The 144,179-nt window shown below is 39.8% G+C and overlaps 1 protein-coding gene across 1 annotated transcript; it reads right to left on the reverse strand.

The window, feature by feature from the left end:
- Positions 1-4,242: 4,242 nt before the first annotated feature.
- On the reverse strand, positions 4,243-108,266 carry LOC126234902 (transcription factor Maf-like). The gene is made up of 6 exons (XM_049943645.1): positions 108,237-108,266; positions 89,735-89,809; positions 57,682-57,719; positions 48,636-48,774; positions 43,742-44,193; positions 4,243-4,596 (listed from the first exon to the last, which is right to left on the reverse strand). Exons 2-6 carry the CDS (start codon positions 89,790-89,792, stop codon positions 4,438-4,440), a joined length of 846 nt encoding a protein of 281 aa, XP_049799602.1. The 5' UTR covers positions 89,793-89,809; positions 108,237-108,266; the 3' UTR covers positions 4,243-4,437.
- Positions 108,267-144,179: the final 35,913 nt, after the last annotated feature.

Here is a 144,179-nt window from a genome sequence, read left to right on the forward strand (position 1 = left end):
GGTCACTTACCTAATAGCATCAAAAGTCTGACAGATAGCCATATAGCATTTAAAAGGAAATTAAAAGAATTTCTTAATGGCAACACCTTCTACTCATTAGATGAATTTTTGGGTATAGTAAGTGGGTAATTTCACAACCCCCCTCCGCCAACAACAAAAAAATCAAATAAATTTGAGTGTCATGTAATATTTTGTCTAATGTAATATCTTAATATCTTGTATAGACACCTTTTGTTTACCCAGACACATTCCACATGATTACGAAGTGTCATATTCATGATCTACGGAACAAGTACTAATCTATTCTAATCTAAACATTAATTTAGTTAAGCCTGTTGTAATACAGCGCAGCAAGCGGAAGATAAATGGCATTTAAATCATTGATCAAACTTTTTTGATGGTGTATCACGTTGAATAGTACATTTAAATAAAAGTACAAATACTATTATTAACCAAATTCGTACATATACATAATAAAACCAACATAATTATAGTCTCACAATGGTGTTACGTCACTGAGGTTGGTAGAAGTCAGGAACAGACCATAATCAATTCTTAGCGTTACCAATGGGACGTCCTTATAACTATCAGTGCTTGGGGTCCATTGGCTAACTTGTTGTATTCTTACTATAGCTAGTAATATAATAATTTATGTAGGTTACCAATTAGTAATTAGATCGGTACATACGCAGCCCGAGATGCCGCCAGACAGTGTTGGCTCCTTAGCATACATGTGTGACAAACATTGGTCTACCACAATGGTTCCCAATCTTTCTGAGATCATTAACCCATGAACGAAATCAGATATCAGCTAATAGTCTCCTCCCCTCCCCCCTCCCTACAACCAACTAAACATTAAAAAGGAAAACAAACATCTTTCTCTTTTTGTAGTGCTTATAAGTAATATTTAAAAAACAAATAAATCTCAAGGTTTTTTTAAGTTTTGTTTTTACTAAGTCAACAAATAATAAGTTAATGGGGAGATCAATTCTACTTAACTCTATTTGGTTTGGTGTCAGAAAATGCACAATCTAAGTTATGTTGCAAATTCATTTGGTTCCTCGTTTTTGTTACCATTGCTACCATAGTTGAAAGTCTTTCTCCAAATCTATAAGTTGAGAAGAAGGTAATCGCTGTTCTTAAGAGACCTGTCAATTGCGGCAAATACTAATCAAACCTCATATGTCTTGAAAATGAAAGTTTACAATCAGTTTGTAATACCAGTTTACACTTACGAGACTGAGACGTGAACTTTTTAACGCTCTAGCGTTAAAAGGTTTTGCTTTTCACATTTAACCAAATATAACATTGATGATGATAATTTATGGCAATGTTTGCCGACAAGATAAAGAATGTAACCTTTAACACTAGATTGCGTACTCACGGCAGTTCTCCTTGGCCGGTTTTTGGTACGACTTGAAAAGAGAGAAAAAGTAATGAATGATCGCCGATGCGTCGGTTCTCGATTGTGTTCAGGAGACGTACAGATTGATTGCGCGAAAATAGTTTCTCAAATGACCTCTTAACCCGGATTGCTTTCACGCAATCAGACTCTTCAATGAAATTACCTAAGGGACCTATTTGAATAATAAAAACAATTGGAAATGAATGCAAAACAGTGAAAATTTGTAAAAAAAGTTGTCAGATCGGAAATTGAACACATTAATGGTCTCCCAAATACAATCGAGGCACCGCGATAAAGAGCGAACCTGTAACAAAGTTCATTTAAACATAAACATTATTTGTGGTTAATTTAAAGAAAAGAATAAGCATAGATTTTCTGTACAATGAAGCATCAATATATTCTCAAAGAACAAAGGCGTTAAACTATAAACATTAACAAATTTACAATGAATACAAAACTTATATTTTTATGTTTTTCTCATACATGGAGCAGTCCAACAATCGCTGCTTTTGTATGTGTGATATTTTGTAAAAATTAAATGTCCTGGCGTGCGCGTAAGTACTTTTTATCGTCACAAGGTTTACAAAAGCGTTTTTTTTGGTGATAACGTGGTTTTTCACACTAAATGAAATATAACTTGTAGCGGTGCTACACAACACGTCTTAACAAGTCGGCGACCAAAACATCAAAGGTAATGAAGTACATGTTAACATATCAGCGACCAGAAGTACAACTAACTATAAAGACTCTAGAATTTTCCTAACAAATGATAAATTGTTCTTTCTTCTGTTTCGCAGCTTCTTGCTATCAAGCGCTGCGGCAATGGTTTTAAATATCTGTGCCCAGCGAGTCATAGTGTTTAAAAGTACCTTTTAAACGCTGGCCGCGCGTCTTGGTATAGGCGCACGTTATAAACAGATTTCGTTTCTTTACTCTCGCGTTGTCATGCTTAGTATCATTACAAACTACAGCTCGATGGCTGTCCTTTCCTCATATGCAAAATGTCTGAAATCCAATAATAACACAACGCCAAGAACTTTCAACTGAGAGGGAGAGGTCCCCAGCAGTGCGATCGATTTTTTGAAACTGTCTATACGGTGATGTAGATTAGATCCCAGATTCATCCTGGTGGGTCTTTGTTTTTGAGTAATTGACGAAAACTGTTCGGAATTTTGTGCGTTAAACAATTTACATAGTATAGTCTGGTTGTGTCGTGTAATGGATAGGATAACAGGTTCACATGCAAAAGGTTGTGGGTACGAATCTTATCATGTGCAGTAAGTTATTTTTTGTAATCTTTACCGAAATGACTTTGATCATCATTTCTACTCAGTTAATTGATTTAAATACAATTTTTATTGCTGTTCCTTTGTCGCATCATTTTAATCACCGTATGAACTTTTACATTTCTTTCATTTTTCTTTCTATCATTCTTTTCCCAAACCTAATTTTTATGAATATGAATTTAATGATATTTATCTATTATAATATTCAGTCTTCTGAAAATTCCCATTTATCGGTTATAAAAAAGAGACGAAATAATCTATATTTGTGCAATGGTGTAAAAAATGTATTTTTGTTACTAGATGTGGAAATTTCTTTTGCACAGTAATCGTAATAGAAACATTTAAAGTCTAACCTAAGTATCTATTGCAGTATGAAAAAATAATAGAGATAAAAATTTAAATGGAAGACAAGTTTATAAGCAGAACTAAATTCAACGAAAATGAGAAACAGGTATTGTGAACGCAATAATGTGGACGAAAAAGCAAGATGTTAAAACAAACGAAATTAAATCGAAATTAATACACAAAATTAATTAATTTTCATGTTGCATTTTCCTTTATGTAACTAAAGGCAAACCTATTTTCCAAGTGAAAGTATACATTTTTGCGGCTAATTGACACTTGCTAACGGCAAATGAAGATGACAATATATCATAATCGTATTATTTTTTCTTTAAAAAATCAAATGCTGAAGTAGTGTCGCAATTAACTCATTACATTCTTTCTTCAGCATGTATTATTCCAGCAAGAAGTGGGAAGATTTGTAAAGTAGCATGCTATTAAGCATGACTGAATGGTATAAGAACGTTACCTGCGAAAGATGAAGAGTCATGATTGATTCATATTCCTCCATTAGCTTTTATTTAGTTAGGAATGTTCTTCGTAAAATTTGTCATTATGTATTTCTTTCAGTCTCGGTCATTAGCAAAATCTCAGAAAGTATTTCGTTGATTACACACTATAAATCAAACATAGTGAAATAGCTTGGATACGTAACACCACAAGAAACGATTCAATCTCAACTATGTGATGCGTATTACATCTCTTCAGTGCTGCTTGACGAGTGAATCCGCACCATATCCCTGTTACATTCCACTCGTACCACCCAACTGCACAATGCTCTTTGTTATAATTACGATTCATAGTATCCTGAATAATAGTCAACTGAAACCTATAATTATTAGTGGTATTTCTGCTCTGTAATATAGATACCGGAGCAAACATGTTCTACATTGTACTATGTAAATTTGGCTCTGACATGCTGAAATTAACATATTTCCTGTTCATTAAAGCCCAGACGAATTACAAACGGAAATATAAATTTATTTTTGGAAATATCGTTAAAGTTCTCAAGAAACCAAAAGTAAGAATAATAAACATGTAAAACTGTTTTAGTTCAATGGAAAATTAAAAAAAAGAAACAAGGTGAAAATCAGTAACGAAAAATATGAGCATAAAAGGAAATCATTTAAATGATTTATTCAGAGACAAGTGATATATACAGAAGGAGGAATAATCCATTGTACTGTATAGATTTTCAGCGATGAGGCAATACTGTACTGCAACGCTTAAGCTACAGTTATAATTATGTTATAGAGACTACCACTGTTCATCACAGCAGTTTCGGAAACCATTTTATCAGTATTTAGAATTAGCAATTGCCATTGTGTCACTTGCAGTTGAGATCCGTTGTTGTCTTTGTTCGTATAACAAACGGGCGAACAAGGGATGAAGTTCTCAGCTACGCTAGGAGGAACTTCCTCCAGGCAACGCAGGCAGCGACGGCAGCCCCTGGAAGAGGTTGGGAGCGCCCTGGAAGAGGTTGGGCGCCCCCTGGAACAGGCTAGCGCCGGCCTGCATCATGGACACCAGATCCGACACGGACGGCATCGGCATGCGCATCAACTGCAACACAACAGCCTACGATTAATACCAGAGAAATCACAACAGCTATAGCAACAGCACGTAAGTCTTAACGAAGAGAAATCTCCAGCCGTATAAGTCACTTCTCGCCTACACCAAAGGAGTGTTACAGCACCATTACTGTCCACAATGACCCGAGAGTAAGCAGCACCCTTAATTTAAGAGGGAAAAAAGAGAGAAACTTCTAGGAGAAAAATGCATGTCAAATTAATTATAAATGAAAACCACAAAATTGTGTATATTATATAGTATTAACTTACGTTACAGTGCAATCATCAGACTTTAACTGATTATTGTAGTAAGCGTTGATTCAGTATCCCCGAACAACATTGCAAAATATGTTACTCATCGAAAATGAGGTACAACCATGAGTAAAAGTCATTTTTTTTACGATGATCGTCAGCTGAAGTCTGATGATGGCCTTGTAAGCTGAAAGTCGATTATCAAATTAAGTTCATGCCAAAACTGTACTTTTTATTTGTAATTATGAAGTTTTCCCACCAAGAACTGAAGGAAGAATTTGTTAATGTGTTTGTCGCATTGCCTATTTACAAAAACTCTTTTCAATATGGTTAATTTTGTATGCTGTAATGCAGAGAAATTGCACCCTTCTATTAACTGTATTCACTGATATCTATGTAAACTTCACTTCATGAACGCTATTGGTATCAAACTGTCAGTATTTTCATATTCTCCAATCATCCAGGTCATTGGATATACATCGCTTCTTCAAACTTTTGATAACAGAATCTGTAATACTGTCAACTATGAAGAGAGAATCCACTGACACATTAAGCTGACTGGTGGCTTTTTAACCTTGACACTTGGAATAGGTGTGTGTTATTCTTCTAAATGTCAATAAGAATAGTACTTTCGGAGACAGTCTTTATAAATGGGCGTTTCGTCAGCGTCGTCGAGCTGGTGTAGAGGACGAGTATGCTGTTGCCGCATTTGGATTACGTGCCTCTGGAAGGTGAAGAATTTTTCTGTAAAATCCGCCAGTGTTTCTGCTACTGAAGTTCTTCATCGGATAGAAGCCTATTCATCTGGCAGCTGCAGCAGCTGGTGCTCACACGGTATTCTGTCGTATAATTATTTATTCGAGTCAGAAGCAAATACAACAAATAGTAATTAGCATTAAAAATAAAAACAAAAGAGAGAGAAAATTGTTAAGCTACACTACCGTTGCCCAAAATCTTCCTCAACATCAAATGCGCTCAGAGTCACGAGCAAATGTTTTCTGTGCAAGATGCACTGCTTAGCTGACAGACCAGTAGGTGTCCAATGGTGCCTTCTTCTCCGCAGTCACACTTGGTGATATCCACAGGGAAGTGCCATTTCTAGAGATTACTCCTGGGTCTTCGAACTCCAGATCGAAGATGGCTGAGCGCCCTCCACACGATCCAATTCTGTTTTCTGTTAAGGTGGAAGGGTTCCCAAAGAGGTGGGTCAGGTAGAGCTATTCTTAAGTCGAGAGATCCACAGTTGTTTCCTTCCTGCAGCAGCTGTTGCCTGCCACACTGAAGTGCTCTTGATGAAACTTCTTTTTTACCTCATCCTCGGAGCTGCTGGAGTGTGTCCATGTAATGGATGGGTTTCCTGGTAAGCCTGGTGTGTTCTCTCTGTACTGGTAGCAACTTCAAGACGATTATCTGATGCCGCTATGCCTGTGACCTGGTATAGTTTCTTACCACTGGCGTAGGGTTTAAACATCCTGTAACAAGCTTTCAATGAGTGCCATTTTGTGAGCAGGCAATTTTCTATAAAACTAGGCACGCACGATCTGCAGCACTGTGGCATGCTCCTAATGCCGTCGTTCTCAGAGTCTGTGGTCGAGAGCCCCATTTATTACATGTGATATTGCGGAGGATCTTATTTCTGGCTTCCACTTTCATTCTCATATACTCTAAGTGCTGCTTGTACGTCGGAGTAAGATCCAGAGTGACTCTCAGCTAATTTTGATGGGCCTTATTTACTAATTGTATCCCTTGCCATGTGATGTTAAGTTTTCGACTTGTCGGATTGAGCTTACGATGAAAAGCACATAGTTGCATATCAGCTGGCTTTGAGCGAAGTTGATTTTTAGATTAATTGACACTCAACTCTCACTGTGTCTGACAAGTGGATTTAGACGTGTCCAAAAGATTACCTTTGACTCGCTAATACGAGATCATCGGCATAAAGGAAACTGCTTGTGTTCGCCGGAAGTGGTTGATCATTGGTTGTTGTTGTTGTTGAAGTCTTCAGTCCTGAGACTGGTTTCATGCAGCTCTCCATGCTACTCTATCCTGTGCAAGCTTCTTCATCTCCCAGTACCTACTGCAACCGACATCGCTCTGAATCTGCTTAGTGTATTCATCTCTTGATCTCCCTCTACGATTTTCACCCTCCACGCTGCCCTCCAACGCTAAAATGATGATCCCTTGATGCCTCAGAACATATCCTAAGGGGACTGATGACCATAGCTGTTAAGTCTCATAGTGCTCAGAGCCATTTGAACATATCCTACCAACCGATCCCTTCTTCTAGTCAAGTTGTGCCACAAACTCCTCTTCTCCCCAATTCTATTCAACACCTCCTCATTAGTTATGTAATCTACCCATATAATAGATGTTGAATTACAATGATGAAAGAACACTTCATTACTGTAAGCCATTTCTGTGGCATCTCTATCGACTACGCCAAAACTGGAAGTCCACATAGTTTTGTAGCCAACTTTGAGAACGTCTGGTGAAACAATAATCTTTTGTTATTTCGTAGATTATCTGCGGCAGTGCATGGTGACTGACAGTGTCAGAAGCAGCCGTCAGGTCGATAAAAGCTACTCCTGTAATTTTGCGGGTATCAAAACCATTCTCAATGAATTGCATGAGATTGAGGACCTGAGATGTGCAGCTTTTTTCCCTGTTCTGATACCTGCTTGCCCTTGAATTATAACTGGTTCTATGACATGAAAGAAACGATTCAGCAACATTCGCTCAAAACTTTTGAACAGATGGCACAACAAGGATACTGGCCTCAACCTTTCTGACCTCAACCTCAGCTGACAATTTTCCAGGTTTTAAGATAGATATTACACGAGATTTTCTTCAAGTTTTCCAGAATCCATTCTCTCGCTTGATCGCCGTATTGTTTCATCTGCTCCATCTTGACGTCATCTGTCATTGCTGCTTTGCCGACCTTACAACTGTTGATGGCTGCATTTAGTTCTTCCATGAGAAAAGGCTGTATGTAAAAGTTCACTAGGCTCCAGTTCCTCTCTCCGTAGAGTTTTGTAATATGAATTTCGTATAGGATTGTCCTGTTTACCATTATTTGCAAGCTGTCAGTCAATCTGGTTAACTATTACATTTGCATGTTTCTTGTAGGTGTTGGGTCGCAGCTCAGACGCTATAGAAGCCTCCAGGCTTTGTGACTACCTTTGCTCAATATATCTCCATCAATTTATACCAGACATGTTCCTTGTTTTTTAATATCGTTGTCAACAGATCTTCTCCGGCGTGCAAGGTCTCTTCAGTACAAAGATGATTATCGAGGAGACCAAGATAGTTTCCCAAACGCTCCTCTGCTTCTGAGGTCAGACCCTTTATGTATTGTTGTCTGAAACCTCGTGGGACTGAGATATAGGAGCAATGCTTCACAACGTTTACGAAGTCATCATACGTTTCCGGAACTGGATTTACACTAAGAGTGCTCTCGTCCGCAACAGAGCAGAACTTCTCCCAGCCGACTTTCTTGAAATTGTATCTTCTTCGAAAAGGAACTGTGTGAGGTCGGATTGTAGAGTATATATGGCATATAAAAGGACGGTGTTACGTGCGGGGCTTTGCGTGTCCCACTTATTTATTTGATAACGGAGATATTTGTTTGCTCGCGAAGATGAGATTTGGATTAGAACCACGACTCAATCTTACACTGTTGAAAGATGCTGGAAGTTGGGTATTATGTACTAGGCAGAGGGCATATGAAAGTTTTCTACTTTTGTCGGTATTAGAATAGTCACATAATATTTTGGCTATCAAAGTCGCCAGCCACAAACTTGGTATGTTGATGCCAGAAGTTGCTAGGTTCCACAAATCTAAATTCAGTGGCGGAGGCCCATAAAGAGATGTTGCGTAATAATTACTCAGCTGTAGTGTAGGAATTTCATTGTCGACCTTCAGTGATATTCCAGTGAAAGAATCTCAATGTGAGGCTTGACAAAGATTGCACTACAATATTGTCGGTGAGGATGTTCAGTCACTAGGCCCATCCCTTTGATTTTGGGGCGGTGAAAGATGAAGTCACTATGGGTTTCTCGAATTCATATTAAATCACAAGTTTGCTCATGCTACACCTTAGTAATTATTGTTCATTTGGTGTAATATATTCAATATTTAATGAGGTGCTAGTCAGGTTTGGCTCCCAAGAGCGAGGTTTTTTATTAATCATACTGAAGACTCAATTGCTTCTGGAGTACTGATCTTCGGTACAGTACCTGAATATCTAAACCAGGGATACCACGTGCAAGAAACAGCTTCTATAGTAGGTTCAGGGTATTTGTAATTTCCATAGCCTTTAACTACATTCTGTGTCTTAAGTCACCTTAGTTCCTTTGTAACTTGTACAAGATATTTTCCACCTTCTGAATTGGCCAACTTTCCTTGAGGAAATGACAGTTTGAATCTTCATCTCCAATAACATTCAACGACGTACATTACATTCGTCCACAACATACATTTTCACAGTCTCTTTATTGAATGTACTCTTTGTACAATGAGTTACTGCAAACACAACTCATGACCCGTCCATACAGATTTGCTTCCGCCAGTTCCTCGCCTCGTACCTTAAACTGCCAGGAAGTTTCATTTCAGTGCACCCTCCGTCGCAAAGTGAAAAACTCATTCTGTAAAAACAGTAGGATCGAAATTTGCATCATAACTGCACTGAATTCCAAAGTCTGTAGATGATTTTCTTGCGACGGTACCACTCATCGGTGAAAATTAAAATTTACGTTCGGTTAAAATGTTTGCCTGTCCTGTCGTGTGGAATAACGAAACAGTGAGCACGGTAAACAGCCAACACCGATTTGTCACCAGTCAAAGACGGTTACTTTGTCATCTCATGTACACTGCTTGATTTTTTAACTAATATTGTCGCTCCATTTAGAACTAACAAGCAAACGCTACAGTCAAAGTGTCTACTATGTGAGATCCAGTAGGATTGTACAAATAAGACGCTCCCTAATTTTTTGTGACCAAATTTTGGGGAAAACATGAAGCTAGCTTTCGGGCCGCTACTGAATAATTATAAATGCGCCCCCCCCCCCCCCCCCCCCCCCCCGTCTCCAGATATCGACGGAAGCTCCTTGAGTCTGTTCGTAGATGATGCTGTTTCATATAAAAACCAGCTTAGCGCAAGCTACTTCGCTCGCGTAGACTTTAAGGTCTGCACACATTCTTTTATTAGATTTTTTACGCTATTCAGAAACTGCAACGTCTTTTAAACTTTTCACGCTAACTATGACCGCAGAAACATTGTCTTTTCTCACTATACTTCTGACAAAAAAGCGCTTCTGGCAGTTGGAATTCTTTGTTAAATCTGTCTTTTCGGTTCTTTTGGTGATATTTCCATAAAAACTTTCATCCCTTAGCATATATTTTTTTAGAAGACAAGTACCAGTTTTTCTAGATTTTGCTTTAAATGTGTTTAAAAATATCGAAACATTTTAATAAAAATTTTCATTCCATATTTCACCCCCTTAGGGTTCAATTTTCAAAAAACACTGAACATATACTTCCTTTTATTTCCAACCGAGAATCCAGATTTGAATTTTCAGAGCTTTAGTGTCAAAAATACTTCCGTAATTAAATGTTTCCATAAAAATTTTCATCCCCTATTCCAGTCCCTTAGGGTCTGAATTCCCAAAAACACTGAAACATCTATTTTTTTACTTCTAACTGAAAAGTCAAATGCCAATTTTGATAGATGCAGGTTTAAAATTGCTGTAGTCGTACTTTAATAGTATTTACTTACAAAATAAACTTTCACGTACTATTCCACCCTTTAGAAGTCGAATTTCCAAATTTACTAAACCATGCTTTTTTCTCTTTTTCTGGACGAGAAACTAATACCAAGTTTCATAGTTCTAGCTTGACAACTGCCTTAATAGCAACATATTTTGAACAAACCTTTCATTCGCTACTTCACTCCCCTTAGGTACGAAATTTCGAAGACTTCCTTAGTATACGATACTTTCAATATAAGGTGACACCCTTCCCAGATACCAAGTTTCTATCATTAACAGTTTGAGCTCGGCGGTGATGAGTCAGTGAATCAGTCAGGCCCTATTTCACCCCCTTAGGGGTTGAATTTCCAAAACACTAAAACACGTGTTTTTTTTTATTTCCAACCGAGAATCAAAATTCACATTTTAGTAGATTTAGCTTTAAAAATGCTTTCATTATGAAATATTTCCATAAAACGTTTCATCCCGGTTTCACCCCCTTAGGGATTGAATTTCCAAAAATACTGAATCACGTATTATTTTTATGAAGTACCGGGGCACCTGTTGAGGATTTGCGCTTGTCGTAGAGTTTGGCAGGGGGCCCTCAACACATTTTCACTCGTCGCCGCAGATTCAGCGCAAAGTCCCGATGCAGCTGACAGCACTAGTCCCTTCCCTTTCCATTCCTTTCTCCGCTCCCTAACTTCAATTTATATATAACGTGTTATTTAATTAGTAGCCGAGAAGTCAAATAACAAATTTCATAGACGTAGCTCTAAAAAAGCTATAGGAGTTCCTTAATAACAGTTTATTTAAAAAAGTCTTTTACCCACCATTGCAGCTCATGGGGGTTAAATTTTCAAAAACGCCGAAACAAGTATTTCTTTATTTCTGACCGAGAAATCAGATGCTAGTTTTCGTGGTTCTAGCTCCAAAATTGCCTTAATAGCGACATATCTTCAAAAAACCCTTTATCTCCTATCGTACCATCTTAGGGATGGGATATCGGAAAACTCTTCTTAAACGACGTTTTCACTATAAGATCAACACCCTTTGTAAATTTCAAGTTCCTATCCTTAGTGGTTAGGGTGGGTTAAGATGATTGAATGAGTGAGTGAGTCAGGACATTGCATTTTGTACGTATATAGAAATGTCACAGCATTAGATAATTGTAAAGAAGCACTGGGACAGCAGCTGAGGATTGGTGGTTGGTGTAGAGTTTAGCAATTGACCCTCAAAATAAGCAGATGTAGTGTATTGCGCATAAATGCACGGTAAGACAAGATATTTTATGATTACAGGGTTGCCAAACAATCACTGCAAGCAGTGACTTGCATTGAATATCTGAAAATATGTGTAAGGAGAGATTTTGAGTGTAACGACCACATGAAAAGAATCGTGGAAAAGGAAGATGTCGGACAGATTAATTTTAAGACTCGACTGAGGGTGTACGCCACCCACGAAGCGTATAGCTTACAAAACTCTCTCCCGTCCTATCCTTATCATTCGTCGGTCTGGGACGCTGACCAGATAGGACTGATGGAGGAAACACAGAAGGTCTAAACGAGATCAGTGCGTTTCGTTTCAGGTTCGTTTGCGCGAAAGCGTCACGAAGATGCTCAACCAACACCAGTAGCAGACGTCAGAAGAGAGACGTTGTGCAACACGCTGCGGTTTACATTTAAAATTCCAAGAAGGTTCAACCAATATACACTGAGATGACAAATGGCACTGAATAACGATATGCAGTTATACAGACAGCGGTATAACGCGTTCACTAGGTGTAAAAGAGTAGTGGGTTTGCAGAGCTGTCATTTTTAATCAGGTGATTCACGTGATAAGCTTCCCGACGTGATTATATCCGCACGACGGGAAGTAACAGACTTTGAACGCGGCATGCTAGACGCACGGGACATCTCAATTCGGAAATCATTAGGGAATTCAGTACTCGGAGATCCATAGTTTCAAGAGTGTGCCGAGAATACCACATTTCAGGCATTACCTCCCACCACGGACAACGCAGTGGCCGACGGCCTTCACTTAACGACCGACAGCAGCGGCGTTTGTGCAGAGTTCTCAGTGTTAACAGGCAAACAACACTGCGTGAGGTAACCGCAGAAATCAATGTGGAACGTAAGACGAACGTATCTGTTAGGAAAATGCGGCGAAATATGTCGTTAATGGGCTGTGGCAGCTGGAGACCGGTGCGAGTGCCTTTGCTAACAGCATTATATCACCTTTAGCGCCTCTATGATGCTCTTGACCACATCATTTGGAACATAGACGACTGGAAAACCGTGGCCTGGTCAGATAAGTCCCGTTTTCGGTTGGTAAAAGTTGATGGTAGGATTCGAGTACGACTCAGAGCCCCTCCCTCCCCTCTCCACCCAAAGCCCATGACCTAGGGTATCAACACGGCACTGTAAAAGTTGGTGGTGGCTCAATAATTGTGTGGGCTGTGTTTACATGGGATGAACTTGGTCCTCTGTTCCAATAGAACCGATCATTGACTGTAAATGGTTATGTTCGGCTATTTTGAAACAACATGCAGCCATTCATGGACTTCTTGTTCGCGAACAACAATGTAATTTTTACGGATGACAGTGCGCCATATCACCGGGTCACAGTGTTCGCGATTGGATTGGAGAACATTCTGGACTATTCAAGAGACTGATTTGGCCACCCAGATTGCCCGGCATAAATCCCATCGAACATTATCGAGAGGTTAGTTCCTACAAAAACTCCTGCACCGGCAACACTATCGAAAGTACGGACAGATACAGAGGCAGCATGGCTCAATATTTCTGCAGGGGATTTCCAACGTCTTATTGAGTCAATGCCACGTCGAGTTGTTGCATTACGCTGGGCAAAAGTAGGCTTATCGGCAATCGTTCTTCACGCACAGTGTCCGGAACTTGAAAAAGAAAAGGAGAAAGTGACAGTGGTACACAAAGTACCTTCGCTACACATGACACGGTAGTTTGCGGAGTATAGTTTTGTTTTTCCGAAATTTGAGTCCAGTTTCAAATCGTAAGCAATAAAACACAACATTCTGTCAAAATTATGTAACAGATACAATGCTTCTATCTCATTCTACTGTATTGACACATGAGTTTGAAGCGCTTTGATAGATGCTTATATTTGAGACGGATGGCGCACAACAAACAATTAGTAATATACCAGAATGAAATTTTCACTCTGCAGCGGAGTGTGCGCTGATATGAAACTTCCTGGCGGATTAAAGCTGCGTGCCGGACCGAGACTCGAACTCGGGACCTACTATAGTAATATAATCTAGAAGTCCATCAGCCTTCTATTCGAAATACACGTTCACTCAAAGTATCATCAAGAAACTGGAATTTCTTAATTAATGCAGCACTATAGATCATCTGCAAATCGTCAGCAAAAAGTCGTCGCTAACAGATGATATGAAACAAGGCAGTCTTTCGATATACTACGTTAATATACTGTAGAATACTACGTTAGTATGCTGTAGAAATTACATATATATATATATATATATATATATATATATATATATATATATATGTGTGTGTGTGTGTGTGTGTGTGTGTGAGTGTGTGTGTGTGTGTGTGTGTGTGTGTGTGTTAAAATCAGTCCTACTATTTCCATTTGTCTTAACCAAGAAGTCAGCGAAAAAGACTCCTAATCGACATTATTCTCACCAGCATCAAAGGAAATTTTCAGATCCCCAAACTGGGATAAAGAAGGCGAACGTGTTAATGTGACACACTTGCACTACTGTTCTCTTGGTAACGATACTGTACTTTTTGTATGTACAATGTGGTCACAATTATACTTGCGATAGCTGTGAGGGCCTCCATGAAAAACGAGTGACTCTAGGACAATGAAATTTCTTGGAAACATTTACAAGACATACGGAAGCGAAATAACGAATAAACCGTTGAAAGAAAGGCATTTTAATTTCCAGATGAGTACGTAAAATTTGTTAACTGCGTACCATGTTTGAGTTCGAGGCTACAAACTTTGCTCAATGTAAAGACCATCTGCATTCACAACAGCCTGGAAGTTTGTACGAATACCATTTCACAACAGTTTGCAGCACTTTTCCAACGGTGTATCATGGAATTTTCAGCTGTATTGATGCAGCTCGTGCAGTGCATGAAGATCGCACATTGCGTCCAGCATTCCCAGTCATGGCAACAGTAACTTCTTCAACAATTTGTGGCGCAATTATCCGCCGTCCTCTCCTAGGAGCAATTCCAAAATCACCAACTTATTCAAACTTTGGAATCGTGTTCTTCAACCTCAGTGCGAAAAGAAGATGTCTCTGTATTCCTCTGAGCATTCCAGACACACTGGTTGCTAATGTGTACATTTACGTTTAGAGTCTATTAGCTGTAACAGAAATCTTTTTCCTCAATAGAAAGCTTACGTACACATCTGTGAATGTTCATTTTCATCATGCACAAGTGCTGCCACCTGTTGAGCATCACTGTGAAAATAGCAACAAATGAACGTAGCAGTGAGCAGCAACTTGTGACCATCAGAATTCACGGAAGTTGTTGGTTAGTTATATTCCAATGTATAATTGAATATCATTTTTTACGTGGTAATTATTGAATTATGAATGTATTTATTACAACAATGAATCATTTTAGTCCATAAAAGAAGCCATGTGTACAAAGCGTATATTGGAAACGGGTACATATATTTGTACAAATCTTGCATCTAAATTCATTAAAAGATCAGCTAAGGGCATTAGATAATAAAGAAAAATTTTCCTTTCTCCAGAAAAAAAAATCAGATCTGAAAGGGTTTATGCGTCGATATTCGCTAAGAGCAGCAGCACCGCTGCTGTTGTTTTGATAAAACAGCTTTACGAGTAAATCCCTGCTCATCTTGTCCACACCAATGTTGACTGCAAATGTAACTCAAACTGATGTTTGTGTTTCAACACTTTTACGTCGCCGTACCAGTTCCGGCACCTAACGGTGAGTAACGACGCTAACAACAGTAACAACGCAAAGCCTGCAGCGCACAGTCTGAACATTCCGTCTACACTGGCTCAAATAGCGAAAGTTTAATTAAAACCACTCTGTGGTTCAAATATGCTTTAAAAACTGACCTAAAGACGTAATGATGGAAGTATGTTAGGAATAATGGAAGTATGATGACTTTTTATTGTTATTATTATTTAGTGCACCTGAATACGACGAGCGGCAAAAGGAACGAATAGGACGGTGAAAGGAACTTGGAGAGCTTTCCTTAAACCAAACTGTGTTTCTAAAAAGAAAATTTTATAACCAGTGGGTATTACGAGTTTTGATTAATGGGGAGTGAGACAAAGGTGTTTATTCAAAACCTTTGAGTTGCTCGCCCATCAATGGATAGATGCATGTTGGGATTTACTAGTAGGGAAGAGAAGACGGGCAAGTGAAATAGGCAACGGAATGGTGTAGAAGATTTAGCAATGATGTAACGAAAATACGGATGATGAACGATCCAATGAACTTCTCTGATGGAATCGAAGAGATAAGAAAACATCCAGGCAACGCCCTAATGTAAGATGGGTAGATGACATTTGGAAACGTACGGGACAACATACAGACCTACGCTGGATACCTTAATGCACTGAAAAGTCTAGAAGGGGCTTTTATCCGAAAGTGGGTATCGAGTGGATGCCTCTGATGATTGTTATCAAGAGTGGTTCAAAAAATGGCTCTCAGCACTATGGGACTTAACATCTATGGTCATCGGTCCCCTAGAACGTAGAACTACATAAACCTAACTAACCTAAGGACAGAACACAACACCCAGTCATCACGAGGCAGAGAAAATCCCTGACCCCGCCGGGAATCGAACCCGGGAACCCGGGCGCGGGAAGCGAGAGCGCTACCGCACGACCACGAGCTGCGGACTTCAAGAGTGGTAATAATATATCAGTAGCACAGTTTACAGGTAAGACAACTGAATAAATAGCTAATATGTGAGATTCAGTTCAGTTATTTCTACGATCCGGCACTATTTTCGATGCTCAGGATAGAGACTGTAGCTGTTGTTAATAACGGTGATGCAGACCAATTATTGGATATTAATAGTAATTTCTACAAGCACTCTATGAACTCCAGCCACTTTCTTCAAGTAATGCCAGATATAGTACGTCATGATAAGAAAAATAATGAGTGGTAGTCTTGGATATTGCACTGCCTGACAAAAAAGTCAAGCGACAAGACGGAGACAGTAAAACAAAATGAAACTTCATAGGTTGAGAGGCTATGTGACGTTATTCCAATGATAACAAAATCGAGAGAAATTTAAAAAGTACGTGGTGGTATAGGCCCATTTATCAGTATGACTTTGCACTCTGTACGACCTGAATACATGCACATATTCGGTTCGGTCGGAAATGGTGCCTAAAGCCGCTGTATCGGTGATATTGGGATCTTGTTGGCCACATCATACAGTCCTCTCATAGGGACACGTGCCATGTAGGGCGAGCATTGTCCTGTTGAAAATGGCACCACGGTACTGTTGCATTACATATAACACTTCAGGTCTCAGGACAGGGACGTACAGTTGTGCCGTCAGAATTACCTTAATTACTGCCATCCACGGCCTGAAGTCATACCCGATGGCTCCCCATACCATGACACTAGGAGCAACGCGGTCTGTGTCTCCCCAAAACACTGGAGGAATGGGACCCATCACCGGGTCGTGCCGTGCTCGCCGACAATGGTCATGGCGGTAGTGCAGAACCAAACCGTGGTTCATCGTTGAACACAATGCAAGGACATTCATCGCCAGTCCATGCTCCCTGGTCATGAGCTCCACTCCAAATGGAGCCGTTTGCATTGTGGTATTACAGGCAGCCTATCCACGAGACGGTAATTCCCTAGTCCGGCTGCTGATTGTCTCCTATCAGTGGCTCGGAGTGACACAGAAAGTCTCAGGGAGGCCGTCACGTGTTCTCGGATGGTAGGCGCAGATGTGAAGGGGTCACAATGTGCTTACTGGACAACAAGCGACCCTTCCTTTCGTTGGGCCGGCCGGAGTGGCCGAGCGGTCCTAGGCGCTACAGTCTGGAACCGTGCGACCGCTACAGTCGCATGTTCGAAACCTGCCTCGGGCATCGATGTGTGTGATGTCCTTAGGTTAGTTAGGTTTAAGTAGTTCTAAGTTCTAGGGGACTGATGACCTCAGAAGTTAAGTCCCATATTGCTCAGAGCCAGTTGAACCATTTGAACCTTACGTTGGTCAGACATAGTCGACCGGAACCTTGATGAAAAGTATGCTTGCCCTCACGTTCCCATGCAGTCCACCTTTGGGCCTATGTCACATGCGAATGCCCCACACGTCTGAATATTGGACGATTTGACTATCCAGCCAAATGGAGGCACACAATGAGGCCGCTTTTACTGTCAGGTGCTGATAACGCTGTCTCATACAAATACGCTACATCTCTGTGTCCTTCACAATAATCACTCAACATGTGACATTGTTCACAACTCTTATATACCCCAAACCAGGCCTGGTACCAAAACTAAACATCAGCAACACCAGTGCACTCTGGTGTCGGTTCTACCTGTTACGGAACTGCAACTCTGATTATTTACATACCTTCTGATGGTGTGTGCGTGCTCGAAGTTACACTGACATCCAGCAATACCTTATCAGTGCTTAAAGTTTTTTGTCAGTCAGTGTGTTATTAAATGTCAGATGTGCATCCTCACAAATGTTCTCTACTTAGTAATTCCTCATACCGCCAAAAGCTGAAGATGGGGGCCAAGTTCCCGACGCAGTGTTAGTGCAATGTTCACGCTACCTTCATCGTAAGTTGTGAGAGTGGTTATTTAATCCATAGTCCATATATCATAGCCTAGAGGAGCATATTTACAAAATACTCGATAAAACTTATTTCTATTGCTGTAATCTTAGTGATATACTTTTTCATTACAGTATATTAGCATAATTAGCGGGTGTTCTGTGTAAAGAGAGAAACTGTATCTTTCTCTCTCTGTTTGTGTGGTTTCCTTATGAAAAGTAACGAAAGCTATTAAATGATAAAAGAAAATTACGTTTACCAGCTCATTTCCAAGAAAAGAAAAGGTCCTTAGATATGGAGTCTCTCTAGCAGTGATAGTGGTCCAGGGTACTTACAAAATTTCTAATTTTAGCGTTGTATAACGGTGAAAGATAATTAGAAGATTTCTTTCTGGCGTATTTTAGCTGCATTTATGAGTATGCGCCACTCGGCAGGTGAACATTTAGCGGATAATACTCGCTCTGTCTTGAATGTGGCAGCAAGGAGGGTAAGAGTAAATATAGCACTGCTTACTTATCAAAATTAAAGTATCTGTAGGTAAATCTGAGTATACACCGCTGCATTACATAACATACTTTTTTAGGAATGATTTCATCACCAATTTTTTTAAAGCTATGCAGTTTGTTTCATTTTGCTAGAATTGCACCTTTCCAAATCAACAAAGCAAAATTTAAGAGCGTCAGACGAAATCGAGCAACACAGTTTCTAATTAGTTGTTAATTGCAGTATGCATAAGTTGAAACAGGGAAGTCCTCATTACTAAATTAAGGAAGTGAAACATAAAAGCAATTTTTTAAGTTTATATGTATAACGTAAGTTTTTAGTAAAGTTCAAGCATACCTAAGAACAAAAGAGGGAGATATTAACTGAGAATGGAATGATACGTTGTTGTAAGCAATTCCCCACGACATTCAATCTGTACATTGAGCGAACTGTAAATGAAAGTAAGAAGAAACTTGAAAAAAAATGAAATAATCTTCTGGCAGAGACAGCAAAGCACCTGGAAGATCAGTTGAAGGAATTGAACAATGGCTTAAAAGAAGGTTATAGGATCAACGTTAACAAGAGTGTAATAAAAAGACTGGAAAGGAAGGGATTAAATCAAGCGGAACTAATGGGGATTAGAGAGCTAGACGTCGAAAGTAGTAGATTAGTTTTGATAGAGAGGCAGAAAAATATCCAATGATGACAGAATATAAAATATAGACTGGTAATACGAAGAAAAATGTTTTTGAAAAAGAGGAATATGTTAACCCCTATGAACCATGGACCATGCCGTTGGTGGGGAGGCTTGCGTGCCTCAAAGATACAGATAGCCGTACCGTAGGTGCAACCACAACGGAGGGGTATCTGTTGAGAGGCCAGACAAACGTGTGGTTCCTGAAGAGGGGCAGCAGGTTTTCAAGTAGTTGCAGGGGCAACAGTCTGAATGATTGACTGATCTGGCCCTGTAACACTAACCAAAATGGCCTTGCTGTTCTGGTACTGCGAACGGCTGAAAGAAAGGGGAAACTACAGCCATAAGTTTTCCCGAGGGCATGCAGCTTTACTGTATGACTAAATGATGATGGCGTCCTCTTGGGTAAAATATTCCGGAGGTAAAATAGTCCCCCATTCGGACCTCCGGGCGGGGACTACTCAAGAGGACATCGTTATCAGGAAAAAGAAAACTGGCGTTCTACGGATCGGAGCATGGAATGTCAGATCCCTTAATCGGGCAGGTAGGTTAGAAAATTTAAAAAGGGAAATGGATAGGTTAAAGCTAGATATAGTGGGAATTAGTGAAGTTCGATGGCAGGAGGAACACGACTTTTGGTCAGGTGAATACAGGGTTATAAATACAAAATCAAATAGGGGTCATGCAGGAGTAAGTTTAATAATGAATAAAAAAATAGGAGTGCGGGTAAGCTACTACAAACAGTTTAGTGAACGCATTGCTGTGGCCAAGATAGACACGAAGCCCACGCCTACTACAGTAGTACAAGTTTATATGCCAACTAGCTCTGCACATGATGATGAAATTGATGAAATGTATGATGAGATAAAAGAAATTATTCAGGTAGTGAAGGGAGATGAAAATTTAATAGTCATGGGTGACTGGAATTCGACAGTAGGAAAAGGAAGAGAAGGAAGCGTAGTAGGTGAATATGGATTGGGGCTAGGAAATGAAAGAGGAAGCCGCCTGGTAGAATTTTGCGCAGAGCATAACTTAATCATAGATAACACTTGGTTCTTGAGTCCTGAAAGAAGGTTGTATACATGTAAGAACCTTAGAGATACTAAAAGGTTTCAGATAGATTGTATAATGGTAAGACAGAGATTTAGGAACCAGATTTTAAATTGTAAGACATTTCCAGGGGCAGATGTGGACTCTGACCACAATCTATTGGTTATGACCTGTAGATTAAAACTGAAGAAACTGCAAAAAGGTGGGAATTTAAGGAGATGTGACCTGGATAAACTGAAAGAACCAGAGGTTGTACAGAGTTTCAGGGAGAGCATAAGGGAACAATTGACAGCAATGGGGGAAAGAAATACAGTAGAAGAAGAATGGGTAGCTTTGAGGGATGAAGTAGTGAAGGCAGCAGAGGATCAAGTAGGTAAAAAGACGAGGGCTGGTAGAAATCCTTGGGTAACAGAAGAAATATTGAATTTAATTGATGAAAAGAGAAAATATAAAAATGCAGTAAATGAAGCAGGCAAAAAGGAATACAAACGTCTCAAAAATGATATCGACAGGAAGTGCAAAATGGCTAAGCAGGGATGGCTAGAGGACAAATGTAAGGATGTAGAAGCTTATCTCACTAGGGGTAAGATAGATACTGCCTACAGGAAAATTAAAGAGACCTTTGGAGATAAGAGACCCACTTGTATGAACATCAAGAGCTCAGATGGAAACCCAGTTCTAAGCAAAGAAGGGAAAGCCGAAAGGTGGAAGGAGTATATAGAGGGTCTATACAAGGGCGATGTACTTGAGGACAATATTATGGAAATGGAAGAGGATGTAGATGAAGATGAAATGGGAGATACGATACTGCGTGAAGGGTTTGACAGAGCGCTGAAAGACCTGATTCGAAACAAGGCTCCCGGAGTAGACAACATTCCATTGGAACTACTGACGGCCTTGGGAGAGCCAGTCCTGACGAAACTCTACCATCTGGTGAGCAAGATGTATGAGACAGGCGAAATACCCTCAGACTTCAAGAAGTACATAATAATTCCAATCCCAAAGAAAGCAGGTGTTGACAGTTGTGAGAATTACCGAACTATCAGTTTAATAAGTCACAGCTGCAAAATACTAACGCGAATTCTTTACAGACGAATGGAAAAACTGGTAGAAGCTGACCTCGGGGAAGATCAGTTTGGATTCCGTAGAAATGTTGGAACACGTGAGGCAATACTGACCCTACGACTTATCTCAGAAGAAAGATTAAGAAAAGGCAAACCTACGTTTTTAGAATTTGTACACTTAGAGAAAGCTTTTGACAATGTTAACTGTAATACTCTCTTTCAAATTCTAAAGGTGGCAGGGGTAACATACAGGGAGCGAAAGGCTATTTACAATTTGTACAGAAAGCAGATGGCAGTTATAGGAGTCGAGGGACATGGAAGGGAAGCAATGGTTGGGAAGGGAGTGTGACAGGGCTGTAGTCTCTCCCCGTTGCTATTCAGTCTGTATATTGAACAAGCAGTAAAGGAAATGAGAGAAAAGTTTGGATTAAGTATTAAAATCCATGGAGAAGAAATAAAAACTTTGAGGTTCGCCGATGACATTGTAATTCTGTCAGAGACAGCAAAGGACTTGGAAGAGCAGTTGAACGGAATTCACAGTGTCTTGAAAGGAGTGTATAAGATGAACATCAACAAAAGCAAAACAAGAATAATGGAATGTAGTCGAATTAAGTCGGGTGATGCTGCGGGAATTAGATTAGGAAATGAGACACTTAAAGTAGTAAAGGAGTTTTGCTATTTGGGGAGCAAAATAACTGATGATGGTCGAAGTAGAGAGGATATAAAATGTGAACTGGCAATAGCAAGGAAAGCGTTTCTGAATAAGAGAAATTTGTTAACATCCAGTATTGATTTATGTGTCAGGAAGTCGATTCTGAAAGTATTTGTATGGAGTGTAGCCATGTATGGAAGTGAAACATGGACGGTAAATAGTTTGGACAAGAAGAGAATAGAAGCTTTCGAAATGTGGTGCTACAGAAGAATGCTGAAGATTAGATGGGTAGATCACATAACTAATGAGGAAGTATTGAATAGGATTGGGGAGAAGAGAAGTTTGTGGCACAACTTGACTAGAAGAAGGGATTGGTTGGTAGAACATGTTCTGAGGCATCAAGGGATCACAAATTTAGTACTGGAGGGCAGCGTGGAGGGTAAAAATCGTAGAGGGAGACCAAGAGATGAATACACTAAGCAGATTCAGAAGGATGTAGTCTGCAGTAGGTACTGGGAGATGAAGAGGGTTGCACAGGATAGAGTAGCATGGAGAGCTGCATCAAACCAGTCTCAGGACTGAAGACCACAACAACAACAACAACAACAACAACATGTTAACATCTGACACCCACTACCTGATAATAACAGTGAAGCGCTCAGAGGAGTTTGTCGGATGTCAATGTAACTTAGAACACGTTAACACCATCGGCCACTATGTAAGTGATTATAAGTGCAGTTCTCTGTGACAAGCACACCAGCCACCAGAGTGCATTAGTGTTGTGGGTACTTAGAGTTATTATCAGGCCTGTTAAGAAATACAGGGGTTGACAAAAAATATAGAAACACGGCGAGATATGCATGCTTGATCTTGAATGTAGACGCTAACCAAGCCTGCAGATTGTGCCGGTGTATTTGACAACGAACAGCGCCTGTGCCGTGTCCTCAATACGTTCCAAGTGTCAATCGTGGCCAGAATAGTGTTCTGTGTGGTTGTGAGTTCATTATGTAGGGGCTATGTGAATCCGAACTTGGGCAACGTGGTATCGCATGGTGCGTGATTCCGCAACTGAGAGCGCCAATGCGATTGGTGTTTCTAGAAGCACCTATACCGCATACAGGGAACGCGGAAAAACGTGATCATGTTTGTCACAACACAGACGAAAATGTTTGTTGAGTGATCGTGGCAGACGATCACTGAAAAGGACAACAGCTGCAAAAGTCATTGCAGAACTGAATGTCGCACTCACAATCCCAGTCAGCACCAAAATAACACGAAGGGAGACCCATAAGCAGGGAATTACAGGACGAGCTGGAATTCTAATCAAGAATTTTGAGCAGGTGCATCTCGCAGTACAATGTTTGTTCCCTAACGAAGATACTGCGTTCCAGGCATATAGGAAAAACGCCCTTGTTTTAAAGACGCCATCTCAGTCGCGTATCATTCCCGTAACACTCTCTCCCATATTTCGCGATAATACAAAATGAGCTGCCCTTCTCTGAACTTTTTCAATGTCTTCGAGCAGTCCTATCTGGTAGGGATCCAATTCTTCGCGTTTCCCACATTGTCTATTTGATTGTTCCACTATAAGTTGACCGTGATTGTAACACCTATATATTTAGTTTAACTCACAGTCTTTAGATATCTGTCCTCTATCCCGTAAGCGTAATTTCACGGTTTCTTTTTTAGCACTAATACTGATATTGAGTTTTATACTTTCAAGTTTTTTTTGCAAATTTGACTAGATATTGTAGCCACTGCAGTACCATCACATACCTTGTCAACCCTTGAAATTTCGGTTGTTTTCCTGCTCCCCTTCTATGTGCATCACTTATTTTATTAGCAGTGTACGTTAAATGTTAGGACGCCTTTTCTAGTATATTTATTTGGAGTGTAGTCTTATGTGCAAGACATACATAAAACATAAATATGAGTAGATCCATTAGCTGACGAAGAGATACTGTATCAAACTGGAGAAAAAAGAGCTCTATGGCACAACTTCACTAAAAGAACTGACAGGCTGATAGTAGAGAGGGAGACCAAGATTTGAAGACATTTTCAAGATTCAGATCGATGAAGAATATAGCTACCAGCTATGTAGAAAAAAAGTCGTATTCTAGATAGACTAGCGAGGACAAATGGCCACACCAGTCTTTTGAGTGATGACTACTAGAACAACATCAGTTCTATGTTACGTCCTAAAGCAGTTTCTTTCTGAATATGTATTACATCTAACCAGAGTTGATTGCTCTGATTCCACGCTAGCGGCACATATGTGACATGACAAAGGAAGTAAGGCATAGAAACATCAAACCACTAATAGTGCGTTTAGAAACAGGTAAAATATGTGATAAATACTGAAATTACTTCCTCTTAATAAAACATAACAGTACTTTGTAAGTAGGCTGTTTATGTTTTCTTATTGGCAACGTTACGTAGCACTCTGTATGAAAATCACTGGCTGTGCTGTGTGCAGTCTGTGGCTAGTTTGCATTGTTGTCTGCCATTGTAGTGTTGGTGGTGGTGGTGGTGGTTAGTGTTTAACGTCCCGTCGACAATGAGGTCATTAGAGACGGAGCGCAAGCTCGGGTTAGGGAAGGATTGGGAAGGAAATCGGCCGTGCCCTTTCAAAGGAACCATCCCGGCATTTGCCTGAAACGATTTAGGGAAATCACGGAAAACCTAAATCAGGATGGCTGGAGACGGGATTGAACCGTCATCCTCCCGAATGCGAGTCCAGTGAGCTAACCACTGCGCCACCTCGCTGTTTGTGTTAATTGTTCTGTGCTGCTGCATTGCCTCGTCCCTTAGTTTAGCATCTGAGCTCAGTAGATTTAAGTTAGCTTAAGAGGGGGTAGACTATATAAGAGAATGAGTTGCGATGAATTGGAAGAAATGCATTGAGAAGTCATACGAAAAAAAGTACAGAAAGCAGGCATACATAGGACTTTTTGGAAATAATGAAGAACGACGGGAGATCTCCGAGAAGTAAATAAAGTTTTGTTTGCAAAATACTGCAGTAAAAGAAACCCTGTCCTTTCCTTGTGTTATACCACTATGTGTTTGTGTTCCCTTGTGTATTTGTGTTTTTCCTGTCTTTATGTGTTTAGCTGAAGTTGTTATGTTGTAGAATTTTTCTAATACTATGTTTTTACTTTGTAAAGTTGTTTAAACATTATTTTTTCTGTTTTGTTTTAATTCTCATGTGTGAAGTTGATGTTTCGAAAGTTATTCTGATCTGTTATGTATTTACTTATGTCAAAATTCCTGTAACACTGATGTATATGTTTATTTCTATTGTTTTGTAAAGCCTGTATTACTGCAAATGTTATCTGTATTATTATGTTTTAATGATGTATTTTGTACCTTTGTTATTGTAATCTTATATTATAAAATTGTAATTGACACCAGTTCATCAAATTAAGTAACTTGTAAGTTACATTTCACTGCACATGTTTCTGTTGGTCATAGTATATGGACAATATGTGAGAAGTAGGGACTGATAGTGTTTGCACGTGTGTTAACAATTCAGCAAGGGACTGGATAACAGCATTGCTGGTTCTAAGGACATTTCAAAAAAAAAATTGTGAGTGCTCAAGTGGTGGTTCATGGACTTGCTATATTGTCCACAAGACTCTTCTATGGTGATTGTGCACCTGCACAGTCGCAACGGATGGCTGCTAGCCATCTCTACAAGGACTACATTGCGTCTACACATTTGATGACTCACCAATACCATTATTTCTACAAGGACTGCTGTGGGTCTGCACCTCTGGTGGCCCACCAATACCGTAATCTCTACCAGGACTACAGAGGGTCTACTCTGAGATGACCTACCTACCAATATTCTTCAAAACTTCGACTGACTCTGCTGTGGGTTTGCTCTGTTGTGGCCCATTACCTGTATGCATGTTAAGAGTCAGCACTGTCTTTCCGTTGGAAGGACAACACTACTTCTTCAAGACTGCATGGAAATCCACTACTTCCGTGTGCATTTTCTTTTACTGCTCAGACTTTGAGAAAAACACTGCAATTTTACTGTGATGAATGATCAGGACTGTCTTTATAGACTGTGAGAAAATTTTAGTTTGTGACCAACATTGTATCAATAAGTGTGTGCATTTGATTTCTTTGTTATTGTAATTATGAAAAATTTTTATCTAATCATTATTGGCCACTGCCCAAAACAATTTGTAAAATTTTTTGTGGGGAGCATGGGATCTATGTAAGTAGGCTGTTTATGTTTTCTTAATGGCAACACTATGTAGCGCTCTGTATGAAAATCACTGGCTGTGCTGTGTGCAGTCTGTGGCTAGTTTGCATTGTTGTCTGCCATTGTAGTGTTGGGCAGCTGGATATGAACAGCGCGTAGCGTTGTGCAGTTGGAGGTGAGCTGCCAGCAGTGGTGGATGTGGGGAGAGAAATGGCGGAGTTTTGAAATTTGTAAGACTGGATGTCATGAACTGCTATGTATATTATGAGTTTTCAACACTATTAAGGTAAATACATTGTTTGTTCTCTATTAAAATCTTTCATTTGCTAACTATGCCTATCAGTAGTTAGTGCCTTCCGTAGTTTGAATCTTTGATTTAGCTGGCAGTAGTGGCACTCGCTGTATTGCAGTAGTTCGAGTAACGAAGATTTTTGTGAGGTAAGTGATTTGTGAAAGGTATAGGTTAATGTTAGTCAGGGCCATTCTTTTGTAGGGATTTTTGAAAGTCAGATTGCGTTGTGCTAAAAATATTGTGTGTCAGTATATGCACAGTCAAGTATAATTGTTGAAAGGGGACGTTTCATGTGGCGACCCTGCCAGGATACCTCACTGCAATCTTCTGATTTTTTCTTGTAGTTTGTGTAATTAGTGTAGCTTTTGTTTATTGCTAGCGCGTAATTATAGAGAGAATTTCCTTTGTAGTTGTAGTTTTTCGCCGGCCGAAGTGGCCGTGCGGTTAAAGGCGCTGCAGACTGGAACCGCAAGACCGCTACGGTCGCAGGTTCGAATCCTGCCTCGGGCATGGATGTTTGTGATGTCCTTAGGTTAGTTAGGTTTAACTAGTTCTAAGTTCTAGGGGACTAATGACCTCAGCAGTTGAGTCCCATAGTGCTCAGAGCCATTTGAACCATTTTGTAGTTTTTCATTGTCGTACACAGTTGTGGCATGCATGTAGATTTGCACCAAATATTTCGCAGCTGCACTTGCAATTTACTAGATATTATTTTCAATGCTATGTTAATGTGTTTTGTTATTTTGCTCTTCAAATTGTGCTTTTCTGTGTTGTCGTGTGAAATATTGTGACAATAATGGCGTGTGAAAAACGTAATACTAGGCTTCAAAGTAAACTGAGAAATGACAGTGAAGACGAAAGCAGTGTGTTAGCGCCGCAGAGTAATGAATTAACTAATGTTCAAAGTAGTAATTTGGAAATTGTGCATAGGGAAATGGAGCGGGCTGCAAATAATGGTGCAGGCAGTGAAACAATTAGTGAACAGGGAAGCATTATCGATCGATCGGTCGGCAACAGCTCGCCTCAGGAATCCGAAATGACAGAACACAATATTGCAAATACTGTAGACTCAGGTTTTGGGTCCTCACCGTTTTCTGAAATGAGACAAGACACATTTTCTGCTTGTCAAAACGTGAATGTTGCCGGTGAAAATGCACTGCCAAAAAGCATAGAGAAACACATTCCTTTGTAGAAAGTATCGCAAATACGACACCCTCATTACTTGGAAAGATAGTTACATCTGCACACCTGATTATGACAAGCGTCTTTCTACGAGAGTTGAGAGAATTTCTACTAACTTATGAAATGTCACATGACTATTAAATGATATTTTTATGTTCCGATTAAGATAGTTGCTTATTTCATTTGATATCTGGTTTCCAGCTGTTGCAGCATTGGTTTTATAAAATAAAATTAAAAGAATTTGCTAATGTGAACACTTTCTGTCAATAGATCTATTAAATAATAAGTTGATGATCCATGTTCTTCGAAAAAGGAGCATTTGGAAAGGAAAGAACAATAAGAAGGGATTAATAACAGTTACTGCATAAATAATTTTCTTTTCAACTACTTGGTAATTTTTTTGGTAGAATAACTTTTTGTGGTGCACCACTTTAATGACATAGATATTAAGATGTGAATAGACAGTTCCCTTATCTGCATTTTTGTCTTTAGTGTACTTTTTTCTGCTTGAACTTTGTCATGTTTAGGTATAAGTTATTGCATTTGCTGCTGCTTGCTTTGCCAATTTCCATTTTTTTGTCATTGCTGTTTGTGTTAATTGTTCTGTGCTGCTGCATTGCCTCATCCCTTAGTTTAGCATCTGAGCTCAGTAGATTTAAGTTAGCTTAAGAGGGGGTAGACTATATAAGAGAATGAGTTGCGATGAATTGGAAGAAATGCATTGAGAAGTCATACGAAAAAAGTACAGAAAGCAGGCATACATAGGACTTTTTGGAAATAATGAAGAGCGACGGGAGATCTCCGAGAAGTAAATAAAGTTTTGTTTGCAAAATACTGCAGTAAAAGAAACCCTGTCCTTTCCTTGTGTTATACCACTATGTGTTTGTGTTCCCTTGTGTATTTGTGTTTTTCCTGTCTTTATGTGTTTAGCTGATGTTGTTATGTTGTAGAATTTTTCTAATACTATGTTTTTACTTTGTAAAGTTGTTTAAACATTATTTTTTCTGTTTTGTTTTAATGCTCATGTGTGAAGTTGATGTTTCGAAAGTTATTCTGATCTGTTATGTATTTACTTATGTCAAAATTCCTGTAACACTGATGTATATGTTTATTTCTATTGTTTTGTAAAGCCTGTATTACAGCAAATGTTATCTGTATTATTATGTTTTAATGATGTATTTTGTACCTTTGTTATTGTAATCTTATATTATAAAATTGTAATTGACACCAGTTCATCAAATTAAGTAACTTGTAAGTTACATTTCACTGCACATGTTTCTGTTGGTCATAGTATATGGACAATATGTGAGAAGTAGGGACTGATAGTGTTTGCACGTGTGTTAACAATTCAGCAAGGGACTGGATAACAGCATTGCTGGTTCTAAGGACATTTCAAAAAAAATTTTGTGAGTGCTCAAGTGGTGGTTCATGGACTTGCTATATTGTCCACAAGACTCTTCTATGGTGATTGTGCACCTGCACAGTCGCAACGGATGGCTGCTAGCCATCTCTACAAGGACTACATTGCGTCTACACATTTGATGACTCACCAATACCATTATTTCTACAAGGACTGCTGTGGGTCTGCACCTCTGGTGGCCCACCAATACCGTAATCTCTACCAGGACTACAGAGGGTCTACTCTGTGATGACCTACCTACCAATATTCTTCAAAACTTCGACTGACTCTGCTGTGGGTTTGCTCTGTTGTGGCCCATTACCTGTCTGCATGTCAAGAGTCAGCACTGTCTTTCCGTTGGAAGGACAACACTACTTCTTCAAGACTGCGTGGAAATCCACTTCACTTGACCTTCTATAGATAACGGTTTGGGAAAAACGCAAAACAGTTTCCTTCACTGTTCTTAATAGTGTTTTCAGTAAAAATGAAAGTAAAACAAAGCACTGCGTCTCCTTAACAGCAGTATATCGAACTCAACTGAATTGCAACCTAGTGATAGTCTATAAAGAGAGCACTCGACAGACTGTTTCTCAAAATAACCGAAACGTGTCTGTATTTTCCCCCACTGTTTCTGCCATCAATGGCTCCCTGTAGTATAATGCAAGTTATTACCCGATGGTTAACATATATCTTAGCATCCTATCTCGGCCCGTGTGAGCGTGTTTTAGCGAGTAATACCCTATTTGCCTATATTAGTTTGCTTCTTATATTCTACGTGCCCCCCCCCCCCCCCCCCCCCCAATCAACCATGGACCTTGCCGTTGGTGGGGAGGCTTGCCTGCCTCAGCGATACAGATAGCCGTACCGTAGGTACAAACACAATGGAGGGGTATCTGTTGAGAGGCCAGACAAACGTGTGGTTCCTGAAGAGGGGCAGCAGCCTTTTCAGTAGTTGCAAGGGCAACAGTCTGGATAATTGACTGATATGGCCCTGTAACAATAACCAAAACGGCCTTGCTGTGCTGGTACTGCGAACGGCTGAAAGCAAGGGGAAACTACGGCCGTAATTTTTCCCGAGGGCATACAGCTCTTTACTGTATGATTAAATGATGATGGCGTCCTCTTGGGTAAAATATTCCGGAGGTAAAATAGTCCCCCATTCGGATCTCCGGGCGGGGACTACTCAAGAGGATGTCGTTATCAGGAGAAAGAAAACTGGCGTTCTATGGATCGGAGCGTGGAATGTGAGATCCCTTAATCGGGCAGGTAGGTTAGAAAATTTGAAAAGGGAAATGGATAGGTTAAAGTCAGATATAGTGGGAATTAGTGAAGTTCTGTGGCAGGAGGAACAAGACTTCTGGTCAGGTGACTACAGGGTTATAAACACAAAGTCAAATAGGGGTAATGCAGGAGTAGGTTTAATAATGAATAGGAAAATAGGAATGCGGGTAAGCTACTACAAACAGTTTAGTGAACGCATTATTGTGGCCAAGATGGATACGAAGCCCACACCTACTACAGTAGTACAAGTTTATATGCCAACTAGCTCTGCAGATGACGAAGAAATAGAAGAAATGTATGATGAAATAAAAGAAATTATTCAGATAGTGAAGGGAGACGAAAATTTAATAGTCATGGGTGACTGGAATTCGAGTGTAGGAAAAGGGAGAGAAGGAAACGTAGTAGGTGAATATGGATTGCGGCTAAGAAATGAAAGAGGAAGCCGCCTGGTAGAATTTTGCACAGAGCACAACTTAATCATAGCTAACACTTGGTTTAAGAACCATGATAGAAAGTTGTATACGTGGAAGAACCCTGCAGATACTAAAAGGTATCAGATAGATTATATAATGGTAAGACAGAGACTTAGGAACCAGGTTTTAAATTGTAAGACATTTCCAGGGGCAGATGTGGACTCTGACCACAATCTATTGGTTATGACCTGTAGATTAAAACTGAAGAAACTGCAAAAAGCTGGGAATTTAAGGAGATGGGACCTGGATAAACTGAAAGAACCAGAGGTTGTACAGAGTTTCAGGGAGAGCATAAGGGAACAATTGACAGGAATGGGGGAAAGAAATACAGTAGAAGAAGAATGGGTAGCTTTGAGGGATGAAGTAGTGAAGGCAGCAGAGGATCAAGTAGGTAAAAAGACGAGGGCTAGTAGAAATCCTTGGGTAACAGAAGAAATATTGAATTTAATTGATGAAAGGAGAAAATATAAAAATGCAGTAAATGAAGCAGGCAAAAAGGTATACAAACGTCTCAAAAATGAGATCGACAGGAAGTGCAAAATGGCTAAGCAGGGATGGCTAGAGGACAAATGTAAGGATGTAGAAGCTTATCTCACTAGGGGTAAGATAGATACTGCCTACAGGAAAATTAAAGAGACGTTTGGAGATAAGAGAACCACTTGTATGAACATCAAGAGCTCATATGGAAACCCAGTTCTAAGCAAAGAAGCGAAAGCAGAAAGGTGGAAGGAGTATATAGAGGGTCTATACAAGGGCGATGTACTTGAGGACAATATTATGGAAATTGAAGAGGATGTAGATGAAGATTAAATTTGAGATACGATACTGCGTGAAGAGTTTGACAGAGCACTGAAAGACCTGAGTCGAAACAAGGCCCCCGGAGTAGAAAACATTCCATTGGAACTACTGACGGTCTTGGGAGAGCCAGTCCTGACAAAACTCTACCATCTGGTGAGCAAGATGTATGAAACAGGCGTAATACCCTCAGGCTTCAAGAAGAATATAATGATTCCAATTCCAAAGAAAGCAGGTGTTGACAGATATGAGAATTACCGAACAATCAGTTTAATAAGCCACAGCTGCAAAATACTAACACGAATTCTTTACAGACGAATGGAAGAACTAGTAGAAGCCGACCTCAGGGAAGATCAGTTTGGATTCCGTAGAAATACTGGAACACGTGAGGCAATACTGACCTTACGACTTATCTTAGAAGAAAGATTAAGGAAAGGCAAACCTACGTTTCTAGCATTTGTAGACTTAGAGAAAGCTTTTGCCAATGTTGACTGGAATACTCTCTTTCAAATTCTAAAGGTGGCAGGGGTAAAATAGAGGGAACGAAAGGCTATTTACAATTTGTACAGAAACCAGATGGCAGTTATAAGAGTCGAGGGACATGAAAGGGAGGCAGTGGTTGGGAAGGGAGTAAGACAGGGTTATAGCCTCTCCCCGATGTTATTCAATCTGTATACTGAGCAAGCAGTAAAGGAAACAAAAGAAAAATTCGGAGTAGGTATGAAAATCCATGGGGAAGAAATAAAAACTTTGAGGTTCGCCGATGACATTGTAATTCTGTAAGAGACAGCAAAGGACTTGGAAGAGCAGTTGAACGGAATGGATGGTGTCTTGAAGGGAGGATATAAGATGAACATCAACAAAAGCAATACGAGGATAATGGAATGTAGCCGAATTAAGTCGGGTGATGTTGAGGGTTTGCTATTTGGAGAGCAAAATAACTGATGATGGTCGAAGTAGAGAGGATATAAAATGTAGACTGGCAATGGCAAGGAAAGCATTTCTGAAGAAGAGAAATTTGTTAACATCGAGTATAGATTTAAGTGTCAGGAAGTCATTTCTGAAAGTATTTGTATGGAGTGTAGCCATGTATGGAAGTGAAACATGGACGGTAAATAGTTTGGACAAGAAGAGAATAGAAGCTTTCGAAATGTGGTGCTACAGAAGAATGCTGAAGATTAGATGGGTAGATCACATAACTAATGAGGAGGTACTGAATAGGATTGGGGAGAAGAGGAGTTTGTGGCATAACTTGACCAGAAGAAGGGATCGGTTGGTAGGACATGTTCTGAGGCATCAAGGGATCACCAATTTAGTATTGGAGGGCAGCGTGGAGGGTAAAAATCGTAGGGGGAGACCAAGTGATGAATACACTAAGCAGATTCAGAAGGATGTAGGTTGCAGTAGGTACTGGGAGATGAAGAAGCTTGCACAGGATAGAGTAGCATGGAGATCTGCATCAAACCAGTCTCAGGACTGAAGACCACAACAACAACAACATTCTACGTGCTTCACCCGTCATATGTTATTTTACTTTTTCATCTGCCTTTGGTTTATTCTCAGTCCAGTCTACGTTTGTGCTCTTTAATTTTATTCATTCTACTCATTTGGTCCCGTAACTCTTCCTCACTTTTATTGAGAATAGCAATGTCAACAACCAATATTATCACTGATATCGTAGCACATTTAATTTTAATCCCACTCCTGAATCTCTCTTTCACTTTTCTCATTGTTTATTCCATGACCTGACCCTCTAGGTTGGGGGATGGGCATTGTGCTAACAACCTGTCTCACAGAAAGAAATCTGTTACGAAACGCAATAGTAACAGAACAGCAATGGGAGTAATTTCTTGTCAACGAACTGATGGCAGCTATTATAAAACTGGAGATAGATTCGCAAACACAAGAAAAATTACGCTACATGAGCCAGCTGAGGTACCGGAGGATGAAATGAAAGGGTAATCAGTAAGACACCAGGAAATGATATGTAGCTCATTGTTGGAGACGCCAAGTCGGCAGGGAGACCAATTGCAATGGAATAGCGGGGACAGAGAGCTTACACGCGGAAAGTAATGACAATGGAGAGAGATTTCTTAGCTGTGCAAACACAGCCAACCTAAAGATTATGAAGACATACTTTCCTCAGAAGGACATTCAAATCGCAACCTGGGTATCACCAGAAGCTGAAACAAAAGCCAAATAGACCATGTGCTAGTAGACCAGAGTCACAAAAGCAATGAGTGTGAAAACCATAAGAGGAGCCGAGGCAGGCACAGACCACTACCTAATCACGACAGACGCACGGCAACGAAGGGCTATAGAAAAACCAAAGGAAGGAAATAGTATAAAAGAATGGACTACTGACGCTTACAAATTGAAAGATAATGAACAGGCGCGGGGATTTGTCAGTAAGCTTCAAAACAGACTTGAGTTTCTGACAATGGAAGACAACCTCAGCATTAAATGCCTGTGGGAAATGCTAAAAACAAATGTGGAAGCGGCAGCAGTAAAAGTGTGCGGAATAAGAAAAAGTAGGTAGAATCATGGTTTTCGGAAGAATGTGAGCAAAAGAGAAAGAAAGAAGAGCAGCAAAAGACAACCACCTACAGGACTATTCCACCGAAAACAAAGAAGGATATCAAAATGATACCAGGAAACCAGAAATTTTCTCACAAGGGAAAAGAAAAGGATATATACCACGGGTGTATGGCATTAAAGAAAATATGGCAATACAAATTTGGAAAGGACAAAAGATGTGGGAATTTGGTAGGATTTGAGGAGCTTTTAAATGTTGAAATAAAGGAAGGACAACATAAATATCAGAATATAAGGCCGGGAGCTGAAACGCCGACATTGAAAGAGACTGTAGATGCAATCAAAATACTAAAAAGCAACAAAGTTCCAGGCAATGTTGTAATAACAGCTGAACTGTTTAAGAATGGGGGAGACAGAACTGCGAAACAAGTACACAAACTCGTGACCAACATTTGGAATGAAAAAAGAATGCCATCTGAGTGGAAAGAAGCAGTCATAGTACCAACCTATAAAAAGAGCGAAAAAGAAGAATACAGAAGTTAAAGAAGCATCTCATTAATTAGAACAGGCTACAAATTGTTGTCCAAGATTCCCTAGAAAAGATTGGAAACATATTTAAAAGAGGTAGCAGATGAGAAGCAAGAGAAGAATCGAGCCACCACCGAACAGATATTTGTACTGAAAGAAGCCATATTAAAATATTGGGAATGCAACAAAACAATGACAATATTTTTTTTAGCTTTTAAAAAAGCCTAACGATACCATAAACAGAGAAAAGTTGTAAGAGAAAATGCAGAAGTTTGGAATACCAAAGAAGAGTACAAATCTTGTAAAAGTTACAGTGGAAGGCTCAAAAGGGATAGTGAAAATATTCCACGGCTTTTGACATAAAAGCAGGAGTCAATCAAGGAGATGGAATATCATCACTCCTGTACACTGGAAGCAACAACCGAAACAACGGACTGAGCATAGGATAAAAAATGAATGTACTGGCTAAGAATTTTTAACATATTGCACCTCTGTCAGCAACTGTGATAAATTAGTATGTCAAAAATGCTCCTCAGTTGCGAAATATTACTGGTCTTTACCCTGGTTTCAGCTAGAGGAATCTAGCCTTCTTCAGAAGCATAAAATACATACACGCCAGAATAAGGCACGGTCAAACATAAAAAGCTGAAGTACCGTGGTACCAAGTCAAGCTACGTTACTTAGCTGTGGTACAGCCCCGGCCCCACTTCTTGGAAAGCGGTCGGTTAGCCGCGGACGCTACGTTGGAATTCCAAGAAGGCTAGATTACTCTAGCTGAAACCTGGGTAAAGACCAGTAACATTTCGCAGCTGAGGCGGATTTTTGACATAAGAATGTACTGTCCTTCGCGGACGATGTATCAGTAATTGTCGAAAACATATATGACCTGAAAATACTGGCAAGAAAACTATTGCAAAATGCTAAGGAAGATTGGTTACTGGTATATGGCGAGAAAACGAAATTCGTGAGGTTATAAGGAAACTACACGACAAAAAGGCGACAAACATACAGATGACCATGTGTTTGAAGAAGCAGATGAGTTTAAATGTCTTCCGGTCAGAATAAATAATAGAAATGATGAGAAATAAGAAGTACAATCGAGGATAGAAACGGTGTCCAGAGCATCGTAATCACTCAACAAGCTACTATCATCCAAATTTCAGCAAGAGGAACGAAATTAAGAATATATAAAACCGTAATCAGACCTGTATTACTATATGAGGCAGGAATATGGAGAGTAGATAAGTACGCAGAGAGAAAGTTAAAGGTTTTTGAAAATAAAATCCCACTGAAGATATTTTTTTGTACCGATTTATGAGGGACGAGAACGGCGCAGAAGAAACAATGGGGAGCTCATGGAGGTGTATAATGAACCAGATATAGCTGCGGGAACAAAAACAGGGAGGCTGATATAATCCGGGCGTGCGTCTATAGAAGAGAGGAGGGGTTAATTCTGAGCGAATTGTTTTAGAAGAAACCCGAAGGTCGAAGACTTTTAGGCAGACCGAAAATAAGATGGGGAGACCAGGTGGCCAAGGATCTTTAGACACTTGGAGGAAAGTAAGATGAGGCTAAAGATAGAGCGCTGTGGAGGAGGCTGCTTGACGAGGCCATAAATCGACTGTGATTTGTGGGGCGAACAGAGTAAGAGTAAGTTATTACAAGTGTAGGTTCAAATACAGGGAAAAAACTACAGCCCTGTGTTATATCCTTTATTCTTTTACAGGGCGGCCGCTGTGGCCGAGCGGTTCTAGGCGCTTCAGTCCGGAACCGCGCTGCTGCTACGGTCGCAGGTTCGAATCCTGCCTCGGGCATGAATGTATGTGATGTCCTTAGGTTAGTTAGGTTTAAGTAGTTCTACGTCCAGGGGACTGATGACCCCAGATGTTAAGTCCCATAGTGCTTAGAACCAATATAATATTATTTTACCTACTACATGTTACCTATTTTTCCCTAAAGCTAATATCTAGTTTTGTGAGAATTTCAAACATCTTTTACCATTTTAACGCTGTTTCTAGTTCGATAAATCCTACACAAGATTCTCTGTTTTTCTTAAGTCTCGCCTTTATTATCGAGAGTAGTGTCAGAATAGCCTTTCTGGTGCCTGTATCTTTTCTAAAGCCAAACTTATCGTCATCTAACAGGTCCTAAATCTTTTTTCCCCCGTTCCTCTGTGTACTATGCTCGTCAGTCAGCTGCGCGCAGGAAATATTATCATGCTCGTGCGATGGTTTTCGCACGTATCTGCACTTGCTATCTTAGGGATTGTGTGGCTGACATTTTCCGAAAGTCTGATTTTCTCTAGGTTCATAGACTCGACACTCTAACCTGAATAGTCATTTGGTTACCACTTCCCCTAAAGATTTTAGGGATTCCGAAGGAATGTTATCGATTGCCTGTGCCTGTTTTTATAGCTAGATTTCCAAAGCTCTTTCTACCTCTAAGATAAATCCCCTAGATTTTCCCAATCGACTCCCATTGCATCTTCTGTCAAGTCAGGGCAGTTTTCCTTGTCCCTCGTTAAGTCCTTCATAGTACTCTTTGCAACATCCGATCCTTCCTTTGCATTTAATAATGTGAAAGGTTGCCGTTATCTCTTTCATACACACCCCGGCAGGAAAAGTTAACTGAAAGTTATCTAATATGTTTAATACTAATTATCTAATATGTTTAATACTGTATAAACTCTAGCGAGGTAGGCTAAGTGAAACGTTACTGCTTGGTCAAGCATACATTAAAATTAATCTGAGAATTGGTTCATTACTTCAGCTCCCGGACCTACTGCTTTGGAAATTAGGAAAACAATTGGTTCACGGCCCATATATTAACAAGGTAATGTCGCGCAAAGGAAACAGCTTCTAGCGAGGAGGTTCTGGTGGGTAACCTGGAGGGGAGAGAGGGGGGAGGTAAGTGTTAGTTTGCTTTTGCACCAGCGACGCGATATTTGTATCAGTTCCAACAGATCTTTATTTCACGATTAACTAGTTGAACACGCATGTCGTATATCACAAAGGTGTTCACAAACAAGGAATGACTACAAAACATTACATGGCATAAGGAAATCGTTATGAATAAAAAAGACAAATATTATTCTCTCGCATACCGTGCAGGCACGCTCGTCTGAAACTATGCCTTACTCTGTTTGCGGCTGTACTACCTCGCACGTGCTACTCTCACATCCGAAGAGAGCGGGCAGAAGCCTGTTCAATCATTTATCATCTAGGTGAGACAGACACAATGCCGTCTTTCACTATTTTAATTTACAGGCCTTTACATGTAGCCTACCCGTAGATACACAACGACATGCACGAAATATGATACAGACTTCGATGCATCCTGTGAGATAGAGCAGATGGATGACATGAAATCTCTCCTACAGAACAGCAAAAATTTTAAGACCGCACTATACTGACATTACTGTCGCTATACCTAACAAACTACACGTATACGAAACTAACCACTTCGCAACGCTAGCACAGTGCATTTGCACAACTGCAGGGACAACCATATCACACCTCCCTCCTCAGTACAAATTTCCATTCACGCCCCAGCCTACTTGGTACTATCCCTAAACGCGAACAGTACTGCAGAGCCTTTCCAAATGATACAGGTGATCCTGCCTGAAATCCAGGTACAGGTGCTTTAATTAAATGAAACTACACTCCTGGAAATGGAAAAAAGAACACATTGACACCGATGTGTCAGACCCACCATACTTGCTCCGGACACTGCGAGAGGGCTGTACAAGCAATGATCACACGCACGGCACAGCGAACACACCAGGAACCGCGGTGTTGGCCGTCGAATGGCGCTAGCTGCGCAGCATTTGTGCACCGCCGCCGTCAGTGTCAGCCAGTTTGCCGTGGCATACGGAGCTCCATCGCAGTCTTTAACACTGGTAGCATGCTGCGACAGCGTGGACGTGAACCGTATGTGCAGTTGACGGACTTTGAGCGAGGGCGTATAGTGGGCATGCGGGAGGCCGGGTGGACGTACCGCCGAATTGCTCAACACGTGGGGCGTGAGGTCTCCACAGTACATCGATGTTGTCGCCAGTGGTCGGCGGAAGGTGCACGTGCCCGTCGACCCGGGACCGGACCGCAGCGACGCACGGATGCACGCCAAGACCGTAGGATCCTACGCAGTGCCGTAGGGGACCGCACCGCCACTTCCCAGCAAATTAGGGACACTGTTGCTCCTGGGGTATCGGCGAGGACCATTCGCAACCGTCTCCATGAAGCTGGGCTACGGTCCCGCACACCGTTAGGCCGTCTTCCGCTCACGCCCCAACATCGTGCAGCCCGCCTCCAGTGGTGTCGCGACAGGCGTGAATGGAGGGACGAATGGAGACGTGTCGTCTTCAGCGATGAGAGTCGCTTCTGCCTTGGTGCCAATGATGGTCGTATGCGTGTTTGGCGCCGTGCAGGTGAGCGCCACAATCAGGACTGCATACGACCGAGGCACACAGGGCCAACACCCGGCATCATGGTGTGGGGAGCGATCTCCTACACTGGCCGTACACCACTGGTAATCGTCGAGGGGACACTGAATAGTGCACGGTACATCCAAACCGTCATCGAACCCATCGTTCTACCATTCCTAGACGGCCAAGGGAACTTGCTGTTGCAACAGGACAATGCACGTCCGCATGTATCCCGTGCCACCCAACGTGCTCTAGAAGGTGTAAGTCAACTACCCTGGCCAGCAAGATCTCCGGATCTGTCCATTGAGCATGTTTGGGACTGGATGAAGCGTCGTCTCACGCGGTCTGCACGTCCAGCACGAACGCTGGTCCAACTGAGGCGTCAGGTGGAAATGGCATGGCAAACCGTTCCACAGGACTACATCCAGCATCTCTACGATTGTCTCCATGGGAGAATAGCAGCCTGCATTGCTGCGAAAGGTGGATATACACTGTACTAGTGCCGACAATGTGCATGCTCTGTTGCCTGTGTCTATGTGCCTGTGGTTCTGTCAGTGTGATCATGTGATGTATCTGACCCCAGGAATGTGTCAATAAAGTTTCCCCTTCCTGGGACAATGAATTCACGGTGTTCTTATTTCAATTTCCAGGAGTGTATACGGTTCCAGAGACCTTTCCAAGCCTGAAACATATACCATGTATATAAGACAACTGAAGTGTCGAATGAAAATTTGTAACAAGGCCAGGATTATAAACCGGGTTTACTGCTCACTAGGCAGATGGGCTAACCACTATGCCACCACCCTGGCACGCTTGCTTTGCACGACTTCTCGGACATCCATAGCACGCTTCTCTCCTCACTCCAAATTCCCATTCACGCCTCAGCCCTCTTGCTATTCCCCCTGAATTCGAACAATGTGTAACGGGAAACAAATCTCTGCTTATTGCCTTTCTGGAATCCTCTGGAATCTGAAAAATTAGAATCAGCATGTAGTACTCCCCTGCGAGCTGAGGACTTGGTAAGTAGTACATCAGTGCTGCTCGAGTTGCGAGAAGATCAGTATCAGTCGGCCGACTGCTGTGGCCAAGCGGTTCTAGGCTCTTCAGTCCGGAACCGCGCTGCTGCTACGGTCACAGGTTCGAGTCCTGCCTCGGGCGTGGATGTGTGTGTTGTTCTCAGGTTAGTTAGGTTTAAGTAGTTCTAAGTCCAGGGGACTGATGACCTCAGATGTTAAGTCCCATAGTGCTTAGAGCCATTTTTTAGTATCGGTTGGATTTGTTCCAGAAAGGAAGAGTTATCCTTGTATGTTGAAAAACAGATAATCGCTTGGGAAGATGAAGCTATCTGCATAATAACGCGAAATATTTGTTTACAGGATCATTTTGAAGTGATTATAAAATTAAACGATAAGTGACGTATTTTCCAAACTTTTGGCTTGAGTACTAACGTCGTTTTCTCAGTTGTATAGTGAGAAGTCTGTTTAGTGCGGTGCTTACGGCTGAATTTTTGAAACTTTTTCTTCTTTCCCTTCTTTTTTATTTTAATTTTTGCAGGCTTAGAAACGTAGGTTTTTGGATGTTTTTGTTCGATCACTACATAGTTTCTGGTAAATAAATTATGCTTTTGATTTATATTACAAAAAACGTGGACTCTGTATTTGTTAACTGATAGCTTCATTTAAATAACCACAACATTTCTTAGTAGAAAGAGATTACGTAAATCAGAAGCTTGATTAGAATAAAAAATGGAAAAAAGGTTCTTGGGTGTAGATATATTATTTTTAAAAAAAGAAAGAAAATCTAATTCTGGATAGAAATACAAATTATTATGTGTGAAATTAGCGCCAACCAGAAAAAGAAAAGATAATTGGTAAATTTTAACAAATAACGAAAGCTTCAAGAGGGTGAGATATTTATATCAAAAAGCACTTAATTTGATATTAGAACCACTTATCTAACCGAATACTGATGTTATTCATTTTACTCGTGCATTAACATTACGCCTTGAAGCTCCTGCAATACACTTTCTTTCATCTGAGTCGGGTGAGCGAAAAAACATACTTAAAACGCAGAATCTGTGTTACTGATTTGATGATACTTCAACGTCTTTTTCGCACAGGAATGTAACGGGTAATAAAGCCAGGTTTACGCCCCAGCGAATGGAAACGAAGACAATCAAGCGAGCATTCGCAGACGATACCCTAGTGTTCACTAGAGCGAACGAAGGAAAATAAGCGACAACGAGCAGAGGCCGTAACGCTGCGATATTGTTTTTTGCAGCTAATAATCGGCACATAGGATACATTACACAGTTGTGGGAACGATATAAAATTCTGATAGTCATAGCGGATTATTTTGTTTAGCGAACGCACTGTTTCTGACGAAGTAATAAAAAGTTTAGGCATCGGAATATCTACGTAAGCATGAAACGTTTGGATATTGTGCAAGTAACACTGAACTACGTCTCCAGTTTTCCTCAGCATTTTTCCAAATCTTCTGCTGATGCTTTTCTCTGGCTTCTCATTACAATTGGGAGGAAATTTAGAGGCAGAAAATAATTACCAACGATCAACATTATTTGGAGAAAAGCTGGCATTTAAAATCTGGTCATTAGCAACTTTAGTGACTGATTATACTGAAGAACTTAAAAAGAAGGCAGTGACAGTAAAATATGATCAATGAGAAATGATATGTACATAAGATCTGTCTCATAGGCCACTTAATAAAATCTACTTTTCAGATTTTTAGAGAGCAAGTAACGTGAACAGGGGTAAAACCATGTTCATTTGTCATCAGAAATCTGCAACATAATAGCGAAATATGTAATTCTAGCTACTATGAAAGTAGGCAGCAAGAATAATCACGTATTTCGTGTGTTTTTAATTTTATTCAGCACTACAGACGCATATTCGCACTTGCTTACTTTCCCAGAAATTTAATGCGCTTTTGCTTTTTAACTAAAATAAATACAAAGCGTGTTCTTATTCTCTCCGTCCCCCCCCCCCCCCCCCTGGTGCAAGCTTCTAATAGATTTATCGTCTTTCTCATGTCCCCAGTTCGACATTTCGATGCTTCTGCAATTTTCTGCCAATCACATTTCTTTTCCTTCGATATCTGTGCCGTGGATCTCTCTGATCCCAAAGGCACCTATGGCATCTATAAGATATCCAGGAGGAATTGTCAATATGTAGAGATATGACAGAAATGACCATTCGAAGCAAAAAAAAAATTAATGTAAGTTCTAAAATATGTGCCTTAAGAGCCAGGAACAGTTCATCATGTTCGCTACTGTGAAACAAATCTCTTCTAGTGCAAACTCTTTGCTTTCCATATTCTGAGAGGACCAAATCAAGGAAAAAATTCCCAGGAAACATAGGCTCTAAAGTGCATACCTTAACAGTTATGAGCAGTTGTTCAGTGGAAGATTCAGATGGTTCAAATGGCTCTGAGCACTATGGGACTTAACATCTGAGGTCATCAGTCCCTTAGAACTTAGAACTACTTAAACGTAACTAACTTAAGGACATCACCCACATCCATGCCCGAGGCAGGATTCGAACCTGCGACCGTAGCGGTCGCGTGGTTCCAGACTGAAGCGCCTAGAACCGCTCGGCCACATCGTCCGGCTCAGTGGAAGACATGTATTACACATTAGCGAAGATGAACGAATTCTCATATCTCTGAAGATATCCATTTTAGAACTTTTTTTTTCTTCGAATGATCGTTCCTGTTATATCGCTGAATGACGACCATTCCCCCTGTGATACCCTGTGTATTTTTCTAACAGTAACATAATTTTTTCGTTCAGACCACTCCACCGCTGACGCAACTTACATCAGCAAAAAAAGTAGTATACGTAAGCTTTCCGTAAATCTAGCCCCAAAAGGGAAACTTGATGGTGCGCTAAAAGACCGAAAACCAGCAGATCCGCACACGACGGAAAGCACTTGGCTAGCGCTCGCCTAATATTTATAATAGAGCAGGGGTGTACAACTGTTTTGCTTAACGGGCCACATTTGGACCGTACACAACGCCCTGAACAGTAATAATTACCGCTGAAAACAAAAAAGGAACAGGAAGGGCTAATGAGTGAATAGTATCGTCATTTTACATAAACGCAATTTCATGATTTTTTTTACCGAGCTGTGACACATGTTCAGTTCTAGCGCCGCAATGGTCCGCTTGTAGCCCGTGGGCCACGTGTTGGACACCCCATCACTGCAGAGAATTGTCGGTCGCTCGTGTTCGCTCCGTATTAACAAGCTGATACCTGAAAACTTCCGAGGAAGAGCGTGGGCACATTCTGCTGCGCCGCACCCGCGCCGCCTGCGTTCCCGCCACCCCCGAGGGAAAGTCCGGGCACGGAGGGCAGGCCCTGAGGGATGAGCCCGGAGAAGGGCAGCCCGCTGCCACCGCCCCCGCTGCTGCTGCTGGTGCCGCCCCCCGCTCTCAGGGACCCGCCACTGCCGTGCGCAGCCACCGGCGCCGGAGCGACGGCGTCCGCAGAGGACGCTTTGGCGCCGTCATGGTGTGTCTCCGCTGCTTGCAGACTCTCCCCTGCCTCCCCTGCTTGCTGGGTGGCCGTGGCGGCTGGCTCTGAGGCGGATGCCACGCCGACTGCCGATGCCGCAACTGGTGTCTCAGACGCCTCCAAGGGCTCTGCTTCCACACCGTCGGGAAATTTGACAGCCTCGCTCCCTTCTGGTGACCTTGACATCCTAACTGAGGATAGGATAAACTCAAAATAAACAGTCGCAGTTACTATCGAATTTTTAACACACTGGCATAAATGGCTAATGTTACACTACGGTCGCATTGTCTAAACGCTATCAAACTAATGCTCCAGTATTTCCATGCTACTGGATATATTGAGTAAAATTTCATCCTTTTCTGAGCTACTTTTAAGCAGTTTCAGTACAGAAAAAAGCTGTTCCTGCAGATCAAGATTTGCGTTACTATTTTACAGTCCATAGCTCCCTCTAGTACCATGGAAGCTATTCCGTGACACCTCAACCGATATCATATCTTGCTGTCCCTTCTTCAGGTCAGTGTTTTCCACATATTCCTTTCCTCGCCGATTCTCCGTAGAACCTCCTCATCCCGAACTTTATCAGTCCATTTAATTTTCAACATTCTTCTGCAATCACATCTCAAATGCTTCGATTCTCTTCTGTTCAGGTTTTCCCAAATTCCGTGTTTCACTACCGTGCAATGCTGTGCTCCAAATGTACATTCTCAGAAATATGTTCCTCAAATTACGGCCTATGTTTCATAAAAATAGACTTCTTTTGGCCAGGTATGCCCTTTTTGCCAGTGCTAGTCTGCTTTTTTTATGTTCTCCCTGTTCTGTCCGTCAAGGATTATTTTGTTGCTTAGGTACCAGAAATTCCTTAACTTCATCCGCATTATGGTCACAAATCCTGATGTTGAGTTCCTCGCTGTTCTCATTTCTCCTATTTCTCATTACTTTCGTCTTTCTCCGATTTACTCTCAATCTATATTCTGTACTCATTAGACTGTTCATTCCATTCAACAGATCCCGCAATTCTTCATTTTTAACCGAGAGAGGTGGCGCAGTGGTTAGACACTGGACTCGCATTCGGGAGGACGACGTTCAATCCCGCGTCCGGCCATCCTGATTTAGGTTTTCCGTGATTTCCCTAAACCACTCCAGGCAAATGCCGGGATGGTTCCTCTGAAAGGGCACGGCCGACTTCCTTCCCCGTCCTTCCCTAATCCGATGAGACCGATGACCACGCTGTCTGGTCTCCTTCCCCAAACCAACCAACCAACCTTCATTTTCTTTGAGGACAGCAACGTCATCAGCGTATCTCATCATTGATATCCTTTCACCTTCAATCTTTCTTTTATTTGGGTCATTGCTTCTTCATTGTCTCGACTGAACAATAGGGGCGAAAAACTTAATCCCTGTCTTACGTCCCTCTTTTTTCCTTTTTTCTTTTTTTAAGTCCGAGAAAATCGTTCCTCGTCTTCCACTTCAGTTGTTCCCTCTTAGTTCTTGTAGATAAACTGAAGAGCTAAAGAAACTGGTACACCTGCCTAATATCGTGTAGGGCCCCCACGAGCACGCAGAAGTGCCGCAACACGAGGTGCTATGGACTCTACTAATGTCTGAAGTAGTGCTGGAAGGAACTGACACCATGAATCCTATAGGGCTGTCCGTAAATCCGTAAGAGTACGAGGGAGTGGAGGTCTCCTCTGATATGCTCAGTAATGTTCATGTCTGGGGAGGCCAGCGGAAGTGTTTAAACTCAGAAGAGTGTTCCTGGAAGCACTCGGTAGTAATTCTGGACGTGTGGGGTGTCTCATTGTCCTGCTGGAATTGCCCATTTCCATGTACAATGAACATGAATGGATGAAGGTGATCAGACACGAAGCTTACGTACGTGTCGCCTGTCAGAGTCGCCTGTCGCCTGTCGCCTGTCAGGTGTCCCATATCACTCCAACTGCACACGTCCTAAACCATTACAGAGCCTCCACCAGCTTGAACAGTCCCCTGCTGACATGCGAGGTCCATGGGTTCGTGAGGTTATCCCCACAACCGTACACGTCTATCATCTCGATACAATTTGAAACCAGACTCGTCCGACCAGGCAACACGTTTCCAGTCATCAACAGTAAAATGGTGATGTTGACGGGTCCAGGCGATGCGTAAAGCTTTGTGTTGCAGTCATCAAGGGTACACGAGTGGGCTTTCGGTTCCGAAAGCCCATATCGATGATGTGTCATTGAATGGTTCGCACGCTGACACTTGTTGATGGCCCAGCATTGAAATCTGCAGCAAGTTGCGGAACTGTTGCACTTCTATCACGTTGAACGATTCTCTTCAGTTATTGTTGGTCCCGTTCTTGAAGGATCTTTTTCCGGCCGTAGCGATGTCGGAGATTTGACGTTGGTATTCCTGAGATATCTGTGTATTTCAGAATGGCGCCAACCCTAGCATAAAAATACTTTTACAAAATGACGTAACAAGGAATTACAACGCTTCAGTGCTTTAAAAGATTACAGGTTTGCCTGCCATTTCTGCGAAATAGTAAAAGAGGAAGAAAATTATGGTATTAGTAATACATTAAGAACTTAACAAGAATTCATTCATAGTATTCCATAAAAATTGAACGTAGCTTATCTCGTGCCTGTGTCTACATAACATGGCATTATCTGCATGTAGCCCTAGAAAACGGACAAATTAACCCGAAAAACGAAGCGTTCTTGAACCTTAGTTTTCACCGTTTAGCACTGATTACCTGTAATGCCTAAATAGTGGTACGATCGTGACATAACATGATTTTTTTAGCAGTGTTTCAAAAAATTAGAATCATTACAATAATACTGAGGATGTTTTTTATTATTCAACGACATAAAGTAGCGTTCAAAAATATTTTCACAAACTTATTAATTGGATTACGCAACATAATAGAGTGTAATTTTTTTAATGGGGCAATGGTGGAGCAAAAGTGGCTTGACATTGTTGAAGAAACATTTTTGAACACATAACTATCATCTACCGTAGTAAGAAAATCAGTATTTAGTGGGATATCCCTTGGGTTTTATGACGGCCTCACACCGCGGCGGCATTGAGTCGACCAACTTTTGAAATCGATCCACCGGCATTTTATGACAGTCATTTCTGAGAGCTTCAAAAAAAGGATCTTTGTTCGAATAACTTTTTATTCTTATTCAGCGACCCAGCTCCTCCCACAGATGTTCTATAGAAGAAAATCTGAACTTTGACTTGGACACACTAAAACCGTTTTGCGTTTTAAAAAATCACTAATGTACTTGGACTTGTGCTTGGGGTCGTTATCTTGTTGAAAATACCATCCAGCTGCCATGTGATGTGTAGCGTATGGTAGCATTTGAGTCCTCAATACTTTTCCGTAAACGAGCCGATCCATACTACCTCCAATTCGAACTAACAGTCCAACTCCAGAGCGTGAAAAACATCCCCAAACCATCACACTGCCACCTTCATATTCGACGGTGGGAATTTGGTACCGAACGTCACATCTTTTTATTTACAGGACGTCGAACATGCTTGATACAATGAGATGACATCAAATTAAATTTACTCTCGTCACTCCACAGAATTTTAGCCCAGTCTGAACCTGATCATGATCTGTGCTGTTTTGCAAACGCAAGTTGGGCCTTCATGGTTTTCGTAGATACTAAAGATTTTTTCGTCGGTCATCATCTATGTACTACAAAGTAATAAAATTATAACCACCCGACCAGTTGCAATGGATAAAGAAATTCTTTACCTAGGTTTCGACAAATATAAATTTGTCTTCTTCAGAAGGTAGCAATTTTACATAAGTAAGGACTAATGTACCACCGCCGTTTTTACATTGTCGGCATAGATCCATTTGTCAAAAATGAAAGATAGCCCTAGAATTAGGGTTTGTCACGTAAATACAAAATAGTTCATGGATCTTGCAGAGCTCACAACCGACTATGTTCAAAATATTGTACTAAAAAGTGTTCCAAGCGTCCTTTGGCAATGGAAACGTGATGTCGACTTCATATTTTTCTTTCAACTCTCTTTGTATCATTAAGCCGACTTGCCAACATCACTTGCTGATAACTTTTTTATGATATGATCGACTTTAGGTGACTTTTTTTATGTCCACTGCCAGGCTTATTTTCGACAGTCTTTCGTATACTATAGAATTTTTTCTGTGTACTAACGAGCTGACGACACACTTTAAAAATACATGCAACTTCGGCTTGTTTCAGTCCTTGCCTTATTGCATTTATCACGGCATATCTGAAGTCACTGGAATATTCCTTACGTTTTGGCATATTGAAATAATCACTGTAAGTAAATATCACTAGAAATGAGAACTAAGGAGAAAGTAACGTCCACGAATCCATCGAGCAGTGTGTCACAATGCTTTTGAGTTCGCTGAAAGTCGCATTCGTCCGGCAGCGCAAAGTGTACACAAACAAGTCGCAATTTGACACCTCCAAATAATCGCAGTTGTAGTTTTTGTATAAATACTACAAACAACTGATAAGAATGAACTGTGTTGCGCATTTAGTCGTGGCAACAAATCTAAATCTTTGATGAACAAGAATAAAATTACGTAGCTGATCAAATAATTTCTAGTGTAATTTGTATATTACAGATAGTTGAAAGCACTTACACTTGAAACGATCTGCAGCTCGGCTTGTGGGCAGCACGTGAGCGCCATCTTGGTCTAACGTCCTGGAATTTTCCAAGAATTCCTCTTCCTCCATTTCTGGCAATATGGACACTGCTGCAAATTTAGGCATCTCTGTGTCCTGCGGCCAAACCAACAGAAAACTGTAGCTACCAATTTGCCGATTGCTCATTTAATCATTTATTGATCATTTCCGGTTGTTACCCCTATCTACTAAGACCATCATCAATCCTCACAGACAGAAAAATTATTAAACTAATGTCGTGAAACAATAACGATTTCCGAATTAAACAATAGTCTCGTTTGAAACGAATGATCTCCCTCCTAGCACCATACCTGAATGAAATTTTCTGACCAAGTGTACCTACAAAACTGAGCCCAACTCAAAAGCACTGCTGCTTTTGTAACAATTTACAGATACAAGTTAAATAAAGAGAACTAACTATTCATGAATTCTTTTCACGTCTCTTCATTTGCCAAATATTATTGCGGGTACATACGGAAGCTAAATGATGAGACTCTAGTGAAATACGAGGTGCCACAATAAAGTAATGAGACTGATGTGCAAAAAATGTTGCTTACCGTTTTAGTCAAGTTTAGTGTTGTCTCCTTTAAAGTAGTTCCCTTCTTATTGCACACACTTTTTCCAGCGCTTCTGCCATTGATGGTAACATTTCTGGAACTCATGTTCTGTAATACCCTCCAAGACTCTCGTCACAGCTTTTTGGACATCTAATGTTCTATGAAAATAATGTCCCCTGACCGCCGTTTTGACTCTTGGAAGTAGAAAAAAGTCACACGGAACGATATGTGGTGAGTAAGGTGGTTGTGGTAGTGCTGAAATTTCTTTTGAGGTTAAAAATTGCTGTACTGACAGAGCAGTATAGGATGGCACATTATCGTGATGCAGAATCCAATTATCAGCAATGTTGGCACTGGCACGAAGAACTCTCTTACAAACTATTTCTAAAATTTCTTTGTAGTAATATTGGTTAACTGTTTGTGCAGGAGGCACCCACTCTTTATGAACAATTCCCTTGGAATCAAAGAAGCACACAAGCATGCATTTCACTTTTGGCTTTGACATGCGAGCTTTTTTTGGTGTGGGTTATCCCTTTGAGCGCCATTGCGAACTTTGGCGTTTTGTCCCTGGATCGTATTGAAAAAAAAACAACTTTCATCACCAGTGGTAACACGGATCAACAATTCTGGATTGATTTCCGTTTGCTCTAACAGATCGGCTGCCACTTTTTTCCGTGATTCTCGCTGTTGTGGTGTGATATTTTTGGGGACAATTTTTGCACAAATCTTTCTCATACCCAGATCTTCAGTTATTCTTAGACGAACCGTTTCTCGATTGATGTTAAGTTCTTTTGCCACCATTTTCACGGATAATCGTAGATCAGATCTTATGAGTTCACGCACCCTGGACTGATGTACCGCTTGGACTAGAAGCAGCGTATAGATCAAGGTCAAAGATTTTGTGCCTACGCAAGCCTGCAAGGTTGCCACATCTTGCATAGAAAATCTGTCTCATTACTTTATAGTCACACCTCGTAGTCTGATGAGACAAAACATGACTACATGCTTAATTATCATGTTGGTCACCCTTTAGAACGCAATACAGCAACGAAACTGTGTAGCATGGAATCGACAAATCCTTGAGGTATGCAGCTAAGCGGCACCAAATGTCTATGCACAGGTCACGCAGTTCCTGTAAGTTGTAGGCCGGTTGTTTGTGGGCATGAAGCTAGACTAGCTAGCTCCCGATAGTGTGTAAGATTTCAATTACGGACTCAGATAACGAGAATTTGAATGCATGTGGTCTACAATCACTTAGACGTAGTCGACAGCTGTCATGGTTCTTTCTACAGGGGTCGTACAGAAATATGGAAACACCCCGAGAAATGCGGGCTTAATCCTCGCATGATACCTGGAATCTTTTTAGACCCAAGGATAGTTTAAGCACAAATAAACAGTTTTAATGTGACTGTAGACTACTCATCCTCCAGCAATGCTATTCACGGACTTTTTATTATAACTGGGTAAAATATTTATGATGATAATATCACAGTTTGTAGTACAACAATTTGAAATTTTTGCAGTGGGTTCAGAAAATACCTCAGATATACACTCCTGGAAATTGAAATAAGAACACCGTGAATTCATTGTTCCAGGAAGGGGAAACTTTATTGACACATTCCTGGGGTCAGATACATCACATGATCACACTGACAGAACCACAGGCACATAGACACAGGGAACAGAGCATGCACAATGTCGGCACTAGTACAGTGTATATCCACCTTTCGCAGCAATGCAGGCTGCTATTCTCCCATGTAGACAATCGTAGAGATGCTGGATGTAGTCCTGTGGAACGGCTTGCCATGCCACTTCCACCTGGCGCCTCAGTTGGACCAGCGTTCGTGCTGGACGTGCAGACCGCGTGAGACGACGCTTCATCCAGTCCCAAACATGCTCAATGGGGGACAGATCCGGAGATCTTGCTGGCCAGGGTAGTTGACTTACACCTTCTAGAGCACGTTGGGTGGCACGGGATACATGCGGACGTGCATTGTCCTGTTGGAACAGCAAGTTCCCTTGCCGGTCTAGGAATGGTAGAACGATGGGTTCGATGACGGTTTGGATGTACCGTGCACTATTCAGTGTCCCCTCGACGATCACCAGTGGTGTACGGCCAGTGTAGGAGATCGCTCCCCACACCATGATGCCGGGTGTTGGCCCTGTGTGCCTCGGTCGTATGCAGTCCTGATTGTGGCGCTCACCTGCACGGCGCCAAACACGCATACGACCATCATTGGCACCAAGGCAGAAGCGACTCTCATCGCTGAAGACGACACGTCTCCATTCGTCCCTCCATTCACGCCTGTCGCGACACCACTGGAGGCGGGCTGCACGATGTTGGGGCGTGAGCGGAAGACGGCCTAACGGTGTGCGGGACCGTAGCCCAGCTTCATGGAGACGGTTGCGAATGGTCCTCGCCGATACCCCAGGAGCAACAGTGTCCCTAATTTGCTGGGAAGTGGCGGTGCGGTCCCCTACGGCACTGCGTAGGATCCTACGGTCTTGGCGTGCATCCGTGCGTCGCTGCGGTCCGGTCCCAGGTCGACGGGCACGTGCACCTTCCGCCGACCACTGGCGACAACATCGATGTACTGTGGAGACCTCACGCCCCACGTGTTGAGCAATTCGGCGGTACGTCCACCCGGCCTCCCCCATGCCCACTATACGCCCTCGCTCAAAGTCCGTCAACTGCACATACGGTTCACGTCCACGCTGTCGCGGCATGCTACCAGTGTTAAAGACTGCGATGGAGCTCCGTATGCCACGGCAAACTGGCTGACACTGACGGCGGCGGTGCACAAATGCTGCGCAGCTAGCGCCATTCGACGGCCAACACCGCGGGTCCTGGTGTGTCCGCTGTGCCGTGCGTGTGATCATTGCTTGTACAGCCCTCTCGCAGTGTCTGGAGCAAGTATGGTGGGTCTGACACACCGGTGTCAATGTGTTCTTTTTTCCATTTCCAGGAGTGTATATAAGTTTTGTTACGAAAATAAATCTTGGCAACAATGCACCTTATAAACCGACGTTCATTTGTACATTAATGTAAAAAATGAATAGAAAATACATTGACGTGCATTGTTACGACAAATTCACAGTATGGAATTGAGTTTTGTGGAAGGAACACGTGGTGTTATAGTTTACTCGTGAAATACGTTTTGCAAGGCGCTACAGTTTCGAGCAGGCTTTGGTAGATTTACAGAAGAGTGATAATGACAATGACAATGAATCAATTTTTGGAAACGAAGATGAAAGTGATGCTGACGGCGATATCACAGAGGAAGACATACAGGCCGTAGATGAAATGGGTATGAGTGACTGTGAAGTAGATGATAATGGTATTCAGGTAACGACAGCGTCTAGTTCTGTGTCTAGAAGTGGATAGATAACATACAACACAGTACCATCTGATGTGCGCAAGCAGGTTTCAAGGAATGAAATATGTCAAACTGCGCATATTTTACGTCAGCTTAGACCCCAATTACAAGCAAGGTCAAATTGTTTCAGACTTTTTATCACCAATCACATGCAGAGTGTAATAGTAATTCATACCAATCATCATGCAAAAGATAGTAAAATTCTGTACCCAACTCTTGAACACTGGATTGAACTTGATTCTTCAGAACTGCAGGCATTTTTTTTGGTCTAGTAATGATAGCTGGCTTGAATAAGGCACGTGGGAAGCCTTTGAGTGAATTTTGGTCAGAAGAGTATGGCTTACCTATTTTTCGAGCCACAATGAGCTTTTCAAGATTTCGTGATATTTTGATGTGCCTCAGGATCGATGATAAACTTGCAATTGAAGAAAGGAAAGCTGCTTCTGGATCAAAAGCTGAACTTATAAGGGTTGTGTTTGAAATGTTCGTTGATGCATGCATTTCGTCTCATGTTCCTGGGCCTCATATTACAGTTGATGAGCATCAGTGTGCTTTCAGGGGACGGTGTCAATTCAAAGTGTACATTCCTTCCAAGCCTGGAAAGTATGGGGTAAAAGTGTAGGCTACTGTAGATTGTGAGGGCAATTATGCCATAAATGCACGAGTGTATACGGGGAAATCTGCTGAAGGGAGGGAAATAAATAAAGAGAAACGAGTGGTGCATGATTTAGTCGATCACCTGAAGGGAAAGAGTAGGAACATTACTACTGATAACTTTTAGCGATTTATAATTTGGGACGAGAACTTCTTGCTAGTAAATTGACACTTGCTGGAACTCTTTGGGCCAACCGAAAAGGGATACCAAAAGAAATGTTGCCATCAAAACAGAGGCGTCCATTATGAACCGCTTTTGGGTATGCACATATTACTGTTTTAGCTTCGTATGTTCCAACACAAAATAAATCAGTCATTTTGTTGTCTATTCTGCACCAAACATTTGATGTAAGTGACCATGAGCTCAGAAAGCCTGAAACAATAACGTTCTATTTCTCAACAAAGTCAGAAGTTGATACAGTTGATAAGATGGCTAGACATTATTCACCGAAACGTGGAACAAGAAGGTTGCCAGTTGCTGTATTTTTTGATATACTAGATTTAGCTCGTCTCAATGCCTACGTCATGTATTGTAAATTTTTACGTGATTCGAGAATTCCTCTCAGGCCTAGGAAAAGAACTAGTCAAACCTCACACTGAACGACGCAACCTGTCGCCCTCGTACAGAACGCAATGCATTCGTTCAGAAATAATATCTTGGGGAACCTTCCTGGCAGATTAAAACTGTGTGCCCGACCGAGACTCGAACTCGGGACCTTTGCCTTTCGCGGGTAGGTGCTCTACCATCTGAGCTACCGAAGCACGACTCACGCCCGGTCTCACAGCTTTACTTCTGCCAGTATCTCGTCTCCTACCTTCCAAACTTTATAGAAGCTCTCCTGCGAACCCTGCAGAATTAGCACTCCTGAAAGAAAGGATATTGCGGAGACACGGCTTAGCCACAGCCTGGGGGATGTTTCCAGAATGAGATTTTCACTCTGCAGCGGAGTGTGCGCTGATATGAAACTTCCTGGCGGATTAAAACTGTGTGCCCGACCGAGACTCGAACTCGGGACCTTTGCCTTTCGCGGGCAGGTGCTCTACCATCTGAGCTACCGAAGCACGACTCACGCCCGGTCTCACAGCTTTACTTCTGCCAGTATCTCGCCTCCTACCTTCCAAACTTTACAGAATCTCTCCTGCGAACCCTGCAGAACTAGCACTCCTGAAAGAAAGGATATTGCGGAGACATGGCTTAGCCACAGCCTGGGGGATGTTTCCAGAATGACATTTTCACTCTGCAGCGGAGTGTGCGCTGATATGAAACTTCCTGGCAGATTAAAACTGTGTGCCCGACCGAGACAACTGGAAGTTGGTTTGAATACGAATGGGTTTTCTACAGAGTATTAGACATGGTAATGTGTTGTCTTTGCGGTGTTTCCATATTTCATGCACCCCCTGTGTTATTGGTGCAGGAAGCGTGTCTTCAATAACAGAGCAATGGTCCCTCAGTCTACAGCGTTGGCATGGTGCATGTTTGATGCAGCTGTCCACGTTGTTGACGACGTTTCAAGAATCGTGATTCAGGAGACACCTTTCCATTCCTTTCAACCTTTCGCGCTAGATTTAAATCCAATTCATAAATCTTTCTCTTACGTCTGTCATAACTTCCTTTCTGGGGATAATGAACAGTCAAGAAGCTTTCTCCTTTACTGGTTCTTAACCCAGCACATCTTTCTATATCTTTCTATTGTTCCTCTCCATACCACAACCAAATGACTCTAATAATCATCATCGCGTGCTCCCTGGGACCTGACAGCGGAAATAAACTAAATTTTAGGTTTGAGTTAATGTATAATTTTGGTGAGGGATTTACGTAGACAATTACCAAATGCAGCTGCCGCTTGTCACAGTTTGAACGATTATAGTAGACACAAATATCTTATCACAGCAAGTTACAGACAATTTATTTTCTCATTGAAAAACAAGGCTACACAATTTTAGTAATAGTAATATTATTTCCTTTTACCAAAAAAACACAATGTTGGCTATTAAAATTGAAAAAAACATTAGGACATCATGTAACGAACATCAAACTGGCATGATGTGTCCTAAACACTTGCATTCAAATGATTAGCATGTCAGCACAGCCGAAAAATGACGTTAAGAGCAACGGTTTCTACATCTATTATAGATATAAAGCAGAGTTTATATGTGTGTGTGTGTCTGTGATCTCCTCCTGAATCCCTGGATCGATTTCACCCAAATCTGGCACAGGAGCATCAGGTCTCATGAGTATCAGTTCTGTGGGATTTATAATCTCCAAGCTCCAATAGGAGCGTAGATATTGTCAAAACACCCAACCCCTGATATATAGGCTGTGATGCCGTTGCACAGGAACAGTATCAGCCCTCCAAATCGACCTGATTTCCTGGACAGCCTAGCTCTCTAGAGCAAGAAACAGTTTCCCGTGCCCTGACATGTAGGCTGCCCTGCGTGACAGGTATGTTGTAGGAGTAGTATCGGCATGCTTTATTGAACTATATTGCAGGGATTACATATGCTAATGAGCATGGCTGGGGCTGGGCTGACATGGACAGTATGAGTAGGAGAAGGAAATGCACAGAGAGAAGTGGAGGAGGGGAGGTCATGAGACAGATGGAAACTGTTGAGGGATAGTGGGCAGGTGCAAAAAAAAGATAGACTGGCAGAGATAGAAAAAGAGAGGGGAAGAGGATACAGTCCGAGGGAGGGGGGAGAAAGACATGGTCAGAGAGAGGGGGTGGAGGAAATAGACAAAAATATGGGGAGGCAGACAGAGAGAGTGGGAAGGATGAGACAGACGTGGCTGGTTGAGGTGGGCAGCCAGAGGAAGAGGTAGACAAAGAGAGGAGGATGAGCAGCAGTGCAGCAATATGACATGGCATAGCTTCAAGAAGTTGTTGGAAGTACCTTGCATAAATATTGAACTGTGCTGCCTCTGTAGTTGCCCATAATTGCCGTAAGTGTTGCCTGTGCAGGATTTTGTTCACGAACTGGCCCTTCGATTGTATCCCATAAATGTTTGATGGGATTCCTGCCAGGCGACCTCGGTGGCCAAATCATTCACTCGAACTGTCCAAAGTTTTCTGACATGGCGCATTGCCATACATAAAAATTCACTTGTTGTTTGGGAACATGAAGTCCATGTACATCTGCAAATAGTCTCCAAACAGCCGAATATAAATATTTCCAGTCGATGTTCAGTTCAATTGGACCTGAGGATGCAGTCCATTCCATGTAAACACAGCCTGCACTGTTATCGAGGCACCACAAATTTGCACCAGTGACTTGTAGGCAATTTGGATCCTAGCTTTGTGGGGTTTGCGCCAAATTCCAGTCCTACCATCATCTGTTACCAACTAAAATAGAGACTCATCTGACCAAGCCACGATTTTCCCATAGTCTAGCGTTCAAACGGTATGGTCACAAGCCCAGGAGAGGCACTACAGACGATGTCGTGCTGTTCGTAACGGCATATGCATTGGTCGTATGCTGCCATAGCCCAGTAACGCCAGATTTCGCTGCACTGTCCTAAAGGATACGTTCTTCGTACGTCCTGCATTGATTTCTGCGACTATTCCACACAGTGTTGTTTGACTGTTAGCACTGGCAAACGTCGTTGGTTTCGGTCGTGAGGCGAAGGAGGACGGCCACTGCATTGTCCATGGTGAGAGATAAGGATTGAAATTTGGTATTCTCGGCACACTCTTGACGCTGTGGACCTCGGAATATTGAATTCCCTAACGCTTTCCAAAATAGAATGTCTCGTGCTTTTAGCCCCAACTACCATTCCGTATTCAAAGTCTATGTGGCCATAATTACATTGGACATCTTTTCACATGCATCACTTGGGTACAAATGACAGGTCCGGCAATACACTGCCATTTCACATCTTGTGCACGTGCTACTATCTCCATCTGTATATGTGTGTAGGACCGCCCCAGGACTTTTGTTACCTCAGTGCGTATTGTTTGTGTTCATCTGACCTGCCATGATACTGCACAGAGATTGGTCGACTGTTGCCCTGCCCAACACGTTCTCCAGATCTCTCACCCACTGAAAACACCTGGACATGTGCTGCCGAGAGAATGGCATGCCACCTTTCCCCAGCCACTACGAATGCTTATCTGGCATAGAATGTGGTACTCGTATATGTCAACCAGACTCAATTCCACTCAATGCCTAGTCTGTATAGAACTATTTGTGGAGGTGACAGTTCTCTCCAAATCAGTTATAAATTTAATCATGTATTCTCCCTACAATACTGTATATTCACAATAATTAAATTTCATCGTTCACCATCCTTCCCAGTACCACACTTTTAATCGCCAGCAGTGTACAAAAAAGAAAAGCGCACAAAGATTAGGAACTGATAAAAGTGGTAATTCTTTCTATGTTTCAGTAAGTGAGATATTGTAATGTTTCATACTTACTTCTCTGAAAGGGATGACAGTGCACCATACGTAGGATACTGGAACATAAAACGACCAAATCGTAAACAAGCAAAAGATGACTAACGGGATATATGTTTAACTAAATGATAGTTTTCACAGGAACGAAGTATCACAAAGCGAAAAGAACAAGCATTTCCTTTTCTAGAGACAGTACTAACTCTGAAATTAAACGAACGTAGGCTTCTGCTGCGGTTGTCATATTCAGTAAAATGTTTCCGAGTACGTGATCGCGTCAGGTTCTTTATAGCACCAACGTTTTAGTCACTATTGTAAATAGCCTTCATCATGATGATCTATATACGTATTCACTGTATGTAAACCACCATGGAGAAGGCCGCATTCAACAACGGAAGGAATGTTGGTTTTATACACAGCATGACGACGCAGTCACAATGGGGAAACGCTTTACTGAAGTGTGAAATTTAAGTTTACTTAAGTGACTTTTAATTACCAAGTCTAAGCTCTGCCCACGCCAGTGCCACGAGAGGAGCTGTGCACAAGAACAGAGGGCGGAAGGGATGAGGAAGAGGAGGAGGGCCCATGGTCTTCTCGGAAAACATTCTGACTTTCACATTTACAGAAACAAATTCACCATTAGCGGATAGTTATTTGCTGTTTGCCCTCCCCAAAAACTAAATCAGCTTCTCAAGTACAAAGTGCTACGTCACATAGCTCCTTAACGACAACTTAAAAAACGGAACTGGGAATAAATTTGTCTTTTCACAAAAGACATTTAAGGTTCGCTGCAAGATGCAAAAGTATAAGGGCATATGAGAGAAACTTTCCATTTAGACATTTTGCTGCAGCTTAATTTCTTCTGTGACACCGCCGCGTCTGACAGTTGCTAGCAACGAGAATACCGGAATAAAGTCACAATTTTTAATGTAATGTAAATGTCAAAGTCACAGGCGTCGTTCACCGCCAAATGTAACGACTGCATTAATCCTGCTGTGCGTGGTATACTTGCGTCCCCGATAAAGAGGACAAATCTAAATACAAAGAAGATAACAAGATAACTTTGAAGAAGCCTTGATTAACAGAAGAAGTACATCAACTGATCAGTGAAATAATGAGGTACAGTACAACACCGTTTAGGAAAAGACAGGAATACAACAATATAGTCACTCTGAAAAGAGGAGGAAAGTGCAGGAAAGCCAAGGCGAAATGGCTTCAGGAAAAATGTGAAGAGATCGAAAAGGAAATAATAGTCAGAAGGACTAAGTCAGCATTTAAAAAAGTCGAAACAATCTTCCGTGAAAAGCACAGGCTTCTACATTAAGACTACAAAAGAAATTTCACTGTTAAACACAGAGAGCAGATAGGCAGAACAATTACACTGAAGACTTCTAACTGGGGGAGGAATTGTCTGATAAGAACCATAGAAAAGAAGTGGTAGCCGATATGGAAGACATACGGGACCCAATATTAGATTTTAACTAATGTGTGGAAGATGTGTGATCAAATAAGCTTGAAGGCAAAAATGACATGCCTGTGAAGCTTGTGAAATCGTTCAGGGCAAGTGGCAATCAAACGACATTTCAGATTGGTTCGTTGACTCCATGTACTCATATCAGGAAATATATCGTCAGAATTCCGGGAAAAAAATCTTTCGCACAATCCCAAGACTGCAAAGCTGATAAGTGTGAGAACTACCACATAATCAGCTCAATATCTCAGGCATTCAACAGGCTGACAAAAATAATATACAGAAAGGTGGAAGAGAATGTGATGGACCTGTAAATGACGATCAGTTTGACTTCAGAAATGTAAAAGATACCAGAAAGGCAATTCTGACATTCCACTTGATAATGAATGTGAGACATAAGTAAAAACCAAGCAGGTTAATAATATTTGTACACCCAGAAAAAGAGTTCAATAAAGTGTAATGATGTAAGATATTCAAAATTTTCAAGAAAACAAGTGTAAGCTAAAAGGAATATCATTGGTCCAGCCCCACTGGGTGGGTTGATCCGCAATTTTGATCTACTACTATTGAAACTTTTTTCAAATGACTAAATTCTTCCAACCTACTTTGAAAAATAAATTTACCTGACTATAATGAATAAAACTAATTAAGTTAAAAAATCTAATAAATTTCTTGACTGATACATTACAACAAAAACAGTATGATTAATGTATTGAATGCATTTAAGTTCGAAACAAATATTTTTATTGAAAGAAATAATAAATCAAAACAGGAACGAGATGAATATAAGCTTTTTAAACACTATTTTGCACCATCTGTAACTGTAGAACATTTGAGAGGAGAAATTCATAATGAGGTTATTGAGTTTTTTATGGATTGATATGAAGAAGAATTATATGTATGGATATCTTACAATTATGATGAAACAGATAGATACATTTGAGAAGAAATTATGAAATATAGTCTCCCTTTTTTATGACTGTGAAACATATCAAAAGAAATTTATATATTCGGAAGAAATTAAAGTATTAAAGTCTTATCCAAGAGAGCAAGAAATATAACGGATTACTATTATTACGTGAAAACAGATGTAGTGATGAATTATGAATTTTATAATTTACCAAAAGTATTAGAAGATTATACTTAAGTTTAAACATTATTTTTACAGCTTTCTCATTCATTAATTGAAGAAGATGAATATTTTATCTTTTATGGCCTATTTTTAAAAGTGTCTCGCCCAGTAACTGGAGACTCTGAATATTATTTAATGTATTATGGAAAGAGATATAGTGGAGAATTTTCAAGGAAATATTAAAAGATTATACATTATTTTTCACTCAATATCCAAGAAATATAAAGATTTTAAATAATATCAGATAATATTTTATGTAGACCACAGTAGGTCAAATTCTTTTTTCTATAAAAATTGTATAAGCTAAAGTGTCAGTAGGTATTTAATGATTAACAGTAGCAGATAATTTTATAATAGTTTTTTGTGTTCCTACATTATTTTTTTCTTCAAGTCACGCAGATATTATAATTTATAATGTAATTACAGGGATTTATATCACTGGGTCCACTGAATTGCGTTTCTCATTCAAAATCATGAAATGAATCATAAACTTTTGAAGCATTGTTTGGTGGGTAAATTCCTCATTTCTTGAGGAGAAACTTCTTTCCTTCAATTTTTTAGATAAATATTCTGTAATATAACATTATGAAATAATTAAGACTCAGTAATTGATTATTTTTAAGATTTGTTTGGAAAAAAACAGTAAAACATTTCAAATTCTGTTAACTTGTAATGATTTGTTTTATGTAACTCCAAATTACTTTTACTACTCAACCCAGCGATCTCTATAGTTTGTAATTCATAGAAAAACATTGGTATTTTAGGATGTTTTGATCTTTCTTGCTATAATTCATGTTCATAATGAGGTCGATCTTTAACTATAGGTACTCAAATTGCCGTATTTACAAAACCAATTTCTCCTTCTTTTGATATTAATCTTTTATTCTAACCCAATCATTATTTTTATCGGCCCAACGAAAAATAGCAGCATTTGAACTTGAACTAAAAGTAAAAATTAAACTTAAATCTCCTTCCCAAATTACTTATTTATAATCTTTAAAAAACTCCTAATATTTCTAAACATGTGCTTCAAAGCTTTAATTTTTTATTTTACTGTTATTAATTATGCCCTTCTATATACACTCCTGGAAATGGAAAAAAGAACACATTGACACCGGTGTGTCAGACCCACCATACTTGCTCCGGACACTGCGAGAGGGCTGTACAAGCAATGATCACACGCACGGCACACTGGACACACCAGGAACCGCGGTGTTGGCCGTCGAATGGCGCTAGCTGCGCAGCATTTGTGCACCGCCGCCGTCAGTGTCAGCCAGTTTGCCGTGGCATACGGAGCTCCATCGCAGTCTTTAACACTGGTAGCATGCCGCGACAGCGTGGACGTGAACCGTATGTGCAGTTGACGGACTTTGAGCGAGGGCGTATAGTGGGCATGCGGGAGGCCGGGTGGACATACCGCCGAATTGCTCAACACGTGGGGCGTGAGGTCTCCACAGTACATCGATGTTGTCGCCAGTGGTCGGCGGAAGGTGCACGAGCCCGTCGACCTGGAACCGGACCACAGCGACGCACGGATGCACGCCAAGACCGTAGGATCCTACGCAGTGCCGTAGGGGACCGCACCGCCACTTCCCAGCAAATTAGGGACACTGTTGCTCCTGGGGTATCGGCGAGGACCATTCGCAACCGTCTCCATGAAGCTGGGCTACGGTCCCGCACACCGTTAGCCCATCTTCCGCTCACGCCCCAACATCGTGCAGCCCGCCTCCAGTGGTGTCGCGACAGGCGTGAATGGAGGGACGAATGGAGACGTGTCGTCTTCAGCGATGAGAGTCGCTTCTGCCTTGGTGCCAATGATGGTCGTATGCGTGTTTGGCGCCGTGCAGGTGAGCGCCACAATCAGGACTGCATACGACCGAGGCACACAGGGCCAACACCCGGCATCATGGTGTGGGGAGCGATCTCCTACACTGGCCGTACACCACTGGTGATCGTCGAGGGAACACTGAATAGTGCACGGTACATCCAAACCGTCATCGAACCCATCGTTCTACCATTCCTAGACAGGCAAGGGAACTTGCTGTTCCAACAGGACAATGCACGTCCGCATGTATCCCGTGCCACCCAACGTGCTCTAGAAGGTGTAAGTCAACTACCCTGGCCAGCAAGATCTCCGGATCTGTCCCCCATTGAGCATGTTTGGGACTGGATGAAGCGTCGTCTCACGCGGTCTGCACGTCCGGCACGAACGCTGGTCCAACTGAGGCGCCAGGTGGAAATGGCATGGCAAGCCGTTCCACAGGACTACATCCAGCATCTCTACGATCGTCTCCATGGGAGAATAGCAGCCTGCATTGCTGCGAAAGGTGGATATACACTGTACTAGTGCCGACATTGTGCATGCTCTGTTGCCTGTGTCTATGTGCCTGTGGTTCTGTCAGTGTGATCATGTGATGTATCTGACCCCAGGAATGTGTCAATAAAGTTTCCCCTTCCTGGGACAATGAATTCACGGTGTTCTTATTTCAATTTCCAGGAGTGTAAGTTATATCAGGAAGAAATGAAGTTCAATTTAATATAACTGATGATGAAATAAAAGAAGTCTATGCTTTTGAAAGTATTACTTCATTATTTCATAGTTACAAAACGAAATAACTTTGTAACATTGACATCAATTAACTTTTTATTAGATTTTCCATCATATGTAGGGTAGTCTTAACAATCAGCTTGAATAATTTTGAGACTCCTAGATAACTGAGTATGATTTGGATAGCCCACCTGGCTAGCCATGCAGTCTAACACTCTGCTTCCTGAGTGGGAAGGTGTGTCAGTTCCTGGCACGAATCAACATGCCAGATTAGTGTTGAGGTTTGATGTGCCAGCCATCCTGTGGATAGTTGTTATGGCGGTTTTCCATCTACCTTGGTGAATGCAGGCTGGTTCCCCTTACTTCACCTTAGTTACAAAATGTCAGCGATTGCTGTGCAAACCCAGTCTCCATGTACACATACACCATAATTGCTCTACCATGCAAACATTTGGGGTGTACTCAACCGGTATGAGACATTCCTGGGGGTCCACTACGGGCTGAATGACACAATAATCCTGGGTTCGGTGTGGGGTGGCAGTTGGGAGGGTGGACTCCTGTAGCCTGTTATGGGGTTGTGAACCACTGAGGGCTACAGCAGGACGAAGGCTCTCCATCAGTTTCAGGTGTTAGTTCAGTACACAATACACACAATGATTTGGATAAACCCAGCCATTACTTGTATTTATATTAATTTCAATATCTTTATTAGGAATATTTTAATTACTTTTACTTTTCTCATTCTTTGCAAAAGTATATAATTGGTAGCTTTTATCTTGTTGATTTATAAAGAAGAGATTTATAAGATTATAATTGATGAAAACTAATTTTTTTAAATTAGCTACAAACCAAAGTCTGCTTTAGCTGAAACTATTTCTAAAAAAACAATATTATAAAATTATTTTTTGATACCCAATTATTATAAGAACCATTAAAATCAAACAATTTAATTAAAGCTTTATCATCTTTCTTTTTATAATTTTTTCTACAAGACACATATCTGAAAAAGTTTCTTCTACATTTTGCTCATAAAAATTTCTTTTTATATCTTTTAATTTATATATAATTGGATCAGAATAAATAATATCTTCAATTCGAAAAATTTTTGTTGACCAGCTAGATATATAGCCTTTTTCAAAAATTCCTTTTAGATTCAAACTTCATCTACTACTTTATATTTTGATTTATTATAATAGACAGTGAAAATTTTTTATAATTTTTTCGTTAACTTCTGTTAGTTTCATCTTTATTGGTTCTTTAGTGTTCTACTCAATCATTCAAAAACTGAAGACTTTAGGTCTCTAGAAGTTGAACAGTGGTAAATTTTTACATTTTAATGAGTTTTTCAAAATCAATATTTTTTACCATTTCTCGCATACCTGAGTTTTAAAATTCTTCATGAATTTCCCTTGAACCCATTTGTACTACATCTGCCTGCCATAAGTCAGCTATAGCAAAAGAAATAATATTTCTTTTTTTAATTTTTTCTCACTCTTCTGTCATTTATTAATTATTTCTTCATGAATATTATTAGGCTGCAGCCAGACACCCACAAATTATTTTAACAAATTTACTCTTTTTACATCTGATAGAATTACATTTTTCTTTAAATATGTGAGTCTTTATTCTATCTACGATAAACACAGAAAAATTAAGAAATGAATTAAAATGTGTGCTGTGGTCAGGACTGGAACCCAGGTCTCCTACTTACTAGGCAGATATGACAGCCATTACACCACCTGAGCAGTATATGGCAAATAGCTTCATGGACTGTCCTAGTCTAATGTCTTCCATAACACAAACTTCAGTTCATGCCTTCAGCTCATTTTCCCCAACTTAAATCGTCACTATCGCCATGCCACAAATTTTAATTCGTTTAATCAGCTTCTATCATTCCGTTCTTAGTCTTACAAATTGAAATAAGACCTCCAATTCTCTGTCTTCCATTTTTCTAAATGGATGATGTGTGTCAGTAATTTTTTTACATTTCAATCAATAGATATGATTGTCCAAAAGGACAAGCTTTGCATGATTACATTTATCCATTTAGATATGAAAAATTTCGCCAAATAAATTTATTTTTAAATTTAGTGGAACATTTTTAACTTTATCTTGTAATTTTATAGTTGCCAATGTTCATTAATGCAATAATTTTATTGACTGGTCAACAGTAAATATTTTTTAAGAGATACCAAACACTCATGATGAAATTATAAAATCCATAAATGGTAAATCTTTATACATATTTCTGTCAATAACAGCAACTATTTTAAGGATAAATGTATACTCAAAACCATCTCTTTTTTTGTTTATTGCCAGCTATAAAAATAAATTCAATTATTTGTTTATCACAAACCTTATTTTTTAATCCATTAAATTCATGATTATATTATATTCTTGTAAAGCAAAATTAAATGTTGAATTGATGTTATTTGCTCATTTACTTCTCAGTCTTTTTCTACATCATTTTTCGCATCATAGTTATTAATTATTGTAAAAATATGAGTATATTCAGCTTTAATAACCAGATTTTACTTCTGTTTCTAAATATACTTCGTTCACTCCATCTTTTTTCTCGGCTGTATGATTTACAGCTACTAATGTATAGTTATTATAATCAATGCAAACTTTAGTTAATTTGTAATTGTTTGAGTACACTCTCTATTTTTTATCCAACTCATATTTATGAAGTTTTAATATTTATTTTTGTTCTCTTATTCTTAAATTTATTTTTTATTAATTTTTGATTCTAATTGTTCATTAATACCTGATTCGGTTTCTGATTTATAATAATTAATTTTTGTATCAATTTTTTCACCCAATTCTTTCTTAACCTTCATTCCATTTCTCCTAAATTCATTTTTTCAAATCCATACGTATTAATTATTGATTCTAAGATTCTTCATAATTCTCATATTCTATTTAATTTCAAAAAACGACAATAATTCGATTTAAATATAATTAAATTTAGAACTATCTGATAATAGTTTTAGCACAATTGAACATAATAAGTGACAATAAACGAATTCATCAATATCTTGTATTCTTTCAGCATTTCAATACAAATCACTTTTTCCCAAAACTGAATTAATTCATTACATATTTTTTGCTTTATAAGAACTATACCAAGATGTACCAATACTACCAGAAATAACTAAATTCTGCATGAAACATTCAAAAATTTTGAATTATTAAGTAATTCATCAATTAAAACCGCCTTTAAGATGTTTAATTTTTTATCCCTTTGCTGCACTTTCTATATCAAAGTTAGTTAAATGTTTATTATAAATTTTAATTATTTATATGAAATTTTCATTTCTCGATTATTAATCCAGTACCTTTCTTCTCAATTGCTAAACTGTGTCTTTTTTGTTCTTTTAATTCCTTGTCACCTTTTCTCTCATGGATTATGTTGTTACAAACTGCTGTATTGGCAGCACCTAAATATGATAGTGCACCCAATAATAAAGGAAGAGTTCACTCTTTATCTCGTTTTAGATGTTCAATTATTTTTAATGCGCCAGTGACTAATGATGTTAGGAAAATTCTGCGATTTTTTGTCTATTTTCCTCTCCCATGAACCAATTAAAAAATTACTGACATTTTGTAATTGATCATAGTTAACTTTAATTTTAATTACTTTAGTTTTAATTTTATCACTTGGAGGTAAAGTGTAATTAACTGCAAAGTTTTTATTTATATAGATTAGTATATATTATACATCTAATAAAAATAATATTTAAAAACATTATAAAATAAACCTATAAAAAAACCTCATTTTCAGTCAGGTCCACACCCAATTTTCGTTTAGCAAACATTTTTCCTCTAATGGATGTAGCCACTAATTATTGCCCTAATGAAACATCTTCAGCATACATTCTTTCTTTTGCAGGTAACTGAACTTGTTTGCATGCTTCATTCTTTATTATCTCTGTAAAAAAACATGTTTTTACAGGTTCATTGATTTATTTATTTCTTTATGACCTCTAAGTAATATTTCTCCTTATTTTGTTCCTGGACAGTAATAATTATATCCAGGTAGATCCATTTCAAAGGTAATTTTTTAACTAAAGTATTCACATAAACTTTGCGATTTTTCTGATTTCCAAAAATTGTAGAAAAACTATTAAAAAATCTGATTAAATAAGGTATACCTTTTGAATTACTAATAACAAAATTTTGACATTATTAGATTTCATTTTTATAATTCCAATAATTTTTGTTATTCCAACTTTTTCATCACAATAAATTTTATTTCCAGCTAATTTTCCTCGATTATTGCTAATGTATTGATAAATCTCTAACATCATTCATCAAGATATATTTAGTTTCTTCCTCTGCATATTTCTTATTTAACCTTAAGCAGTTTTCTCATTTACACTTGAGTCCAAATCTACAGGTAATTTTGCAAAATAAACGTTGACAGTTTTTAATGAAATTATTATATTTATGCCCTTTTATTTTGATTGCATTTTTATCAGAATGTATTCCTCTAGAATGAAATAAACTTTCTTCATAATTTGATACATCAACAGAATTAAGTTTTTTACCCATATCATCCATAGTAATCTAGTTTTACTGAAAAGTTTAATTAATCCATGTTTATCTTAGTAAGTCCTATCAGTGACTGTTAATTTATCTCCATTACATTTCACTGGAAATTTCCCAACAAATTTCAGTGTCCCAGTAGGTTTTATTCCAAAACCTTGATCTGCAATATATAGTCCAATAATCTTCCTCTTACACTTTTTAAATATATTTTGTTCATCTTTTAACTTTTTTCAGTTTTATTCTCCTTCTTTTAAATTTTCTGTTTTTAAACTCTTCTTCACATGTCTGCAACGCATCCTGTATTTCTGATTTGTTTGGTGTATAATCTCTTTGATCACTATTATACTGCTTACTTGTTGGTATGTTGTTAAATTTTTGTAAATAGTTGTAAAAATAAATGGCAGGAAACATTGGTTTTTTCTGCTTCTCTGTTTTCATTTTTAGTGCGTTATCACACTAAACTTCGATTCCTTATTCAAAATTTTCTATTCCATCAATAACAGACTCATCTTTTTTCAGTCTTTCGTATCTGTTCTTGGTTGTTCTTTCCATTATTTAAAAATTTTTAGTCTAATTTTTTATTCATCTTTATATTTCATTTAGCCAACATAACAATTATATCTACAGTTAAGATCATATGATCTTGAAATAACAAAAGTTGGTCTTAAATTGCATATATGTGGTAGCATTCGATTTAGTGCTTCAGTTATTTCATTTAACATTTTAATAGCTAAACGAAAATGTAAACTGATTTTTGTACATATCTAGCCTTAATTTTCATTCAGTTCTTTTAAATGATTTACTTGAACTTTATTCTTTCTTTCTGTATCTTCTATATGGCCCTTACATCCCTGTATTAATTCTTTTTTATTTTATATTCTCCATTATTTTGTACTGATGGTAAAAACTTCCTGTGTAGCTTGTTTTCTGAATTTTTGACTTCTTACTTTTGTGATTTAAAAATTTAATGCTATAAGCTATGTAGGTTGAGAAATACTGACAATTTTTAATTCCTTTTTAACCCAGATAGCACCTTGAGGTTTAAATTTTCAAGTATAATGTATTTTCCTTATTGACACATTGTCTAATCACATAGCCAGTACCTCCTTATTCTCAAATTTCTACAAAATCTTTAGCTTGAAATGAAGTATTACTGTTTTTCAATAATCATTAAAACAGGTTTTTCATTATGAATATATATCTGTTGTTCACAAGTCTGTTGACAATAAGTCCATATAATATTTTAAAAATTAGAAATTTTTTAATTTTATTTATTTAATATTATTAATTTGTAATTTTCTTACTTATTGTTCCTAACATTTTTTTTCTAAGTAAATGGAAGCTGTCAAAACGAAGATTGTAAAAATTGTGGGGTTGATAAATCAACTGATAATTTTACTTCACATAAATATACAAGAAATAGTTATAGAACAATATACAGATATTGTTTAAGTGAACCTCATAAGAAATTTTTGAAAAAATTATCAGTGTGTATGTGAGACACACTTCTAAATATTGTCACAAAGAACAATTAACAATAATCCTGATTAAAGAACATATTCTGATTAAAGAACATTCAAAGACATTATTACCAGTTAAAAACTATGATAACATAAATTTAAAGGATGTGTGAATATCAATAAATTAAACATTTAAATTGTTTTTATAAAAGTTCAACACACAAGAACAAATATTGAAGTAAATGTAAAGAATGTACACTATAATATAACAAATTTAAGAAAATTTATAATTATTAATTGTAACTGCCAGTTAAAATATATTTTTCTATATAAATGGATCTCTTTTAAGTTTTGGAAGAGTTCAAAAGTCATCACATAAAATATCTTTTAAAAGAAGTATCAAAAATGTTGCTTGATAAATGTACGAAACTGTTTATTCCCATATAGATGTTCTATTCATGTACATGTTTATATTGCTGGTGATCACTGTATAAATAAAAAAATTATTTTCTAATTTTAATTTTATTAATTTTTAATTTTCTTACTTATTGTTCCTAATAAATTTTTTCCAAGTAAATGGAAGTTCTCAAAGCAAAGATGTGGTGACCAAACATACACAAGGGGACAATTGTACTGCTGTTGAATAATTCTCTAATTTTTCTTTATTATTAACTTGTAATAAGCATAATTCAGAAACATATTTTTTATCCTCATTTTTATTTATTTGACCTGAAATATGCAGTAGTGCATATTATATTCTTTTTTAAAATATAATAAATCAGTATTCATTATCTTTTTTAGATTTTGTTATTTTTAATGTGTAAACCTGATATTTTACATTAAATTAATAAACATTAATAGATACATTAATGCTAGTCTCAATTTTTTAAATATCATCAATTTCAGCAGTAAACGAAATAATAGATATTTTTTCTTCAATCTCTACAGGAAATTTTTTATAATTACTTGTTCTGTCTGGATTTTTACATCTCTGTGAACCAAACATAATGCTGAAACTGCAGACCATAGGAAACATTTTTTATGAATACTTTTATTTTTCTGGCAGTTGAATATTGGATGAAACTCTTAATGAAACATATACTAATTTCCAGCTGTACTCCATTAGTTCTATTTAACGTCCAACCAGGACAATGAGCTTGAACATTTTGTTTGTCTTAAAATATTTTGTTTCCATTTCATAAAAATTTTAGATATATTATTTCCACTGGTAATCCTATAATTTTGAGTATTAAATTCCATAAGTTTATCTTTTGTTTTCGTTTTGTACCCACAGCAAAATATAAAATTTATTTTCAGTTCATAATGTATTTTCAGAAAATATTTCCCATATTCAGAATTTCTATCTTTGATGCTTTCAAGAAGAAGTTTGGACCAAGCAATTGTACTAATTTTGAAATTTATAATTTACAGTCTTTTTTAAAAGCTTTTATTGATGAACTGTTTTCTATTTTTGTTTACCCAAAAATATATTGGTAATAAATGTAAATATTTCTTTTAATTCTTTAGCTTCATCGTTTATAATAACTTCATCACTATTCTCAATATCATAATAAGGTGAACATTTCCATATTTTACTTTCGATTTCTCTCTGATTTCATCTTAATTTATAATATATCCTTATAATATTTATTTTCCAACAGTGACAAAGTTGAGATACTGTGATGTTCTTAAATTCTTTTCTCATTTAAAGAGCAAAGATACTACCACATTTTTAAGAAATTAAAAATAAAATATTTAAATAGATTAAAATAAAAATGAAAAAACGAGTTAATATAAGTTGTGAATACTTAAAAACGAGATTTGGATAGAGCTAATTTACATATTACATTTTTTTATTTATTAGATTTTAAAAAAATTTATAATAAAAATAAATTGGATTTTAAAAATGAAAACGTCTTTACATTTTTAGTTTAAAAATTCTATTTTTATTGTTAAATTTTTTATTACTTTACATTTTAATTTATTATTTCCTTCTTCAAATTAATTAAAATCATGTTCATAAATTTATTTGAAAGAAATAGAACTGTTGAGCTTCTTAAGAAATGAATCTATTTTATATAGAATTCTTTTATTTTTAAATATTTTTCTCCTGTCACTCTGAAAATTTTAAATTTTTTGTGCACAACGATTTTTAATTCGGTTAAAGATTTATATGTAACTTATTTTCAACCATTTTTTTAAACAGTTAAAAACTTATAGTTAACTGATTTCCAAATTAGTTTCAGTTAGATTTATATTTTTAATAGCTCCTAAAGTAATCACCAAAAACATCATCATCAGTTCAGAACCATTAATATGCTTTCCTTTAGTTAAACCCTGTAATGGACTACAGATTTCTGAAACCTAGTGAAGCGTCACAGTGGATAACGTACTGGACTCACATTCAGGAGGACTACAGTTCCGATCTCTGTTTCACGATACAGTTTTAGGTTTTCCATGGTTTCCCTTTCATTGAAGACAGATGCCAGGATGGTTCCTTTAAAAAGACACGGCTGTGTCTACGACATAGGGACAGGGATTAAATCTGAATTTAGTCAACTTGATTTTGCAATCTCTCATCCTAGGCTGATCTGCCACTCTGCTTCAAATGACTTTGAAGATGGCGGAACGTAAGTACGAGGGGCGTTCATAAATGATTTTAAATTGAGTTGTGTTACAAATACCGCTCAATCCTCATCTCATAGCGTGATGACCTGACTTAAGTACACCACGCACATACTTAGTATCTGCGTGGCAGCTGTTAACACTGTGTATAATGCAAGGGCGGTGCTTGTTTGTTGGTAATTAGAGAAAGCTGTGGACAAGTTGGAAGGCGACAGTCAAGGACAAAGACGGACCACATCGTTTTTATGGAAAGAAGGAGTCAAAACAATAGATACTCATAAACGTTTAAACCGGGTTCGATTCCCGGCCGGGTTGGGGATTTTCTCTGTCTGGGGTCTGGGTGTTTGTATTGTCCTCATCAATTCATCATCACCATCGTCTTCATTTGTGAGAGTGACTAGATTGGATTGTGAAAAGAAAATGCACTGTAAAAATTGGGACTTTGTATGGGCGCTGATTACCGCGCAGTTGAGCACCCCACAAACCATACATCATAAACGTTTAACTGCGGTGTGTGATCAAGAAGCTCGTGCACAAAGACTGTTAACAATTGAACCGCTGGGTTTGCTAGTGGAAGGCAGTCTTCATGCAAGAATGTGAGTACTGGTCGTCCGTCAACTTCACGTCCTCCAGGAAACATCAAGGTTGTGTCAACAGCAGACTGTACTGTGACACTCTACCACAACTTAGTCGCAGGGGTCAGCTAAAACGACGAAGGAAGTACTCGAAAGGAGTGTTCCTCCATCATGGCAATGCGTGGCCTCACACCAGCAATGCCACGACTGCAAAGCTGACCTCACTGAGTATCAAACATTAAATTCAGATAGTTGTCAACAGTACAACAAAACTGTACTGTTTTATTTTATTGTACTACCAGTTTCAGTTACAAATCAGCATCTGGTGCCAGTATCATCGTAATTAGGACATGAATCATAAATGTAACTACAATTACAAAAATGAAAAGTAAATGATAAGAACATTACACTGTAATACCTACAGAAATCGAACAAATACGTCTCACATATTATGGAAATAGAAACATCGGAACGCAGCATTCCTATGATTCCATTTCCATAATATGTAAGACGTATTTGTTCAATTTCTGTAAGTATTACAGTGTATTGTTCTTGCCATTCACATGTTACTTTTGTGATGGAAGTTTTAATTATGATGATACAGGTACTAGATGATGGTTTGTAGTTAGCATTGCCAGATCAAATTCACAAAATTATCAATCACTACCTAGCAAACGGATTTGCTGAGCTGAGGGCTGAGGGTGAACAACAGTAAAACACTTAGTAACCACTAAAAATTACATCTACTATCGCTAGTTACGTGTTTCATAAAATTTTTGTTACATTTAATGTTTTTGTAAAAGTCGTTGCTTGTTCGACACTTCAAATTACAACGAATAATTCTGATTTTATCATACCGAAAATGAATTATTGACTAGATTTTGCAAATCAATATGAGGTTAGTAATATGAATGGAATTCTAAAATTACTTGTGAGGAGTGTTTTAGTGACATTGGCAATGCTGTGTTGAAGAAGTAGAATATTCTAAGATCTTTATTCATGAACTTTGTCAGACCAAGTAAAAAAAATTGTAAACAATATTATATGTTGCTAATATAATCAAATAAACTAAGTGTCTGAATCATTTCTTGAAAAACGATTTTTTTATACCTATCGTGTGAGCCACATGTGGTTCATGTGTCCACAGATTATAATTGTGTTAAAATGTTCTTTGGCCACGTGAGCCATATATGGCTCACACCTGTTATCATCAGTCCAGATCAGTCATGAATTGACATTTTATCACGTAACTTAATTCTACATCTTCAACAGAAGACATTTGATGCAAAAAAATATGCAAAAAAAGTCAATTTGGCGTCAGAAGTAATATTCGTGATTTCAATGTGGCATAGCAACGAATGGTCCAAATTTCATAATGGCAGTCAATGTGTCAAGGGCCGCAAATGGGGAAATTCGCTGATGTAATCGATTTGACGGCAGATTCTTATGCCTCGGAGCCAAGGAAATTAGTCTCCGAAACGGCGGATCTGGTCGATATTAGAGTTCTACTGTAGTGAGCATCTGTGGAAAGCTTTTGAAGTACGGTAAAAAAACGAGTAGGAAACTAGCTGTTTGATGACCACGCCTCATCACAGAATGTGGAGGTCGGAGCTTGCCTGCTTTGTAAACCAGGATACCCGGCGATCTATGGCTGATCTGACGGCAGAGTACAGGCTGGTGCAGGCATGATCACGTTTCTTATTACACCAGGTCATCCTGGTGAACGACGGCTCGACACATGACCACGACACTAGCCCAGACTGGTGAGGACAGTTGCTGTGGGGGACATTCACCTTTCCCTCAATGGGACCTGATATAGTAACCGAAATCACCATGACAACTGTGGACTTCATTACGAACTACCTGCATGCCTTCATGGTTGGTATCTTCCGCGATAGCGATGGCATTTTCCAACAGAATAACTATCCATTTTATGTGGGCAGAGTCATACTACAGTGGTTTGTGGTGCATGGTAGTGAAATCGTGTTGATGTCCTGGTCAACAAATTCACCTGATCTGAAGGTAAGGGAGCACATCTAGGACAATGTCATGTTGGCTATTCCGCGCCAATGAAACCACATACTGTAATCTACGGGAATTATGTGATCCGTGCTTAGATATTTGCTGCCGCATACCTCCAGAACTCTAGAAATTCGATAACGCCATTTAGAGACAAAGATAGGTGAGGGCTGAGGGTGAACAACAGTAAAACACTTAGTAACCATTAAAAATTACATCTACTATCGCTAGTTACGTGTTTCATAAAATTTTTGTTACATTTAATGTTTTTGTAAAAGTCGTTGCTTGTTCGACACTTCAAATTACAACGAATAATTCTGATTTTGTCATACCGAAAATGAATTATTGACTAGATTTTGCAAATCAATATGAGGTTAGTAATATGAATGGAATTCTAAAATTACTTGTGAGGACATCCTCTAAGATATGCATCACTGATGTACTATGAGTGCAAGATCTGTGACTTGACCAGAGACTTCAGTTAAACCGAGCGAGGTGGCGCAGTGGTTAGACACTGGACTCGCATTCGGGAGGACGACGGTTCAATCCCGCGTCCGGCCATCCTGATTTAGGTTTTCCGTGATTTCCCTAAATCGCTCCAGGCAAATGCCGGGATGGTTCCTTTCAAAGGGCACGGCCGACTTCCTTCCCCGTCCTTCCCTAATCCGATGAGACCGATGACCTCGCTGTCTGGTCTCCTTCCCCAAACCAACCAACCAACCAACTTCAGTTAATTCTTTATGTCCGCAGTGAACAGTCGTGTATCTTCTTGCTGTGTACATATTGGTCCAATAAAGTGTAAGTCTATCTTAACATGTAGTACCTCATTTATATCATACCCGATTTCAATATACTGAACCACAGATATTTCCGTTCCGAAAACAGAACAGATTGGTGAAATGCCAAACAGTTCCGTAAAAAAACGACCACCTGTCACCTATTGTACAATCCAATACTGCTTTGTGTTACGAATTTCATGAATCACTGGGGTTCACTGTTGTGCCGCACCCACCATATTCACTGGATCTCGCTGCATCTAATTATGCTTTATTGGATAACAAAGGACGCCATGAGACGTAAAGAGTTTCGGGCAACAACAAAGAATTGCGGACAGCTGTACACGAGTGGATGCATAGTACTAGGGATGGCAGTTATCTCTGAAACAACCCGTTTTCGGCTATATCGGTGTTTTTCACGCCTTTTAACCTGACTGTTAAAACCACTCAAAATAACCAGTTTCTGAAATTAACGATTTTCTGTTCTTTGGACTTATTACTTCCTGTAATAAACGTATAAATCGAATAAAGAATGGAAAACTTTGAATTTCTCAGTTTCAAGAGAAACAAAGTCAAAATATTAAATCAAACATGCAAATAAAAGAAAACTTCGTCCGTCCACCGTTCGCCGTTATCATCATAAAGTGGTAAGTGTTTGAACACTAGATAAAATCATAAGTATTCTCCTATTGGTTCAAATTTTTGGAACTCTGCTCAGAAATAATGTTATAATCAGGAATCGTGTCAGTATTTGTGCATTTTCAGTACACACTGCTAAAGGATGAAAACTTAGTTTGAAAAACGCAGTTTTTCACGCTAATTTGTCGGTTTTTAATGGCCACAAGCACATAAAGACACATTATGTAGACACGGCAGGAGATCAGCTACTTTCTGCATTTATTGTGCATTGTGAATGAATAGTTGTTGAATTTAAGTTTTTTGCTGTTAGCATAATCTGTTCCCTTTCATTATTTCATAGAAATAGAGGCCAAATCTTTAATCTTTTCAAGTAGATAATTCATTGTACTTTATTGTTAGGTTACTTCGTATAAATATTTCCAGACTAGTGTTGGTGCCCTTATGCAGTACAGCGAATGTCCGGCGACACAAACAGAAATTACCGTATAGACCAGTTGGCAGCAGTTCTTTCACATTGCCCATACACCCATACACACGTATGTTAAGCCACGACACAAGGCAACAGAGACATTATTGTCTCAGCAATGCTGTCTCAAATCTTAGGCCATGTGTTTGTTGCTCGTTTCTGTCAGCATTATTATTAATACAGCACTGATCGCTTTTCTCATTTGTTGTAATAACACAATATTTCTAAATAACGCAAACGGTACGTACAAAAATTCCTTTTTTTAAAGAAAAGTTTACTTAAAAATGAAAATGTTAGCGCGGTTGCTATGGCTCGTTGATATTTCGGTTTTCTTCTTCAGTTATTGGTAAAGAATACAAAGCATCTGTTATAACCGGGAGTAAACTAATGCCGAAAAATACCGTTTAATTAGAACTGAAATACCAGAATCTGTTTGAACCAGTTGGTTTTTTCCATCCCTACATATTACGACCTGACGATGATTCCGTGACGCTGTAATGAAGTCTCCAGGAAGGTTGCATTGTATTGACGTCGGTAGGGGGTGTATTGAGAGAATCCATGTATATTGATTCTTATTCATCAATAAATACGGTACAAAAAACTACCATTTCAGTCTTAGCTCACTTCTTGATTTGTTGGACTGCTGGACATTTGCCTGCAATGGCAATAAATTGTTTGTGAACAGAGCGCTGATTTAGGCTAGCAAATACGTCAGTACGTGTTTCGGCGATAAGTATCGAATACCGCGAAAACCGTGACCTTTTTTCGCCCATACCTTCAGTCCGCAAAAAAGACATAAACAAGCGCAGTGGTAACGGTATCGCCAAAACGGGTGCCGATACAAGAGCAGGGCAGCCCCGCCCCTCCCAGCCCATTATCACCCCCTCCCCCCCGTTCCCCCCTTCCCCCCCCCCCCCCCCCCGCACACACGCATACACACACACAATTAGCGCGTACCGTTCGCTAATGCGGCCATCGCACTTTCTAGCGGTAGCGCGACTTTCTACACAGATAGGCAGCTACCGTGCGCCGGCCTTATCTCTCGGCAACGGCTCGGCCGGCAACCGGCGCGTTTTGGGAGGATTTGTGCGCACGCACGGTTTGGCGGTGTTGGGACTTCATCGGCGGTACCCTAAAGCTTTCAGCACGCCCAGGGCTCGCCAAGCCACAGAGAGAAGCTAAAACAATCAAAAGGATACTATTTAGAAACTAGTTAATCAAGAATGTTTGTGTAAGTAGGGAGTCCATGCTCAACAGCTATGACACTGTGTATGTCAAATCAGAATTAAATACGTACAGAATTTTTTTTTCAGCGGATTCCCAAATTAAAAAGTAAATCGCTGAGAGCTGTAAGCTGAGTATACACTGATGTAACAAAAGTCATGGGACAGAGATGTGCACATATACAGATGGCAGCAGTATCTCGTGCACAAGATATAAAAGGACAGTGCATTGGCGCAGCTGTCATTTGCACCCAGGTGATTCATGTGAAAGATTTCTGACGTGATTGTGGCCACATGACGTAAATTAACAGATTGAACGCGGAATGGTAGTTGGCGCTGGACTAGGGTGACCAAATTATTTTCGGTGAAAACCGGGACACATTCACCCGGGTGCCAATGGACACCTCATTCCACATGTACCCAGGTTTCTTAATTTTAAATATTAATGTTTTGTTGATACATTTTGTTAACCCGATTTTTATAACTAATAAGAAGATACAAAAGATTGATATAATTTAGACTATCTGTATAATTAATGACATTTAATAAACGTATACAGTAATAAAGAAATGTATTACGATTTTACAAAATTTTAAATCCATTCAACTTTTAATTAATTAATATTAACATGAGCTTTAATATAACTGAGCACTTGTAGATGGAATTGACTGTCCTTGGGGAAAAGGGTATTTTTCACTGCCTCCAGACTTCTTGATCATGTCTTTGTTCTTTGAGACACAGTGATAAAACTCGGCACAATCCATTTTGTAGTTGTCCAGGATCTGCAGGATTGCTTCAAGAGAGTCCACCTCCATTCTGTTTCTTTCATCAGTCCACTGGATATTCATGAACGAAAATATTCTTTCCACATTGGCATTATGGGCTGGGATTGCAAGTAAATACCTTGCAATTATTACCAACTCAGAGTAATGCTGAAGATAGTCACAGCTTTTAAAAAAACTACCCACTTCTCATGACATTCCAATGGTGTTTTATTTTCATCATTCCACTTGTGAAGACTTTCTTCAACAAAATATGTCAGTATGCCGAACTGATCAAAGAGAATGGAATCATCGATATCAATTTCTTTACTCCTCAAATAAGAAACTGTCTCTTCAACACTTTCCCATTTTGGCACTCTCTTCAGTAACATCCAATCAAACACCGGCGATGAGGGTAAATATGAGGCGCTCCACTTGCTGAGATATTCTACACAAGTGTCATAAAACTTGTTAACTTCTTCTCTAAAACTCCTTTCCACTGCTTCTGATACTTCTGCTCTTTTAAGGACAGATTTAACATTAAAAGAAATAAACTGCTGATCTCTCTCCTCTTAGTAACAGTTTCCAGAGTATTTTTAAAAACATCATTTACCTCTATTACACTCTTCGTGCTTCCCTCGATTTCCTTTACCCCATGCTGCAAAGTGCTAAGCTGGCTGTGAATGAACCATAAGTAGGCTTCACTTAAAGGGTTACTGAAAAACTGAACCAATATTTTGGGGGCCTTGTCTTCATTTAGGAAAAAATATTTTAACGGTTCAAACAGGCGGATTACTCTTTCAACTGCTGGAAACAGTGATAACCAGCGAGTTTTCGAGTGACACATTACATTCATATATTCAGTTCCCACATAATCACAGAAATCCTTAAGCCTCTCTGTTCTAACAGTATATATGTAAAAGTGTGAGTATACCTTCATGACGATAGTTTCGACATCACAGCTCAAACTGTCAGCAGATGTCTGCACCCTATTGTGTAAAACATGTGCAGGGCACCCTATGCCTTCAATGTTTTCATGCAATGTTGCCTTTAATTTAGCAAATACCTTGTCTTTTTAAACCACCAAAGTTTGTGTTGGTGTTGTCTCCACAAAATGCCACACATTTATGTTTCTCAAGATCAAACATTTCGATAGTATTCATACTAAATCTTGAAATTTCGTCAGATGTTTCATTAGGCAGGGAACTCACCTTCAAAAGTTTGGTCTGAATTCCCTGATTAATATAAAAAAACTGAACAACAAACGGAAATATTTTAGTGGCTTTATGATTGCTGGCATCAGTGGATATCCCGTAGAAAGAAGACTTTTTGATGTATTCAAGGCTTTCCTTTACACTCCGTGGAGCAATAACTACTTTCACTAAGGCTGACACTTTAGTTCTTGCTGAACTAAACTTTTTTGCAATGGAAGAATCATCAAACATAATGCTGTTAAGCTTATTAGTACAATCACTATATCTATAAGTTTAGTGATGTTTTACCGTGTGGTAGGCTAGTGTAAGCTCGGCTACTCGAACTTTCGTCTCTTCACTCGAATGATGTTTCACAAAATAATTTTGTAGAGTTTTACTGCAGCTCGGTGCACTGTATCTGTTAATGTGTTTCTTTGACCTGATGTAATCAACTATGTCGGAGCGTCCACCATGACTTATACTAATAAAACAGTTACATACGGAACACTCTGCTTCGTAATCAAAACGACCTTTCTTAATGAAATACCATTCCTTGGAATAACAGTCACTGAACTTGCAGGCACGTTTCGGCATTGCGTTTCACAGTGCTGCAGCAATAATACCGCTAATATGAGACAAAACTATTGCAGTTTGTCTGACAAAACATCAACTACTACACTATTCTGACAATGAGTGTGTGAGTAAGTGGCGCGACAATCGGACGGTTTCATAGCTCTGTTACAATAATACAACTTACTACTTGTTGGCCAAAGTACCACTCAAAGTAAATTATTGCCTGAGTGTATCAATACTGACACTGAGATTACAAGTATGGGACAATTGAGGTTTTAGACAAATAAGCTAAAATATATTAATTTCTCCTGTTGTATTTCCATTAATATAGCGAAATCCCAAAACTTTGAGAAAGTTTCGCGAAATGTATTTAAAAACTGAATTCTGAGACTTTTGAGCGACCCGAAACAAATTTTCGGGACACCGGAACACAGGAATGAAAACCGGGACAATCCCGGTTTTCCGGGACGTTCGGTCATCCAGCGCTAGACGCATGAGATATTTCATTTCAGAAATCAGGGAATTCAGTTCAAATGGTTCAAATGGCTCTGAGCACTATGGGACTTAACATCTGTGGTCATCAGTCCCCTAGACCTTAGAACTACTTAAACCTAACTAAACTAAGGACATCACACACACCCATGCCCGAAGCAGGATTCGAACCTGCGACCATAGCGGTCGCGCGGTTCCGGACTGAGCGCCTAGAACCGCTAGACCACCGCGGCCGGCAGGGAATTCAGTATTCCGAGATCCACAGTGTCAAGAGTGTGCCTAGAATACCAAATTTCAAGCATTACTTCTCACCACGGACAACGCAGCGTTTGCGTAACGTTGTTAGTGCTAACAGACAAGCAACACATCGTCAAATAGACGCAGAAATCCATGTAGGACGTTCGACGATGTACACGTTATGACGATGAGGTGAAATTTGATGTTAATGGGCTACGGCAGCAAACGACCGGCGCGATTGCCTTCGCTAACAGCACGACATCGCCTGCAGAGCATCTCTTCGGCTCGTGACTATATCCGTTGGACCCTAGACTACTGGAAAACCATGATCTGGTCAGATGAGTCTCGATTTCAGGTGGTAAGAGCTTATGGTAGAGTTCGATTGTGGCGCAGACCCCAGGAAGCCATTGACTCAAATAGTCAAAAAGGCACTATACAAGCTGGTGGTGGCTCCCTAATGGGGTGGACTTTGTTTATATGTTATCGACTGGGTCCTCTGATCCAACTGAACGCATCATTTACTGGAAATGACCATTTGTAGCCCTTCATGTTCCGAAACAACAACGGAATTTTTATCGATGACAATGCGTCATGTCACTGATCTATAATTGTTCGCAGTTGGTTTCAGAACATGAAGATTACGATGCACATCAGAAGAAACACAGACAATGAATATCGTGTTTATCTGCCGATACAGGGCAAACGACTTTCATGTACAAGGTAGGACCTGGGCAGGAATATACGTAATGGATGTATGAGTACAGGGCGCAGACGCATGGTTGATGACGTATGGGAGTTTCGCTCTGGCAGTGAGTCGTGCACGGATAGCCAAATGGCAAGGCTACCGCTCGCAATAAGTGGGAAATCAGGGTTCGAGTCCCAGACTGGCATAAATATTGTCGTCATTCCATTCTACAGCTGATGGTGGTCCTTATCTGCAATTGCAAATACATGTAATGTATATAGAGCATTGCGGATGGTGGCAGTAAAAAATCGCATGAAATCCGCGGTAGGAATCACTCGAGAGTTCCAAAGTGCACATTGTGAGTAATGAGTTACAAAGAATGGTGTAAAATAGTGGAACGTATCATCAAAAGGTACTCATTTCTGTAACCAGTATCAAGTGACGCTTGATGTGGTGTCAAGGAAGACGTCACTGGACAGTGCATGACTGGACACGAGTGGTTTGGAGTCATAAATAGCGTTATACTCTGTGGCAATCCGATGACGGTGTCTGGGTTTCGCGAATGCCTGGAGTACGTTACCGGCCATCATGTGCAGTACCAACAGTGAAGTAAGCAGGAGGTGGTGTTACTGCTTGGAGCTGTTAAGATGTCGTCCCATTAGTGCGCTTAAGAAAATGCTGAATGCAAAAGAATACGAACACATTTTACTGAATTGTGTACTTCGTACAGTAGAGTATCAGTTCGGAGACTGTGAATGCATTAGCATGACAATGCTCCCTGTCATAAAGCAGCATCTGCGAGGCCCTGGTTTGTGGTAAATAACATTGCTGAAATGTACAATTCCTCCTACTCCATGCTGTATCTGGTGCAGCAACCGTGGGGAGTATTTCGAAGGGACCAATGGCCCTTGTAGTCTGGTCCCTTCAATCCCATAAACCAACCAACCAGTCAGTATTTTGAAAGAAAAACGATCTTCGTTGATGGCGAAATCTTTCACCGACACGTCTCGACCTTCTGATGCATTTTAACAAGCTGAAAAATTTGCATCCGTCATATTTGTGGGGAGGCAATGCCCTTGCCGCAGTGGATACACCAGTTCCCGTCAGATCACCGAAGTTAAGCGCTGTCGGGCGTGGCTGGCACTTGGATGGATGACCGTCCGGACAGCCATGCACTGTTGCCATTTTTCGGAGTGCACTCAGCCTCATGATGCCAACTGAGGAGCTACTCGACCGAATAGTAGCGTCTCCGGTCAAAGTGAACCATCATAACGACCGGGAGAGCGGTGTGCTGACCACACGTCCCTCCTATCCGCATCCTCAGCTAAGGAAGACACGGCGGTCGAATGGTCCCGATGGGCCACTTGTGCTATATTTGTGGGGACCGTTGTGTGTACCTTAAATTCAACGGAGTCAAAGAAGTTTTCGATGGCGCAGAGCCACCGTCATGCAGTATTTTTGGAAAGAATAAACCGCCATTTCATTGTATAGTACTGATTTTTTTCTTCTGTACTGTACAGGTTTCGACTTTTATGCCATTATCGAGTACAACACTAAAAGTTCTTAGACCATTAACACGTCAGACATGTAAAGTCAGTCCGAAGCAGGTACGAAGCAGTTACATCTCAAAGGCATATGCTAGTCTTGTTTACTTGCTTTGGACTGACTTTACCGGATACGATGTATTAATGATCTAAAAACTTTAGTATTGTACACGATAAAGAGATAAAAGCCTAAATATCGATAATACAGAAGGAAAATACAGTACTATAAGTCAAATAGCGATCTACTCTTTCATTAAAAAAAAACTATGGGGTCAGTTGAAATTGCTTTTTCAACTAAGTTTTGCTTAAGGTACACACAACCGTCCCCACAGATGCGCCATATATTAAAATTTGCTGATGATGCCCCAGAAGAGCGAAACACGTAATAATAGCATTATTTCCCAGCCACCAAGGCTATTTTTCTTTCGGAATTCCTGAAATGGATTGGCTTGCCCGGTTCCCCACCTGAGCGCAATACCTTTAGGATGAGTCAGAAAGTCGACTTCACTCCTGACCCCAGCGTCGGACGTCATTACCTACTCTGGTCTCTGCTGCTGAGGAAGAATAGGCTCTCATTCCTCCACAGACGTTAAGGAACCTCGTTGTTCCCAGCAGAATTCAGGTCGTTATAAAGACGAAGAGTGGGCACGTCCCATTTTAAATTCGACTAACAGGTGTCCAGATACTTTTGGTCAAACAGCATACACTGATGAGCCAAAACGGTATGACCGCTGTACATTTACTTACTTACTTAGTTAGTTCCTATTGTTCCCTCTGGAGCATAGGGCCGTGACGAAATTCCTCCACGTGGTACGATTTCTTGCAAGTCTCTTCACTCCAGATGTTCCCATCCTCTGCAGCTTCTCTCTCGATCGTCCTTTTCCACGTCTGTTTGGGACAACCACGTTTTCTAACTTCTTGAGGGTTCCAATCCAAAGCATCCTTTCAATAGCTCCATCTGGTTTCCTCAATGTATGCCCAATCCAGTTCCATTTTCTTTCTTTGATTTCTATATTGATTGGTTGCTAGTTTGTCTCTTTCCAAAGATCTTCATTTGTCATTACATCTGGCCATCTCACATTTAACATACGCTGGAGACAGCGATTGATAAAACCTTGGAGCTGGTTGTTGATGTGGTTAGTCACCTTCCAAGTTTCGCAACCATACAACAGAACAGCCTTCACATTGCTATTGAAAAGCCAGAGTTTCGTCTTCTTTGAGATGTTCCTATTTCTCCAGACAGAGTACAGTTGTACAAATGCACCATTTGCTTTGAGGATGCGACTACGAACGTCCTCCTCAGCGCCTCCTGTAGTCTTGACTATACTTAGAGGAGGGATTGGATCTGTTCTACGTCCTCTCCATTAATGGCCAGCCTATTCGTGATGGTCGAATTTATCCGCATTTCTTTAGTTTTGCGAACATTTATCTTGAGGCCTGCTACTTCCGCCTCTCTCTGTAACCTGACCAGTTTCTCTTCAATGTCTCGATATCGTTGTGCCATTAAGCAAATGTCGTCTGCGAAATCTAGATCTTCGAGCCTATCCCGCATCCCCCATTGTACACCTCTCTTCCGTCCCCCCATCACTCTCTTCATCATAGGGTCCAACACCGAAAGAAATAGTGTTGCCGAAAGAATACACACTTGTTGTACTCCGAATTAACTTCGAAAGGCTCTATTAGTTCTCCATTATGTAGTCTTGGCATTCAAAGTCTTCATACATTTCCTTAATGATGTTAATAATCTTTGTTGGAAAGCCATATTTTGCATGAGTATCCCACATGACTCTTCGATTGACAGAGTCGAAAGCCTTTTCAGAGTCAGTGAAGGTAAGGTAGAGGGTGAGTTCGCTGTACATTAAGAGACTGAATATCGCCTGGTGTTGTTGTGGGCTACCGAAGTCGTAAGCAAAGCAAATAGGCAGAATCAATCTAGTGGAATGAAATGATCGTATGGCATTGTTGGCCGGGAGGCCCCATGCGGGGCAGTACGGCCGCCGTATTGCAAGTCCTCTTTAGTTGACGCCACATCGGCGACTTGCGAGTCGATGATGATGAAAATTATGATGAAGGACACGGACCGCGCTGTCGATTGTCAACGTTCATCGTGCTCAGAAACGATGCGATTTGTGCATACGGTACGAGGGCCCTATCATAGTATGCACGACCGCAACGCGCTCCAGTGGCAGTTGTCGGCTGTATCTGGCCGTAAATCACACTATGTACGAAATGGACTGGCGCAAAATTCCCATATTAGTTCTATTAAAACGTGTTTTTCTCCCTTGTCCATATACTAGTTAGGTAGTTCTGTCCACAGTCTACATAAATAAAAGCTTAAATATCGGCAAAAATATTGTAAGGCAAAAAGGGAAGTACCACGTCCAGTCAGTAAGGATATTGGCTTATAAAAGTTCCATTACAAACAGTGCGATACAAATTTACAATAGTTCTCCCCATCAGATAAAAATTATTTAATCATTCTCACTTTTTTGTAAAACCCTAAGGTCATTCATATTTGATCACTGTTCCTACTCAGTAGCAGAATCTCTACATGTGAATTACGAGACTTAAAAGAAAAAAGGGGCAAAATAGCTTACTGCAGGTTGTGCAAGGTACCCTGTAGATTAAGGCAATCGAACAAACTCAGTCCTCAAAAAGAGAGCCCTTACATTTTCATTACATCGAATATTATAGAATATAATTATATCAAACTAATAAGAAAGTATCAGAACCTATTAAAAAAGCGAAGGTTGGAAGAAAAAAATAAGATATGTCGAGCGTGATCCACGTACCCTTCAAATGCTCGCTATGAAACAGTTAAGTTACCCAGAATGCTACCGACATCTCGTATTCTACTAGAGCGTATCTAGCTTCTTATTATTCCCTGAAAGCTTTAACTGTAGCTATATTAATCATCGAAACTTTAACCAATTGTATGAAGAAAAACGCGTTTTTAATGGATGCTCATCATGCTGTTGATTTCATATGGCCGATTCTCATTGCATGCAAGTTACAATAATTCTTTTGCGCGAATATGACGTATCTTTTCAGTTTTTTTTACAACGAATCATACAATTAACGGGAATTTTCGAGCTCCCCAATTTGCAAACTCTGCACCGAAGGCAAATGGCGTGCACGTGACATAGGTGGCGTTCTGGCATCTCATTGGTCAACGTTCAGCCGCACATTCAGAATATCTGACACGCTAGATATTGATTGCTCTGCACGTTCGGAAAGAATTCCCAACGTTCTATTCCACGCTGTGAAGTCAGAAACTCGGCACGCTCGCCGGCCGGAGTGGCCGAGCGGTCCTAGGCGCTTCAGTCTGGAACCGCGCGACCGCTACGGTCGCAGGTTCGAATCCTGCGTCGGGCATGGATGTGTGTGATGTCCTTAGTTTAGTTAGGTTTAAGTAGTTCGAAGTTCTAGGGGACTGATGACCTCAGCAGTTAAGTCCCATAGTGCTCAGAGCCATTTGAACCATTTTTCGGCACGCTCAACGCTCAACGTTCGGATGCACGGTCCGTGTGCCGACGGCTTAACACATTGACTGCTACCTGAGCGAATGGTGACTCACAGTTACATGGGTTGTGACGCCACGTGAACCATATTTGGTTCAGCGTACTGTGGGCCGCGTGAGCCATAACTGGTTCATATACAGAGTTGTGTTTAGAGGCATCGTGAGCCTCATAGGGCTCACAGATAATGCGTTTCAACTACAGGTTTAAAAGTGGTGGCTCCACTGAACACTCATGTTAGTAGTATTCAACATGTATACAATTGGCAGCCATGGTAATTCCTAACTTCAGCGTACGGTTAAATGGTACAGAAAAATCGTTTTCAAAATCCTTTTTGGAACATGTCTGTAAATGCTCAAGCGCTGTACAACTTGGAAAACAAAGGATCAAAGTCTCGCACACAAATAATTCCTTTCAGTGGACGCTTGACTTTACTCCTTTTGAATGCCAAAGATCCACAACCACGAGCAACACTACAACCGTTCCACGAAGATAACAGCCATCGCCTTGTGACAGTAGAGGGACCAAAGCAGAGCAGTCAAAGATGATGTTCGGGCTGTTATAAACGCCTGCGAAGAACAGAAAAAATAAACGATGCTGCTAAGAAAGTGAAGAGGGTGTATACTAAATGCAATAAATGTGGCAGTTTTATGTGCAACGAGTGTTTTAGTGACATTGGCAATGCTGTGTTGAAGAAGTAGAGTATTCTAAGATCTTTATTCATGAACTTTGTCAGACCAAGTAAAAAAAATTGTAAACAATATTATATGTTGCTAATATAATCAAATAAACTAAGTGTCTGAATCATTTCTTGAAAAACGATTTTTTTTATACCTATCGTGTGAGCCACATGTGGTTCATGTGTCCACAGATTATAATTGTGTTAAAATGTTCTTTGGCCACGTGAGCCATATATGGCTCACACCTGTTATCATCAGTCCAGATCAGTCATGAATTGACATTTTATCACGTAACTTAATTCTACATCTTCAACAGAAGACATTTGATGCAAAAAAATATGCAAAAAACGTCAATTTGGCGTCAGAAGTAATATTCGTGATTTCAATGTGGCATAGCAACGAATGGTCCAAATTTCATAATGGCAGTCAATGTGTCAAGGGCCGCAAATGGGGAAATTCGCTGATGTAATCGATTTGACGGCAGATTCTTATGCCTCGGAGCCAAGGAAATTAGTCTCCGAAACGGCGGATCTGGTCGATATTAGTGTTCTACTGTAGTGAGCATCTATGGAAAGCTTTTGAAGTACGGTAAAAAAACGAGTAGGAAACTAGATGTTTGACGACCACGCCTCATCACAGAATGTGGAGGTCGGAGCTTCTCTGCTTTGTAAACCAGGATACCCGGCGATCTGTGGCTGATCTGACGGCAGAGTACAGGCTGGTGCAGGCATGATCACGTTTCTTATTACACCAGGTCATCCTGGCGAAAGACGGCTCGACACATGACCACGACACTAGCCCAGACTAGCGATAGCGATGGCATTTTCCAACAGAATAACTATCCATTTTATGTGGGCAGAATCATACTACAGTGGTTTGTGGTGCATGGTAGTGAAATCGTGTTGATGTCCTGCTCAACAAATTCACCTGATCTGAAGGTAAGGGAGCACATCTAGGACAATGTCATGTTGGCTATTCCGCGCCAATGATCCACATACTGTAATCTACGGGAATTATGTGATCCGTGCTTAGATATTTGCTGCCGCATACCTCCAGAACTCTAGCAATTCGATAACGCCCTTTAGAGACAAAGATAGGTGCCGCTTACGCAATACTGGAAGCCTTCTTTGAAGCCCAAAACCTTAAAATTCTTTCTCTGGCAGTCTGTCTCCTTTGTTCTTTCCATCCGCTATTTAGTTTTTGTTCGTCATGGAAATTTCTAAAGTTATCAGTCACTGACTTTACTTTCGCTGACATGAGATGTCACCTCGATTCAATTCACACCGTTCAAGGTCACTTCTCACATCTTCGAACCATTTGTCCGAAATCTTGGGTCAAGTACATTGAAAATTTCTTATATTAGCCTTCCTTTGTTCACCTAAACAGATATCCGTAAATTTTAGTCTTCCTTTCCTAATAGGCTCGATTGACCTTTCATGAATTACTCGGCTTGCCTTAGTCTTCACATTCCTGTCATTCGGAGGCACGCACTAGCATGTAAAAACAGTACTTTAACTGCAGTGTCTCGGTGCCTTAGTTTAGCTCGCCTTTCTCTCTTGTATAGAGAGTGTGTCCTACAAAAAGTACTGGACACCTTTTATCGCAAAGTATTGTTGGAATTTCTTTCACAGTTTTCAATTGTACTATTTCACCAAGATATTTAAAGCTGTCAACTCTTTCTGTCTCACTGTGCCTCGTTACCGTGCTTTGATGCTTGTAATTTTTTCTGAAAGGAAAATTGAAGCCCAACTTTTCTTCTTATTGTTTTAGAGTATATATCTGCTCGGCAGTTGTGCTCGTGTTCACAGAGACGACCGAGGAATCATCATCGAATACAAGTCAGCTAACCTTCGTACCACTTTTGGATCCTCCATCGCGCACTTTGCTTAGAAGCACATTGCTGTCTAGTCTTTCTCCTGTCCGTAGATGATATCCAAAACACAACTGAAGGGAATCAGAGACAGTGCATCACGCTACCTCACACCTAATTTAATATTAAACTCCTTGGGGACCTACCCCATAAATTTTACCTCAAAACGGGTCCTTGTTGATGTCTACTTGATAATTTCCGTTGTTTCCACGACCACTCAGATTTCTATGAGCAAGTCAAATAACTCTTCTCTGTCGACCAAACGGTACCTTTTTGAAGGCTAGGAACACTGCTACTTGACAGTTGCAGATATAGTTTTCTATCACTCTTCAGATCGCCGAGGGTCAAAGTCGACTATCGCACTCCTCTTAGACAGGTTTACGTAACTGTGTATAAAATGTACAACTTCATAATAATTTCATACGACATAATTAACGTGTTGTAGCGAAGCCGAATGTGCAGTAATTAACCGAGTCTTGGCGCGGAAAGATTACCTTCATAAGACTGTCCAGTGTCCAGAAAGTGTAGCTTCCCTATTGTAACTACATTCCCAGAAAATCCCTATAAATGTCAAAGCTCTTAATTTTTTATATGTTTACATAATGTAAATCTCAATTAAGGGCAAATTACCTGGTCCATTGGGCGTACTTTATGGACGAAAGAAGAAAAGGAGAATAGTGTCTAGCAACCCTTCGATTACGACGTCATTCGAGACGGATCAGAAGCTCAGATAATCAACCGTGCTCTTGCAAAGGAACCATCTGCATTAGGGAAATGACCGAAAACCTGAATCTGGATGCGTTGAAGGGGATCTGAACTGCCATACTCGCGAAAACGAGTCCATTGTTCAACCATTACACCATCTCGCTCTGTGCTGCTTTCTGCAGAAGGCACGTAGTTGTACGGAGGAGGCTAAGCTGGATTACCGCATCACCTGTCTAGGTGTTTGATTTAACGTTTCACAAAACAGAGAGCACTGACGAAACACCTAACTTAAAAAAACGCTAGGTTATATAATGTAATCAGTGATATGAATTACCTTGGAGCAGGACTGTACCACTTATCAACACCGTCAGCAAAGACCTCTCGGAGCCCATGATCAGCAAAGAGGAACCTGCGAAAGAAAGACGTATTATTTGACAGTTACAGAAATTAGGCCAAATAAACAGTCTAATGGAAGTCGGGAGAATTACTAGCTCATGATGACGTATCGCTGGATGTGAATATGTACAGAATGTGCTATAACTGAACTGCAGTTACCGTTGTTGACGCTGTAGATCACTTAAAAGTGCGTATAGCACATTTTAAATTTTTATTTCTGTTTGTATATGTTTCACGCTTATTTCTTGATTAAGGGGAGATTAAAAAGTACCCATTTGACGGCATTGCTGCAGCGTATATGAAACCCAGTGCGACTCCGACGTGTGTTTATAAGCACCGACGTATAGAGAACGGGTTAGTGTGGCCTCCGAACGGAAATTTTCTGATCACTCTTTATATGTTGTATCTTTACTTGTGCTCATTAATTTAGCTTATACCATAGTTATAAAATTCTGGAAACTTTCTCAAGTAATAAGATAAAAACTGAAAAACAGTCGTTTCAGTCGTACTAAGAGACACCAGTGATGGCGTGTTTCGAAAATAATTTGTTGTCCGACACAATCGTAACAATTTCAATACGAAAGTATTGGCCGACTTCAGGTCATAAGGAGGGTACTGTAGTCCTTTCCCATCACTGTGGAAACAACATTGTCAATGACATCAATCAAAAACATTGGCATTTCCGCCGTAGCCTGGATGGGTAATCGTATCCTCTCATGACCGGAAGATGGCCAGTAATTTCGTCCTGAAATTGTTGTGATTGTGCTGGACAGTAAGTTATCTTCAAAAACGAAAAGTATAGGATATCAGTGCTTTAGTCTTCAAAACTGGAATGGTTGCTTTAAAATTTTTCGACTCGGTCCCAGTGCCACCCCATAATCTCCCCTAAAGGCCACAGTAGATAACGAAATTCACTTGTACAGAAGAAGACAACCCAGAGTCACTAGTAGATTGATTCCTCACTTAAGACCAAGAAAAGAATAAATCATTAAAAGGAATATACATACAAGAAGGATAATAGGTTGTCCACGAAAAGTTGTAGATTTTAGATTAATATTTCCTTTTTATTTTCAGAAAGCACTGATAAGAACGAATCGAAAGGATACGTTCGACTTTCTATGTAAGTGGATGATGGGAACGCAGTGATAATCATTTAACACCCGTGAACTGAGCGGATAGGTACTAACATACATATCGTCATTTTCTTCCTTTACAGACCTCGGAGGACAGCATATTAATTTCAGTACCACCCACTATTTGTTTACTTTTAACCAATATTCTTTCACGATTTCAAAGTGTACATTTTTATTTCCTCAAACCATTTCACTCCTGTTATCTTGCTCTCTACACTTTTGGAAGTCTTGTATTTTTAACATTTCTACTTCTAAGTAGCTGCTTTCTGTCAGACCTTTTTCTGTTATACTGTATGTTTGTAAATATTTTTCAGTGTTTCCTATTTATTTGACATTAATGAGCTATACTGCTTGATAATTCAGTATCGACTATAGTTGCAATGAAACAATAAATTTATTTATTTGGTCTGGATGTTCTCCAGGTTTCTTGATTTTTGTCACGTTTTCAGTTTCACGGCATATGTATTTTAGATTTAGATTCAGTATCCATCAGCATATACTATATTTTTTTCATTCGTAAACTATTCTGTACAACAGGTCCTTAGATCAATTAACGTCCCAAAACACCTGAAAAGTATTTTAGCCTTCGAGCGGTTCGAATCTCCTACGAATGACTTCGTACATCGAAATCTCATTGCACTATCTTCACACATGCTCCAACTTTTGGACCGATAAATTCCGCTGTTGAGTGAGTTTGATAAGTCGCTGGAAGGCTTAGGACTCTCCGAAGGAATGTAGCTTTTACAGGGACAATTTTTCTAGTACATTCGTATCGGCATATCAGTTTGATAGCAAAATGCAGTCAGTGACTTATATTTCTTCTTACTGCAACCGTCACTTATAGGTGAGTTATTTGTTATTTCATATAAACAAATTCACCTTGTAAACATTTGTAATCATGGTTTGGGAACCAACGTAACCACCATAGATACAACTTAAATAAAAAGGTCTCAAGAGGCAAAGTGTAAATCTTCCGATAACTCTGTCAGTTTATGATGCTCAGGTGTTGATATTTTATATCACAATGATTTATTGCAGTTTTGATTCAGACCATTACTTACCTATCATTAAATTCAAGACACCGGTCGAGGTGGCGCAGTGGTTAGCACATTGGCCTCGTATGCGGGAGGACGACAGTTCAAACCTGCGTCCGGCTATCCTGATTTAGGTTTTCCGTGATTTCCCTAAATCGCTCCAGGCAAATGGCGGAATGGTTCCTGTGAAAGGGCACGGCCAACTTCCTTCCCCATCCTTCCCTAATGCGACGGGACCGATGACTTCGATTCCCCCAAATCGACCAACCCACCAAACTCAAGATTAGGCGAATATTTAGCAAAAAGAATCAATACCAACCCAAAAAGTTTGCCGTGCAGAAGTTATCTGGAGAAAATGATCACAAAATACATTTGGAAAAAAGAATACCTAAATGTTGGGAACAGCTTCAAAAATAAATTATTCAGACTGCAGAAGAAGTTATGCTCAAAGCCATCAACAATTGTGTAAATTAGGAAAATCATAAAACAACTTATAGTAACAAAGCATTAGGAGAAATAAATACAGCTGCTAAATGTGGAAACACTCAGTGGCAATATTATTGTCTAACAGAAATCGTAAATTAAGTTTGAACAGGCACCTTACGATCAAAATGGTAACTGGTCTCTTTTCATGTACCAAGTAGACTTTTCTGAGCACTGTGGTCTTCAGGTACTAAGATTACTGTTCCATAAGTCCATTTAAAAGTCATTGTCACGAAACTTGATGCAAATTGGCTCTGAGCACTATGGGACTTAACATCTGAGGTCATCAGTCCTCTAGAACTTAGAACTACTTAAACCTAACTAACCTAAGGACGACACACACATCCATGCCCAAGGCAGGATTCGAACCTGCGACCGTAGCAGCAGCACGGTTCCGGACTGAAGCGCCTAGAGCCACTCAGCCACACTGGCCGGCGCTTGATGCAAAATAAGTGCATTTTTTCAGCTAGTCATGTAGCTGTGTAAATGCATGGTTACGTAGTATGAGAGATAGCAACGTTAAAATACTTTTCTGAATTGGATGAGATATAGATCAAAATATTTAACACTCATATTATTTCGTGAATTCATTTCTGGCTTCAACTCCCTCTTGTGTAGGGGCTGATGTTAAAGTCCATGTTTGTTGAACATTAGTCGAGAAACGTATTCACATTTTATCGCACTTCCTTTTATTTCCCATCCAGGTAAAAAAAAAAAAGCTGGTAAAATATTCCGAGTGTATTTTAAATACCAGTTACTGTTTCCAACATAAATAAGTGATACTTGACGCACATTCTGTCGCAGCATAAAAACTAACTTACAACTCAACATCCAGACTAAGACTGTACAAGTAGAGACCATAACAAAGACTAAATATCTTTTGGCATGTATGACAAATGATATATTACAGCAACAAGTTCTAGATTGTTCCAGAACAGACAATTGGTCGGATTAGCATTTGTACACAGTTTTCTGCGTCCATGAGTGAACAGTTATAATGAAAACATGCCTCTTGACGTTAGTAAAATTTATAAAAATAGAAATAATTGCGTATTATAGTAAATAATTGTTAAATAGAGTTTTGTAGAAACTATGGCATATTCCACATCGCCAAAATAAAAACAGTTTATATTTTCTCCATGTGACTGTTTTTCATGAAAAATTGAGTTTGCTTTACAAAATTATAACAGTTCTTGATTTAACAGATAATGAAATGTTATGAGAAATTTCGTAACCAAAATGTTGCAATGTGCGGAATATATGTCACTTAAGATCAAATGAAACAAAAGAGATTTGTAGGATAATTATCTTATTTTAAAGTCAGAAATCAAAATAGTGACACAAAGTATCACAGAAAAAATTGGAGATGTGTGAAATTTTAACAAATGTTTCCATACAGTAGACCAACTGATATAAGATTCCCGCAATTCTGGTTTCAAATACAACTTACTAACTCGTTCTATGACTTATTTAGTAATGCGGCGTACAATTTTGTTTGCTATGTATTGATTACACTATACTTTAGTGTTATTGTAAGCCCCATTCCCAAATTGCTCCCCTATCAGTTTCTAATATATATATATATATATATATATATATATATATATATATATTAGTCATCATAAAACGAATATAATTCAGGCGTTTTCCATTAACATACACTCCTTCAATTTTCGCAGATTGGGATCTGAAAATTTCTTCTATTGTTGCTAGAGAATGTGAAAATGAGCCTTACTAAAATAAAAAATAATGCCTTCAGTGTGCAAGAAAACGAAGACAAAAACCAAAACAAAAACAATATGTTCGAAAGCCAATAGCTTTGCAGATCTGTGAAATTTTACTCCGTTGTTGGGTGTTATTCATTACTGTGTTTGAGCAGAGTTTGTACTGCAAATTGCTTGTATCTTCCTTCACCTGTTCTCCACGTGCTGTTCGAGAAATGACTCAAGTCTGTCCCGTTCTTTACAAGTTTTTCCCGAGGTCATACAGTGTTTGAGAGGGGATCTTGCGACGACATCCTCAAAGATTCCACTGGTCCCATGTAGGCCAAATCTGGTTCATGTCTGCAGTCCATTCTCTTTGGTTGCTTTCTGCCTCCTTGAGGAACGTGCCGAGCAGTTGGTTTTTTATTATCACCCTTAAAGATGAATCCATTGCCTAATCGTTGACTATAAGGCTCGACATTACGTTAAAGGACCCACTCCCTATACTGCGTAGCTCTTGAATTACTTCTATGGCAGTGATACGAGTTTCATGTTCGTTCATCATAACAGCGCAAAACACGACTGGTCTCTCCTTGATAAGCCAGCGGGACTGCATGTCCGAAACGCGAATAGGTCCGCCTCCATACTCTTCAACGACGACAACCTGATGTAAGACAAATCCTGCAACTAAGTCCACTGCCCCAGTTTCCATTCCAAGCGTTCACTAGCCAACCCTCTTCTTCGAGCACCATGGTGCTGACTGGTGTTCGTACTGTTGCTCATCGTGGATACCTATGTGCCAAACAGAACGTGTGGAGAGGTTTTCGTACTATCTGGAGTCGACACAGCCAACTACTTGCCCCTCGAAGAAGCAGTGAAAGACACAGTTGCATTTCCTTCAGGCTATGTACGAGCCCATAACTTCTAGGTAGAGGTTATCAGCTGATGTAGTTGGCACCGGGAAATCGGTAAGAGGCAGATTTCCGATGTTTTGTGCCTCATAAAAGGACTGAATCTTTGGAGAACGTTGAACTATGGTGTACGCCAATTCGGTGGGTGATTCGCTGTGCTGACAAGGTTCCTCTCCGTAAAGTGACGATTCTCCCAATAAAATCAATTTTCGAAGCTTTACATTGGTTAGACGTACTTTTTGTTGCATAGATCCATAGCGAGACGATCCTTAAAGATGTAGAATACGTCATAAAACAAGATACATAATACATTACGAAAAATGCTTGAATGGATACGCGGTAGTTCATTTGTTAACATCGTATCAGTTTTTGCTGTCAGTACTGTAAAGTTTGTCATTCAATAAATGTATAAATCCGCAATACTACGAATTGTAACAGCTCTGTTAATTCCGATCATGTGATATTGCGAAACTCTTTGACGCTATTCTTGTGGTGCATCTCCAAAAGAAATGTCGAACAGCGTATAGTAAAAAAGCGTGAAAAACAAATGGAATGCAACAAATAAACAAAGCAAATCAACTACAAAAAAATGAGCGCATTGATTGAATCTAATGGTTGTTAATATTATGTCGCATGGACGTCTGAAAAATTAGAATTATTTAAATAAATCACGGACACAGTTTAATGGGTATCGTTCGCCACAGGTGAGTATAATTACATGTTATCGTTTCATTATGAAACAATTTTGTGATTAAACCGAAAGAAAAAACAGATAAAATACTTTATGTGTATGTTATTCTGTGCTGCACGCTTCCATTTCACTCTTTTGATTATTATGCATGACATGTATATATAGGATGTAGTTAACGTTTCTTTAGTTTCCTCAACAACGTAGATGTATATTACAATAGCAAGTGTTTTCCAGCAGTGAGGGAACGCAGCAAAATACTGCGTAGCACATTCCATCGTATAATCTTGATCATTCTCAGTGTTAATACGAAACATCCCAGCAATATTTAAGATACGTTAATTATATCACGGCCATTTTTGTTTAACGAACATCATCAACTGGTACTGGAAATCAACCATAGTCTTCGTAAATAATCTGAATTACTAAAAATCTAATCCGGTTCATCGTTCCATCCAATTGCACGATTCAAATTGCAGGGTGCCAATCTACAGGCCTTCAGGGGCAACAACGATTTAAACTTCAATATTTCGTACAATTACTGACCAAATTTAAAAAATTGAAATCGTGTTATGATCTGCTCATGAAAAGGTTATGTAACGGTTTAACGCAGTAAAACAAGTATTACCATTAAAAACTATTTACGTGTCTTGAGGCAGCGTAAATGGCTACCATGGCGCGCAAATTACCCAGATAATATTCATCCAGTATTTCAGAATGACAACACTTAGTGACTTCCAACAAACTTTAAACATAACTTTACAAAACTTTTACTCGTTGGAAACCCCCACAAAATGATTAAAGGAAAAAAAGTTCTTCGCTTACTACATTTTCACTGTTCAAGCAATAAAACTTCAGCGTCCAGCATGATGTCGTATTACTTCTTTGCTGCTAACTCTGTATGGAGACAATATCAACACAAAACACTGACTGTACCTCCAAAAACATAGCATTTTACGACACATAGGTCAGTAGATAAGACCTCATAAACATGGAGAAGCGTGATAAATTAGCTGTTGCTTAAATTGGAACTCAACTTACCCGGACTATGTTCATCAAGTGTTTGATAATGAGAGCACTTAGCAACTTACAACAGACTTTAAGCATAGTTCCAGATCTTTTCTAAACATTTTCTCAATTACATGCTTCCTGTCAGATATTTAATTGATGTACTCATTTGTAAATTAATCAAACGTTTGAAGCTGTTTTATACATGGGAGTCCGGCCCTTGCAAGAATCGGGGGTTTAATGGTTCGTTAGTAATTAGTTACAAAGACTGTTGGCGAATTTTCTATGTTACCTGATGATGTTCACTGACGAAATCGTGTCCCTTAGAAAAACATAATTTCAGTACAGTTGTGGTCGGTTATTCTTATTAACATTAATATTGCAAAACTTTCTTCATCTCAGAAATTCCGTTATTCGAAAACAATCGAAAAGCGACAGTCATGAATAAAACAATAGTTTAAAGCCACATCATAGCCCTCTCTGAAATTGTACTAGATTATAATTGTGGCACAGATATGAACATAGAGCTATACACTATTCCTTCAGTATAGCAACAACGTTTAATACATGAAGACGCTTCAGTAAGTTTTGTAGATGGGGAAAAAGTTTTTACGTTGTCTGGCATGTTGTATTGTATTAAACTGCGGACCTAGAAACGACGGAGAGGCTTCGTCTCCGCCGTAGTCCTCAATGGTTCACAACCCCACAACAGTCTACAGCAGTCTACTAACCCCACCGCCGCCCCACACCGACCCCAGGGTTATTGTGCGGTTCGATCCCCAGTGGACCCCCCATTCCGCTCCCTCGCCCCCCTCCCTCCCCGGGAACGTCACACCAGGCGAGTGTAGCCCCAAATGTTTGCGTGGTAGAGTAACTATGGTGTACATGTACGTGGAAACAGTGTTTGCGCAACAATCGTCGACAAAGTGTAAGTGAGGTGGAATAAGGGGAACCAGCCCGCATTCGCCGAGGCAGATTGAAAACCGCCTTAAAAACCATCCACAGACTGGCCGACGTGTGAACATGTGTTTTGAAGATGTGGGAAGACAACTGCACATGTCTTCATCATGTTGACATCTTCCTGCAAGATCTGCCAAAGTACTGTTAAGTGAATGTTAAGCTTTTCATAAATCTTCTGTAGATGGCCTCACTTTCCATCCTGGAGTTCTTTTCTGGCTGTATGCTGGTGTTTGTGATAAACGGTGCTTTCGGGTTTAAGCGTTGTACTTCAATGACGACCCTGATTTCGGATTTGGATCTGAGCGTGGTTGCGAGTTGAGATTACCTAAACAAGTACTGACAATATGCAGGTCTAATTTCGAAGTAACTTCCTTAGGGGGAATAGGATCCGCAATCGCTTGAAACAGTCTGAATAATAACAGCCGTGTTGAGCGATATTTGGTGAAGTAAAACATCCCTTTATTTTGCTTTTATTACTGCACAGTAGACATTTTGAACGGATAGTATACTATTACCCATCAACATGTACAAACTTGTGTTGCTCTCCAAGCATTTACCCAATAACACAATGTATCAATGTAAAGGGACGCCCATACTTTACAATTAAAGACATGACACCGAGTGTTTTTTGAACACCAGTTGTGTAGCATACCACTTACAAGAGTGTAAAGAGGTGCAGCAACACCTCACCGACAGTTAGTGAGAGATTAGTTCAGTTCTGATGAGTTCTAATTTAAAATCATGTGAAAATGACTGCGAAACTGAGCAGCAACGAATTCAAAATAAAGAAATGCTTTAGGGAAGTTCAGTGCCATACCCTGATTACGTTAAATTTAACACATTTCTATCTGATTTTCTCAGTAACGATCCAAGGTAATACATTCACTGATATACTATCAAGTATCTATCTTTGTTAGGAATCAAGAAATGAATTTTTAATGGAGGTCTTAAAAATATGTAATTTCAAAAAAAAATAGTTTTTACGATCAAACTAATGTTTCTATCTGTGCCATTGTATTTCCACGCAAAGACAATACCGCTGTCAATAAGAGGTAAAAATTTCATAGCTTTAGCTTAAGTAGCTTCTGAGATAACGGGGAACATCTGAAAAAAAATATTTTTTTCAGAATTCGCACTTGGAAGTCGAAGGATAGGAAAACTCACTATTGTATAAAGAGAGAGCCTAAAACCCTCCATTTCTGTAATTTTTATCATCTTGAGTATCAACCAGACACAGTCTCCTTCCCAGCCAGAGGGATTTTGCAGCTTCTGTTGTATTTTTGACCATAATTTCTGCTTTGGAGACTCGATGTCTAGCCAGTTCTTGTATAATTGCTTCTGTATTATGGCAAAATTAATTTAGAATTGCTTCAGAACCTTGATTATGTCTGAATTTCCGTCACTGAAGGTGATCCCAGGATCATTAACCCCAATTTTTGGTGTTTTCAACTCCATAAATACGTTTTTGTGCACCCTGGTCCATACAACGTTAACGAAAGACTCATTTACATTTTGAGTTTTTCCTTGAGGAATTTATTCAGATGATCTGGATGTGCTAGATCTCTGTATATTGGCTTTACTGCTGCGCCAACAGTTTCTGGGATGATGTTTCCATTGGTATATTCGGTTCCAGCAGCCATAGCTTTGCGGTATTCACACCAGTCAACTGACCCATGTTATATAGTGGCAGCTTCTCATCACTTGGAGTCTTGTGCGAAAACATTGCCCACACTGCCTTTCTCGTTCTTTTCAGGTTGTTTATATTCTTTCTAATGGCTTGGCGATAGTATTCACTTAGCTGATTGATTGTTTCGTCAGTCAAAAGTCCTCTAACTGTCTCGCCATTTTCAAGCTTTTTGCTAGTCGGGCACACATTCGTCTCTGCACATGACAGACGCATTCCTACTTTTGCGATCTTAGGACATCATAGGCCCTGTAGCCAATTATTGATTCGAATGAATTATAGTCACAATCACCACTGAATTTATCATAGCGACACCAATTTGTTCTTGAGAGCGCTAAAAGCTCTTCACAGCTGAGCTGGATCCATCATATGTTTTCTGATTGTTGTGATCATGCAGTTGTTTGTTTTCATTATTGGACCCACTTTTGTGATCCATGGTAATGTTTTTACAATACTTCGACATCCAGAACCTTCCTGATATCAGTACTTATTGTAGCTGAACAAGAATGCTTAAATTAATGGACCCTTTCCTGCCATGATCCGTCAAATTGTATGCAGTTATTTCCACCATTTTCTTCAGCTGCTTCCACTGTTGTAAATTTCATTAATTCTTTTACAGTACTTTTACTGTTTCCCCTAAAGCCTTTGTATATCTTGAAACATTCGTAGGAGGCATGACAGATTCTTAACAGCACATAAAGCTTTTCCTGCTCTAGGTCCTTTACCAATGCATCTCAGCCCACAGAAATATTGACGTTCGTCTCAAAAAGGTTATTGTTTTTATATTTTTCAGTTGCCCAAAGTTCTTTCTCACTGTCACATCTCGAACTATAGACTTCATTACTGTTCACAAACTTCTTCTTCGAAGCACTTGATGATGAAGAACCCTGTTCAGTGTTGCTTGCCCTAACCTCATTCTCTGAATGTAAACTTCCAGCAGGACATGTTCTGTAAAATCTATTTCTCTTACTTCTTCTCTTTTTAAATATTTCCTTTGGTGGAGTCAGATCAAAGTGAGAAACGCAATTCAGTGGGCAACGCGTCAAAATACACACTGCAAATGGTGTAATGTGCCTAAAAGAACGCGGATGATACCATGCATTATACAACAAGAAGGAAGAGATATCTACCAACCATTGTAGCAGCAGGATGTTCACTACAAATCGACATATATTGCCGCCTTCTAGAGCAAACAGTTTCCGAGATATCTTGTTGTAACTGAACAAGTGCTCATGGGACCTGTATAAATTACTTTAGCTGTAAATTATTTCAAAATACCTTTTTCAGGGTCATCCAAAATCAGCAACACATGCATTAGATTAAAGAGAAAACTCCAAATAAAAGTTTTCCATAAAAAAATAAAAATCGACATTTTACACCCACACTAATTTTTCACTTCCCTTAATCCACCGAATGGTAGCCAGTATGGCAGAAATTGTTCACACAGTTTTCATAAATCAAGTAAACGCGCATCACTGGAGTCGAATGTTCACAACCCAACCATCAATGGGTCTCTGTGCAAACCGCTGTAGCTTGATGATTATAATGGTTAAATCAAAATCATTGAAAACTATGACTACTAACAATTTGTGATGGTTTCAACCATGTTACGTGCCATTTGTCACAACCCGTTAATCTCCAAAATCAGACACTACTGTTTGGAAGCTCTTTTCCCCCTGATGAATATATTCGTGGCAAATCGTAGATGCGTGTACTTACCTTTACGAAGGTGATAAGCTCTTTTCACTGCGGTACTGGCATTGTGATGAGGACGTCTACTTTGACATAATCCCGATATTAACAAATTGAGAGGTTACTTTTCAGCAAACAGACCACTTTTTTAGTGGTCCGTTGTTGTTCTAACCATTCTCGGTAGTTGATAGTTGGAAACAGACCTTTGATATCGTCCAGAGATCGTGGTGCCACACCAAAGTCTGCAACGTACATCGATACCAAACACGTAAGCGAGGTCTCACTGTAACCCGCAACGAGGGATAGGAGACACACCTGAAGACTGTGCCTCTCTCACAGCACAGTAGCACTCTCTCACAGAGGCCAATATAGCATGGAACGGCTCTATACAGTTCATGACCTCAGCTGAAGCAGCCAACATCATCGAGTAGGACTAACATGTTCAAAATCTCAGATTTATTTATTTTATTTTATTTATTTATTTATTTATTGTTCCGTGGGACCCAATTAAGGAGAAGTCTCCATGGTCATGGAACGAGTCAATACATGAAATTATAACACGATATTAGAAACAGATAAAATGAAATATAAAAAGAAACATATTCAGGTGACAAGTCGTAAATTTAAATAAAGAAAATCAACAATGTAACACTGGACTTTGCTTAATTTTTTAGCTCTTCCAGGAGCTCCTCGACAGAATAGAAGGAGTGAGCCATGAGGAAACTCTTCAGTTTAGAATGAAAAGAATTTGGGCTACTGCTAAGATTTTTGAGTTCTTGTGGTAGCTTATTGAAAATGGAATACTGCACTCCTTTCTGCACAAGAGTCAAGGAAGTGCATTCCACATGCAGCTTGGATTTCTGCCTAGTATTAATTGAGTGAAAGCTGCTAACTCTTGGGAATAGGCTAATATTGCTAATAACAAACGGCATTAAAGAAAATATATACTGTGAGGACAATGTCAGAATTCCCACACTATTGAATAGGGGTCGACAAGAGGTTCTCGAACATACACCACATATAGCTCGAACAGCCCGTTTTTGAGCCAAAAATACCCTTTTTGAATCAGAAGAATTACACCAAAAAATAATACCATACGACATAAGCGTATGAAAATATGCGAAGTAGACTACTTTTCGTGTTGAAGTGTCACTTATTTCTTACTGTTCTAATGGTAAATAAAACAGCATTTAGTTTCTGAACAAGGTCCTGGATATGGGCTTTCCACAACAGCTTACTATCTATCCGAACGCCTAGGAACTTGAACTGTTCCGTCTCGCTTATAATATGCCCATTCTGTCTGATCAAAATATCGGTTCTTGTTGAATTGTGAGTTAGAAACTGTAAAAGCTGAATCTTACTGTGATTTAGCATCAAATTATGTTCCACAAGCCACAAACTTATTTCATGAACTACATTATTTGATACTGTTTCAATATTTCACACAAGATCCTTCACTATCAAGCTGGTGTCATCAGCAAACAGAAATATTTTTGAAACACCTGTAATACTAGAAGGCATGTCATTTATATAAATAAGAAACAGCAGTGGCCCCAGCACCGGCCCTTGGGGAACGCCCCACTTAACAGTGCCCCATTGGGACTGAACATCACTACCACTCTCAATATTGCGGAGAATTACCTTCTGCTTTCTGTTCTTAAAGTAAGAGGCGAACCAATTGTAAGCTACTCCCCTTACTCCATAATGGTCCAACTTCTGCAGTAATATTTTGTGGTCAACACAGTCAAAAGCCTTCGTTAAATCAAAGAAAACACCTAGCGTTCGCAACCTTTTATTTAATCCGTCCAAAACCTCACAGAGAAAAGAGAATATAGCATTTTCAGTTGTTAAACCATTTCTAAAACCAAACTGAACATTTGACAGCAAATTATGTGAATTTAAATGCTCCAGTAACCTTGTATATACAACCTTCTCGATAACTTTAGCAAACACCGATGGCATAGAAATAGGTCTAAAATTGTCAACATTATCAATGTCTCCCTTTTTATAAAGTGGCTTCACTACCGAGTACTTTAATCGGTCAGGAAACCGACCACTCCTAAAGGAAAAGTTACAGATATGGCTAAGTACTGGGCTAACATACATAGAACAATACTTCAGTATTCTGCTAGATACCCCGTCATATCCATGAGAGTTCTTGGTCTTTAGTGATTTAATTATTAACTCAATCTCCCTCTTGTCAGTATTATGGAGGAGCATTTCAGGTAACAGTCTCGAAACACTTTTTTCTAAGAGCGCTATATGATTCCCTGTTGGGACTAGGGTTCTATTTAGTTCACCTGCTATATTCAGAAAGTGATTATTAAATACTGTACATATATGCGACTTATCAGTAACACGGACATTCCCACTACGCACTGATTCTATATCCTCGACCTGTCTCTGCAGACCAGCCACTTCTTTAACGACTGACCATATGGTTTTAATTTCATCCTGAGACTTAGCAATTCTATCTGGATACCACATACTTTTTGCCTTCCTAATAACATTTTTAAGCACCTTACAATACTGTTTGTAAAGGGCTGCTGCATTTAGATTTTGACTGTTTCTAACGTTTTGATATAATTGCCACTTTGTTCTACAAGATATTCTTATCCCTCTAGTCAGCCACCCAGGCTGCCTGTTTGTGCTAGTACCCTGTTTTGAACGTTCTAACGGAAAGCAACTTTCAAAGAGCACGAGAAAAGTCTTGAGAAAAGCATTATATTTATCGTCTACTGTATCAGCGCTATAAACATCTTGCCACTCTTGTTCCTTGATAAGGTTTACAAAGGTCTCTACAGCAACTGGATCAGCTTTCCTAAACAGCTGATGACTATATTTAACACGCGTTGCAGCACAAAAATCTTTTAGAGTTAAGATTTGTGCATCATGATCTGAAAGGCCATTCACCTTTTTGCTAACAGAATGCCCTTCTAGTAATGAGGAATGAACAAAAATGTTGTCTATGGTTGTTCTACTGTTCCCTTGCATTCTCGTTGGAAAGAATACGGTTTGCATAAGATTATATGAAGTAAGGAGGTCTACCAGCATCCTCTTCCTTGCACAATCACTTATACAATTAATATTGAAGTCACCACATATAACTAACTTTTTGTATTTCCTATAAAGTGAACCAAGAACCTCCTCTAGCTTTAGCAAAAATGCTGTGAAATCGGAGCCTGGGGATCTATAAATAACAACAGTTAGAAGTTTAGCTCCGTTAAATTTAACCACACCTGCACAACATTCAAACACCTTTTCAGTGCAGTACATTGAAACATCAATTGACTCAAATGAGATGCCGTTTTTCACATGCATGGCTACTCCCCCACACCGCAAAGAGCTCCTAGAAAAGCTGCCAGCCAACCTGTATCATGGTAAAGGAAGCCTCTGAATTATTTCCTTATTTAAGAAGTGTTCAGATATACCAATAATTTCAGAGTCAACATCTATAAGCAGTTCACTAACTTTATCTCTAATACCTTGTATATTTTGATGAAATATACTAATTCCCTCATTACTCGGATACCTAAGCTTTGTCAAAAGTGGTTCCCTTGTTAGAGAGACTTCCCTTAAGCAGGAATACCTATCAGCTGACTTCAATCTAAAAAAGGTGCAGCTCTAACACCCACTACTGCAGGAATTTTCCCATGAGTGATCCCACCAACCCCACCTATGCTGTCACCTATAAGCTTTGCCAACCTCCCCTTCCCATACCTGTTGAGGCCATGTCTAGTGAAACCCGTCCTGCTGATAGACTCCACCGACACCAGCGAAATGTGACCCATGCTTTCTGTCATCAGCGCACCCCCAAGTCTCATGTTATTACGCCTGACGGCTGTATCAAGATGAGGTCGATCGTGACGCTGAAACAGTTCCACGAAATGCACATTCGTGTTGCCAGTCTGAGTGGCTATCTTTTCCAGGTCACCATCTATGTCATACTCCCCATCCCTATCAATACTATTACCAGCCCCACCCACAATCACTACCTGATCCTCTTTAGTAAAATCCCTACATAACCCCCCTATGTTAACAGTCACCTGAGCCAATCCTGCATTAGGCTTCACAATGCTGGTGACCTGGAACTCACTCCCCAGCACTTCCTGCAACTGCTGGCCTACGCCTCTGCCATGAGAACTACCTAACAGCAGAACCTTCTTCTTCCTCTTCGACTTTGCAACTGTTGTAACCACCGTAACTACTGAGGTCTGCTGCATACTTCCTACATCTACAGCTACTAGAGATTCCTCTCCACTAGACTCTGACAGTTGGTCATATCTATTGTAAACACCAATAGTAAAACTATCTGAAAATCTTCTTCTCCTAGCAGGTCTCTTGCCAACAGCCAGCTCCCATTCCCCAACCCCCTTCTCCCTCCTCATCCTATCTAGCTCCTCCTGTGCGTTTTTCAACTGCACCTGAAGGGCACAGATCTTACGCTCCTGCTCCTCTATCAACTTACTCTTGCTACATAACCTGCAGTTCCAGGAAAGGATCTCACCAGAATGCCCACTGGATTCCCCCCAGTGAAAATACTTCGAACATGTACATTTGTAAATAATGTGTAAATATTTAACACTGTACTTCAAGAGAAGAGTTTTTTAATAAGTGCACCAAGTGATGCTTTAAGGGGGGGGGTAGGACGTCAAACGGGCTGACTTGGAGCAGGAGAGTCAGCACAGGACATTTTAATTTCTACTGTCCATACGTTTACAAATAAATTCATAAAACTTTGTCACCATGACCAGGAAGGATTGAGGGCTCACACTCATCGCAGTGTAAGTTCAAAAACGTAGCAAAATACCTTTTTTTACATGTTAAATTTCATCATTTTTTTCACTTATTACTGGCTGCATTTGTTGCTATAGGTACCCTTTTCTTCCTAAGTAAGAGAGCTTCTTCGATGAATTTTTCATAGCCTACAAACAGTAGTTACAGGTGTATGAAACTCTATAATTTTCCAAATGTATTAAAAAACTGTGGAAAAATGAGATAATTAACTATAAAACTTGAGTTTTTTCTAAACATGAAGTTTAAAATGTAACAGTTCATTCATTTTTTTCATAAATTAAATAACTTCTAGAGTTTCATACACCTGTAACTATGGTTTGTATGCTGTGCAAAAGTCATCGAAGAATCTCTCTTACTTAGGAAGAAATGTGTACCTATAGCAACAAATGCAGCCAGTAATAAGTGAAAAAATGATGAAATTTCACATGTAAAAAAATGTGTTTTGTTACGGTTTTGAGCTTCCACTGCTATGAGTGTGAATCTTGAATTCTTCCTGGTCATGGTGTTAAAGTTTTATGAATTTATTTGTAAAAGTATAGACAGTGGAAATTAAAAAGTCCTGTGGTGCCTCTCCTGCTCCAAGTCGGCCCGTTTGACGTCCTACCCCCTTAACAGATAATGAAAGTTGTAAGTTATCAAGTAACCCTGTGGTAAAGGGCTGTATCAAGTTAATGAAATCTTTTTATCATTCATGTAATAAAGTGAACTAATATTTCATTGTTGTTGTTGTGGTGTTCAGTCCTGAGACTGGTTTGAAGCAGCTCTCCATGCTACTCTATCCTGTGCAAGCTTCTTCATCTCCCAGTACCTATTGCAACCTACATCCTTCTGAATCTGCTTAGTGTATTCATCTCTTGGTCTCCCTCTACGATTTTTACCCTCCACGCTGCCCTCCAATGCTAAATTTGTGATCCCTTGATGCCTCAAAACATGTCCTACCAACCGATCCCTTCTTCTAGTCAAGTTGTGCCACAAACTTCTCTTCTCCCCAATCCTATTCAATACTTCCTCATTAGTTACGTGATCTACCCACCTTATCTTCAGCATAATATTTCATATGTTGTTCATATGAGTCATCTCCCAGAGCAATCAAACAACAGCACTTACGGCTGGACATTCTAGTTTCGTCAGGTCAATGGCATGGTTCGAATGGCTCTGAGCACTATGGGACTCAACTTCTGAGGTCATCAGTCCCCTAGAACTTAGAACTACTTAAACCTAACCAACCAAAGGACATCACACACATCCACACCCCAGGCAGGATTCGAACCTGCGACCGTAGCGGTCGCGCAGTTCCAGACAGTAGCCCCTAGAACCGCTCGGCCACCCTGGACGGCTCGTCAGGTCATAAAAATTCGTTGACAAACAACTTCTACTTCTACATCTACATTTATACTCCGCAAGCCACCCAGCGGTGTGTGGCGAAGGGCACTTTGCGTGCCACTGTCATTACCTCCATTTCCTGTTCCAGTCGCGTATGGTTTGCGGGAAGAACGACTGCCGGAAAGCCTCCGTGCGCGCTCGAATCTCTCTGATTTTACATTCGTGATCTCCTCGGGAAGCAATATATTCCATACACGCACACCTTCCCCCGATATAGCTTCATTCTTTTGTGAGCTTGATGATACATCAAGGATTTTGTGAACAAACTTCATATCCGAACCTTGCCACACTTCGAAGAAGGATAAATGGAGCTATCCAAAGTACTCAAGTTGTTATACTGAAACGCGTCTGGGCGGAAGTATGGTGTCAGTTCTGACGGCACCTTGGGTAAAAGGCACTGAAATTCATGAATGAAACTAGTTCTTCTGTTAATGGGGAATACTACGTGAATTTGCACAGGTACGTACCTTACAGTTACAGGTTGAGAAGGTAAAAGGATTCTCATATAACACACACATTTTAGACTAACACAGGTCAGAGGAAACTGTCACGTAGGTTGGCATTAGTGTCGTAGCGAAAATACAGATTTTTACTGTATAGCTTTCAAAATAATATACGAAATACGTTCCACTGTAAGCAAAAGAAAGAATTATTTCCGGGCCCCAAGCTGTAGCGCCACAGCTAGGTACCGATAGCGCAAATACTGCGAAATACTGTTGACATTTGTTATACAGTGGCTAACATGACACTGACAGTTGGGGAAGGACCGGTTCCCTCTGGCATATTTACATATGATAATGGGCAGCCCGAGGAAGCACAGACGACAGGTGCGTACACTGACAGATGTAGTGCACATATTTTGTCGCCTGCTGGTATATCTCGTTTGCCTACGGCAAATGATAAAGAGTCTTTCCAAACTTCCGGTGCCGGCCAGGGGCCTCCGGAGCCACTTTCTGTCACTCACCTGTAACTTCGCTGACGGGGTTTGCCAGCTCTGCGCTGCACGAGACCGGAACAAAGGCGGCGGGGAGGCTTTATACCGGCTGACTGCTACCTTGGCCGTGCAGTATTCAGGGCGATGAATGCAAGGAGCGACGCGAAGAAAAGAAAGCATGTAGTTTAATCTCCAGTGGAATCCCCGATAAGCCTCGTAGGCACGCCACGAATACGTAAACAGTCCACTCGACGGTATTTCTACGTCGCTCAATATTCCTTTCACTTCAGTGCGCACACTAACCCTAGATTGTGGGCGGAAGACAGACCGCACTTTACCGTTCAGTAGTGACAATACTGGTCGCAGAAACCTAGTTCCTTCATGAATACGACGGGAGGACGCAACAGTTGTCGAAGAAAATAAAGGCTTTCTTTGAGCACACTTCGCAAACATACTGTTTGATCAGTGCTATCTGAGGCATGAGTATCTTTTAAATATATAAAAGAAAATGTCCTGGTGGATTCACTGGCTCATCATCGCCCAGCCCAAGCCCGTAAGAACATAAATTTAATATTTGGAGAGTTTGTTTATCTTATACTGTACACACCGTTTAAGAGTGGATTTTTCGAAATTCAGCCGCTAAGAACGTAAAACAGGAGAAAAGATGTTTTATAAAGATATTTAATTATGAAAGCATTTTTAAAGCTAAATCTATGAAAATTTGTATTTGGCTGTATTTGGCCACTCGGTTGGAAATAAAAGAATACATGTTTCAGTGTTTTTACAAGTTGAAGCCTTAAGGGGGTGAAGTAAGAGTAGGAGATGAACTTTTGATGGAAATATTTCATTATGAAAGCAGTTTGGAAACTAAATGTATGAAAATTTGTATTTTGCTTCTCGGTTAGATACATAAAAATATATGTTTCTGTGTTTCCTGGAATACAGTCCCCAAAGGGGTGAAATAGAAAACCTCAAATGGCGCTGAGCACTATGGGACTTAACATCTGAGGACATCAGTCCCCCTAGACTTAGAACTACTTAAACCTAACTAACCTAAGGACATCACACACACCCAAGCCCTAGGCAGGATTCGAACCTGCGACCGTAGCAGCAGCGCGGTTCCGGACTGAGGCGCCTAGAACCGCTCGGCCACAAAGGCCGGCGGTGCAATAGGGGATGGAAATTTTTATGAAAATATTTCATTACATTAAAACATTGTTAAACCTAAGTCTACGGAAATTGGTATTTGACTTCTCGTTTAGAAACAAAGAAATAAGTGTTAGGGGATGAAAGTTTTATGGATGTAACATCACAAGAAATCAAAAGGCCGAATTGACAAAACCCTCCGACTCCAGCTACCAGAATCGCTTTTTGGTCAGAAGTACATTCGGAAAAGACTATGTTTCTATGGACTTAATTAGTTTGAAAAGTTCAGAAAGTGTTGCAATTTGTAAACTAAATCAAACAAATCTATTTAACAGTCACCATGACAAAAAGACATGGTCAGAATTACAGAAAAAAGGAAGGGATCTTCAATACATTAATTTTTCACTAGGCCTAATATAAGTTTATAAAACTACGTATATGCAAGCGAAGCAGCGATCGCTAAGTTTTATGTGACCTGCCAGAGGTGGTATCGTCCAAAGTGTCCTTCGTTTGGTTTCCTGAAACCTAACAAACATACCTTTTGCTCACCTAGCTTAAATTTATCACTTCCGAAAAAGGGTCATTTTAACTGGTAATAAACATTTCAACAAGTTGGAACTGACAGACCCACGGATGTCTGTGTATTATCGCATTTAGCTCTTGCAAGTGTTTGAATTCGCTACCTTCAATGCCAATCAACTCTTCTATTTCAAGGTGTTTGCTTTCCATATTTTGTGAGGACGTAGTATGGACCAAAATAAGAAAAAGAGTCTAGTAAACATGGGTTCTAAAGTGCATACCTTAACAGCTATGTGCACTTGTTCTGTAGAAGATATGTATTTCACACAAGCGAAGATGAACAACTGCTCGTAACTCATTAAGTATGCAGTTTTAGACGATCTTTACTGGAAGTTATACTACCTCTTCCAAAATATGTAAATCAAAGTCCTTGCAGTAGAAGAGATCTGTTTCATAGTATCGAAGATGAACAAGATATGCGTATTGGAGCCCATTTTTACTAGACTTTTTCTTTTGTTTTGGAGTAAGCAACCAATACCTAACACATGCCTTTTTATTGGGACACCCTGGTGTAACAGGTGTAAGTGCAAGATCTTTCTGTTCGTGATTGAGGACTGTGTACTGAACAACATTATAAGAGGCTGTACAGTTATTACAAATCGTGTGTTTTTAGGTTGGATTGTACCTCCAAGAACATTGATGCAGATTTTTCCGCTGGGCTGTAGGTAAAGTGTTGAGTCGTGGACACCTGGATGCAAAACGGCTAGTCTATACTGGCAGCCGTAGTTCACTTAGTGGAGCAGTTACGCCCATCCAGAAAACAACGGGTACTAAAGTTTGTGACCTGTCTTTGGGAAGACTGTTTGACGCAGTGAAAAAACAACCAACGTACTGATGTGTGTACATACTAAGGTATCACATGTAAAAAATCTTCATTTTTACTCGTTACACCCTGTATGTGCATGTGTGTGTGTGTGTGTGTGTGTGTGTGAGAGAGAGAGAGAGAGAGAGAGAGAGACAGGGGAGAAAAGCGGTTTCTGACACAACCTGACTAAAAGAAGGACTCGATTGATAGAGCACATTCTGAGGGCACTTCGGAATAGGAGAAAGGAAAGGAGAAGAGAGGGGCAATTAAAGAGGGAAACTACTAGGGTGTCGCGTGTACTTACTGCTTGCCGTGCTTCCGCAAGGTGGTCGTCAGAATGTTTGTATGATCATGATTTCAAAATTTTGCCGCCAGGATTACAAAGGATAGCTAGACCTCTTATTATATCATGATATTGACGCAACCCAGTAAATTGGTGATGTTGTTAGGAACAAAAACCGTCTTGGTAAAATAAATCAATAAATGAGTATCAATACAGCTGTACTGGTTGTCAATAATCAGTAATATTAGTATCAGCTGTGAATCTCAACGTGAGCAAGGTTGTCAAACTTATGTTTCCCAAGTAATATACATAGTGTAAAATACCGAATCACTACTTCTGCTGCTTTATTTGAAGTATGTTCCACTAACTGCATGAGTAGTGACAAATCTTATCACGTTCATCTTTGTTATCAAATTTAAACCATTGTGGAAGTCAGTAACTTATAAATGAATTGCTTGTAACCATACAAACAAATCAGTCGTGTAGACTTAGCCTGTGAATTGGTTCGGTCATACCTTATCAATGGAATATGAAATTAACTGCCTTGGCATACAGGCATGCAATTTCGCACATATGTCATAATAAGGTAATAAAACCGATATTGCTCACGATCTCTTTATAAACTCTTCTACTAAGTGTTCGCACATTTCTTAGTTGCCTATGAGGAAGGGATAAAAAGAAACTACTAATGGCTTACGAGTTGAGTCCTACAATATTGACGAAGTGCCAGCTTTACCAAAAAAGAAACTTAGCTCCATTCCTCTATCATCCTGTTCTATACCGAACTGACGACAGACCGTTGCTTTGTCCTCTGTTTCACACATTACTGAACTACAAAGTAACACGTGGTCAGCACGCCATAATCCCGTTGCCAAGGTCAGTTTTTGAAACTGGAGCTTCGGCTTCTCCGTCAAAGAGCTCCTCAGCCGTCCTTACTATGATCATTAAGCATTAAAATCCTCACATCGCGAATTATCCCTTGAATCGAACCCAACCGTTCCATCTACTGATATCTCTCAGCATGAAGCTGCATATCTATATCTACAGTCATGGACGGATGGCGTAAAGATAACTGCCGTCTATGGGAAAATTACAGAGGTCTTTGAACAAAACAGAATCAGCTGCTTGAATATCAAGAGCTCAGATGGTAAGCCTGCTAAAAGCGAAAAATGGAAGTCAGGGAGGAAATGTATAGAGTGGTTCTTTCAGGTAAAAGAATTTGAAGAAAATATTATAGAAAGAGAAGAGGAGGTGTTAGTCACTTGATTGGGAATAATTTGACAAAGCATTGAAGGATCTAAGTGGGGAAAAAACCTATAGTGGACGACATTTTCTCAGAATTATTGACATCCGTGTGAGAGCAAGCCATGAAAAAGTTATTTCACTCGGCCTACAAGGTAAATGAGATAGGCAAAATACCCTCATACTTCGGGAAGAATTTAATAATTCCAATTCGAATGAAGACAAATGCTGATAGATATTAATACTACCGACCCTTCATTTTACTAAGTCATGGTTGCAAAATATTGAGGCATATTCTGTGGAGAAGACCGAAAAAACTGATAGAAGCCGACCTTGGGGGAGCTCCGTTTGCGTTCAGGACAAATGTAGAAACATGCGACCAAAACAGACCTATCCTAGGTTGAAGAAAGGCCAACCTCGTTAATAGCGTTTGCAGATTACGAGAAAGCTTTTGACAACGTTGATTAGACCACGCTATTTGAAATCTTGAAGGGAGCAGGGATAGACTAGAGAAACCGAAAGGTTATTTACAATCTGTACCGAAACCAAATGCAGTTATGAGTCGAACGACTTTGAAAGGAAGCCACAGTTGAGAAAGGTGTGAGATATGGTTGTAACATATCCCCGATGTTATTCATCTGTACATTGAGCAAGCAGTTCAGGACGCCAAGGAGAAATTTGGAAAGGGTATTAAAATTCATGGAGACGAAATAAAAAGTTTCAAATTTACCGACGACATTTTAATTTTGTCACAGACGGCAGAGAACTTAGAAGAGCAGTTGAATGGAAAAGATAATGTCTTGAAAAGAGATTGTAAGGTAAACATCAACAAACTCAAATCAAAGGTGGTGATATATAGCCGAATTAATTCAGCTGATACTGAGGAATTAGCTTAGGTAGTGACATACTGAAAGTAGTAGATGAGTTTTGGTATTTGTGCAGAAAAATGACTGAAGTAGTGACAGCATAAAATACACACTAGCATTAATACCAAAAACGTTTCTATAAAAGCAGCACTTTAAGTGTTAGGCAGTCCTTTATGAAACTATTTGTCTGGACGGTAAGCAGTTCAGAAAAGAAGAAAATAGAAGCTTTTGATACGTAGTGCTATATAAGAATGCAGAGCATCAGATGTATTGTTCGAATAACAAAAGAGAGATACTGAATCGCATTGGGGAGAAAAGATATTTAAGGCAGAACTTGATTAAAAGACGACTAAAAGATATCAGACATGGTTAAGGAAGGAAATGGGGGCGGGGGAGGGGGGGGGGGATGAAAAATGTAGGGAGACCAACGCTTGAATACAGCAAGCAGGTTCAAACAAACAAAGGTTGCGGTAATTAAGAAGAGATGAAGAAACTTGGCCAGGATAGATGGTATGACGAGCTGCATCAAACCAGTCTGTAGCATATTCTGCAAGCAGAGCGAGGTAATTGCTACTTCGCACTAATATCAGTGATTTTCTGTCCTGTTCCATTCGCGAGTGGTCTGATCTTCCCCGAGGTTGGCTTCTACCAGTTTTTCCGTTCGTCTGTAAAGAATTCGCGTTAGTATTTTGCAGCCGTGACTTATTATACTGATAGTTCAGTAATTTTCACATCTGTCAACACCTACTTTCTTTGGGATTGGAATTATTATATTCTTCTTGAAGTCTGAGGGTATTTCGCCTGTCTCATACATTTTGCTCACCAGATGGTAGAGTTTTGTCAGGACTGACTGTCCCAAGGCTGTCAGTAGTTCTAATGGAATGTTGTCTACTCCAGGGGTCTTGTTTGGACTTAGATGTTTCAGTGCTCTGTCCAACTCTTCACGCAGTATCATATCTCCCATTCCATCTTCATCTACATCCTCTTCCATTTCCATAATATTGTCCTCAAGTACATCTACCTTGTATAGACCCTCTATATACTCCTTCTACCTTTCTGCTTTCCCTTCTTTGCTTTAAGGAGATGGGACCTGGATAAACTGAAAGAACCAGAGGTTGTAGAGAGTTTCAGGGAGAGCATACGGGAACAATTGACAGGAATGAGGGAAAGAAATACAGTAGAAGAAGAATGGGTAGCTCTGAGGGATGTAGTAGTGAAGGCAGCAGAGGATCAAGTGGGTAAAAAGACGAGGGCTAATACAAATCCTTGGGTAACAGAAGAAATATTGAATTTAATTGATGAAAGGAGAAAATATAAAAATGCAGTAAATGAAGAAGGCAAAAAGGAATACAAACGTCTCAAAAATGAGATCGACAGGAAGTGCAAAATGGCTAAGCAGGGATGGCTAGAGGACAAATGTAAGGATGTAGAGGCTTGTCCCACTAGGGGTAAGATAGATACTGCCCACAGGAAAATTAAAGAGACCTTTGGAGAGAAGAGAACCACTTGTATGAATATCAAGAGCTCAGATGGCAACCCAGTTCTAAGCAAAGAAGGGAAGGCAGAAAGGTGGAAGGAGTATATAGAGGGTTTATACAAGGGCGATGTACTTGGGGACAATATTATGGAAATGGAAGAGGATGTAGATGAAGATGAAATGGGAGATAAGATACTGCGTGAAGAGTTTGGCAGAGCACTGAAAGACCTGAGTCGAAACAAGGCCCCGAGAGTAGACAACATTCCATTAGAACTACTGATGGCCTTGGGAGAGCCAGTCATGACAAAACTCTACCATCTGGTGAGCAAGATGTATGAGACAGGCGAAATACCCTCAGACTTCAAGAAGAATATAATAATTCCAATCCAAAAGAAAGCAGGTGTTGACAGATGTGAAAATTACCGAACTATCAGTTTAATAAGTCACAGCTGCAAAATACTAACGCGAATTCTTTACAGACGAATGGAAAAACTGGTAGAAGCGGACCTCGGGGAAGATCAGTTTGGATTCCGTAGAAATGTTGGAACACGTGAGGCAATACTAACCTTACGACTTATCTTAGAAGAAAGATTAAGAAAAGGCAAACCTACGTTTTTAGAATTTGTAGACTTAGAGAAAGCTTTTGACAACGTTAACTGGAATACTCTCTTTCAAATTCTGAAGGTGGCAGGGGTAAAATACAAGGAGCGAAAGGCTATTTACAATTTGTACAGAAACCAGATGGCAGTTATAAGAGTCGAGGGGCATGAAAGGGAAGCAGTGGTTGGGAAAGGAGTGAGACAGGGTTGTAGCCTCTCCCCGATGTTATTCAATCTGTATATTGAGCAAGCAGTAAAGGAAACGAAAGAAAAATTCGGAGTAGGTATTAAAATCCATGGAGAAGAAGTAAAAACTTTGAGGTTCGCCGATGACATTGTAATTCTGTCAGAGACAGCAAAGGACTTGGAAGAGCAGTTGAACGGAATGGACAGTGTCTTGAAAGGAGGATATAAGATGAACATCAACAAAAGCAAAACGAGGATAATGGAATGTTGTCAAATTAAATCGGGTGATGCTGAGGGGATTAGATTAGGAAATGAGACACTTAAAGTAGTAAAGGAGTTTTGCTATTTAGGGAGTAAAATAACTGATGATGGTCGAAGTAGAGAGGATATAAAATGTATACTGGCAATGGCAAGGAAATCGTTTCTGAAGAAGAGAAATTTGTTAACATCGAGTGAAGATTTAAGTGTCAGGAAGTCGTTTCTGAAAGTATTTGTATGGAGTGTAGCCATGTATGGAAGTGAAACATGGACGATAACCAGTTTGGACAAGAAGGGAATAGAAGCTTTAGAAATGTGGTGCTACAGAAGAATGCTGAAGATAAGGTGGGTAGATCACGTAACTAATGAGGAGGTATTGAATAGGATTGGGGAGAAGAGAAGTTTGTGGCACAACTTGACTAGAAGAAGAGATCGGTTGGTAGGACATGTTTTGAGGCATCAAGGGATCACAAATTTAGCATTGGAGGGCAGCGTGGAGGTTAAAAATCGTAGAGGGAGACCAAGAGATCAATACACTAAGCAGATTCAGAAGGATGTAGGTTGCAGTAGGTGCTGGGAGATGAAGAAGCTTGCACAGGATAGAGTAGCATGGAGAGCTGTATCAAACCAGTCTCAGGACTGAAGACCACAACAACAACATTCTTTGCTCAGAACTTGATTTGCATCGGCGCTCTTGATATTCATACAAGTGGTTCTCTTTTCACCAAAGGTCTCTTTAATTTTACTGTACGCAGTATCTATCTTAACCCTAGTGATATATGACTCTACACCCTTACATTTGTCCTCTGGCCACCCCTGCTTAGCCAATTCACACTTACTGTCGGTCTCATTTTTGAGTCGTTTGTATTCCTTTTTGTCTGCTGCATTTACTGAATTTTTATATTTTCTGTTTTGATCAGTTAAATTCAATATTTCTTCTGTTACCCAAGGATTTCTACTAGCCCTCGTCTTTTTACCTACTTGATCCTCTGCTGCCTTCACTATTTCATCTCCCAAGGCTACCCATTCTTCTTCTACTGTATTTCTTTTTCCTGTTCTTGTCAATCGTTCCCTAATACTCTCTCTGAAACTCTCTAAAACCTCTGGTTATTTCAGTTTATCCCTGTCTCAGCTCCTTAAATTTCCCGCTTTTTTGCAGTTTCTTTAGTTTTAATCTACAGTTCATAACCAATGGATTGTGGTCAGTGTCCACATCTGCCCCTGGAAATGTCTTAAAATTTATAACCAGGTTCCTAAATCTCTGTCTTACCATTATATAATCTATCTGAAACCTTCCAGTGTCTCTTGACCTCCTCCACGCATACACCCTTCTTTCATGATTCTTAAACCAAGTGTAAGCTATGATTAAGTTATGCTCTGTGCAAAATCGTACCAGGAGGCTTCCTCTTTCATTCCTTACTCCCAATCCATATTCAGCTACCACTTTTCCTTAGAGAGAGAAAATACAAGGGCAGACAAAGAATAAGTATGTTAAACAGATTGTAGCCGAATTTGGGTAGCAAATCGGTACACCAGCTGCTTAAGGATTAAAACCACAAGGTGGTTACAGAAAAATAGTGACATCAAACCAGCCTATAGACGAGTTGGAACGTCCCCTTAGAAAAATTATAAATGACTGTGCTTGAACTGACACACAATATTTTTAGCGCATCGCAGTCTGACTTTCAAAAATCCCTACAAAAGAATGGCCCTGAGTAAAAATAACCTATACCTTTCATGAATCACTTACCTCACAAAAATCTTCGTTACTCAAACTACTGAAATACAGCGTGCGCCGATACTGCCAGCTGAATAAAAGATTCTAACTACTCAAGGCACTAACTACTTATAGGCATAGTTAGCAAATGAAACATTTTGATAGAGAACAAACAATGTATTTACCTTAATAGTGTTCAAAAGTCATTATATATATCATCAGTTCATGAGATCCAGCCTTACAAATTTACTCTCTCTGATGGACACACGTCCAGATCATCCGCTCTCAAAACTCCGCCATCTCACTCCCCACATCCACCACTGCTGGCGGCTCACGTCCAACTGCGCAACGCTACGCGCTATTAACAGCCAACTGCCCAACACTACAATAGCAAATTCCAACAATGCAAACCAGCCACAGACTGCACACAGCACAGTCAGTGACCTTCATATAGAGCGCTACATGGCGTTACCAACACAAAAACCTAAACAGCCTACTTACAGAATGACTAACAGAGAGTGTTGCGAAAACCTCTGAGCAGCCTAATTATATTATTAGGACTATTAGCACGGACCTGTAATTAACGTCAGAAATTGTTAAAAAATACCTTGCAACGGTGATAAGATGTTAGGAACGTTCAGAAACTGTAATTTCACATCCAACACTATCTGCAACAGAAAGCTGAAACACCTTTCTTTCACGATAATAGAAATTCTGTTAGACTTTGTTATCAGTTCAGTAATAGAATACTATGTCAAAAGTGCTTAAATATGGGATATAACGTGTAGCAGAAGATACCGATTACCGTTATCGCTTGGCTGATACCCTAACACATTCATGCACAAAAGTGAAATAAGCGTAGTCTTCGGTGAATGATTAAATATTTCCACATATTACGCCTGTGATTCCAAGGTGCTGTATGAATTGTGAAATCATATTTTAGTGAAGGACTTCACACGTCACTCAAATTTTCTTGCAAGTTCCTTGCCTTATTGCAGTCTACTGAAGTCCTTACGCGTCGGCTTGACTCAGCTTGAAGTTATCTCAGATCCAGCGATTTCAGTCCGTGTACGATAATGGCAAGAGTGAGAAGAAGCTTTTAAGCTTTTCAAAGTGCAAGTCGACCTACGATATTTCAGCAGGTCTCACCACGACTTCGAATCTCTAGTGTATGTACACTTACGTGACAAAAATCATGGAATAGCGATGTGCACATGTACGGAAGGCGGTAGTCCGTACACAAGGTATCAAAAAGCAGTGCATTGGTGGAGCTTTCATTGGTACTCAAGTGATTCATGTGAAAAGGTGTCCTACATGATTATGGCCACGCAACGGGAATTAACAGACTCTGAACGCGGAATGGTGGATGGAGCAAGACGCATGAAACATTCCGTTTCGGAAATCGTTAGGGAATTCACTATTCCGAGATCCACATTGTCAAGAGAGTGAAGAGACTATTAAATTTTAGGCAATACCTCTCTTCACGGACAGTGCAGCAACGACCGATAGCAGCGGCGTTTGCATAGAGTTGTCAGTGCTAACAGACGAGCAACACTTTGCGAAATATCCGCATAAATCAATGTGGGACGTACGACAAACATATCCGTTAACACAGTGCGGCGAAATTTGGCGTTAATGGGGTACGTCAGCAGACGACCGACGCAAGTAGCTTTTGTAACAGCACAACATCGCCTGCAGCGCCTCTCCAGGCATCGTGACCGTATCGGTTGGACACTAAACGACTGGAAAACCGAGGCGTGGTCAGATGAGTCCCGATTTCAGTTGGTAAGAGCTGATGGTATGGGCCGAGTGTGGCGCAGACCCAATGAAGCCACAGATCCAAGTTGTCAACAATGCACTGTGTAAACTAGTGGTGGCTCCGTAACGGTGTAGGCTGTGTTTACATGGAATGGACTGAGCCCTCTGGTCGACCTGAACTGATCTTTGACGGGAAATGGTTAAGATCGGCCACTTGAAGACGAAAAAATGATGGGATTTTTATGGATTACAATACGCCAGGTCACTAAACCACAATTGCTAACAGTTGCTAAATAGGTTTGACGAACATTTCGGACACTTCGAGCATATGATTTTGCCACCCATTTCTCCCGACATGAATCCGATCGAACATTTATGCGACAAAATCGAGAAGTTATTTGTGCACAAAATCTGCACCGGCAACATTTGCGCAGTTGTGGACGGCTAGAGGCAACATAGCTCAAGATTTGCTGCAATTCGCCGGGCTAAAGGAGGTTCGACACGATTTTAGGAGGTCACCATCGCGTATGCTTCAGCGAACAGCTGTCACAGAAAGATTGTAGAGTACTACAGGGTGTTTCAAAAATGACCGGTATATTTGAAACGGCAATAAAAACTAAACGAGCAGCGATAGAAATACACCGTTTGTTGCAATATGCTTGGGACAACAGTACATTTTCAGGCAGACAAACTTTCGAAATTACATTAGTTACAATTTTCAACAACAGATGGCGCTGCGGTCTGGTAAACTCTATAGTACGATATTTCCCACATATCCACCATGCGTAGCAATAATATGGCGTAGTCTCTGAATGAAATTACCCGAAATCTTTGACAACGTGTCTGGCGGAATGGCTTCACATGCAGATGAGATGTACTGCTTCAGCTGTTCAATTGTTTCTGGATTCTGGCGGTACACCTGGTCTTTCAAGTGTCCCCACAGAAAGAAGTCACAGGGGTTCATGTCTGGCGAATAGGGAGGCCAATCCACGCCGCCTCCTGTATGTTTCGGATAGCCCAAAGCAATCACACGATCATCGAAATATTCATTCAGGAAATTAAAGACGTCGGCCGTGCGATGTGTCCGGGCACCATCTTGCATAAACCACGAGGTGTTCGCAGTGTCGTCTAAGGCAGTTTGTACCGCCACAAATTCACGAAGAATGTCCAGATAGCGTGATGCAGTAATCGTTTCGGATCTGAAAAATGGGCCAATGATTCCTTTGGAAGAAATGGCGGCCCAGACCAGTACTTTTTGAGGATGCAGGGACGATGGGACTGCAACATGGGGCTTTTCGGTTCCCCATATGCGCCAGTTCTGTTTATTGACGAAGCCGTCCAGGTAAAAATAAGCTTCGTCAGTAAACCAAATGCTGCCCACATGCATATCGCCGCCTTCAATCCTGTGCACTATATCGTTAGCGAATGTCTCTCGTGCAGCAATGGTAGCGGCGCTGAGGGGTTGCCGCGTTTGAATTTTGTATGGATAGAGGTGTAAACTCTGGCGCATGAGACGATACGTGGACGTTGGCGTCATTTGGACCGCAGCTGCAACACGGCGAACGGAAACCCGAGGCCGCTGTTGGATCACCTGCTGCACTAGCTGCGCGTTGCCCTCTGTGGTTGCCGTACGCGGTCGCCCTACCTTTCCAGCACGTTCGCCGTCACGTTCCCAGTCCGTTGAAATTTTTCAAACAGATCCTTTATTGTATCGCTTTTCGGTCCTTTGGTTACATTAAACCTCTGTTGAAAACTTCGTCTTGTTGCAACAACGCTGTGTTCTAGGCGGTGGAATTCCAACACCAGAAAAATCCTCTGTTCTAAGGAATAAACCATGTTGTCTACAGCACACTTGCACGTTGTGAACAGTACACGCTTACAGCAGAAAGACGACGTACAGAATGGCGCACTCACAGTCTGCGTTGTCTTCTATATCTTTCACATCACTTGCAGCGCCATCTGTTGTTGAAAATTGTAACTACTGTAATTTCGAAAGTTTGTCCGCCTGAAAATGTACTGTTGTCCCAAGCATATTGCAACAAACGGTGTATTTCTATCGCTGCTCGTTTAGTTTTTATTGGCGTTTCAAATATACCGGTCATTTTTGAAACACCCTGTACATAGCTTTAATGAGGTTTTCCTGAATCTGTTTCTCACTCCCGTGTAAATGTCTGTCCCTATGTGTGACGTAAGTGAAATGTGTCACAGAAATCTGTTCCTCTTTGGAACTGAAATCGCTTTATTTTTCGGCAGTTTTTCTTTTACACAACCACATGAACTAGAACAAACAACTGATTTAAATCCGTCAAGTGCACATTTCGAAGCAAACCACACAACTCTTGGCCATGTGCGCGGGAAAAACGAGTGCAGTGGTCAGCGCATCTCAGTGTAAGCAGGAAACACTGGTTCGAATCCCAATCTTCCACAAATATTCAACTTTCCCCAGTGATTTAAATCAATGCCGGCTCGCAGCCTATCTTTGTAATTCCTTTGAGACTTAAATCTTTCTGTGCAGGCTCTGACTTCTCTTATTTTATTATAATGACCATTTCTCCCTAAGTAGGTGGGCGCTAACAAAATATTTTGAAAATATGAGGAGAAAGTTGGTGATTAGAATTTCACAAGAAAATGCTGCCACAGCAAGAAACGCCTTCGTTTTAATGATTGCCACCCAATTAACATGTCATGTTTCGCCATATTAAAAACTATTTGCTCTTCTTTGAACTTTTTCGATGTCCTCCTTCAGTCTCATATGGCACGGAATCAACACTGTGCAGCAATACTCTAGAAGAGGCCGGACAAGTGTAGCGTATGCAGTCTCTTCAGAGACCTGTTACAGTTTCTAAGTGCTCTGCCAATGAATCACAGTCTTTGGTTTGCTTTTCTCACAACATTATTTATGTGACAATCCCAGTTTAAGTTAATCGTAACTGTAATACCCAAATGTTTAGTTGAACTGACAGACCTAGAATTGCGTGATTTATCATGTAATACAAATTTAGAGGGTTTCTTTTAGTACTCAAGTGAATAAGTTCACGCTTTTCATTATTTAGAGGCAATTGCCACTTTTCGCACCATACAGATATCTTGTGTAAATCATTTTTCAATTGGCTTTGACCATCTGATGACTTGACTAGATAGTAAATGACAGCAATATCTGCAGACAATCTGGGAGGCCTCCTCAGATTGCCTCCTGTGTCTTTTATGTAGATGCGGGACAGCAGAGGGCCTGTAACATTTCCATGTTGTTTGATGACTTTCTGTCAGTACTACCAACTGTGACCTTTCTGACAGCAACTCATGAAGCCAGTCGCACAACTGGAACGATTCTCCATAGGCATACAATTTGATCAGATGTCGTATCTGAGGAACGGTGTCAGAAGCCTTCTGGAAATTTAAAAATAAGGGATCAATTTGGCATCCCCAGTCAATAGCACTCATTACTTCGTGAGAATAAAGATCTAGTTGTGTTTCACAAGAAAGATATTTTTTAAATCCGTGCTGGCTGTTCGTCAATAATTTTGTTCTTCGAGGTAACTCATAATGTTCGAATACAGTTTATTTCCCAAAGCCCTACTGTAATTACACATTAGCGATATGGGTCTGTAATTCAGCGGATTACTCTGTTTCCTTTCTTAGGTATCGTTGTGACTTTTGCAGTTTTTCAGTCTTTAGGTACGGATCTTTCGAGGAGCCAGCGGTTCTATATGACTGCTAATTATGGACCTATTGTATCAGTTCAGTCTGCCCTGTCTGGTATACAATCTGGTCCAGAGGTCTTCTCTTTGTTAAGACTTTTAGGCTGATTCGCTACACCCAGGACGCCTACTAAGTCATTCATATTAGCAGTTGTGCTGGAGTATTTGCTTCGTCTTCTTTGATGAAGGAGTTTCGGAAAATCGTGTATACTAACGTTGCTTTAGTGGTACTGTCATCGGTGACATCACCATTAGCATCGTGCAATGAAGGTACTGATGATTTATTGATGCTGGTGTACTTAACATAAGATCGAAATCTCTTTGGGTTTTCTGCCAGATTTCGAGACAGAGTTTCGTTTGGAAACTGTTAAACGAATCTCGCTTTGAATTTCGCGCTAAATTTCGAGCTTGAGGATTTTGCATTCCGTCGTTTCCAAGACCAAAATTGTAATATTTGGTCTCTGCAGAGTACAGTTCATCTGGTAGCAATATAAAGAAACGTCGTTATCGTACGATACAGAAACTGACAGACAGAGATAGCCATTCATAGTTGAAATGTCACTGCAGTCCATTCACAATCATAGACTCCCTTCTGCCACAGGCATTACATTTACAGTGTTACAATTTCTGGCTGAGCGAAGTATGCAGACTGTACACATTTTTCGACCATTCCAATAGCACATAAATTTTCAAATTTGTTTGTCTAGTTTAATCTGTTCGTCGTATGTGAGAATTATCGATTTGAAATACACTTTCTCAGAGGTGTTTGTTTGGGTCTTGTGTCTGCTCATTGCCACTTTGTGACGTTACAAGGTAGGCAGGCCTTTGTGTGGACAGAGTGAGTTGTGTTACACGGTTTCACATGTGACGGTATTTAATATAGGGAAGGTAGCGTTGAGTAGAACGGGCCTTTGTTGTTTACTGTTAGGTCACCCACTGAATGAAGCGTCTATGGCGAAAATGCTATAGCACACTTATTAGGGTTTGAAACTATATGAATTTCTATGCTCACACTCTGAGAGACAGATGTTATTAACATGGCTGTAGGTACTAGATCCATTCCGCAAAACAGCAAAATCGCTCTGATCATGGGTGTAATTGCTCGTAGATTAAAGCCCTGTAACATTCCGCAAAATTCTTCGTTTTTTTATCCGTCTTACAAGGACAATGAAATATTAAACTATCAGTTTCGTACTAATACTGAGCCGGTGGTAAAGAGAGACTTCTGTGTAAGAGCGTACGTAGGATCTCAACCAGGGCAACCCGAAGCTCCAACGTTAGGCGCTTTATATAGCCCCTTAGGTAGATAGCGTTCAGGACTGGAAAGAAAGCCAGTGTGCACTCGGTATGTCATCCGAAATGTGGAGGCGGCCTTGCCTGCAGCTATCGAGCGCCAGGGTGCAGTCGTTTGCAAGTTGTGGCTCACATCGTCACTAACGACGCCTGTCGCATGGGTTCAAACGTCATCCTCATTTCATACAGGAGACTGGCGGAGTTGGTGAAGACTGCTGGCCTCGCGAGTGGGGTTCAAGTAGAGCTCGCACTTTGAAGCATTGTTCCCCGAGTTGATCGGGATCCTTTGGTTTGGAGCCAAGTGAAGGGCCCCTGCTAAAGGCCTATCGGCTCAGATTTCTGGACCTGCGTTATCGGGTGGGGATTTTTAGGGCTCCCCGTGATAGGCCAGGGCTGCACTACACAACGGTAGCAGCTACTTGGGCAGCAGAGTACTTGTGAAGAGCACATGAGGGTTTTTTAGGCTAGACAGTAGTTTGAGGTGCTCTGATGAACACTCACCAGTCGATACGTAGCAAGGGAAGTCCGACGGTGTTCAGGATAAAAACACTTCGACTGTCAAAATTTTATCACTAATCGAAGTACTCGTAATGAAGATTGTCCATCCCCCGGAAAGTTCACGCCCTCAAATTATTCTTGGGACCAAGAGTTGGCTGAAACCTTAAGTGTAAAGCTCTCTGAGGTACTTAGCGAGTCGTGGAACGTAAATCGGAAAGACAAATTAGAGGCCTCAGAAGGGAAGTGCTCATTGCTGCCGACAAAACTCTTGTCTCTATTGAGATCGAAGTTGAGTGTGACAGTGAAGTTATCTGGTCGCGTATAACAGGTGTAAGTGAAACCAAGTTAATTGTTGGATATTTTTACCGGCCACTCGATACCGCTGTGACAGTTCTAGAGTCATTCAAAGAAAGTCTATGGTCAATAGCGCGTAAATACCCAGATCATGCAAGACATGTTCGAAGCGACTTTAACCCAACGAGTACAGATTGGGATGTCTGTGGATACATTGCGGGAGGTACAGACAGACAGTCACATGAAAGACTTCCGAACAAGTTTTCTGAAAACTTTTTTGAGCAGTTAGCTCAACAGTTCACATGCAATAGAAATATATTAGACCTTATAGCTACAAATGGGCCGGACCTTATCGACAACGAATAGAAACGAGAATTAGCACTCATGATATAATTATACGGCAGCAAGCATGATTACGAAAGTTAATAAATGACCCAAGAAGGCTATGATAGTGCTTCTAATTGACAGAACAAATAAGCAGTTGTTAGCATTTCAAGTAGACAGTGAACTAAGATCACTTAGTTCCAGTAAGACGGATCTAAACGGATTATGGGGAAAGTTTAAGGAGATTGTAAATCATGTTATGGAGAATTATGTGCCTAGTAAGTGGGTAAAGGATGGGAAAGACCAACCATTGCTGAATAACGAAATTCGGAAGATGCTAAGGAGGCAGAGGCTGTTGCACACTCTGTTCAAAAGAGAACGCACAAATGACGACAAGCAAAGTTCAGCAGAGATTCGTGCGTCTGTGAAAATATCTATGAGCGAAGGGTGCAACAACTACCACCGTCACACCTTAACAAAAGATCTAGCAGAGAACCCGAGAAAATTCTGGTCCTACGTAAAATTGCTAAGCGGGGCTAAGACTTCCATTCAGTCCCTTGTTGACCAGTCTGGTGTGGCAGTTGAAGATAGCAAAACGAAAACCGAAGTTCTAAATTAAACGTTTAAGAAATCGTTCATACAGGAGAATCGTACAAACATACCGTCATTTGATCATCGGGCAGACTCCCATATGGACGACACAGTAATAAGCATTCCTGCCGTAGAGAAACAACTGAAAGATTTGAAAGCCAATAAACCACCAGATCCGGATGGAATCCCAATTCGGTTTCACAAATATTACTGCACGGCATTGGCACCTTATCCAGCTTACATTTATCGTGAAACTCTCGCCCAGAGCAAAGTCCCAAGCGACTGTAAAAAAGCGCTTGTGACTCGAAGGTATAAGAAAGGGTAGAAAGCGGACCCGCAAAATTACAGGCCTTCATCCTTAACTTCAATTTGCTGCAGAATGCTTGAACATATCCTCTGTTCGAATATATTAAACTTTCTTCAGACTGAAAAGCTTATGTCTACGAATCAGCAAGGTTTTAGAAAGCATCGCACGAGCGAAACTCAGATTGCCCTCTTCTCACATGGTATACTACGAACTATGGATGAAGGGCCAAAGGCAAGATTCCATGATTTCAGGGAGGCATTTGACACTGTGCCTCATTGCAGGCTATTAACGAAGTTCCAGCATATGGAGTAAGTTGAGAGACATGTGAGTGGCTGTAAGACTTGTCATGTCCTGACTTAGGTGGGAGAGGGAAAAAGGGGTTACTGCTCAGTCTGCGCTCCCGAGCGGTACAGAGCAGAAGGCAGAAGGACAATTCACAGTGAAGGCATTTGGTTGTTTTCTTTTATCTGAGCCAACACTGGTACAGGCATTTACTAGGAATGCAGGTGGTGAGACTCGGTAAGGAACTCGTAGTGGAGACTCTTGGACAACGCGGTTCTAGGCGCTCAGTCCGGAACCGCGCGACTGCTACGGTCGCAGGTTCGAATCCTGCCTCGTGCATGGCTGTGTGTGATGTCCTTAGGTTAGTTAGGTTTAATTAGTTCTAAGTTCTAGGGGACTGATGACCTAAGATGTTAAGTCCCATAGTGCTCAGAGCCATTTCAACCATTTGAACTCTTGGACAAACAGGGTTTTGAAATAGTTGTTTATTCCAGACAGGACTAACTAATACACTGGAGCCTAGTTCTAGGGTTAGAAAAAACATGAATAACACTGTTACAACAGAAGCCAGTGCAGAAGTCCCAGGAGTGGATGCTAACCACAGTATCAAATACTAGCAGCATCTTAAGGCAACAACTTAGTTGCAAAACAAAACATACTGAATGTGACATTGTTCACTGAGGCACTCCAAGTGAGAGAGCAGACTTACGCGCAGCTGGACCGAGGCTGGAGTCGACGGACGCGGATTCGGCGCCCAGATCATCTGACTGAGAACTCTGCCAAAATGCGGAATGTAGGGGTTTTAAAGAGTCTCGTGGGGGCACTGTTTTTCCCACTTAAAGTCACCAGCCAATCCCGTAGGTCTCTTAGGAGCCTGCCAATCACGGTTTAGTTAGGTCCCCTCTACTGCTCCTTAGTCGTAGGTGTTAATGCAGTTGCACTAACTAAGTCCGTATTTGGTATCAACATTGTTCAGCTGAAAACTATTTTAACGTAACTGCTCTGCCAAATAAGGCTTGCAACATTATTGTTATACGTCATTTAGCCCCGCCCCTCGGGCTCCCCGGTGTAGGGACTGCTAGGTCAACAGTTTTTGGCGTTTCCGCTTTCTTTCTAACCCTGGTGAGCCTACTGACGTTGCTGTTCTCAGGGCTGGATCAAGCTGGCTTTATACGCTAGTACGTACCTGTTGGTTAGAAAGTTCTACGGTGGCAACCTACTACAGCGTCTAGACGACACATGAAGTTACATGTTAATTCCTTGAAGCCTAACTAACTCCCTGGGACCGCTTCTGGGGGCGTCTGCATTTTCGCAAGGCTCTGCCTTTACGGTTTACTTCATGTAACAATATCACTCCCAGTTTCGTCTGCCCTCAGCATCGTCTCTGCTTCCGCGCCTTGGAACGCCTGTCCTTTCTCACAGCTTCAAGATAACACTACAGTAGCAAGGAATAATCAATATATTACACCTCCCTCGTGGGAGAAATTTGTTGACAATCACTTGTCAACAAATTTGTAAACTGGCTTCTGTTGTGCTTAAAACATCTTATCTCCAGAGATGATGCTAATTATATTCACTTTTTGCTAAACACTTCAGTCTATGAACAGTCCTTTAGTGTCTTGTCACAACATAAAACACTTTTCACTGCACACATAGATCATCACTATAAACTACTTTACATGAAAACATCGTTGTCACATATTGTTTTACAAAATGTTCAATCTACAAGTACATCACGTATACATATACATCCAAAATTTAATACATTTACTTACTTAATTGCTATCCTTGGTTAATTGTTTTTATTTTAGTCCATTACATTTTTTTCATCACACATACACACCAATGCGGAAGTTGTATGTTAAATTTAATATAAGCAATATCAAAAGAGCATACATTTTTACATTATTCAGTTTACATAGAGTGACATGAATTACGAAATTGGTTTCTTATGTACAAAGGGGGGTTTTCTACAGTGTCTTGTTTTATCTTTGATCCGTACGCGGAACTGGCATCGGTAGCTGTATACTGTCTTCGTCGCGTGCTGAAGTAGCAGAGTCCTCATTTCGCTCGTCACTACTTAGACCACTGTTTCGGAGGGGTCGTTTACTCCGGATGCGTGTCATTTCTGACCCTTCGCACGTATTTACTACTGTTGTTTGCATACATATTCGGCCGCAACAATCATCTCCAATGCTTTTCCACACGTATTTGAAACAATGTCGGAAACATTTGCAGTATCGGTACAAACAACATATAAACAAAATGGTCAGCATTACAACTCCTAGCTAAGACCAGAATCAATAATGATACCAAGAGATTTCCGAGGAACTGTGCTGTGCTTGGAATACTATCTCTTCCTCTATTTCGGCTAATTTATGACCTGCGACCTTAAGGTCGTCTAAATGCTGTACTACATGCTCTAACGGCATGTCTAACTTCAACTCCGATATGTTCCTTTGTTCTTTGTTGATTATACAACAATCAATCTGCATGTTTAGAGGGGGCACTATATCCTCACTAGTCACGTTAGTTCTTATGATTTGGTCAGACTGTATGAACACTTGTGTTCCGTACCCCTTGCACCTGCCATAAAAGGCCAGTTTTCCTGTACCTTTTACCAGTACATCTGTGGGCTTGTTATCGTACACAAAGTTGTCAACCCTTCATCTTTCGGAGCAACGAACAACCATTGATCCTGACTCAAGGGAGTCCATATACTATCATTCAACTTTTTAATGCAATCGCTAGGAATTTCCCTTATGGGTTGCAACATTCTAGCTTCACACGTTTCTTCATCGAACGTGGACATTAAAACAAACTTTTGTTTACAAATTTTTCCAACACGATCATTTTCCTTACACAATAGTTGTTCGCTACTCAGTTTGACATAGAGCCGCTTAGCTTCGTCAATTAACAAATAATCTTTCTCGGGCTGTATGTACATGAATACATTCTGATTTCCATCAACTTCTGAAGGTAAAGGTAACACTTTGTATAAATTGAACAACTTATTTTCCACTAATGGAATATTTAGTACATAACTTAGTATATTGCCTGACAAGAAAGCATCAACATCAATTATGTGTAGCAGCGGGTACCCACTGTGTTCTGTGAGCGCAATTGGGAACTTCTTATCTTTAATGTCATCCCGAATTAATTGTAAGTATTTATTTAAATATTTGAACTGGATTAATTATATGAGGTTCCAGTATTCCTTTTTGTGCGTTTACGATTGCAGCAATTAACAACTCGTATTCCCGTTCTAATTCCATAAATATTGATACCAACTGTATCAGTTGTTCATTAATAGTAGTAAGAACAGCTAAGTGTTGTATTTTTTGATCTGTACTATTAGCATATTCATTCATGTATCTATGACGCTTCTCCATGTTCTTGACAGTAATTTCTTCGTTACGTACAGGGCTAGATACTATGTGATTGAAACTTGTCAAAGTAGCTTTGACTACGGTAACTTGCTCTTTTGTCAGCTTAAGCAACTGCCCCTGTTCGCTTTCAGTTAAATCAATATTTGATTTGAAAAACGAGGCATCCTGTTCGTCTAAGGTTCCAAACACGATTTTACTGACTTCTTGCCGGCCGCGGAGGCCGTGCGGTTCTAGGCGTTTCAGTCCGGAACGGCGGGATTGCTATCGTCGCAGGTTCGAATCCTGCCTGGGGCATGGATGTGTGTGATGTCCTTGGGTTAGTTAGGTTTAAGTAGTTCTAACTTCTGGGGGAATGATGACCTAAGATGTTAAGTCCCATAGTGCTCAGAGCCACTGACTTCTCCCACAAAATTCAAGACACCTCCTTTCTACGTGTCTCATGCCCTGTTAATTTCCCAATTAGACCTTGTGCAGTTCGTATCTTTCGGACATGCCATTCTAAACCCTGTTCCACTGCTGTGCATTCCCGATCACCAATTTCCAGACTGGTAAATTTCTATTTACAATAACTTATAGATAAATGTGCAAATCTCTGTTTCATCAGCTTTAGCTTGGAGTTCTCCTAAATGTATATAACTTACGATTTTCCGCGTCACACTGTATATCTGTACCTTGCCATTGCTGTCATAATACAAGCCTGGGGACGAAGGAAATTTTTCCACACTAAAATCTTCATAGTGTCCGAGGGTGTACACGGCGGCTATACAGCTCACCAGATACAACACTCCCGTTAGTTTACTCATCTGTAATTTCAAGAAAATCCGGTTTTAGTAGAATTCCTTTAATCTGTTGGCATGTACTGTTAAAAATTTGTTTCTTCTTAAACGGATAACTACATTCGGTCCTTTTGTCCTTACTTCAGTGAAGGGACCAAGCCACTGGGTGTCTAGCTTACGACTTCTACCTCTGCCGACACTTTCATCGTACAACAGAACCTGATAACCTGTTTTGAAGTCTTTTGGGCCCTTCGTTCTGTCACAGTATTCCTTATTTTTCTGTTTACACTGTTTTTTATGATCCCTTGCGCACTAGTATATTTGCCTCATTTTCTCTTTTAATTCAAGAACATAATCATCGTGCCGGCCGCGGTGGCCGTGCGGTTCTAAGCGCTGCAGTCCGGAACCGCGGGACTGCTACGGTCGCAGGTTCGAATCCTGCCTCGGGCATGGATGTGTGTGATGTCCTTAGGTTAGTTAGGTTTAAGTAGTTCTAAGTTCTAGGGGACTGATGACCTAAGATGTTAAGTCCCATAGTGCTCAGAGCCATAATCATCGTAATTATACGTAACACCTGTGGGATCTCTTTGCAATGTTCCAGGTAGGCCGCATTCTCTACCGTAAAACAACTCATGGGGTGTATAATTGGTTGCACTATGGGTGTGGTATTGAACACGAAGATAGCGAAATGAAGCCAGTCGTCCCAGTCTGTTTGATGTCTGTTGATATAGTGTCTTAGGAATTCTGTTATGGTGCGGTGCGACTTTCCAGTGCGCCCTTCGACTGCGGATGATAACAATAAGTTTGTACTCTGTTAATCCTTAACATTTTGCACACTCTCTTTAGCGTGTCACTCAAGAAGTTGCTGCCATTATCACTGAGTATTACCGAAGGCATACCAAACTTCAAAATTATTTTTTCCACGAGGACGCGAGCCACAGTGTCTGCGTCCTGTTTTTCAATTGGTTCGGCCACAATGAACTTCGTTAGCGCGTCTTGAAATGTCAGTATATACCTGTTGTTTTTCTCGGTTACTGTTAATGGGCCGACAATGTCAATATCACACCGATCAAATACGCCTTGCGGCGTTGGTGTTATTACCAAAGGCATTTTTGTATTATTCTGTGTTATTTTGTTTTTCTGACAACTGGGACATTTTCTAATATAGTCCTCAATGTCCTTCTTCATACCGGGCCGCGTTCGGTATATTCGTATACGATCGTAGGTTCTCACGATCCCTTGATGACCACCTATGGGTGCGTCATGGAATTCTCGCAAAATTTTCGCCTTTTCTGCATCAGATATTTCCTGTTGTTCGTCTACCTGACCTACCGTTGTTTCCTCACTTTTGTTCATACCTTCTGCCGTAACTGACTCCGCTGGTGCACGGTCTCCTTGTGAGTCCGGGACCTGCTGTATGGCTGCCTCTTCGGCCATGCCCTGACGTAGGCTACTGTCGCCGTCCGGGCGGTTATCGGACGCCCTGAACACTCACTCTCGAGAGCGCGTCAGCAACCTGCTTATTTTTCCCCTTTTTATACACAATTTCGTAATCGTATTCTTCTAATTTCAGTCCCATCTTCATCAAACGTTAGGACGGATCACTAATATTTCCGATCCACTGTAATAGCTTATGATCAGTACAGATGGTGAACTTGCGACCAAACTCATATGGTCTGAAATGTTTGACGGACCAAACCACGGCCAATAATTCCCGTTCAGTTGTACTATAATATCGCTCTGCATTGTTTAGGGTTCTGGATGCAAAGGCCACGGGTAGGTCTTTGCCTTTTTCTCCTTGTGATAGAACAGACGCTATCGCATATGAACTCGCGTCAGTTGTAATGATAAACTTTTTTGAGAAATCGGGACACTGTAATATCGGGGGGTTAAGTAGAGTCTCTTTTAGCATTCGGAACGCATTTTCTTGCTCTGCGCCCCATTCATACCCATTTTTAATAATTCATGAAGTGGTTTTGCCACCTTGCTGAAGTCACTCAAGAAACGCCGATAATACCCTATTAATCCAATAAAAGATTTCAATTCTTTTGTTTTTTGTGGCTGCGGAAACTCAGCCACTGCTTTCAACTTGTTTGGATCCGGTTTTAACCCATCTGTAGTCAAAACGTGCCCCAAATATGTGACTTCCTTCCTTAAGAATTCACATTTATCGACCTGCAACTTCGAATTATGTTGTCTTAGTCTCTCGAAGGCTTCACCCAATCGGGAACTGTGCTCTTCCAGAGATGGACCAAAAACTACTATGTCATTTAAATAAATAAACATCTTGTCACCTTGAAACCCAGTTAATACGGTATTCATCAATTTTTGGAAGGTGGAAGGTCCTGAACGAAGTCCCATGGGCATTCTTTTATACATATAATGAGACTATGGTGTACTAAAAGCTGTAAGTTCTCTATCCTTTTCTTCTAATAACACCTGAAAATATCCTTTTGCCAAATCAAGAGTTGAAAAATATTTCGCTTTGCCTAAGCCATCCAGAATTTCATCAATTCGCGGAAGTGGGAAGACTGTGTTGACAGTAATGTCATTTAGCTTCCTGGAGTCCGCAACTACTCGCCATTTCTTTTTACCTGATGCATCCATCTTTTTTGGAATCATAATAAAAGGAAAGTTGAAAGTCCTGGTGGAAGGAACTACTATATCGTCCTCTAACATTTGATTTATCTCTTGTTGCAAAGCTTCTTTCTGCGCTTCCAGGATTCATTATGGGCGGGAACAAATAATTCGCCTCTGTGCCTCAGGAATCAATTGCATACTATGTCGAAGCGTCTGTGTATATGTAAACTTGTCTCCAGGCAAATGGAAAATGTCATTATACACAGAACGCACCTCTATTATGGACTGTTTTTCTACATCATTCAAATGATCCAATCGTAAATTTTCCTTCAGTAAACTGATTCTAGACTTTTTCTTGCTCGAGACTTCTACGTTACGCACGGTCCGCTGCGGCCTAGGGCTGAACTATGGAACTCCCTCCACTTTAATCCGAGGCATCTCAAGAGAAATCGCCTCCTCTCGTGTATTTAACACACTAATTAAACAAGAGCCCTTTATTACTCTCAATAACGCTTCTGGGAGGTACACTCCTTCTTGCAATTCTTGCTTTCCCACAGTTCCTTTCTCTAGGCTATTATCTGTAACATCTATCCTCAAAATCCTCTCCTCGTGAGGATCTAACACTATTTTAGCCACCTGGCCTGTCCTAGACTCGGTAGCGACTTTTTCTTGTCGGCGACACGTCTGTCTGCCGGTATACCGTGTAGTGTATTCTGTCTCTACGGTTTCATATTCCATCGGCGGCCCCTTAAGCCCTGGCCCTTGTGTACGTGGGCTTGGTGTCTCCACCGCTGTACACAGTCTAACGGATCTGCCCCTAATCCACAGTGTTCCTTTTGCGTAGTCAATCACTTCGCCATACTTCGTAAAGAAGTCTCTTCCAATTAAACCAGCATTGGGAATATCCAATTCGCCTCCTAACAGATGAAACTTATGTTTCACTCTTAACTCGTGATCTATTTCAAGATCTAAGACTGCTGTCCCATACGTGTGCATGGCTGGGTTCGTAATACCTTTAGTCTTTATACTTGCCTCAGGTCTACACCCAACCTGGTCTTGCAGATACTTCATGTTAAATAAAATAATCTGAGCTTCATTATCTAGAAGCAATTTTAACAGACTTTCTGTACTCTGGGGGCACCTCAATTGAACGAACTCATTTTTACTCTCACAGTCGACTTTAAATACCTTCCCTAGATCAGCATAAGGTGACTGTAATCTTACGCTTCCGGTCGTTTCCCTCCTTCTTACTTTTCACAGGTGCCCCCCCCCCCCCCCCCCAGTTCTCAGTACATTCTCTAGCCATGTGTCCTGGCCTATGACACCCAAAACACACAACTCATTTCGCTTTCTTGCAGGGACCACGATGTCCTAATAAATTGCAACTTTCACAGCTGACTGTTTCTGACGTCTCTGATTCTCGAGACGCTTGCGCCGATTCAACTTTGCGAATCCGTTTCTCAAGTCGGCAGTCTCGCGTTAAATGGCCCAATTTCCCACAAGTCTTGCACCTGATGTTACTCCTGCAGTCCTTTGAGGTATGCCCTACACGACCACAGGTAAAACACTTGAGATTAGCTTTCCCCATTTGCCCTGCTGACTTCTGTCAGTAAATCCTTTTTCCTTGGTGGACATAATTGCTGACTCCTACGTCAAAGTGACCTCGACCGCTTCAGTCAGAGTAATGTTTTGGCCCCTTGCATGCACAATGGTCTGTATACGCTCTTCGTAGATCCCCTGAATGAATACTGCTCTGCTTAATTTTCCTACTAACGCCACAGATCCCGCCACTTCTGACGCTGGCACGGTACCGTGTACAGCTTCACGAAATTGATGTTGAAGCGAATCTACTTTACTACCGCAATCTGCAATTGATTCTCCCTTTAATTGCCTACACGAAAACATGGAACAGGCATGAAAATCTAACGTGCGCTTGGATGCGTAATTTTCTAACAAAATGGCTCTTACTTCCGCCCATTTGGAAGATAGTTCGCGTACGAGCAATTTGCTTCGTGCAGGACCCTGGAGTCTCGTTTTGACAAATTTTAAAAGGATAGGATGATCTGCTTCACGTACTAGTTCAAAGGTTATGTGCACATTATTTATAAATTCATTTAATGTTGACTTAGTGCCATCAAAGGCCTGAGGGATCAACTTTAACGCGTCGCTTATTGAAGACTGTGATGTCAAAAAGCTATCAAATTATTTAGCATATTGATACGCAAACAATCCATATGGTTATGCTATGAGTCAATATTTACAATACGGTGAATCAGAATGGTTAAACTACCTACAATTTTATTTACACTATTGTAAAAAATATGAGAGATAATTCAGAACACACTTCCGTTCTTGAAGTGGATTTAGAATACAAAAGAACTACATCATAAGGATGAGGATGTACCACTAGTTCCTGAAAATAAAATTGTACCTCAAGTTAAGGAAAGTAAGTTGTTGACTACTCTGAATGATAAAAATAATTATGTAGCTAACTATAGAAATCTTAAAGACTTTCTGTCTCTAGGAAATAAGTTAACAAAAATAAAGAGTTTTAAAATTGAAACAATATGATTGGTTGAAGAAATATATAGACTTAAATACAAAAATAATAATGAAAGCAAAGAATGATTTTGAAAAAGATTTCTACAAACTGATGATAATTCAGTATTTGTAAAAATTGTGGAAAACATAAGAAACAAAGTACATATAAAATAAATTTCAGATAGAGAAAGATGTGACTAACTTGTATGAAAGACATACTTTAAAGACAGAACAATATTCAATGAAGATCTTCTTGCTATTGACATGAATAATCAATTTAATAACCCCATCTATGTGGGCATGAGTGTACTTGATTTATCTAAAGAACTGATGTATAATTTTCACTATAAAATTATGAAACCAAAAAATGGAAAAAAATATTGAGTTGAGTTATCAAGATACAGACAGTTACATCTACAATATAAAAACTGAAGGTTTTTATGAAGGCATCAAATCGATGATTGACCACTTTGATATAGATGGTTATCCAACAGATAATATTTATGGTGTTACATAAGGAAACAAGAAAGTTTTAGGAAAAAATAAGGGATTAATGTAATGGTAAAATAATGCAAGAATTCTGCACTTTGAGAGCAAGAATATATGCTTATGCTGGTAACAAGGAGAAGGAAAATCAACAGGAGTGAAAAATGTGTTTTTAAATATAAAATAAGCTTAGAGGAATATATAAATAGTTTGTTCAGCAATAGAGAACAGTACAGAACAACTAATATGATTAGAAGTGAAAAACACAATATCTACACAACTGAGGTAAACTGGAAAGTATTAAGTCCTCATGATGATAAAATATGTATTTTAGAAAATGAAATAGATACATTATCATACAAGTATTACTAATTATTGTCATCTTCTCTATAAAGGATATTTAAAATCCTAATAAAAAACTTCTATATAAATAAACTCTACATTAGCAATACTAATTTATTTAAAAAGATTAGTGAGTTATAACTAGATGCTTCATGTAGTATTAGTGGATGTGAATATCTACATACCACATATAGAGAAAAAATAAACTTATTTTATCTGATAGATATTTAAAAATAATTAGTAATTGGGGTCTTCAATTTTTTGAAGAACACAGTATTAAATTGGGGCATAAAAGAATGAAGAAACTTAAAAATAGTGATAATAATGAATTTCATGAATTGTAATTCAGTACATGAAATCCTTGAGTATTTTGTATGCAATATGATTTGGAATTTTTTAAAAATTTTTTTCTATTAAAATTTGTAATCTTTAAATGGACATCAACATTCAGCTAAAGGAATATAGTCAGTGCATGGATATAAAAGATATTTAAGAATTTTATAAAGACAAATGCCGAACAGGATCGATATTGTAATGTACGTAAAGAACATAAAAAATATTACCAGGAAAATAAAGTTGCATTTGAATTCTTTAGAAGTGTAGTCATGAGTGCACCAAAAAACATGAAAAATCAGCAGTTCATATCAATCTTACGGCTGCTGAAGAAGAAATAATTGGAAAAAGTTTAGGTAAAAAATATTTGTACATAATAAGGGAGTTCGATTCCCATATTTTCTTAAATTCGAATTGTTTTCTTACACTCACTTCTTCTCAGAAGAAATCAAGTTTTTCTTTATGTTCATCTTTGCAGACAAAAAGTGAAATTTTATAAGGAAAATGGTCAGCCAGAGGTGAAAAATTGGATAAAGTACAGAATAACTATAGGTCTGGGTAAGTTTTTTTTACAGTAAAGCGAGTGAGACAGTGAAGGAGCGACAGAGTTTTCTTATGAAAAAGTGAGCCAGAACTGACACCTATTCTCTACTGCGTGGCCATCCTCTAGAAGACCACAGGTGAATGTCAGGACCTTATTGCACTGGCTGCATCCTGCCGCCTCTATGTGTCACAAGTGTCATTTTATTTCAACAGCACTTTCTATTGAGTCATCACCATTTCCTCCCCTTGGTGGCACAACACTTGGGGTCCCCAGACCATTTATAGATGCTATTCGCTGCTTGCTTCACAATGGCATGTTCAAAGTCCAGGTGAATGGATGATTGGCTGAACATATCTCTGTCCAGTGTTCGGTGAGGCAAGGATGCTCTTTGGTCACTATTTTATTTTGCATGCTATCATCATTGAGGCTTTCATCAAAGGTCTTCCACCCTGAGTTATGGTACTTAACGTTGTGTGGCGACATGTTCCTCTGCCAGGTCAATGAGGACAACCTCCTGCTTCCTACATGATCGACTGTGGCAATACACAAAGCCACTGTATGGATCCAACACTTACGGCAATCCTCAGGCAGTCGCCTCAGTGTTACCAAATCAATTCTCATGAATACTAAACACAGATTCAAAGATGAGGAACCACTAATATTTCCACTGAAATAATGCTCCACTATCTAGGTGTCGACTTTACAGACTTCACCCAGAGTAACACAGTGAAAACGTACCAATATTTGCTGCAGTCCATCCATTATCATGTTCACGACAACCACTTCTGCAGTCTGAATCCACTAGAGAGAGTAAAATATTTCAACACATATGTAGCCCCTGAATTGATCCATGCCGCTCAAGTACTCCCTCTACCATCGATCTTCAGGCTTTAACTCTAATAGGCCCTTAGGTACCAATAACAACTTGGAGGCACAATGCCTGTAGATCCAATGGCTGACAGTGTCAAAGACTGCCCATGCACGTTTCCTTCCTGACATCAGGGCGTTTTCGTATCAGATTGTAAATACCAAGTTTCCCTACAACCAATGATTACATCGTATCAGTTTGGATGTATTGCCACTTTGAACAAGTTGCCCATTCAATGACACTGCCGAGCACTGCCTTACATGCACTATGAAAGCTGAGATCTGCTTCCTAATACAATGCGTGTTGGGGTGCTTCCTCCATGCCCCACCAGCAACAGTTGGCCCCTGTCTCCTACTCATTCCACACACTTCTCATTTCCCCCCAGCTAAGCACCATGCTGTCATGTGGTTCTGAGGTCAAGCAATCACTTGCCTTTTCCCTGATCCCCCACACTCCTCACTTGATTTTTGTTGTCACTTACTGGAACACACAGTAGTCTCGAATTTTAATCCAGATATCGTCGGCCGTTCGAACGTTATTTGCAAAGCATGATCAACAAACAGTTGCGGAGTACCCGACCTCCTATATTCTTGACAAGTGTATGATCATTTCCAAAACTATGTGGCATACCAACATGTGCACGCCGGCGACCTGAATGTTTTCAGGGGGAACTCCACAGTCGACAACTTATTTTTTATTTTTTTCTGAGTTTAAATTTTTGTTCATGTGTTCGTCTGTCTGCAATGTTGGGGGAATTGCCCCCCTCCCCACCCACACAATAGCAATGGTGTGTTACACTGACCAACTCTCCTCTCATGTACAAATATATTTAAAAAAAATAGAAAATAAAAATAAAATATTATAAAGTTATTGCTGTCAGATACCTTGATCTAATTGCTTTCCCATCACATCCCTCATAACGGAGTGCATGGGGAAGTCATGGCCAGGCCTCAGGTTGCTATTGCTACCTACTCAGCCTTCTGCCCCCTGTCACGACTCAGTTGTGTGATCAGGTAAAAAATGAAAAGAAAACTCGGTACCGCTGAAGAGTAGTAACTGGCTAATCACTGCATTGCTGATTCGAATCTCGCTAAGATACTTTTTTTCGTTTTATTCTTTCTGTTCAGTTCGAATAGCCTAGATGTTTAATTATAAAATTCATTAAATGTATGCTCATTAACATATATTTAATCATTTTGTGAAGAAAGCACATCTCCTTGTTTCTAATTACTTATCAAATACAAAATTCCAATTTCCATTGTAAACACAAATTCTTAATTATTGATATTTTATAAAAGCTTATTAATAAATTTGTGATATTTTTTTAATTTAAACCATTTGCATTAACAATCTGTTATAAAATAAAGATAATTTGAGAATTTATATTTGCAATGCATGAAATATGTAATTAGAAACAAGAAGACAAGTTTCATAACACATTTAAAGTTCCCTGGAAATCTTCAATGTCGAATTTCACGATATATATATATATATATATATATATATATATATATATATATATATATGTATATATATAAAATAAATTTGAGATTTATAAGCTTTTCAATGTTAAACTACATGGATCTTCAATGAACAGATCCACTCCCAAAGGGAATGATTTTTTAATATTTCCCAGCATTTCTTATGAGCTGTGCACTTTGAGTACTGTGTGGTACCAATAGCTGATTCTGATAAACACTTACATTTCCATTTTCTTTTTATATAGTACATGTCCCCTCCCTTCCCATCCTCACCCCCACCCCTACCCCCTAGCTTCTACAACCTGTGTTTCACATTTTGTGGTTTGAGTGACGGGTTATGCTGTGTATTTCATCCATTGAGTTTATATATTTTGCAAAGCTTAAAAAGACACTATGATTTTAATGCGTGGCAGTACATGGTACCAAGTGATATTTCTTAGTTTTATATGGAAATGAGGTGTGATCTCCCATGACTGATTTTTTTATATTAAAATATAGTGCACCACCCCTGTTCCCTCCTTCCCCTCCACTAACCGCTCTCAGTTTCTACCGTCTGCCTTTTTATTTTATGATTTGAGATGCACAATTACACTATGTATTTGATACATTGAGTTTACATGTTTTGTAAAGCCTCAAAAGACGTTACAATTTAATGTTTGACAGTGCATGGTACCAAATAACAATTCTTAGTTTTACATGGACATAACTTGTAATCTCCCATGATTGATTTCTGTCTGTACCAAATTACCTCCTATGTTTTAGTAAAAACTGTTTATACTCTTTAGCAAAAAAAAAGTCCTTCGATTTGATGTAAGTGCCGTGACACTTAACGAGTACTTTCTGGTAGCAGCTTTGGGTTTGTCAGAGTTGTGTCTTAGTTTCAAAGAAAATGTTATATTCCCCTTCCCCTGTTTTACTGCTCATATTTTACTGTGAGGCATATCTGTGTTGCTATTTTATATTGTGATTTTATGTCTTTGTCATATCACACAAAAGTGACTGCAGCTTCTAAGGATGTGTGGCACCACGTCATATAGCCAAATTTAAACAACTTTGTATAACCTTTTATCAATGTAATTTCGTCATTACCATTTATATAAGGAAAAATATTTCTCTTATGTTTCTTATAATAAGTTGGTTCACAGCCATCAGGCACATGGAATAGTATATGTACATTATTTGGTGTGTCTTGGTGCCACTATACATTTTGTATCTTCATGGTCCACATACAGCAGAATTGTGTCCATAGTCTGCAAATGTTTCCTACATAACCTGAAACGCCATATGTACATGCAGCAATTGCTCCCAGTTTGGTATAGTACAGTTTCTACCAAGTGATTTCAATTAAATGGATTTCTATAGTTGTCCATTACTGTTATTTACGAAATATTTTTGAATTTGACTTTTTTGTAGATGTCTCACGATTGATATATTCCGAAATGCGTCAGATGAGCAATAATGTCATTCCTTGCCTGATATCTGACTCTCGTCTTTATGACTCAGTCATCTTGAGTGCAGAACTATTGATTACTATCACACATATTATTAAAAAGAAAATATTTCATTTATTAATTAATTATTCTGTTTGATCTGGATTTTTACTTCATGGATTTATTGATTTTATTGAAACTCAGAGTTTGAGTTAAAGATTTTTGGTAATCATTATTAATGTATCATTTGTATTTAAAGCACAATGGCATGGGTAGTTAACGAAATTATCTGATTCACCCTATGACTCATTGAGTTTGCTGAAAATCGCCTTGAGCTCTCTTTAAAATATTATAGCTTTCCGTGATGCTTCGTAGCCAGAAGCTAAAAAGAAATATTATTCGATCGCTGTAGGCCTAAAGAAATCTGCCACTGTGCAATTACAGAATGTCCTATGAAAAGTGGATGACAGCTATCCAACTACATTGCAGTTAAAACATCAGAAAAGTTTATAATATGTTTCGAAAGTTCTCATTATGCATTCATGAACCATCGATCCGGACGATCTACGCGTTGTAGTAAGGTGTCGTAATGATGAGGTAGTAGTTTTGTCAAATAAAACGCTGATGTACCATCCAAACACTAATCAAGGAATATTCTTGAAATATGAGTGCACTTTGCCATGTATGAACAATTTATTCTGAGACAATATTTGCACTGTTGACGTCGATCTAACTTTCTATGAATGAAAAAATCAGTAATGGCATCTGCCAACGATGCTTTATCGCATAAAAATATACTATACTGCACTCATCGCAAGGATAAACCTGATATATACATTACATCATATATTCTTCAGCGTTTGCTGCAGCCTCATTTGATTTCGTTTCATGTGGAGCGTAAGTCAAGCTGTGTAACACACAGTCAAGTACGATAAAAAAGATACATTTTCTGCTGTGCGTTAGGCACATACCTACTCAGCAATGATACGGAGTAATAGTTTTAGTGGCGCTTTTAACTTGGACATCACTGGCCAGGTAAGTGGTCCAGTTAACCTGCAGTGATGTGAACAGTTGCCATAAGAGGTAAAAAGAGACGAGTAGAGAAACAATATAGCTGCAAATGTATAATTTTTAAATATAATGGCGTAATACATGACAAAACACTGGTAGTAAGCTTCTTAGATGTTCAGACGGATGCTACCGTTCTTAGCTAACACAGTACTCTAATAAAAAGGAGAATTTAACTTAAACAGACTGTATTTTTTTCTGCGTGAGCTTTGTTTGACGTAAAAGCCTATTGCAAGGATTTCACCACATGGTTAAATATTGAGGCCACCGGAGGTAGCACTTACATTCAATCTTCCGTATCCGAATCCATGGAATACATTTCAGTACTGGAACTGTCATCTCCTACGTTGGCAACGGGGCAGTCAGTCCACGAAGCCACCCAGAAATCACATTTTATCTCCTTCTTTTGTGACTTGCTGTTCTGCATTACGCCAGCATTCAGAAAGTGAAGTGTCTCAAAGCTTCGTGTATTAGTTTTAGTACGCCTGGCAGCTCAACTGTCTTGTTAATTCTCACTGCAAATCCCTTGTCTTCAGATCAGTTTTGGTTAAGACTAAGGTGGTAAGGTGGCATCTTAAACATTGGTTCGACTGTGTGTTTGATTAAGTGAAAATTATCGGTTACCATTTTTATGCGACGCTTATCACTCTGGCTGATGACCACATTTGCTGTATAAAACGATGGACTAGTCAAAATAAAGAGTATTTGATTTTTAATTTTTCTCCCAAATATTTGACTGCCTAATGTTTTATTAACTTAAATAATCTTTATTAACAACCTTTTATAAAATATCAATAATAAGTATTTATATTTGCAAGGAAAACTAAAATTTTGCATCCGATATGTAAATACTAACAATAGGTGCATTTTTCATAAAAAATGATGGTGAAGTATGTGCTAATTAGCATATATTTGATGAATTTCGCTCATACATGATGTACGTATTCGAACTGGGATTCTGACCAGCGACCCACAGAATACTTTATTTTTTACCTCCAACGCTACCGTTAATCTTATAATTAGTAAATACAGCTTCTCGAATAACTTCGAAGTCGACTTTCTCTGCAATCTTGTGGAAAACGTTAAGAAAAACTCGTTTCTCGCGTCTTTCACTACGAAGCAGGAAGCACTGTCAGCCATTTTCACAGAAAGTATTAACAACGCGATAGTCAGAGCACATTTAGCGTTTACAGAGACTGCGACTCTATGCGATTTCTGAAATAAAAATTGCATAGCTGACGTATGATTAATAAGACCATTGCTGACTTTTGATACAATTAGAATATCTTAAAGTTTCATTTACAGTGACACAGTAAAAAGATATCTAAAATGTAAGTTGAAACTACTTCTACTTCCTCGAGCGCAACAACACCAGCGTATGTGCGCTAGGCTGCTAACCAATTTTCTTGTTTGTGTTTGCTTACATCAGGTTTGTTCTTACACTGAACAAAGTATAGTCGCAATACATTTACCTCCTCATAAGAGTACCCACACTCAGACAAAAGTGTGGCCACATTGTATTAACACGGGTAATAATAGCCCGTTCACAGAGCAACGCTGAGAGCCAAGGAGTGTCTGGCTATCTCACAGCTACTCCGATAATGTTGATGTTATCTTGAGTAATGTTTGTCGTATTATTAAAGATGTTACTGTTGCTGCTCGTTCAGGGCAGCTAAGAAAGTCTTTATTCACTAGATAATAAAATTTATAATCACGTTGTGAAACTTACTACATCCCAAAGATAAAAAATTTAAAAAATCCGATTGAAGAGTGGTCTCCTTGTATGCAAATTATTTATGAAGGCAGATTATTTTAGTGATGGACAGATGCTACCCACATTTTTAGAAACTCAGGGAGCAATTTTGTAAATGCTATTTTATATTCTAGAAACGGCATGAAGTGATGCCTTTCTCATGAAAAATATGCTTCTGA

The sequence above is a fragment of the Schistocerca nitens genome, chromosome 1 (genome assembly GCF_023898315.1).
Source record: "Schistocerca nitens isolate TAMUIC-IGC-003100 chromosome 1, iqSchNite1.1, whole genome shotgun sequence".
NCBI lineage: Eukaryota > Metazoa > Arthropoda > Insecta > Orthoptera > Acrididae > Schistocerca > Schistocerca nitens.

Excerpts from the sequence above, each read along its gene's own strand:
- LOC126234902 (XM_049943645.1), bottom strand. The coding sequence starts at position 89,792 with ATGGGCTCCGAGAGGTCTTTGCTGACGGTGTTGATAAGTGGTACAGTC. Across the intron at positions 57,720-89,734 it reads TGGTACAGTCCTGCTCCAAG|TATCCTACGTATGGTGCACT; the intron begins GTAATTCATATC and ends TTTATGTTCCAG. Across the intron at positions 44,194-48,635 it reads AGCTGCAGATCGTTTCAAGT|TTAGGATGTCAAGGTCACCA; the intron begins GTAAGTGCTTTC and ends TCCTATCCTCAG.